The following is a 125,997-nucleotide window of genomic DNA, read 5'->3' on the forward strand; positions in this document are numbered from 1 at the left end:
CTCCGGCAATGACATCTTCCATCATCATTACAGATGAGTCCAGACTCACTCTGAGGAGGACTGACAGGCAGCTTTAGCTCTCATGGAGGTGATTATCATTACTGCCTCGTGCTTTCCTCAAATTACACGTCCATTAACATCTCCATTATCACTATCACACTGACTGATCTCTGACCTCTCTGACAGTATGAGGGACCTCCTCGAGTGTGGAATTGTACTGAAACAGCTGAGTTAACCTGACCAGAGGAAACATCTCTGACTGAAAAAGTAAAAAGATAAAATACTCCTCCCTGCAGTCTTTGTTATTTACAGAAAAACTTCATAGAAAAACTGACGACTAAAATGACTTAAAATGGATCTTACATAATGAAATTTGGCCTCATCTCCACCTCAGGGGGTGAGGTCACTCTAAGCAGGCAGATGCTTTACACACACACACACCCACACACACACACACATACACACACACACGGTCCAGTGAGTGACAGAGCGCTGGGTTTACTGCAGAGGAGGTTCATGTTCAGGAGTTTCTAAGGACTCATTCCTCAACAGGAGGAAGTGACATGATGTGACTTTCTGCTCGTTTTGTAACTAAGGAACAATAACAACAATGTTTGTATGGTGACAAAGTAAAGGCACGTTGCTATGATGACAGAGCAGAGTCTGACAGTTGTGTAATCGATCAAATCATTCTGCTTAAGGAAGCTGAGACGCTTCTCATGTTGCATCCTCAACCCGTTGAGCCTGGCTCAGACTTCAGGAGTTTTAAAATCCTACCTGACTTATAAAATGCGGTAGCTTCACAAACATGAGAATTCTTCTTCATAATCTCAAGCATGCACACACTACAAGATATGAAAATAACACCCACATCACACACTGGAGGATATTACTAAGATTATCGTGCCCGGCTGAGGAGCGCACCACCTCATGTGACCTCATGGGATCTGCAGGATGCAAACACAATGTACAGAGTAAGGTTGTTGACTATTCAGTGTTTGGATACTTTCAGGTACCACATGCTCTTCTTCTGCTGGCATATTTTTTAACAAGGAGGGGGAAAGAAAGAGAGCAGTTTGTGTTCATTAAAAACAAGAAATTACCAAATATTGTGTGACCAGGACTTCTACTTGTTGTTGCCATGGTATTCAACTAGGTATCGATTTTCACTAGAATTGTGACAACGTTTTAAAATACAGACTTCCAGATATACTCTACTGTGCAGACCATAAGAAGTCCTTTTAAATCGACATGCTTGTGGTGCAAGGAGAATAGATGCCCTTCACTCCTGAGGGTTTTCTTACCAGAAGGATAAAAGATGGATTCAATATGACCTTATTTATCCTTTAAGTTAAATATGCACTAGAAGAATTCTGATTTCCTGGAACATTTTTTCTTTTTATTCACTTTATTTGAATCCTTAAGTTCAGCAAACTACGTTCTCCATTCAGCTGCAGCAGATGGAATATTAGACGTCAAAACGTTGGCTCACATTTTGTGTAAGAAATGCCATGATATCATCGGGCCCGGAGCCGGCTGATTCTCAGCCAGTGTTTGGAAACAGCTGCCGTCTCCCTGAGCTCCTCTGAACCGAGCGTGCACTTCCTCTGAGCCCGGCGGAGTCAAACTGGAAGAGTGGACGAGGAGAAACTGCCATGAGCTCTGACACGACTTCATGTGTCTGCATTTCTGCTTTTTTTTGGACAGAAAGAGGAACTTCTGATGGAGAGAAAGCAAGGGAATTACAGAACCATGAAATGAATTGGAGAAATGTTAGTTTATTTTAAGGTTTTCTAGGGAGGTTTTTTATGCCGTTATTTCAGAGATAGGACAGTGGATAGAGTCAGAAATCAGGGAGAGAGAGAGAGTGGGGGAATGTAAGCGGGAAAGGAGCCACAGGTCAGATTTAAGCCCAGGCCGCCCGCTTGGAGGACTACAGCCTCCGCACATGTTGCATGCACACTAACCACTAGGCCATCCGCACCCCCTTGTTGGAGTAATGTTTCATAAAAGATAAATAAAGTGTTTTATTTCTCTTTTTGCATCAGGAGTAGCTTGAGCTCGTATAACTTTACAGTAAGCTTTGGTAGATTAAAACCAGATTATGTCAGTTATCATGAATCATGCGGGACGTCTACGTGGCCGAGGGATTGTTCTGCAGACCGACTCTGAGTCAGAGTGAACGGTGCATGAGAACGAGGGGAGGGTGATCCAATATTTCCAAGCCGATGAGTCACAGCTGCACATGTGATGGATGTGAGCACGCAGGAGGAACTGTAAGTGGTGACTCCATCTTTTTTTTCCCCCCTCTCTCCTTTGAGTTTTACATTTTTTGGGGACATAAACTTCACAAAGGGGGACGGACCTGAAAACAAAGGTATCTCCAGGTTGTGCCCAGATGACCCTCTGCTGTCCTCATCCTCCCTCTTATTGTTGTCTGCCTCCCATCTGTTGCGCCACTTCCTTGCATTCATCCCTCTGTCTTTCTGCATCTGAATGACTTCTCATAAACAGTTCCAACATGGGAAGAATTCCACATATCTTTCTTCGTCTGCACCGCCTTTTCCTGTTACCTTTTCTGCCTCTTTAAGGAGAGTGAGATTGAACATCCTAACTCCTTTTTTAAAAATCTGGTCTCCGCTGTCTTTCCCTGAGAACTCATTCAAGCTGTGGGTTTGAACTTCTGCACAGGTGACAATAAAAGTCGCTTCATTTTTCCAAAGCCAGCTTCTAACACCGAACATGGAGTGAGAAAAGCCGAGCCAGAGAGTGACGTGTTCAGACACAGCTCATGTGCATTTAAAGGGGACATAGTCTGAAAAATCCACTTCTTCAGTGTTTTTGAACATATATTTGGGTAACCTGAGTGTCTACTGACCCACAAAATGTGAAATAAACCCATCCAGTCCTTTGTTTGTGGTCTGCATAAGTCTTACAACACAGAGATAAATGCTCCGTTTCAAATGTGCTCTCATTGTGATGTCACAGTGGGATTCTGGTAAACAAGAAATCCCCTAATATCTCCACCCATGGACTCCATCCCCAACCTAGAGCAAAACTTTTGCACAGGTCCGCCATTGTTATTCTCGCTAGTGAAGAGTGATGTCTACCGGGAAAACTCAGGGGGGGCTCATTGCATTTAAAGAGACACACACATCAAAACGGAGCGTTCTGAGAGAGCTGGTTTATACAGGGTCACAAACCTCCTCTGGTGCTTGATTCATGTTATATTTTGACCAAAGCACAGCACAGATGTTTCATTTAGACCACAGGGGACTGTTTGAAAAGGTGGAGAAGGGGGATAATATGTCCTCTTTAAAGGTACAGACACAGAAACAGCCTGTACTGTACAGGGCTGAAATAGAGGGGTTTATAGTCAAATACAGGATCAGAGTGAATTCAGAACAAGAAACTTCACACACATGTTTTGGGGAGCTCTGAGACTTATTAAGTAAGAAAATGCATGTGTGGGGTCTAAATGTGCATATTGCAGTATATCAGTAGGTTTAACACTCTGAGACAGTATTCTCTCTCAGGAAATGTTATCCACTGATGCAATTTGTCCCCTCTTAAATCCCTAAAGGGTCCTCAGTCCAGCCACAATGAGCTCTGTGTTCTCTGTGTGGGGAGGATTAAACACAGAGAGAGGAGCATGGAGAGGGATTACCCCTGTGACTGTGTGCAGAATTAACGTTAATTTTCACTTAGGTTTTCTTAGCAGGGTTTGAGGCGTCCTGAAATAACAGTATAATGATCTGTATCAACAGATCGTCGGGTTTATTGGAGGTTTAGGAGGGTGTGAGGCGGTGAAAGACAAACTGTCCCCACAGATTTCGTCTTAATTGCAGCGAAACCACAAACTTTGGAAACACACAAACACTCGCATGGGGCTGACATACAACCCAGACATCCTCATACAAGAAAAACATGCTTTAATGCATTTCTTGAAGCTTCAGTTGCAGCTTTGAAATGTCACAGGCAGACCTCTAAATGTTGAAAAAAAAGAGAGAAAAGTGCAGAGAGGAATCTGCTTTGAAAATACTGAATCAGAGTCTGGTTGCATGAAGGGTTGAAAGAGAAAACATGTTTGTGAATCATTGAGGTCATACAATTTGCATATTATTCACCTCGTTGCAGAAGATTTTCCAAACAGTGTAGTGGACTGATCTCTGGCTTTAAGGAAAACCACAACTTTCTGTTCGTGCACCAATCAGCTCGCAGAAATCAAAGGAACTATTTACATCCTCATTTCAGACATGATGTCCCAATGTGGGGTTGAGGAGATACTGGACTCAAGGGCAGACGATGTCAGCAAATAAATATATTTAGCAAAACCTTCCAGTTGAGAGACGACCAACTCTAACTGAGCCACAGCCGCCCGAGCAGTGAAATAACATCAACATTAGCGTCATTGTGTTATGAATTAAATAAGTCTCAATGTGTTATCGTTAAATATTCATGGACAGCTGCTTTACACCCTGATAAGAAACCTGATTTTAGCAGACTAAGGCCATTGTTAATAATTTACGTCCAACAGATGCTTCCTCCTGTTTTCACTTCTCCTCCCATCCTCCTGTTTTTTCTCTCCATTCCTCCCACTTTAACCCGCTCCTCCCCCTCCTCCCTTTACGTCCTACATCTAACTCTTCCTCTCCTCCCTCCTCCTTTATCTCCTTTGTCTCCTCCTCCCTCCTTCCTCTCACCCTCATCATGCCCTGTGGTGTTTCGGAGCAGGGTGGGTTTACTTTTTCTTCGTCTTTACTTTTACTGGTGTCCTCCCTCTCTCCCTCGGTCCCTTTGTGCCCCGTGGCCGGGTTAGAGAGGTGGGTCAGGGTTTAGCTCTGGGCCAGCAGCAGCACCCTGTTATTAACCCATGTGGGGCCTCTACAGAAGCTGTCGGGTTTCAGTTTGCTGGTTGTGAAACTGAGATGATGCAGCAGTCTATGGCTAACATCCTGCTGATGTCACTGAGTTTATCTTTAGTGTCAGATCACTTCTAATGACCTCCAGTAACATTTGATTCCAAACTTTTAATGGAACTTGTAACACCAAAACCCCACATTTAGGGTTTCATCTTTTTCCGTGTTGTTTCTATGCTCACATGACTCAAAAAGACAGCGGCTCCTGGGTGAAGTCCTGAACCCTCTGATCATTGTTCTGCTCAATATTCCTCTTCTTAGAAACTGTTCTCTTAAGCCTTCTTAACACTTGAACAAAACTCCTGAAAAACTCTGCATGTCAGTCAGGAGAGCTCAGGTGAGGTTTCCCCCCCTCAGGCTGCAGTTCCCATGGACAGTCTGGTCACATTTTAAATCAGCTTTAATGAAAAACTATTGATGGGCTCCATGCAGGGAGAGATCCTCGCCCATTTTGACCCAATCCAGAACCCAAGAAGCCCTCTTTAAGGTATGAAGATTTAGCCTATTTATAATCTTCTAATTGAGAAATATGGGGCTTAAAACCAACCCCATCTAAAGCCCAGTCTCAGTCCGGTTAAAGCCAGTCCAACCCAGGTAAGGCTGAAGACCACAGTAAGACATACAGGCTTATCTCAGTCCATCTTGGGCTAACACATTCTCCGCTCCTTGTCTCTCTCTCCCATTAAAAGAAAGCAGAAATAAGCTGAGAAGAAACAGGTTCACATCGGGTTTGAACGTTTTCTACCGAGTGATAGAGAAGATATAGACTGTCATCTGTAAATAACAGAACCTGAAAAAGCAGCTGGAGGGGGGTTTCTTTAGGCAGACTCGGCTCCATGTGGCCGTAAATCAGAGCTTGTTGGGAGCTGCTGCTGCAAACTGGACGGATAAGAGCAGTTTGACTAAACTACAGAGTAAATCTGCCTCAAGACCAAAACAATGAACTTAAATTGGCTTTAATGAACCTCACTGCTGCTGAGATACTAAACCTTTGCAGTTTTATCTGATGAATTTGTGAATCCTTTTCTTGTATTGAACAAACACAGGTTTGAGTGACAGCAGTGATTTCAGCAGAAAGGTGAGCAGGTTCTTAGCAGCACTTGTGTCGACACTTTACGGTTATCGACAGGGTCGCTCCTGAAACCTGAAAGTGCCTCCTCGGGGGAGAACTCTCCTCCTCCCCCTTTGTGATCCCTGACAGAACCTGAAGGAGTCTGTTTCAGTTCCAGGAGAGCTGACGCTGCAGGGCATCAGTGAAATCAGCCTCATAAATACAGGCAGAGACAACAAACCCAACGCTGTCCTCTCTGTGAGAGGGGGGGGTCCACCGTCCTTTGTCTTAATCACAAGCCTGCTGCGTGTTTGATGGAACACAAATAAGAGAAAAAGACAAGGTTTTAATGTTTTCTCCAACTGCTCTGTCCATTCATTTTTACGAGCAAGAACAGGATTGGAGCAGGATCGGCTTTTTAAAGGTTAATTTTGGGCTTTTTACGCTTTTGTTTTTAGAGACATGTCAGGTGGATAGAGTTGGAAATCAGGGAGAAAGAGAGGCGGTCGGGAAAGGAGCCACATTGCGCACACTAACCCCTAGGCTACCGGCTCCCCAGGATCGTCTGTTTGAACCTGTTTAAATCAGCAGGAAAGTTTCACCTGATTCATAATTCATCTCCGCATAATGCAGAAGATGAGGCGCAAGCTGAAGATTTCCTCGTTCAAGTGCAGCTTGCATCAGTCAAATATTTCTACTTGAAGTACGATTCATCTCTGTCAGATTCAAATATATAATCGCTCTTCTTGTACGAGTTGACATCTCTTTCTCGCAGCTCGTCGTTACTCTCAGCAGAAGCAAACAGAACAAGTGTCCCAACAAGACTCTGCGTGCCCCACGTCCTCTCTGAACTCTCCACACATCCATCATGAACAGTACATTATGATGAACTGAGAAGGTCGGAGTCAAAGTGCTGTCTGGAAGTTATTACCGCTTTAAAGGTCGCTGTTGTTACAGCACGTCTACATTTGTCTGGGTGAAAAATATACACCGACTACAACTCTACTTTATTTTACTCTTTTGAATGTCCTTTAAATGTATTCATCAAATAAATGGAGCCAACCAGCAAAAGACTTATCACATATGAACCTACTGTACACTCGGAGAGATAATAAACATCATGAATCTTGAAACCAGATGAAAAAGAAAACAGCTGCAAATCAAGTCACCACAACAGAAGTGTTCTAGGTGTGCTCTCTGCTCAGTGCAACAGGTTTATTATTGACCTGAAGCAACTGCAAAGTGTTGCTGACCTGCTGCACCCCTTCTTTGTTTTGGACTTTGATGGACAGAAGGCTGAAGGTAACACTCACAACACAGGCTATAATTGTGGTTTATTAGAAGTCCTCTGTTTTTCTATTTTGACTGATCCACTTTTTTTGCTTTTGTTAAACATCCTTGTTGAATACAGAAGACAGATTTTTGAACTTTTAACCTGTGTTTCTCTTGCCTTGACTGTGGACGGCCCAACATAGGGAAGGCTGTGTCTCAGTGGAGTCGGTCATACCTCAACAGGAAGGTTGGAGGATTCAATCCCCAGCAGCTGCAGCCACATGTTGGGCAAGACACTCAACCTCAAGTTGCTCCCGCTGCTTCATCTGCTTCGTCTGAATGTGTATGAATGGGATTAGTTACTTCTGGTTGTCACTTTACAAAGCAGCCTCTACCATCAGTGTATGAATGTGTAGGTGTGACATGCGTTTTAGTAGTCAGAAGACTAGAAAATCTCAAGTCCGTTTACCATTTACTGCTTGGTGCACAACATGTTTTTTTTTAATTTGACCTTTTATTGCACTTTTCAGCCACCGTAGAGCGGTCATGTTTAATGCAGTCTCAGACATGTTGGTTAAAATGCTGTTTAACATTTAAAGATAGAAGTGTGGATGGAGCATTAGACTCTTGAGGTAAAGAAAACAGATACCCAACATGTTTTTGTGTGGAGGTAGAAACAGGCGTCAGAGAGTCAGAAAAACAGAAGCTTTGCTCGGGCTGTGCTGGTTGACAGAAGGGAAGCTCATTCAGAGAGGTATTTCCTGACTGTTGGGGTAATTAGGCCCATCAAGCCTCAGACTCGCAGGATAACAAAACCTAACTGTGGCTACACTAATTACACCCCGTAATCATGCCTCTCTCTCTTTGAAGGACTACAGGTCGCCAGCGTTTATTCACCAAATGAGTGAACAGGAAACCAGAGTCAGTGTTGTGTAATACCCCGGCCCATTAAGATGTGGAATTATATTGGAGACTATTATTGGATGAGAAGACATCTGCATTGGTAGCAATCGTCCGAGTAATGACATTTAGGGAGGGAGGCGGGGAAAGAAAAAACTATTACTCGATTATCTTTCTAAAACAAATCTGACTCCTGGTCTCTGGTGAACCAACCGGTCTCTGTGGAGGAAAGGTCAGGAAACACACACACACACACCATCCTCTACTGTTGCTTTGTTGACTTTTCGAGGTGAAGTCTTGGAAGGAATGCACGCGTGGGGTCAATTGTTTTCTCCTTTAGTGAAACATCAGGAAAAAGGCTCACAGGCTGGAGAAACCTGACGTACGGTTTGGCCTCTGTCGCTCAAACAAACCTCTGAACTCCTTCTCTAAATGTCAGTGTTTCACTTCATCATTCATCATCATTATGGTCATTACCTCATCTCTCCTCGAGGGCTGTTGGCGGGATACGCTCACTTCGTCTGAAGGATGATTCAAATCTGAGGTCAAAAACTAAACCTCCACCTGGGCTGTGTGCGTGTGTTCATGAGGAGAAGAACAACAGCTTTGAGAGGTCATGTTGTCACTAAAAACATCCAGAACTTGTAGTTCCATGAACTACTTTTCAAAGAACTTAAACATTGACGCTCCCTATTTTAAGAAACACTCTGAGAATGAGTTGGCTGTCAAATATACACGAGGAAGATCAGTCCTTAAAAAGGTGGATTCAGTAGAATTTCTTGTTGCAGTTTGTAAACACAACATTCAAACTGGGCCCCTCCTCATCACCCCCAGATGGGCACGCTGCCAGGAGCTACACTGCAAGCTACCGCGTGCTAGCACAAGCTAACCGCCGGTATTTGGTACCGGCTTGTCCGACAGACAGCAGACTAACTCCAAGGTTCCCCCTCGTCATTGAAGGTGCTCTATCTGCTTGGCTTTTGCCTCACTATGATTATATTTTCTCTCCTTTGCCGCTACGTCCACGTCCAATCGCTGAATTGTAACCACTCCTAAACTCACCTGCTGCGCTGTCATTGGCTGGAGGAAACACACCAGCTCCGCCCAGAAACGTCTCGATTCAACCAAAACATACCAGAACATAAAAATCGCGTCAGAGGACGTGGTCTCTGCAGACACAGTCACCACCACACATAGAAGTGATGATTCAGCTGCTTTACTTTTGTAAGTCAATCGATCCATCATCCATTTTCTTCCGCTTATCAGAGGTCGAGTCGCTGTGGCAGCAAGCGCAGTAACCTTTTCCAGCACTTCCTGCGGGCTTCAGAGGCATTCCCAGGCCAGACGGTATATATAATCTCTCCAGCGAACTCTGGGTGTACCCTGGGGTCTCCTCCGACTTTTGTATGAATCTATATTTAATTTTTCCCAAAAAATCGTTTCTGACTCTGTCTTTAAGTCAGAGGAGAGTTCATCTCTTTTTACAGATTCTACATAAAAATGTTGAATTTGTACATGGTGGTCTGGGGTTTCAGCATGAGAAGTGTTCTGTTTTTTCTTGTTAGTAGTAGCCTAGATTTGTAGTCCGAGGTGTATTAACCAATTGCACATCAGCAGATGTTGTAGCCAGTAATGGCGATTTGTCAACATCAGGGTTTTTGAGGTTTTGTCTTTAGAAAAAGCTTACAGAGTAAGTGAGGCAGACTTTTTTTTTGGTACAATCATTCTTTTTCCTCCTGATTTATCAAGACAATAATAGAGAGGGAGGCGTTCATTTCCATTCATTTGGTCTGAGGTAGCAGACATTTATCTCTGAGTCACAGAGGAATGCTGCTGGAGGAGAGATGGAGGGTGTTTGAGGCCAGAGCGGCTCGGTTTGACGAGGTGGTGTGTGAGAAAGAAGCAGGAAGGAAAGAGTGAGCGAGAGGCTCAGGGAGGAGGAAATCTGCTGAACAAATCAGTGCTGCATCTGTGCGACACACAAACTCAGATCACCACGCAGCAGGGAGCGGAACAACTTACAAACAGCAAAATGAAACATTTCACTGCAGTCAGTCTCAGCCTGTAGCCATGACAACGCGTCACGTCTCTGACCAGATGTGTTGTGTGTGAGCCAACACGAGTGCACCGTCAGCAAGAAAGCATCAGATTCTCATGTGACTGTGAGCTGGCCTGCTCCTCTAAACTCCTGCTGCTTTCACATGTGTATAGTACACAAAGTTAGACACACAAAAAAACCACAAATGGAGGAATTCACCATGAAGATGGCAGGGAAACTCTGGGAGAAAAGAGCCTCAATCCGGGAGGTACAATCATGTTTCAACAGTTACCAACCATTGTAAACAACATAACATACCTCAGTGACCTTTTTAAAAAAAAAATGTTTCCATCTTTAGGTTCATTACTCGGATATTATTTGCATTTAAAAAGTTTTAGGTGCATGTAATTTACTAAAACATTTGCAAAGTTTTATCCCATTTATTTGCAGATTGTGGATTTTGTGCGTTTGAACCATCTGAAATATGAATGTACAGTAAGAAGCAGAAAAAGCTTCCTTTGCATTCCCGTTGGTTTTGAGCCATTTAGAGCCTATAAGTGACCTTATATGGACGAGATGAACGACCTTAAGGTAAAATTAGAGCAAAGTTAATGCTACAATTAGCTCATGGTACCATTGTTCTTAGTTATCGTGGCTCAAGTTTTGGTTCTAATGGGATTTTTTTTGGTTCTTATTTGGACAGGCCATAGAGTGGAGAATGACAGGAAATGATGGGAGAAGAGAGTTAGGGAAATGACCTCTAACCGGTGCCACAGGTGCGTTTATAATGAACGGTAACTGTGATACAAGTTGTGATGCTACTTCTGGCTAGTGACAAATACATTGTACAGAGCCAAAACAACCTTCTTATCTAAATAAGGCACAGAAAATGATGAGCTAGACCACCGCTGTCAAACAGCTGACTCAAAGCTAAACTGTCCAGGAGACGGGAAGCCTGCCTGCTTACCCCATGAATCAACATTTATCAAAAGACTCACAAAAACCACAGAAGATGTGCTGTAAATGTGCTCCAAACCCTGGAAGTAGAAGTTTTTAGTGTCAGCGACAGGAGAGCTGCATTTCCACACCGACAGGTTAAAGCCTGCGATGTCTTTACCCAAAACACTGAAGTAATTAGATTTCAGAATATAACAAAATCTAAATATACAAATCCTCACATCACATGTTTGCACAACAAACAGCAACCCAGCAGTCACAAGTGGAAAAAACAAAGCATTGTTTATCAGTCGTCAAGGACGACAGCATTATCATATCTGTTCAAGCTGACCACAGTGTGCAAAAACCACATCCTGTGCATGATGTAAGACTCCTCACAGGACGGTTAGCAAACTCCAAATATCAGAGTGGGAAACATTAGTAACGGTGCGTTCACTGAGTATATGTCACAGGGGGAGTAACGCTGAGTAAACTTGGGCAGGACAAATCTGCTCTCTTATTCATGATATCACACTTAAACAATCTTCCATTGTTCATCACAGCCCCTTTTTCATACTTACTAAACTACTGAAATAATACTGAAATCAATGTTAAAACATCTATTGATGAACAGTATTTGAAGAGGGGGTTTGTAGAGGCCGACATGGAAAAAGTTCAAGCCGGACATTTGTGGCAGAAAATAAGTTGCAAACCCCAGCAGAAAGATTTCCCTGCCTTCAGTCTCACTTCCATTATTCTTAGAATACACGCACGCATACACACACACACACACACACACACACACACACACACACACACACACACACACACACACACACACACACGTCTATGTAACTATCTGGGTCTGAAATGGATTCTTATCTTTATAAATGTTCCACTTTAGCCCGGCCTGGTTTACCCGAGTTATTCAACAACCAAGCACATGGTTTCTGAACGACTTTCTGAATGACACAAAGTGCGTGCACGCTTGACAGCTCTCAAGACTCAACCTTTACTGCATGCATTTTTCCCTAAAACAACACTGAGTTGTAGACATTTAACCAACAATTCATGGTGAAGTGGTGAAGGTGACGGCCTTTAAAAGCTTTAATGGAATTTTCTGCAAACTTTCAAGATGCAGTTAAATATTCATGAACCCCCCCCCCCCACACAGATTTCCGTTCATACTCTGACAACATCTTTAAACTGATATGTATTTAGCTAAAATATAGTTTATGCATGAAACAAGGAAGCCTCTGAAAGCATGGGTCAGTTAAACTTACAACTAAAAGAGCAGAATTTGAGTCCCGTTTGGGACCAAAATCTTAAACTGAAACGTTTTTTTTTAATGCAGTTGGAGCAGGGGATGGAAGTAGTAGTTTTAATTTAAATCCAACCATATCTAATCCACACCTTCCACCCGTCCTTTTGCTTCTTCCCCTGTAAAGAATAAGTAATTTCATGCACAAAGATCCAGTTTTTGGATCCAGAGATGAGCACAAAGTAAAACCCAGTTGGCGGTGAGATGCAGTCCCAGGCCTTGTTCCAGGAGGAGGCCTCGGTTTCACAGCTTTGGTCTTTCCTAAAGATATTCACAGAGCTCTTTGAGTCTGGCTCCACACACCTTGGACCAAACTACCCTGGCAGACAACAGGAGCTGTTGCCCCTGACAACAGGGCACTTTACCATTAACCCCATTTCTCAGAGGCCATGTCAACAAACCTCTTACAACAAAAAAAACATCTTGATTCATTCTGATCTGTGCACAGCAAGATGTGTGTTGCATTTTCTACAACATGTTTGCATGTTTTTTTTTTTTGGCTAGCTGAAATTAGCATCCTAATCAACAGAACAGTTACTGTGATTTACTGGTGCAGCCTGATATGATAAATGTTTGCTATGGTTCTCAGTCATCCAGGTCTTGGTCATTCAAAGGTTCATCCAAAAGACAACTGGGCGGAGTTAAAGCCTCTAACCCCAAAGGCTTGTTCAGAAATCTTTTGGATGCAAGGTGAAACATCTACAGGGAATCTTCATCCACAGGCCATCGGGGTCAAACTTTGAACTTGAAAACTTTGAACTAAAACCCTCTTCTCTCCAGGTCGGCCCTCATGACCTTTTTTTGTCACTTTAGGCAGCAACAAAACATTAAAACAACAGCTCACAAATCAAAACAACAAACTAAAGGCCTCAGTCTGACAGTTCACAAAACAGGAAATGATGTCACTGAGGACAACAAAAAGTCCATGTTTGCCCTCCTTAATCTTAAAATCCTTCTCCTGAAAACTTCCAAGTCTTTGTTACAACCGTCAGTCCTCGATGATCTTGGATGACGTGCTGAAACACGGACTTGTAATCCTCTCCTTAGAGCGGTTAGTTTTTCAGCACTCCTCCAACAGTCTGACCGCTCGTCAGCGTATCAACATTTCTGTGTGTCAGGAGCTCGAACGCTCCGTCGTCAGATCTGTCGTCAACACGGCTTATAAGCTCCTCTCAGGATTCAATGTACGACTAAATTAGGACCTGACAGGGACAGGTGTCAGGTGGTCATTCTGTGTGTGTGTGTTTGTGTGCGTGTGTGTGTGTGTGTGTGTGTGTAAGGTGTGGTTGTCTGCCAAGCCCAGGAGGGATCTCTTTCAGCACAAATAGGTCAGTGTCTGTCTGTCTCTGTCCTTTTTGTTAAACAACACACACACTTTCTCCATTAACAACCAGCCACACACACGCACACACACACACTATTGACTCTGAGCTGTAATTACTGACTAATGAATAGGGTGATAAATGTGGGGCTGCAGCCAGCTGTCTGTCTAAAGCAGCACATCTTAAATTCAAAACTTTCTTTAAGTTACGGCCACACCGAAAATATGTATTTTTCATGTTTGGAGTGACTGGTTTCCTCCCCTTTTGTATGCATTTCTTTATAAGGGTGACAGTGTTACATCTGAATATTTTAAAAGTTTCCTGAGCCCCTCATTAAATAAACACACACACACACACACACACACACACACACACACACACACACAATGTACATATGGCAGCAGGGTAACTCTTAAAACCACACTACACATGTTTCCCAGAACATTTCACACAGACCGCACATCATTATGTGAAATAATGCTTTAATTTGAAACATTCCTCTTCAGTAGTTTCTCACACGTCTGAGACTTCATCAGAATATTTTATGGATGTCAGAGCGGATCCTCTCCAAAGTACAGGAGCCCCAAGCTGACATGCATCCATACATTTTGTTTTCCCGTGATAATAAGAAATGTCAGGGTGTTTTTCTTGAGATCTTGATGAATTAAGTCCTTTTCCCCAGATAACATCGCTGGCTGGAGAAAGCAAATTGCTGCGTTATCACAGGATAACTTGCCTTGTTATCCCGAGATAACGACATAAATAAGTCGTGATCTTAAAAAGCAAAATGAACCTTTATCTCAGGAAATAAGTCAAGATCTCGAGAAATATACAACAACTCATTATTGCAGGAAAACAGTAAAATAAAATATACTGTATGAAAGTATGTCCTCTCACAATACAAAAAACCGGCAACACAATTTATTCCAAATATTTACAGGTAATGAGAAAGACATGTGGTGCTTTTTAAATGATCTTTTATTTTAAAATATATTTTTGTTGTTGTACGCCTTTATTTTGAAAGGACAGTGGATAGAGTACGAAGAGAGTGGGGAATAACATGCGTGAAAGGTGCCGCTGGTCTGATTTGAACCCAGGCCATCCGCTTGGAGGTCTATAGCCTTCGTATATGGGGGGCCAGCCTTACCACTAGTCCATCTATGCCCCTCTTAACATTGTTTTTGTACATTTATTTGTACACTTTGTCAGGTCAAAAGGATTCCGTTCTTAGACTGACTGAAAATCGAAACAATAAGACAATAAATACACGACAAAATGTGACATTCCTGCGCATGTACCTGACAGGCCTGCATCAATCACCAGTGACATCCGGATGTGTGTGTGGGAAACACACCAATACACACAAACACAGCCTGCTGTTTCTACTGTTTAGACAAACAGGAGGACAATCCCTCCCTCCTGTCTGACTGCAGAGTTGCCACGAGAGCAGCGATCAATCACATTGAACAGTCAGTTTGGTGTCTTTCTGTTGTTGGTGTGCAGATCAATCATTCTGCAGTTTAGCCTGAAGTCAACACACCAGAGTCACACTGATTACACACTGAGAGATGAGCAAAAGTTAAAAAATAAACAAGGAGAAATCTAAAGTCATTCTCGACCCTCTGGAACAAAAAGAGGAATGCTGTAAATCAGAACAAGCATTACCATTAGTCCTGTATGGGCTGCTCTGAACTGCTCTAAGCTGCTCTAAACTTCTCAAGGCTGCTCTAAGCTGCTCTAGGCTGCTCCAGGCTTCTCTAAACTGCTCCAGACTGCTCCAGACTGCTCTAAGCTTCTCTAGGCTGCTCTAAGCTGCTCCAGACTGCTCTAAGCTCCTCTAAGATTCTCTAAACTGCTCCAGACTGCTCTAAACTGCTCTAAGCTTGTCTAGGCTGCTCCAGACTGCTCTAGGCTGCTCTAAGCATCTCTAGGCTGCTCTGAACTGCTCCAGACGGCTCTAAACTGCTCCAGGCTGCTCTAACCTTCTCTAGGCTGCTCTAAGCTGCTCCAGACTGCTCTAAGCTGGTCTAAGCTTCTCTAAACTGCTCTAAGCTGCTCCAGACTGCTCTAAGCTGGTCTAAGCTTCTCTAAGCTGCTCTAAACTGCTCCAGGCTGCTCTAACCTTCTCTAGGCTGCTCTAAGCTGCTCCAGACTGCTCTAAACTGCTCCAGGCTGCTCTAACCTTCTCTAGGCTGCTCTAAGCTGCTCCAGACTGCTCTAAACTGCTCCAGGCTGCTCTAAGCTAGTCTAAGCTGCTATAGGCTGCTTTAAACTTCTCTAAACTGCTCCAGACTGCTCTAAGCTGCTCTAGGCTTCTCTGGGCTGCTCCAGACTGCTCTATGCTTCTCTAAGCTGGTCTAAGCTGCTCTAAACGGCTCTAGTCTTCTCTAGGCTGCTCCAGGCTGCTCGACGATGCTCTAAGCTACTCTAGGCTGCTCTACTTTTTGTGGTTGATGTTGGATAACTTTGTGGTTTGTCTTGTGGTTGTTTTAAGATGTTTGTGTTGTTCATTGTGTTGTGGTGTTCAGTTGTGTTTTTTGTGGTTGAGTTTGGATAACTTTGTGGTATTGTTGTTAGTTTAGTTTGTTGTTTTTAGTTTGTGGTAATTTAGTGGTTTGTATTGGTCGTATCTGTTGTGGTTGTCAGTTGTTGGATGATGATTGTTTTGTTTGTCTTCATGTCGGGTAATCAAGTTTGTTTTGTTTGTTTTTTATGCTATTTGATTTCGTTGTTGTTGGGCGCTATTGTTTTTAGTTGATATAGTTCTTAATGGTTAGTTGTTTTTATATTTGTATTGCTACTCTGTTTTTGTTTGTTGTTGTTCTGTGTTCTTGGCGTTATCATGGTTCCTTGTCGTAGTTAAAAACTGTAGAGACATCATGCTGTTAATGATGTGTGTAGTTGCCTGAGTGTGTTTTTTCTTTCATCCTTCACAGAGTCCCAGTCCAGACAGTTGTTCATGACAACACTGTAAAATACCTAAAAATAGATTGCTCTAAGTTGTTGCACATTCTGAGTCAGCAGCTAGATATTCTGCAGATTTCAAACATTGTGTGACTCACAGGAAGTACTACGTGGAAACACAAAGCTAACACAAAGCTAACACACTGACTAATACGTGTAACACCCCGCTCGTCTAGACCGTTTATCTCGGCCATAATCATAAGGGGCTTTATAATAGTAGAGCCAGGTGTGTGTGTGTGTGTGTGTCATTGTAAATCCACGGTGATAAACGATGTGTCAATACAGGAAGCAGGGGAAGAAAGTGGGACGGACCGCATTGTGCCATAACCATCAAATGACTCTTTGCAGACTGAGCTATGGCACAGATTTTAGGGTGAACATTGTCTGGAAATGTCCCTTAAATAAATAGTTTTACAGCCCATGATGTAAAATAACCCTCTGATAGCTATAGCACATAAAGGTCTATTAATGAACTTACAGTATCTGTCGCGCTCTTTAAGTGGGAAACAAATGAAAGGACAAACAATCATTCACAAAAACATTTTATAGTAGAACAAGATGCTAGCTTCTTCAAGAGCTTTGAATTTACATTTGAGGTTTCACAAAGAAACATGGAGGTATACCAGACTACAGATGGAGCCACCTTAAATTCCCCGTGTGTCCGTGGTGGGGCCTTGACCGGTCCGTCCTGGCTCCGTGCTTGGACCTGGCAGAGTCTGTGACTGAAGTTAGCTGTAAATGGGGAGTGTACCTGACAAACAGAGTGTGAAAACAGAAGTGATGATGCAATCATGAGAAATACAAGTGATTTATTTTGGGGGTTTTCCTGCTTTATTTTAGAGATAGGACAGCGGATAGAGAGAGAGAGAGAGAGAGAGAGGAAGAGATAGAGAGAGAGAGCGAGAGAGAGAGAGAGAGAGTGGGGAATGACATGCCACAGGAGCCACAGGTCTCCTTTCCTGCAGATGAATCTGGTATGTAACTAAAGAAAACAGAGTGAAGTCTGGGAAACGAACAGATGTATAGTAAGTGTTGCGTTATCGCTTCAGTCCAAACATGAAGGACGGGCTGTGTGAATGTGGTTCAGTGAACGTTTCATCACAACAGATGCACAAAGTGACCACGGAGGAAATGAGAGGGACGCCGAGCGGTCAGGCATTCAGAGAAATTCCTCGGCTTTGAAGAAGTACGAGCTGCAGAAGAATTTACAAAACACAGTGACATGTTCAAAACACATTCTTCATACACTTCTACTCCTCTCTTTAAAGATCCTTTTACACTGATAATTTTAGGTCGAAAGATAATCTCTAGGATGATCAGTGATGTTCCCGGGGTCATTGAGGATTTTGGGTCTTTGAGCGTCACACCCACTTATCAAGGTGGCCCATACAGGGTTGATCAAGTCCTGAATTGCATCCCAGCAGAAGTAATCCACATGCCCGCCGTCTTTTCCCAAAGCATCATCGAGTGGCCTTTCTCTGCAGCTTCAGTGATGGTACGTATGCCCCCTCCTCTTCAAAGCTCCGGTAACTCAAAGACCCTGTCAGAGCTTTACAGAGAGAGCACGCAGGAAACCCCCGGCAGCCCACTTCAATCAGCTCACAGAGACCCCACCAGTCTCTGATTCTGCACTGCCCCACCAGCTCCTGGTACTTTACAAGCTTCCTCTCGTAAACCTCCTCCATGTGTTCATCCTGTTTTAAATACATCTGTATGTACATCTAAATGTTTGCATCTATGATTTAGGAGTTCGACAAAGTTGTCGGTTGCATCACAATATTCTCGTGCGCTCTCAATCAGGACGCTGATTTAATTTGTTGATTCAGAGACGAAGTCATGAGGATGATTGGTTGCTGGCTTGTAGCCACTTCTTGTTTAAGATGACCCGCCCATTTTAACAAACTGATTGCCTGAAGAAGGTCTAGTACCGAGATGTTGCAGTGAATGGGAGATTATCTTACAGTGTTTGATGGACACATTGCTCTCCGACATACCTGTCGTGTGGATTTTTTTCTATTTTGCATTAAGCAGACAAGACTAGTAATAGACAGATGGGCACTCAGATAGTGCCCATCTGAGTGCAGGAGAAAGACCACCACACGACTCTTAGCCTCCACCATTGGACTGTGTCGTCCCCTAAACCACCGCCGTCCTCATTCATACACGGCCTGTTCCGACCTAAACCTCAACAGCAAGGAAGTGTGGACAACAGGAACGTAAGGAATACAAAGGAGAAATCCTTCCTGCATATTATCCCATATTCTCTTTTCTAAAGCGGATCGAGATAACACTTGTTATGAATTTGCGCTTTACAAGTAATGATCGATTGATTGATTGATTGAAAAACTGTTTACAATGACGGTGGATGGATGTGCAGATGGTTGAAAATAATCTGGGAGAACTAGAGAAGAGCGTTCAAGAAGTGCATAACAATACTGAGTTATTTTTCCACCTCTGTGTTCGGTTCTTTTTTTCCCTTGTAATAATTGTGTTGCGTAAGCTGTTTTGTAACTGGGCAGATTTGAGGACACAAAATCAAATTAAATCAAATCAAATAGTATTCAAGAGAGAATGTTTGTCTGTTGTTGTCAGAGCATGTGTGTGTCATTAGACGACTCTCATGACAGGAGAACAAACAGTTACACAAGCAGTCATTGTCCACTGATGAAGGATGACATCATTTTCAAGGAAATATGATAAGATAAAATAAATCAGATGTACTAAAAATTCACCCGGGCCGACCGAAGCGATGACTTCCATGGGAATTATAGGACGGGTAATAATGTCCAGGGAAGTGTTTTTATGGACACTTGATGTCACCATGATATAATTAGTTCATGTTTGGGAAGACGAAGAAGAAGGCTCACATAAATATATCATAAAGTCTATCCTGTGTAAATGTGTCTCTGAGTCATGACTGTCTACAATGAGAAGCTCGAGTCCCGCTGGCTGTGTTGTTGTCAGAGCCGTGTTTACATGGACGGGAAGGCCGGCTCCTCCCCCATGCAATGTGAAGCTACAAGCTAACCAAAGAGCGCTAACATTAGCATGCTAACACAACAATGCAGGACACAGGCAATTTCAGCTCGAGCAAAGGACACACTTGCCCACCGCTTGCGCTGAATGGTGCTTAATTGTGGAGCGTTCTAATTGAAAAATCCTTCATGTGAGCTTGAGTGTAGAGGGGTTGGAGGTGTGTCTCTGGAGGAGAGCGGAGGCTTCAGTATGGAGGAGGCGTGGCCAAACAGCAGTTTCTTTTGGTTTCATGCTGGAGCTCAAGGGCGACAACTACTGGATCAAAAAGTCGCACGTTCTTCCTTCAAAATGTACAAAGCTACTCTGACAGTAACATTACAAACATTTACAAACACTTCAAGGAATGTTAACATAATTTTATTAAAATTTTGCACATTTCTTTAACTTTTTTTTTCACTTTAGATTAACACAATGTACAATTAAATAATACTAAAGAGATGTAAATGTTTGATTTTAACATCCTAATATACACATTTTAATGCCTACACATTTAAACCCAAAGTTTCACCAGGCAAACATGTGAGTCACTCGTGTTCCTCCCTACTCATCAGGAGAGCGAGGGGAGGAGGAGGAGAGGGTCAGCGAGTCAGAAGTGGGTTACTAAAATCAGAGACATCCCGCTATCAGGGATCAATGGAAGCTGATAGTTTCACAGGCGGCTCCATTGATCCTTTTCAGTTAATCATAGAGAGGCGTGAGCACGAAGAGTTACAACCAGAGTCGACACAGACACCCTATTGGACACACGTGGCAGCAAGTTGGCACAGAAAGGGAGATTTAATCTGATGGCACAGCTGGATGTCACTGAGCGGAAATAAAAAACGATAACATGATGTGCACACAAACATCTGTGTGCTCTAATAAAGGGGACCTCCTTTAACCTCTGCACATTCATCTGAACATTTGTCAGGAGCTGATACAACAAAAAGTTTTGGAATCCTTTCAGTAAATGTCTTCAGCTGGACGTAAGGAAACCGGCTGTAATGGCTGCAATGTGATGCTGCTCAAAGTGTCCCTAACAGGCTCAGACTGTTTGACAGGAAGGCTCCCTACAGCGACAGACCTTCATGTTAACGAGGAAGATGATGTTTTTAAACAGAGACAGCCACTACAATGTGCTCAAAGCCACCGCACTCCCTTTACAAAAACCTAAGCGTGCTTAGGCATGCTACAGATTGCCTAGTGTGAGTGCGCCCTCAGATTAAAATTCTGGGCCTGTTAATGACAAAAACCAGCCGTGTTATTGGACATACTTTGATGACATCACAGCAACCAGCATATTTTGCAGCCACCGGCAGAGAAATCCACTACAAACCTTTTTGTACCCACGATTTATGTAGTCTAAAAACATTTCAGAAAAGATGCCAATCATTAAGAACAGAGTCTCCTTACAGGCGCGACTAAACACTCGCTGACACACACAGTTTCTCTTGCAGACGCCGAGGCGAGCTTCAGAAAGCAGAGTGGGAAGTCCGGCAATGAAAGGAGATCCGAGATTCCTTACAAGACGGAGGCAAACCCGGGGCGTCAGAAGGTCCTGCAGAAAGGAAGGAAAGGGCTTGTGCATGTTGACATAGATGCTGGAGGAGACACACACACACACACGCGCACACACGCACACACACGCACACTGCAGGGGGTTGTGCAACAGCGGCTGCCTTTAAAGAGATCCTGCAGTCAGGTAGGAAATTCCCTGGTCACAGTCCCAGCATTCCTGAGGTGCAGAGTTATTACCGCTTGCCACATCCAAGTGTCGCACAGGTGGTGCGTTGGTGTCGCACCACCACGTGTGTGCGTGTGTGTGCGTGTGTGTGCGTGTGCGTGTGTGTGCGTCTCTCTCTCTCTGACAGACGATTAATGAGCAGGAAGTCCAAATAAGTGAGGAAGGTTCAAGCTCATGACCTTCCCTGTCCAAGTCAAGTTCCTCACAAGCCAAAACAGGACGAAGATGTCTGCATGTGTGCGTCAGCGGCCAAAAACAACAACAGGTCAGAGTGTGTGTTTGATCCCCCCATGAGGTCGGAGACGGGTTCCGGGCGTTCTAAGAGCCACTGTAGCTAGAAGTGTTCACTGTGTGTCATTTCACAGCGGAGAAACAGTCCCACTGCACAAGATCACAGGCTTCAGTCCGGCCCCTTTGTGCTGTTACGACTCCCCGAGGGACGCGGCAGCTAAACACCATTTACCTGTCACGCTAACACAGCGGCGTCACGTCACACCCTGCCTGTAAAATAATAAATATAACCGTCTGCATCCTTTACAGCTCAAAATGAGTCCTCAGACCTGATACAACTCCAATAAAGTGATGTGATCGGATACAGGAAGTGGATGGAAGTTTCAGCTCCAGCAGAGCCAATTAGGAGGATTTAAATGTGTTACATGAGCAGTGAGTGTGATTATGATGTTTGTGTGTGTGTGTGTGTGTGTGTGTGTGTGTGTGTGTGTGTGTGTGTGTGTGTGTGTGTGTGTGTGTGCTAGGCACTGGACAACATTGTAGATGTGAAGATCTGCTGCAGGATTTGGGGGATCTGCTTGGTGTCCATGGCAACGAAGGATCTGCCAGCTGGAAGGGTCTTCTGGAGTCTGAAAAATGGAAAAAAGGAAGAAAAAACGGTTTGACTGAACTTTAGCAAGAGAATCGTTTCCCTAAATATAAAAGACAGACTTGTGCTTGTTCGGTGTGTGAATCACTTCTAGAGGATGAAGAGTGAGTGAGTGAGTGTGTGTGTGTGTGTGTGTGTGTGTGTGTGTGTGTGTGTGTGTGTGTGTGTGTGTGTGTGTGTGTGTGTGTGTGTGTGTGTGTGTGTGTGTGTGAATGAATGTGCGGTCATTCACATGGTGGAGCGAGGACAACACAGCCTCTTCTTCTTCCTCTGATGGCACTCTTTCTTTTTCTTCTGCCCTCCCAAATGATCAGAAACATTCCTCTTCAACAGTTTGTACTCCAGAGAGATGAACAGTCATCAGGAATATAAAGAGCCTTTTTTAAAAGAGTCCGAACTTCAAATTACGTAACAGTTATGTTCGGCTTCTGAGGACCACCTCTTCCTAGCTTGCATGCTTCCATGACATGTGAGTGTTTTATTGTCATCCCTCTTTCCCCGCACCAAACCTTTGAGTCTGCAGTTAGGGGGGAATTTGGCTGTTTTTAGAGAATCTATTTTTAGATATTTTATGATCTGAATGACTTAAAGGTCCAGCATTTTTTTGTCCTCTAAAATGTGTTGTTTTTGTCACTGATTATTTTAAAGGTACTCTATTATGCTGATCTATTTAAAAATCAGAGGCAGAGGGCTCTGAAGGGCTTGTTCTGCAAATCACGAGAATCAACTGATCATTTTATGAGACGGCTTCCAGCCTCTAGGTAAGCTGTAGAAACCTCTTACATAGACTCTCTTCCACCAGCATCCCTCTCCTGGCAGCCCTGCAGCGTTTTCCAGAGAGCTGGCCAATCAGAAGAGAGTGGGCACATGGGTAGGCGGGGCTTAAAGGGACAACAGCTGAAACTGAATGTTCCAGTCAGAGGCTGACATTAGGGTTTTTACTGACGCCAGGTTACGAGGCAAGGTGAACATGAGGATAAATGGGATCGTTAAAGAGTTCATGTCCTGAAAAAAGCCGGAATTAAGAGCTCTTTGCATCTATCAGTATGTCAGGTGCTTTACTCCAACCTTTATTTGATCTCCACCCATCTTACCTTTCAGCCTGATCGCCGAGCGATCCGATAAAGATGGCAAAGGCGTTGACCTGCGGGTCGGACGTCAGGACTTGGGCGAAACGCTCGGGTCGGATGCCGTAGCGCTCCAGGTTGGCGTCGCTGAGCACCACCACAAAGTGCTCGTCTGCCTCTTCTCGCGCCAGCTCCTTGATGCTGGCGTCGGTGCCCTCCAGGGTGAAGTCGCCGCTCATGCAGAACTGAGCGTGTGCATGCATGTTCTGCAGTGGAAGAATAACGGACAGTCTGACTTCACTGACCTCTCTGTATCTCAGAGGGGGAGAAATGATTTGTGGTTTTTGAGCCTGCTGTGGCTGGAGATCCATACCTTGAGGACTTTGAGTCTCTGTTTGTTGTTTTTGGGGACTTTATCCGCTCTGACCAGCTCGATGTCGTAGCCGTCGCCTGAGTGTCCCACTATGTCATACTGCAAAGAGACAACAGGTAAATGAAACGGTATCAGACCAAATTAATACAAATGACAATGAAACATTTCAATGATTGCACAACAACACGTCTGTGTCGACCCCCTGTTGTGTCCTCATGAAGGACCTAGAATAGACCGTGGACTGAACTGACGCAAGTTGTGATTTTGCAGTGACGTCAGAACATAACTTATACCTGCATGTTAACCCTGTCATGCCAACATGCCTCCTATAGACAATCCATCACAGCTGGCTTACATAAGCCTGGATCAGCACTGAGGCGTCTACTGGGTTATTTCAGGGACTCAGGTATTACGTATGAGAACTATATCTAATGAGGACAGCTGTGACTGTGCTGGTCAGAGTGTGTGACTTTGTGTCTCTCGTCTGTTCTTATCGCTGTTGCTGGGTAGAACTGATGTTTCCTCAAAGGTTATTGGATCACAATCAGAGTCTTTTCTTTGGATGAGCCAAACTCTTTTTAAACCTCAAGGACAAACACTTTCATCCAAAAACATATAATCACACGAGTGAACTAAAAGTAAAGTTTTCCTCAACGACACAGATATAAAAGTCTTCTGTTCTATTTTTGTCTCGTCAACACGTCTTATGGCTCTTAAAAAAAAAAAAAACGGGCCATGAAACTGTAAAGTGACAAATTCTTAAGCCTCATGTTTCATCACTCCATCTGTATTTTACATGCACAGAAATCCTGAATAGATTTGACCTCAGACTAGTACAGCATGCCTTACACTGACACGCACACACATGCGCGCACACACAAACACAAACAATGTGACCTGTATGTAGCACACACACATACACACGTCTTATGAGTTATCAGATGCCTTTTTATGTAACGGCTGTTATGCAACGAGAGAAGTCATACTGACATGTGACGTACATGACATGTTCAGCAGCTATGATACACGTGTATGCGTGTGTGTGTGTGTGTCTGTGAGGCAGTGATATGTGATCAGTATTAGGTTGTGTTGTGTGTCACTGAGGGGCCAAGAAGTCTGTCTCCCTTTCTGTTTCTTTGAACAGTCCCTCTCCCCCCGACTCTCCGTCTCGTGTTCTCCATCGTTTTCATCATCCCCCTCTTCTTGCCAAAACTTGCTCCTCATTTTCTATTAATAATAATAACTGGCCAATGATATCTGTTTTCTTTGCATGCCCTTCTTTTAGAGGTCATCAGCAAAGTTACTGCTGTGACCTCCATGAGTTTTGTTAAGACCACACAGGTTGAGGTTAGGAGGGGTCATAGGTGGGTTTATTGACTCAGCAATTATGGAGATAAAGTCTCGTTCTGCCAAGTTGTGTGAAAAAGATTTTATCCATGAGAGAAAAGCTATGTTGGCTATAGTTTATTTTGTGGCTACTGAACGAAATACAAAGTGCTGTGACTGGAAACCTTATTAGAAGTTTTTCTCTTGAGTAAAATGGCTTAAAATCAAATTTTAATGCTTATTTATGATTGACAGCTGCAAGAGAAGGAACAGACGAATCAACACATTATGCTAACGTGATCTTTTTCTCGAACCACACTTTCCTCTTTAAGCATATTTCCCTTCCTCATCCGTCTTTCCACAGCCATCATTATACCTAAACTTGCATTTGCATGTAAACTGTTAAAAGCATATTTGCAGATATGTGATTGCCCCTAACCCTTCATCTAATTTCTTATCTAAATGGAAAGTGAATTATTTATGTCTATGGGTAATTTCACACCACAGAAGACAAAAATTACATGTGGAGTTCCCCAGGGCTCCATCCTGGGGCCGCTTTTGTTTCTAAAATGGTGGAACAGTGGAACATCTCCATGCTTGCACTGGCTCAGGTCATAGAAAACAACAAAATAAGTTTCCATAGCTACACAGCTGCTGGTTTATAAAGCGCTGAATGGTTTATGGTGGAAATAAATCAGATACCTTCTGATATATTAGGAACAATCAGGTGGTCTGGTACAAGACCACTCTCTGTCTACAGAGTCAGAACCAAACATGGAGAAGCAGTGTTTAGTTTCTATTCTCCGTATATCCGGAACAAACTCGAATTAAACTGCAGGTCAGCTGAATCTCTCAGTTCTTTAAATTCAAGGTTGAAGAAGTGTGTTTGTTCTAATAACTTTTAAATTAATTTGTATTAAAGTTTCTTTTCTCTTTGTCTGGATGCTTTCGATGTCTCGTAGGAAGCCCTTTAAATTGCCTTGTTGCTGAAACTTGCAACATAAATTAAAGTCGCCCTGCCTTGCGTTGATGTTTGCTGTGACCTTCTCACCTTAAACTTGTGCTCGTAGTTCTCCAGAGCCTCCATGACCATACACACAGCCTCCATGGAGCGCTCCAGCCGGCCGTCCACGCCGTTGAAACGGTACATGCTGCCCGACACGTCGGCTAACACTCGAAGACGCTTCGGCTTCTGCTGAGGACTGCCCAGCTGCAGAGTACACAGAAAAAACATGCACCATATTCATCATTAAGGTAATCATCTAAAAACAACACCTGCTTTGGAAAGTGTTTTTGTTGAACCTGGTGAAGCTTTCTTAAAATAATGATCAACACAAGGCCAACATCTCTACACTGGCTGCCATTACATCAATGCAGACCTTCAGGCCAGACCAAAACTATGCAACACTTGGACAACATGTATATTATGGTTGGTGTGTGTTTGCATAAAACTGTGGGAACTATCTCTCTGCTGCGTCGTGAGTATACATGGCAGAATGAAGAAATGTGTAAAAAAAAAAAAAACTGACTGTGAGCAGAAACACGGGGTGCAAAAATAATCTCACACGCACCATCGGAATGTATCGTCTGACAGATAAAGGTCAAAATTATGTGTGTGAGTCTGGGAGTGTGTGTGTTTAAAGGTGTGGCTTGGGTTAGTTAAACACACACACACACACACCTCTGGGTCCAGCTCTCCTCGCCGTTTATATATAGCCTTCTCTCCAGTCAGACCGTCGATGATTTTAGCATCATCCAAATCTCCCAGAGCCTGGTTCTTCAGCCACTGACGCTCCTTCCCTTTAGCCTGAAACACACACAAACACACACACACACACACACGAACACACAAGTTTGATGTTATGCACCAATCAAACAAAAATATTAAACACATTTCATAATCTGTCTGCGGAGGATGATTTTGGTGGGACGCTCAGGAAGGACAGATTGTGAAATGAGGTGATAACTCCAGACAGCTGTAATTCAAACTAACATATTACACACAAGAAGACAGATTCAAAGTTTATACAGAATACATACACAGTTATAAAGGAGTTGATCGCACACTGCACAAACAAAGGTGGATAAAATGTATTTTTTTCAACTACAAACACCCACATCTGAAGGCACGTTTGAGGCTCAGAACTCAAACAGAAAATTACAGGAAGGAATTTAATCTACACTACGACGACAGAGACCAAAGACAAGTTCCGCACAAACACTACATCACAAGTACACAACACAAAGACATTTCGTCAGAGATTGCAGGTGAGGTTACAAGAATATGCTAGATTGGAGAGGAAACAATCATGACCGCTCCATAAAAGAGGTTTATCACAGCAGCAATTACAGCAACATTACTAGAGGTGGGGAAGATTCGATTTATGTAAAAATCAAAGTTCTCATCTTGTGAGATTTTAAATAGATTCATAACTTTCAAAAATCAGTCACTCCCTGCTAAGTGCTAATGCTAGCTCTTTAACTCAGTAGACTGCCAAATGGAGGAGCAAGAAATTCAGCCAGTCTCACAGATGACTGGAGTAGATCCTGAAGTATGGACTAATTAAAGAATAGACTTTGAATCATGAATCCAGAATCGTCTTGAATTGAAAATACTGTAGATTCTCAATTGAATCGTGAGACACCCAAAGATTCCCAGCCCTAAACAGTACGGCAGCTTTCAGTGGCAGCTCCCACTTTCTTTGACATAGCATCCGGTGTTTCCACGGCAACAATAAACATGTCGTGTCTGTCATGGCTGCTGCCGCGACGAGACACTTCCTGTTAACATCTATAAAAATGAAGGATTTCTCTGGCTTTGGTAACTGTTGGAAATATTTGAGGTGCTGTAAGTACTCGTTTTTAATTCATTTAGATATTTTAGGGTAAACATTTTACATATTGTATGTTTAAAAAGTCTTGTGCGTTAGGGAGAGAGGAGAAGGACGGTGCCTCTCTCCTGTCCTCAGTTCACTCCCTAAAGAAAGGAGAGCGTCTTCACAGAACAGAAGGTTAACAAAGGAAGGAACACGATCTGCTCCGACACACCCTCCTCGGGTCAGCCTTCACAAAGGTCTGCAGTGTTGATATTCAGCCTCGAGTTTTTGACATAACACATGACGTGTGTGTCCACAGCCTCATGACTAAACGTCTCTGGTAAGATGTGAACAACAATGCTTGTCACTTGTTTGGAGATTGATACGTTGGTGAAAGTGCACTCGGTGTTCACAGAGCTTTAGATGTTCACAACAGATTTCCCCACAGGACGACACGTGTTGGTGTGTAAGATACTTTGTGTCACACCCTTTTCCCATGACTGCAGCAAATATAGAAACATTAAGAGTTCAAATGGAAGGATTCGGAAGTGTTTATCAAGTTTGTGGAAATTTTCCTAGAGTGCACGTGCAATAATCCAGCATTTTATCTTACCCTCTTTGCAAACTGAGACATCCTGATGCAGGTAGACACCATTGTCCACATAGATTCCTGCCATGATTCACAACCTAAACTGGGTCAGATTTCCCTTCCCTAAGTGAACATTTGACTGGTTAGCCTTAAGCAGAGCTGTTCAGTAGTACTTACATAATTACATGAATGTTACATAATATTTGAATTTGAAGCCTTTCTTACAGATTCAGTTTTAATGACTGATTTGACGGTTATAATGAATTTAAAGCTTTAAAGACACCCAACATCTCTCCGGGAAGACAACAAATGACGTATTTAACTCAAATTCACAGGTCGGCTGATGTTTCTCGAGTCCTTTTTGTCATTTTAAAAAAGATGCGGAAGTTGCGTTTATGTCTCGTACAGCGCTGTATAAAAGTTACTAAAGTGCAAATCTATTTCACAGGAGAGTGGGTAGGAGAGGAATGAGTCCATCACAATTTCCATACAAACTCCATACACACTGTTTATGGAGCAACCACTGCTTGACAAGGAAAGTCCACCAAAAATATTGCATTAATTTGTAGACCTAGAGCGAATCTTTTATTAGATAACTGTCATTAAAAAAAGAACAGACTCTCTCTGCTCCCACGAGATGTGTCTGTGTGTAAGCTTTCCTGAGAACTCCTGGCAGGTCAGGACGCCTCTGCCAAAGATATGGCTTCATTTTTTGGTAGATTTAAATATACAGTGCATTAAATGTAGGAGAGACTATACGACACAAGGATTATTTTGGCCAGTTAGGACTGATTTGATACTCGGAGACGTTTGATAATAACAGGCCCATGTGGTAATATCTGGCATGCAGGTCCATTGTTGAGAGATGAACAGAGGGGTTTTCCTCAGGGAGACTCAGGCGGGTGGAAACAATACAGTATCAGTTTATTGAAAGCATGCCAGCTAGTGTAAGGAGTGTGTGTGTGTGTGTGTGTGTGTGTGTGTGTGTGTGTGTGTGTGTGTGTGTGTGTGTGTGTGTGTGTGTGTGTGTGTGTGTGCGGTTCCTTCAATCACTCCTTAGGTATGATAAAAATAACCTGACTTCATAGCGACACTGGTGGCCTGCGGGGATCTCCATCGTCGATTCAGCGGGGAAAGAAGCCCGGGGGCCACAAGGGCACATACAAACAATAACCAACGTTCAGACTCGGCTGCAAACAGCTGGATGTAAAACACAAAAACACACACACAAACATCCACCCACCTCAACGTTTACAAACAGAGCTTCACACCTGGACAGGAGAGCCCGGCTCAGCGTCTCTGCTCTGTAATCATTGGAACGTGCTGCACGTTTCTCCTCTCATTACACACAACAAACACACGCCTACGCACACGCAAACATGCATACACACACACACTCAAACACGCATACACATACGCACACACAGAGGGCAGCACACATGAATGTAAGTGACACACATCTCCGCTCGTAAGCTCAAACAAAAGGAGGAAAGTTGAAACCAAAACATTGGAATACTGAACATATAACATCCTGGATTTTCAGCCACCGCTCGCTGAACTTTAGGTTTTCACTCGACCAATCAGGAAGCTCCTTCAGGACAACGCCCACTCCTTCCTGTCCAAGCGTCATATCATCATGCACACTGTATGAGGTCATCATGTCATGTACTTCCCATACTTTAGTTTTCTTGCTGGCTGAGGTCATCTGGACTGTGCACCTTTTTTTTTTTTTTCCTTCCTCCATCCAAAGTCGGGTTGTATGATATGTCAGTTTTCATATCGCAAGTGCGTTGTGCGCATGACTGGACGTGTGATGCCACGTGCGATGTGATCTGGTGCATGTCATGCTGCCATTTTTTCTTGTTGCTTGATGCAAACAAAAACAACCAGTTTTCTCGTCTTTCATAAATTATCTTCAATCACAGTCTGTCTGATTTCACCGTCAGGTCACAGAACTGACCGTGAATGCAGAGTCTGTGTCTCCCTGCATGTTAAATACAGACATACTGTACAGCACAGTACTAATGGGCTATCATTTCGGGTATATTGTTTTTATTTAAGGGTCTAACCGACCACCAGTCGCTCACAGCTATGACAGTAAAAACTAAAAGTAAAGTGCATTAAGAAACTTGAACTTTAACAGAATTTTAAAAAGCTAATACTGAAAGGATTGTGAGGAACATTTTGAAGGAATTCAACAATTTCTCCAAACTTCATTGACTTATTTTCCACTTACTCCTGCAGGGAATTTAACTTTTGTGCTTCAGCGAATTTCAACAGTGCTTAAAGAATGCATGAATGAAAATAAGTCATGGTTAAAATAAAGAACTAGGTGAAATGGAGTGGTGTGACGCTGACCTGTAAATTGTCCAGGATGATTCGTAGAGACTGAACTTGTCTTCGGACTGCGCTGGAGAATCGCTCGTAGGTTGAGGCATCGTACTCGCTCATATCAATCTCCCTTAACCTAAGAAGGAAAGGGAGAGAGAAACAGAGAAAGAGGAGATACATGACTTTATCTGATACTTCTTAGGCAAACAAGTAATTTAATCAAAACTAAAAGAATTTGGGATTATCCCAAAACAAAGCCCAGGACTTCCCCCCCAAACATTTATTGCAAGAACTACGTGTGCTACTGCAAACATGATCTATGTCTTACTTTTTCTTGTCCTGCTTTTGCAAAAGAATTGCGATTTTTAATTTCACAGCAGGTTAGTTTGTGGGTCATGAAAACACTGGCCTGATTCAGAGAGGCAGAATGACGTCATTTTAGCTCTAGACACCTGTGATGAACTGACACAGGGGTCAGTGTTGTTAAATCTGGTGTGTGTGTGTGTGTGTGTGTGTGTGTGTGTGTGTGTGTTCCCTCTAAAACACACCTGTGCACATGAAAAGACAGGTGGGCTGTGACCACCATGTCGAGTTTATCCTTTTAATCCCACCATGCAGGTACTTTACACACACACACACAATCCTCCTCCTGTGCACTGAAGAGTGTGAGTGCGTGTGTGTGTGTGTGTGTGTGTGTGTGTGTGTGTGTGTGTGTGTGTGTTTGTGTGTGTGTGTGTGTAATGAAAGGATTGAGAGAATTGGTGGTATTCTCTGTCAGTTGTTTGAGTCTTTTGGTGACAATCAGACCATAACACCACAGAGATACAGAACAGGGACTTCAAAACAGACTTAATGTGTCACAGCTTGCAACAAATATGTGTGTGTGTGTGTGTGTGTGTGTGTGTGTGTGTTGCAGAAGCAGTGTCAGACGTGTGTTTTGTGAAGACTGCATGAGCATCAGCCATGCAATCAATTAGACAACATATGCACCTTAACACACACCCACATTCTCTCCCTCAGATGACTTCTTCAAACACATGATATAACAAAACTTTCAGACAAAATAAAAAAAATAAAAAAAACATCTATTGTTTGATATCATGCTACATGGTTTATTTGGTCTGGTCCCTAATCACACTATCTATGGCAATGTTCCTCCTTTCATTTTTCTGCAAGGCACCATGCAGGCAAGAAATGTACAAGGAAACAGAAACAAGTATGAACAGGATTACACTGAACCAGGTCATTCAGTATACAGCTCTGGGAAACATTAAGAGACCAGGGCAAAGAAAATGTTTTTCTCAGGTTTCAACTATTTCCACGTTTTTGTAAATGCACTACAACGCAGATTTGGTTGATGTTCGTCAAGCCTCTCTCCTGTTTACAGCTTGTTCCAAACGCTGCAGTCAGAGGCGCTGCTTGTCAACAGGCAAGGCAGAGAGCTGACAAATTTTAAACCAAAGCAGCGACCCGTAATGTGCAAGATTTTGCAATGACAGTAGGAAAACTCCCTAAGGGGGGCCCCATCGGACAGTACGCACTCTCATTGTCCTGCTGAACGCTGGTGGAGGCCCCCCCAATTGACTTTTGCCTCTGGCCCGAACGGACTCTAGAATCGCCACTGGCTTCAGATTAAGGATTGATTTGAAGATTTCATTACTGACATGTACATCTGTAAACGGGCTGGCTCCTTCTTTTACCGCGGACACTTAGCTGCACCAGTCAGTCGCTTCTAACGGTCCTGAGGTCAAGGTTGAAGCTCAGGGGTGAGCAAGCCTCCACATGCGCAGCTGTCCCAAACACTGCCTGTTTAAAATCACTATCTGTCTTAATACCTTTTTACTTTTTATGCCCTGTTGCTTTTACATTGGTCTTGGGTCGTGTTTTTTTTTTTGTTTATGTTTGATTGTCCCGTGTAGGAACCAGATGTGCTTGGGTGGTCTCATCTGCTCTGGGGTCCTTCGGCTGTGTTTTTTTGTATGATGTCACACATTGTGATTGGCTGTCAGAGAGTCGGAGAGAGAGATCAACGTCTCCTCATGAAAGAGGAAGAACTCAAATACACGGCGTCCAAGCTGTCCTTGAACACAGTGGATGAGAGTCCCTGTCTGAACATATTTACAGGTACATGCCAATATTCAATGTTTGTTATGACGCCACCTACTGGTAAGAGACAGTAAGCCTCATGTAACATGTTTCACCCGTTCAACATCACTGTCACTTAAACCAAATCTCAAATTGGAGGGAAATAAACTTATCAAAAAATATATGAAACAAAGTCCCTAAAGCAAACACAAAAAAGCATTTCCAATGACAAGAAGTACAACATACTGGGACCTTAGACTGGTGCAGTAGCTGTAAATAATGTTTGTCACTTCTTTCAATGAAAATAAATGATGTATTTTTGGATTTGCACGTGTGTTGGAGTCACAGTCACTGATCTTTAACCTACCACACGATGTCAAATCCAGTATGAAACTCACTTTACCCTCCAGTTATTTGGGTCTCCTGTCTGTTTGTCTGCATTCACACCACATCATGTCAGCCCAAGAAACGACAGCGACTTCCTGCACACATTCCAAGGTGTGCACATGACTCTGTGTGTGTGTGTGTGTGTGTGTGTGTGTGTGTGTGTGTGTGTGTGTGTGTGTGTGTGTGTGTGTGTTATGCATGTGGTGAGCAGACACTCCGGCCAGTGGCTTCAGCTATTTCCTTCGAAATTCCTGAACTTTGACTTAAACTGGAGAGTGAAACAGGCGGATCTGGCTCGAGGTGGAGAAAGGAACCCAGACATTTCACACACAGAAACCGAATAATGCAACTCCCCCTGATTTATTTTGCAAGTTATGATGCATCTAATGACAAAAACAGAATGTTGTTGTACTTGTGCTTCATGCAAACATCTGTAATTAAAATCTCCCATAGATGTCAATCTCAGTGCTCCTTGTGGTTATTGTGATATTGGTTGGGGTAGTGAAATATTTCTGAGAGTCTCTGAGCTGAAATAAAAGTTTGAAATATGGTAAACGCTTCACAATAACGACTTATCCCACATTCATCCATTATGAAGCGAGGGTTTCTATTTACTTAAGTGTTTCTTGAACATGAAGTAAGTTTTTGATTCACAGCAGAAGGTAACTCTGTTTTCTCTTTAACCTGTAAAGGTCTCAATGATGCCAAATCCACTTCACCATGTTTCTCTAATTCTTATGTATCTCTAGTCTGTCTACAAACCCCCAATGACGAGAAAAGTCCATCCTCTCCGTCTTTTGCCTGCTCCCCATTTCAGAAAATGTGTGCTCAAACAGGCCGTTTGGAGATGTTCTCTTCATGACATCACAAAGGGCAGTTACCCCTCCCCCAGGTGGGTGACACTCCCACAGCTAGGTGTTTGTTCTGCCCTCTGAGTCTGCCTTCTCATCGTAAACAATAGGACATGGAGCGAGAAAGCCTGAGACACCAAAGCCCTTCCAGAGAGGGGGCGTGGTCAGACACAGCTCATTTACATATTTAATACAGACACAGAAACAGCCTGTGTCTGATGAACAGAAAACATAATGCAGCCGTTTAATTACATGCATCCTATGAACATGCACTAATGTCAGAATGAGGGGGCTTCCCACAGGGGGCATCTGACTTACTCAAGGACACCTCGTCAGTGCACAGGAAGTGAACTGGCACCTCTCCATCTACCAGACCAATTTCCAGACTTTGTCCACACCGGGACTTGAACCTGTAGTCCTCTGGTTCCCAACTCAAATCCTTACAGACCGAGCTATTACCTACTTGCTCCATACTTATCCCTATAGAATGTACATGAAATACACTCATGCTGGTGCCTGTATGTACAGTATGTGAGGCAGTGACTTACAGCCAACACAGAAACACATGATGAAGTTTATACTGACTGATTGTCATGTTAATACATAAATAAATATATTCATTTTTTTTCCCTTTAAAGCTGGTATCAAACCCTCAGGGGAGACACAGATTTAGTTTTTCTAGAGAAGTGTGTGTTTGAGTGTGTGAGTGTATATGAGCTCACGTGGGCGTTTCTTGTTTTTGGCATACCTGAGCCTGTTTTTGCTTGTGTGTGTGTTTGCCAAGTACTCGAGGTGGTTTATGGACGGATAATAATTTGATTGATAGTCGAGCTCAAGTAAAACAAACAAAGGATTAAACACACATCAGCGTATGAGGAAATATGGAAAAAAGCCTGACAGAGCTGGCTTGAGATATGAAAACAAATCAAGCAGGCAGGCCTAGTTGTTCTACACCTCAGGTATTTTATGATGTGTGTGTGTGTGTGTGTGTGCTCACCTGTTGTGTTTATACAGTCAGGTACAGTGACATGAACTTAGACGCAGGGCATCATGCGTGTAGCTACAAGAGTTTACTGTCTGAGGGGGACACTGATAGACAGGAGGGAGAGAGATGAAGGGAGTGAAAAGACTACAAATAAGAAGAGAGGTAGAGGAGATGGGAGAGGAGAGTGAGAGGTTGTCCTCTTGGTGTGAAAGCAGCCAGTGTGTGAGGACGACCATGCAGGGGGGAGGAGAAGGCGGGGGGGGGGGGGGGGGGGGGGGGGGGTTAAGAGAACGAGACTGTTTGAAGGGAAAGAGAACAGAGACGGCCTTCATGGTTGAGCTGGTGAAAGGGGTGCCCTCTCAACCCTGCACTCTGAAGCCAAAGTGTGGATGTCTAAACACACACACACATACATACATACATACACACACACACACACACACACACACACACACACACACACACACACACAGCTCAGTGGGATCTACCGTTGCATTCATGCATCCAGCCGGGGCCCTGCAGCCTATGGATGTTTGCCCAGGATGGAGCAGCGTACCTGGGATGGCTGACTGACTGGGACACCCTGCAGATGTCCCAAATGAAAAGCTCCCCCCCACACACACACACACACACACACACACACACACACACACACACACACATACACACATGTTCCACATTACACACATCACACTCTATGAGGAGGTGGAAAAAGTCCAAAACATCTGTACACTTCCACAGAGTTTCCAGCCTGAGAAGCTCTCTCAGTTTGAACACGGCTCAGGACCATTATAACCTTCCTATGCTTGAGATCACTTTATTTTGTGACAGCTGAAAAGAGCCGGGACATGTTGGGAGGAGAGAGTGGGGGATGACATGCAGCAGAGGGCCACTGCGATGAGGACTGGGGCGCGACATAACCGCTAGGCTACCCGGGACACTCAAAACGTACCTTTCTTTGAAGGCCTTTTCACCCATTTCTCGCGCAGCTCTTCGGACGTCCTCGGGCACGGCATCTTTCTCGGCCTGAGAAACCTGGAAGACCTTGTGTCCTGCATCCAGCCGATAGGGACCTCCTTTGCCACCCAGGCCGGCTGTGTCTCTGCCACCTGCAAACAAACATCTCATCAGGGTGCCTTCACAATCTCAAATTACAAAATGTGTGTGAAAGGATTACAGGAAGGATCCCTGGGGAGATGAACCTATTTGTTAAACTGTAAGGGCGCGGTCACACTGGCCATCTGTACCGTGCCGTACTCAAGCACGTTTGGCCCCCTGCTGCGCTATTCCCGGTCACACTACACGACTATCTGTGCTCAAGCACGAGAGAGAGAGAGAGAGAGAGAGAGAGAGAGAGAGAGAGAGAGAGAGAGAGAGAGAGAAAAAGGGACGCGCAGTCGAGTCCACATCTGCACATCTGAGAACAACACAGAGAAAATTACTCTTCAGTGGGCGTGGGTTCGTATCCCACCGCTGCCAAGATGTTTTCCCTGGTGGTCTAGTGGTTAGGATTCGGCGCTCTCAACCGGGTTCGATTCCCGGTCAGGGAACTACGTTTTTTTTTAATTGCCCCTCGGGGACAATGAATTGAATGACAGCTACTTTGTGGCTTATATTGAGTCATTTTAGTCAGATACAGACATGAAACTCTGGATTTCTCCATAATGAAGGCTGTCAGCGTTGTGTACTCATGCATGAAGTGTAACGTGCCGAAGCACACCTCTCCGAAGAGTGCCAAAGCCAAGGAAGTGTACCGTGCGAACTGGACTTTAGGCTTGAAGCGTGCTTGGGCACTAGAGTGGGCACGGTACGGATGGCCAGTGTGACCGCGCCCTAAGAAACCTTCTTTGGAGCCTTAATCACCACAGTTTAGCTCCACACCATTCACTAAACAGTAATTTTACTGCCCTTACAATATGGAGTTGCAGATCAACTCTGCTGTCAGTTGTTTTTTGTTAATGTATTTTCAACTCTGATTTCCTGGATCAGAACTTACTGTTAAAATCACCAAAGTGACAAAATGATGCCGACAAGTTAGCTAATCCAAGCAGCAGAAGGCAAAGCAGCTTAAGTTTCCTCAAAGTCAAATTACCGCTTTTGTTAATGGGGTTTGGTGAATTTGAAGAAAAACGTTTAACAGCTGTTTCTGCTTAAAAATCATGCTACTCACTAAAATCTCTACATTTATTTGTACTGTAATCAAAGCACTCTGACATTCACAATAAATGCCAAACTATTGATCTGTGCTTCATCCAAGAGATCAAAACCCCCACCCTCCCACCCCCCCCTCGACCACTGATGTAAGGCGCCCAGATGTTGGAGGTGGTGAACTCAAAGCCAAGTTCATCTGAAGAGGGCAGTCCTGGGGTGGAGTGGCCCCCAAAAGGGAAACCTCCTCGTAGTAATACGTGTGTAAAACATGACAGTTTTCCCTCCACATTTGTTAGAAATAATTAAATTAGCTCCTGCTGCTGCTCGGGTATCAAACACTTCCTACCTGTGCCTCCTGCCCACTGGTTTCCCCCAACATGAGGAGCGTTGTTGGGGTCGATCTTGCCGTGTTTTGGGGCGGTGACGTCCAGGCCGCTGTCCTTCTGGACGGTGATCTGAGAAGAGGGAAAGAATCTTTTTATTTTAGAAATTCAGAGCCGACATGTCGGTGCAGACACAGATAGATTTGCAGGCGCGGTGAGACTCTGAGGCGAGCCATGGACATCAGAGTCCCGGGTAGTTTGAGGGTTAAAGGGGTCGCTTCAGCTACAACTCACACAGAAAGGAACATTTCATGCTCGTCACTGGTGGTCTCTTGGACCGTTTTAAAGTCTAAATTTCCAGGAACAATAACCCAGTCACTACGGATTATCCACAGACTGGGGGTGGACACAGCCACATTGAGGTTCTTTATAAACAGACAGAATCTTATCAGGAGTGACATTAACTCACAAAAACACCTCTTGAGTGTTCCTGTTGATTCTCTTTTTGACGCTAAATAAAGTCTTTACATATTTAGATGCTCTTTAGTTGTCATTTAGGCAAGACCAGCAGGTCAATGTGAGTCCGTCTGGAAGATCAGACCCTGTAGTTGGGGACTTAAGATCTCTGTTACATTAAAATGCACACAGAGCAGTTTAACTTCACCATTACAAATATGAGGTTATTTATATATTTAGGATTTGAATGTCTTATTTTCGCTTAATGTCATATTTCTGTAATTCCTTTGGATCTTTAAAAAAAAATATATATATTTTCATATTTAATTTTCTCTGTGATAGTTGGTTTGTTTTGGTGATTTGAATGTCTCTTTTTCTCTTTGTCGTGATGCTGTTGATGTCGTGTGTGAAGCATATATTATGTAGAAATAAACTTTGACCTTACATGAAGCTTATTCTGGGTTGTACCTGACTCAGGATTTTCCAGTAGAATCAATACGATTTTGCAGCTCTACATAAAACTTCAGAAAATCAGGGACTTCATGATTTGCAGAAAAACTGCAGTTTTTAGACATTAACAATGTCTTTAATGAAAACACATAGACACTGTCACTCTTTTCCAAACTCAAAAAGCCTCTTTGTGTTTCCCTCCTGATGTATTGCGTTAGTGAGTGAAGAAGCAGACTCAGACCCCCTTAAATAGACAGCAGGTAAGGTGTGAGTTCTTTCAGGATGGACAGATCAGGCTCTGTGTGTCTCTGCAGGACAGTGATGCAGAGGGTAGCAGCTGAGACTCAGAAGCTTCGGCTGCTTCTCGATGGCTTCCTCATCTAGAATCAGCATGCTGCCTCTCACAGTGAGGCCGGGCATGCATGAGGGAGCGAGAGGAACAAACGGACTGTGTTTGCTCCGTAAGTCAGATGAATTCTTCCACTCTGCAGGAGTTTGAATACTCTCTGAGGGACTTTGTGTGTGTGTGTGTGTGTGTGTGTGTGTGTTATTATCTTTGCTGTTTTTCATTTGGACTCTGTTTGCCATCCTCTGAGTGGTTAAGCAGAAACTTATCTAGCAGCAGCAGATGACCAGCACAGAGGGACCCCTCCTCTGCTGCTGCTGACCCACTGACCACACCTCAAACCGACACACACACACACACACACACACACACACACACACACACACACACACACACACACACACACACACACACACACACACACACACACACACACACACACACACACACACACACACACACACACACACACACACACACACACACACACGTCAGATTAGAAGGACACAGTGTGTGAACCAGCTGATAAACCGGACCGACTGTAAGTTGACATGTTTACTTTATCAAACAGATAAACACTAAATGAAGTGGATATTAACCCAGTGTGCTTCAGCTGTTTTCCATGCCAGCCTTCACACCTAGAGCAGATGCTTCTTGTAAATGTGGTGCATGAAACACGGGTTCCTTGTTAATTCCTTTTTTCCCCCACTCACATTGTCCCAGCAAGACCAAACAGTCAAACTCACAAGGAAGATACGTACTCTTAAATCCCTCTAGCAGAGCAATGGAGACTGTGAGAAATGGAGACTAAAACGATTAGCTAGACTGACATCAGGCACCTAAAAACCAAGAAGGCTTTTACAAAAAAAGAGGTTTATTTAGCATTCCATTTCATATCTACCAACAACAACAACAGAGCACAATTTTTTCCCAAACGTTCATATCTCTGCCACCACTCTGTCTAAGCCAGGTCTGGTTTAGACTGATATATGGTGACAGATGTTCTGATTGGAAGGAAAAACACAGTATCTGTAAACTTTTACTTAAAAAGCATCAAGTAGGGTGGAAGATACCTTAGCAACCGAAACACACACACATGCAAACACACCAGGATCACATCATCTAAAGACCAGCTGTGTTTAAATTATAGATTTGCATGAGAGAAATCTTAACTAGATCTGATCTGCATGACATTAACAGTGAAAGGAGAAGGGGGTGGGGGGGGTCTGTTTAGTAATCAGCAGGGTCTCAAACAGAGGAAATCAGAGCATCGGTGTATCAACAGATTAGTGTTGGTGAAGATCCACAGAAGTGTGTGTCGGTGTGTTGGTGTCATCAGTAACAGGAGAGAGCGGGGTGTCATAGCTGTGTGCTGAGGTAAAGGGTCAGAGGTTTGGGACAGGCGTCACCACAGCTCACCTCCACCATGTGACCATATGACTGCTCTCTGATTACACACTGATGTGTGTGTGTGTGTGTGTGTGTGTGTGTGTGTGTGTGTGTGTGTGTGTGTCACAGCGCATGCATGCAGCAGGAAACATCCACCAGAACATGAGCTGGGGTGCACACATGCCTGTCCCATGCTGGGAAGTGATCGTGGGCACCTGATGATGGGGAATGTGACTTCATGGAGCCGAGCTGTACCGGAGCGAGTGTTTATGTGTGTGATTATGATCAGCCTATAAACACCGCACACACACGCTCTTTACCCTGCTAAACCAGAGACCGGATGAAAGAGATGGATGTATACTCCAGGTCTGATGGGGAAGTGTATCAAACCTGCAGTCTTTTTAAAGGCCGGCTCCTCGACTTTAGGAGAAAAGGTGTAGCCAGCTTGAATACCCCAGTCTGCGCAGGTGGATGACATCAAATCAACTGGCTCCGCCCCTTTGTACCTGAAGGCAAGTTGAATGGAGAGATGCAAGGCAACAGGAGGTGCAGTGACAGAGTCGGGGTCGTCACAACCCGAGCGTTAGTATGCCATTCGAAACATACTAAACTACGGGTCACATTATGTTCTTCCGGTCCGAGCTAAGTTGGATAAGCTAGCATCAAGCTAGCTGTTGATATTCAAATGAAATACTTTTTGACTGGGGAACAAATCTAGTAAAATCTGCACATTTCTAGGATAAAATTTGCCGCATTTATCTACCCTCTGTTTCACTCTAGTTCCACCATCATGTCCAAATATGGTTATGCCTTCTGACGAAAAACAACAACAGCAAAATGGTAAAAACCAAAATGTAAAACTTTAAGCATCAAACAGATAGTCCACAAACCAATAGTTACATCAACATCCATTTTATCGGAACAGTTTATGCTTCTAACTCATCACCACTTCCATCTGCAGTGTCTCAGATATCTGCCCATCAGACAGGAAGTCAAGTTTTCAGGCTTGTTTCAGTAATCCCCCCTCGTCATCACACTGAATTAAGATAAAAGTCTCTGACTGGTGGCGACACACCTCAGGCATGTGTCTGCATGCTGGTCATGACCTCAGTCATGACCAGTAAACAGGTGACTAATGCTCCTCTGATGGATTTAGAAAAAGGACGAGAGGCGCCTTACAACACCAGTCCATTTTGGGATCTGGGAGGCTTTTAGAGCTGCAACACCCAGGACGGGTCCATCCTCTGAGTGTGACAGAGGCGTGACTCATTAATGTGTGTGTGTGTGTGTGTGTGTGTGTGTGTGTGTGTGTGTGTGTGTGTGTGTGTGTGTGTGTGTGTGTGTGTGTGTGTGTGTGTGTGTGTGTGTGCGTTTCATGTTACACTGTCCCTGCAGAGAGCCTGGCAGCAGCATCATCAGTTTAACTCATTACAGAAACACTATCTGATAGGATTGAGGCTACAACTATAGATATTACTCTATGTTGATTCATCTGCTGATTATTTTCTGGTGTAATTGATTAGATGGCGGGTCTACATTTTTTTTTAAAAGACTGAAAGCTGGAGCTGAGGCGGGTTTTAAGCCTCCTGACAAAACGTTACACCGTGCCCACATGCCAATCATGTCACCTACGTGCCTAACTATGGATAACACATATCGTTCTCAAAATCAGAACGGATGCATCATTAAAAAATTCACCCCGTACACTGTGCTGATGGAGCTAATCAGACATATTTGTTTTTTTTATAAACAGGCTGTAAACATGTTAATCTCTGCTGTAAAAACAGACTTTTTAGAATGGGTGTGTATGTGACTTCCTGTGCTTCTGTATCCAGCCTCTAGTGGACACTCGAGGAACTGCAGGATTTTACACTTCAGCATCGGCTTCATTTTTCATCACCCGAGGTTACTGCTTGGTCTCAACCTAGGTTTGCTTAACTTCCTGTTTGGATAAAAAAAAAAACATTCCTTTATTTTGCAAGAAAATAATGAATTTCCTGTCGATCCAAAGGTCAGAGATTAACTTAACCACGGAAAAGGAACTCGCTAAGGATCGGAAAGCTAATGAAAATGGCCAAAGGGAAAACAGTTTTTTGTAGTGAAATGAGCCATTCAAAGGCGCCGCAGTGGTGTCGTATATTTCCATCGCTCTTGGCTGCAGAAAGACGCTACAGTGGATTGACTGAATTAATGCATTACTTTCTGACATTAATCCCATCGCTACTAACGGTTTAACGCTGACAGCTCTACTAAAACTCTAGTTTTAGATGTAATAGACACTAAGACATTTTTCCACAGCATTGGATTAAAGTAAAGTTTTCTTCTTGGGTTTCCATCCTGCTTGCTGCTTCTGGTCACTTGTGCCCGCAGTAGGCTGTTAGCTTCAGATTGCAACGTTCCCGTATGGCGGTGGCTCAGACAGTGGTGTGAAGGAGGTGGTGCAGCGGAGAGAAAACTTGTTTTTTTATGACTGTGGGAATCGATGTCTCCATCCCTCCCTCCTCTCTCAATGAGCTCTTTCCCTCCCTCTTTCTTTTCTTCACTCAGTGTCTCTCTTCACGCTCCACGCCTCGTCTTGCAGGATTGATAGCCTCGTAAAGTTCTGATTCTCCCTTTAGACGCCTAAAGACAGCGTGATTTAGGAGCGAAGGCATCTGCTAGCATGTGCATGTGTGTGTGTACAAGAGTGTGTGTGTTGTAATGAGCTCATTTTGACCGTTTCTTTGAAAGTAAATGTGCGCCCCTGTGTGAACTTGGGTGCACGTTAGTGTGTGCGTGTGTGTGCTGATACAGAATCAGGCCTCATACATGAAATAATTCACGAAGAGTGTCCACAGTATTAGTAGCATCAGCAGTGATTTTATGCCTGAGCTTATACATCCATAAACAAATAAACTTTCATGTCTGTCTTAATAACTGTTGGCACTAAGAAGTTTCAGTCAGCAGCTTTAAAAACAGGCTGTAATAGCTGCAACATAATTCTTGCTCCTGATGTTTTTGTCGCTGACAGATTGTTATTCTTTGTGTGTGACATTACATAAATGATCCCTACACAGAAAGACCTTTTAATTAAATAGAAACAATTGCTAAATTCCTCTCTCCAAAGACTCCAGACTCCATCCACAAAATCTGTAATTTAATCTTGCAGAATATGGAAATTAATTGTCCACCCCTACCTCACTTTTTTTTTTTTACTTTGTGTGTGTTACTAATAATAATATAGTGTAGAATCAGGTATAACCATTTAAAAAGCAACAAATACACAAGCACACAAACCAAGCACTTGAGGCAGTGTGTTCTGTAAGAGTAAGTTTGTGTTTTCGTCAACGGAGTCCGAAGGTTTCAAAGAGAGCGCTGCATTTATTCACAAAGGTCGTTCTCTGCATGGAGCTTTGCTTTCACATCATCAGAAATATAATCCTGAGCATGTCAGGAACATAAAGAAGCACTTCTAGTTGTCTGTGATTTGGTAAGTAATCATCAGTGGGCACTCTTGACCCTCATGCCTCTAACGTTCACTCAGTCAGATGAAGCTAAAAAAAACGATAAGCTGCTCTCTGATTATATTTAGGCGATTTATGGACAGAAAAACTGTTTTCTGGTTTATTTTGGATTTTGAAGGTGTTCTGTAGAAGAAGAAGAAAAGCAGAGTGTGTCTTTTTGTTTGTCTTGTTTTTATGACTAAAGATGACAATTAGCAACTTGCTAAATCTGGTGCAACCATCTTTTTCTTTGTATAAATGATCAATGCCGTTGCTCACTGTCCCCTAATAAATACAGTAAAGTAGATTAAAGGACTGTTGCACAAGTCTTAAAAGGATACTGATGAGGTGGAAAGAATCACCCAGACACTGACTTGCAAAAACAACTGTAGCTTAGAATAAAGTGTCAGGTTGAGTGAAATATTGACCGCCTACGTACTCTACACCTGCATACACCGACTTCCCCCCCGGAAGCACCATTTGAACAAAAGGAGTGTGATGTGTGCACAGACAGAGAATGACTGATGTGTGTGTGTGTGTGTGTGTGTGTGTGTGTGTGTGTGTGTGTGTGTCTATCGATGATGTCAACAGTGCTGTAATGGAACAATGTGAGACGACGAGGGGGAACGATGGAGTTTGAAGACCATACAGTCATGCACACCTGCATAAACACTCACCTACACATGCACAGCTCAGTGTGAGAAATGCATGTAAGCGAGGAGCAAGAGTAGATCAAAAATAAAACTTTTCATGTTGGATATCGTCCAGTTAAGAAGTGGGCATGGGGGCGCGCTGGTGGCGCAGTGGCAGGGCGCACGTCCCATGTGTTGAGACTCTCGTCTCGAGCGGTAGGCCACGGGTTCGCCTCCACCCGTGGCCCCCTTCCGCATGTCATTCCCCGCTCTCTAGGCACGTTCTGATTAAAGGCACGAAAAAGCCCAAAATAAATCTTAAAAAAAAAAAAAAAAAGAAGTGGGCATGAAGATTTCTTGCTTTTCCGTCTCCTGAAGTATTTCCTGAAAGCACTGCGTTTGGAATATGTGCCGTATGCAAACAGGTAAGCTCATATGGCAGCGAGGTGTGTACATAGTTTGGTACAGGCGTATATCTCAGAGCAGATATAAAGAGTGCCTTTTTACGCAGAAAGGTTTAAATACAGTAGAGTTACTGTTGTTGTCAGAGAGCAAACATGAAGCACAGGAGGCATCTGTGTGAGTCTGACCCACAATGGACTGAAGGTGCCCCATCAAAGACGACCTGACCACTGAGGAATCTGGGTCAGAGAGAGGGGCCGTGTGTGCAAAGGCCTGCAGGTGTACGGGTGTGTGTGTGTGTGTGTGTGTGTGTGTGTGTGTGTGTGTGTGTGTGTGTGTGTGTGTGTTAAAGGCAGTCTGATTAAGTCTTGTCTCTGTAGCAGTGGGCCTTGGAGTGACCTTAAGAGAAACTTGAACTCTGGAGCCACCTTGAGTCGGAGAAAAACATACTGCAATGCAGAAGTTAAAATTCATGCATGAAGCTCACAGCAGTCATGTGCAGACGGTCTGTGGTCGAAAACTTCAGGAGCTTTCCAGGGGTATCACTCAGGAGTACTGGAGTGCAAATGTGCACTGACAGCCAGGTCAGGAGAATTACAGGAGCAGTCCCCCTGAGATTATCTAGATGTGTTCAGAGTGCAGATGTGAAAACAGCTAAAGTGAGTACTCCAGAAAATCACCTCTCGCTCTCTCGTGCAGCACAGATGTTCAGATATAAACATCCCACATGTCGAGGGAAACACTATCTGAAGAACTTATCTCTGTTGTGTGCGAGGGCTCCCAAACAAGGCTTCCTCAGTATGCTGGTCTGAATGTCCTTTAAGGGGTCAGATCTATTGCATCAGCAGCACAAAGCACATCCATTCATGCACACACCCACCCCGGGTACACACCGCTATTAATTATGAGTCTGGAAACATTCTGCTTAGCACGAAATCAGGACTATTTCTGCGGCTCATATATTCTGTCAGAAGAAGGCAAGTATGCAAAGTGACATCCAGTTGTAGCGCTGATCACTTAAAGTATTTTTAAAACTGCCCCGCCCCCCTGTGGTGAAGATAAGAACTGCAGCCTACAGCCTTTCCTATTCATTCAACCACTCAGCTTCTGATACAGCTTTTAGGAATTGACGAAAAGGCGCCTGTTTATCATGAGAGCATTAAGATGTCATTTTACCTGTATGGGTCTGCCGTCCTCTGACCCAATCATATTCCTCCATTCCATCAGCGATCGCTGCAGGGTGTCCAATCCTGTCTCCCAGAGTCGAACGTACCCGCCCATATCCACTGTGACCACACCTCCAGTCCCCAGAGCGGCCAGGAGCACGTCCGACTCCGACACCTTCGACAACCAGCTGGTGTACGGCGACACGGACATCGACCTGCCAATCACAGACGAGCTTCTTAACAACAATTGGAAAGTTAGAAAACCTGCAGGATGGTGTTCACACATCCCTTTAATTTCAGAATTGATTCGGATAGATCACGTTGGGGAGGGTTGATTTGGAAATGTATTTGTGACTTGAAATGATCTTGAACTCCTCGGAAAGCCTTGAATTGATTTAGTTAGGAGAAAAACGTCTTGATGTGGGAGTTCAAGTCACGGTTTCATCAATGGTTGTGCATTCCAAGTAGGAAGAATAATAATATTATACCTGAAACTATCTATTATTGACGATGACATCAAAATCAGTGAGATAGCACAATTGGTTCTTTTTCTAATGCGGTCATAAAAATCCACTCAGGACGCCTCCTTTTACTCAACCAGCCACAGAAAATCTGGTCCATGGAAATAAACAACGAAGGACACTGCACTTACTAAAATACTGCTGTGTCCTTGGCTGCTCAATATCTAATATATATCAGAGATCATCCTGATGCATCACTTCACGACATCAATCCAAGATATGGAAACACCTGTGCAGGTGTGTCCTCTGAGGGCATTGTGGGCACCTACACATTCAATCCATTCACACACTGATGATAGGGGCTGCCGTGTAAAGTGACCATCAGAAGTAACTAATCCTGTTCACACGCCGCAGATGAAGCAGTGGGAGCAACTTGTGGTTAAGTGGGAAACATTAATCATGTGGCTGCAGGAGCTGGGGATCGGATCCCGGACCTTCCAGTTGGGAGACGACCGACTCTACCACTGAGCCACAGCCGCCCCTACAACATCTTAATCATATGATACAGGTGCACCTCATGAAGTGTCAGCTGAAGTGTACAGAGAATATTCATCAGTGTTTCCTAGTGTAATGATGTCTCTGACCACAGGGTGTTGCTAGAGGATGAAAAATAACATTCTTAGTTCTTTAATTAATGCAGAGAGAGTTGAGTGTGTTTACCTCGGGACAGGAACATATTTGACTTTTTTGGAGTTCAGATCAGTGACCTCCAGGTACGCCGCTGTCATCGGAGGAGTGACATCTGAGTGACAAACATGAACACAAGTCTTCACTCACTGAACGACGACTCTGGTAATATGTATGTGCTTGGTTGTGAACAGAGTGATCTGAACTCTGACCTTTGGGGTAGGCCTCTTTCAGGGGGACCTTGTTGGGCGGGAGGGCTCGGACCACCTGATTGGCCGAGAGCAGGCTGACACAATTCTCCCGTTTGGGCGTGCTGGACCGGAGTCCGCCTCTGAGGAACATGTAAGACCCGCTGTCGCTGCTCTTCACCACTGACAGGTCGACGGGCCTCTTAAAGCTGTACACCTCGTTAGGGGACTGGATGAATCAGAAAATGAAAATATCAATAATTAAACATTGAGCAGACTGAATTTATACTACCTCTACATTTATATTAATTGTTACATATTGTATATTCTCACCACAAGGTCAGGGAAGCCCACAACGATCTGTGCGTAGGAGCCGCTGTCTGCCAGGACCCTGTTAGGAGAAACAATCTTCTGGTCCAGAGCAGCGCTGAGGTTCTCGTTGGGCAGCTGATCACACGACAGCATCTGAGGAACGGAGACCTCGGCTGGGATTGATGGAGAGAGGGAGAAGAGGAAATGTTAAAGTCAGTGAAAATCAAAATCTGAAATTTGTCTCTAAAAACATGTTTGAGAAAAGTTGCTGTAAACATGTGAAAAGACAGAGAACTGCCTGAGTTATGGATTTAGACCTTTATAAAGCTTTTCATCACTTTAAGGTTCAGGTATTTGTTCCACAAGTGGATCTCCTTCAGATTCTACAGCTGAGGGAGTCAAAAGGAAAAGAGGTTCCTGCTTCATATCTTGTGATTATGAAACTACATTTTATCTACTTGGCCATTTTTCTCATCACTGAAATGTGGCTTGATGTTTTATAACACAGTCTTCTGTTGTATGAAGAACTTCAAATAAGTTTAGTTTTAGTTTAGTTTTTAATTACTAAACGCTGAAGCTTCAGTGTCCACCACATGGCAACCTGCATGAGCATCGACTCTAGAGAGGAGGGGGCGGGGGAGACAGCTCTCTACGATGTTTAGAATTCAGACTGCAGTACACATTTTAAACACTAGGTGTCAGAGTTACATATCGCTCCTTAAAGAAAATAAAACATGAAAAATTCATCTTGCGGTTTTCAGTGTACTAAATGTATTGATTCATGTTTACCGTCTTGGAGACCTTATTTGAGAGCAGTTATCAGATCAAACCAACAGGTGTTGCAGCGATGGAAGCGGGCAAGAGAACTGGTTCAGATAGAAGTGATTGTACCCGACCTAAAAAGCCTCTGCATGTTTCTAATAAGCTCCACGAGCAGAAACGTGCTCAAACTAGGATCAATATTGGAGATGCTTTTGAAAAATGGAGAGAGGTTAGAACGCAGAAAGGTTTACAGACCGATGCAGAGCTGGCTAAACACTGAAGCTTCAGTGTCCACCACATGGCAACCTGTGTGAGCATCGACTCTCGAGAGGAGGGGGAGGGGGGAGACAGCTCTCTACAATGTTTAGAATTTAGGCTGCCGGACCCATTTTAGACACTAGGGGTCAGAGTTACATACTGCTCCTTTAAGAAAAATAACAAAAAAATATTTTTTTAGTGCACTAAATATATTGATGGTGTGATTTCTTTATTGATTAAAACTGTCATGTTTCCCGTCTTGACAACCTTGTTTCAAAAAGGTGCATTTTAAATAAAGTTTCTAATTATTAATGTGAGAGATGCAGAGACAGTGTGACTTTTCAATGACATCACTGCACATATTTCTTGGTCAAATCACGGTACAGCTCACAGGACTCCGACTGGTCCTCTGAGTCATCACAGTGACCATTAACCCTGTTGAACTATTTCAGTTTAGAACGGTGGATATTGCCGCTTTTTTTCCGCATTTAGTTGGACATGAAGCGATATAAAAGATCACTACAGATTGAACTAAACTTGATTCATAAGATCTTTGACTTGAGGCCAGGTGACATCAGTCTTAAGAGTTCTTATCAGGTAAACGTTTATTCGTCAAAGCCGCAGTCTGTTTCTCTGAACGCCTGTCTTAATAGCGCTGACATAATGTCTTCAGTAAGAGACGCTGAACATAAAAGCTGTGTTTATTAAAGATCTCTGTTTGTGTATACCTGAGCTGGCTCCATGGCCCGAGCTGGCTGAGTCCTCGCTGATGCTGTGGAGCTGACAAACTCCAGAGTCCTCAGCGGCCATGTGCATGGGCTTAGTGAGCAGGAACTTCCTATTCAGTGACAAAACCAGAACGACAACACATTACTTATTTCAACTTTTAAAAAGGGATTTTTGGATCCTACACCAGGGATCATATTGATCTATAAGAACTTCTTAAATCTGATCATCATTTAGACCCCAGAATACATTAATTGTTTTACAAGTTTAAGGGTAAATCCTTTGAGGCCCTCAGATATATTTGAAATCCGCCTCTCTCTTACTTGTTGGTGTTGCTCTCCAGCAGCAGCCAGCGATCCTCGGCTACCAGGAAAACAGATTTCAGGTTGATGGGAAGAGAGATGGTATGAACACGGCCCTCCAGAACATCCAGCACCTCCAGCTGGTTTCTGCAAAAAGAAAAACACAAATCACACATCAGTGATAAATAATAATAATAACTAATTTTTAACAGTGATGTGGAAGGTAAAGTTTGGATCGGAGTCGTTTACCCGTCCTCCTTATAGAAGAGGAGCCAGTTTTTGTGGCTGAAGTCTCGACACATTTTGTAAACTCCCTGCAAACAACAAAAAATACAAGCAACATGTTAACTTCAATCATCAGGAGGGATTTATTTATGATGGTCACAGAATCCTTCACCATGTTTCTCTGACACTAATATGTGTCTTTAGTCTGTCTACAAAACCCCCCAATGATGAGAAAAGTCCATCCTCTCCGTCTTTTGCCTGCTCCACTTTTCCGAAAATGTGTGCTCAAACAGGCCGTTTGGAGATTTTCCCTTCATGACATCACAAAGGGCAGTAACCCCTCCCCCAGGTGGGTGACACTCCCACAGCTAGGTGTTTGTTCTGCCCTCTGAGTCTGCCTTCTCACCCATAAATAATAGGACATGGAGCGAGAAAGCCCGAGCCACCCAAGCCTTTCCAGAGAGGAGGCGTGGTCAGACACAGCTCATTTACATTTAAAGGTACAGACACAGAAACAGCCTGTTCTGAGCAGGGCTGAAATAGAGGGGTTTATAGACATGATCAAATACAGGATCAGAGTGGATTTAGAACAGCTGGACAGGTTAATGCTTTTCATGTTATCAGAAAGAACAGAGCATTAAAATCTAACACAGTCCTACAGTAGACTCTACAAATATCATGTCCTAAATGAGCAGTGGAGATTATTCCTGAGCATTAAATACTCAGAGGCTGAATGACATTTGTCTCTGGAGGCAGTGAAACCTCTGACCTGTTGTTCCTTGCTGCTGCTCCACCAGTTTGACGTTTTGGCTGAGGGAGGATCGCTCTCCGGGGACAACATGAGCCTCCGTACGGCGCCTGTTTCCATGTCCAGATGGAGAACTGTGTTACTCTGGCAGAGAGGGAAACACAAAGACAGATATAAAAAGGAGTTCGGTTCAAAGAGTCGCACTGGATTCACACAAAGTGTAATACTTCCTCCAGAACGAGGATCATAGGTTTGTTTTTGGACTTTTTTTTGCTTTCATTTAGAGATAGAAAACTGGATTGAGTCAGAAATCGGGGAAAGAAAGGGGAATGACCATAGACTGTAAATGGGAATGACATGCTGGTAAGGAGCCAGAGTTTGGATTCGAACCCGGGCCATCTGCTTGGAAAACTAGACTAGAGCCTCCATACATGGGGCGTGCACACTAACCACTAGGCTACCGGCGCCCCTAACTATATCAAAATGAACATATTTGATTTCGTTAAATTGTTTTGTTTCCGCCAATGTCAAAACACACAACCTTCACAATTTATTTTATCCCAATCCATGTTCAGGAAGGAGCAGGGAGAAGAATAAATCTTATTTCACTCAAAAAGAAAACAAGAAATATCTAGATATCCAAAAACTTGGTGTCTATAAAATACATGTAGTTCTTCAAATTGCCAGCAGAGGGGGCTCTTCTCCAGGTGAAGCAGCCTAACGTCCGGTTGCTGATGTCCTGTTGACTCCAACTTTTGTGAACATTTCCTTCTAATTTAATTCAGTTTAAGATAAATTCTCAATTTCTGCTTCTGTGTTTGGGAGCTTCTTATTTTTACATCAGATGAGATTTAAAATATCTGACTATGTGGTTGTGTGTGTGTGTTTATATCTAAATGTGTGGTGTTAAATGGAAGAACCCTGAAAGCAGCTTTTTGGTTTTTGATGCACTAAGTTTCATCTTCAGTCGTGTTTTATGAGAAGGAGCTTGAGGAAAGTGACCTGGGTACGGGCCGCCCTGCAACACACTCATGTTTTCCTCATGACCTCTGGTTCTTGACATACACATGAACTGTCATGGCGAGCTATTCAGAGAAGGCAAACCTCATTTCCTGTTCCTATACATACACTGTCTTTGGAGGGAGTGTTTGCGTTGTTTCACTGAACACAGCATTATTTATTATTATTATTTCTGCATGCATCAGGTTGTATGTGCAAAGTAGAAACTGTTTTTTTTGGAGCACCACGGTTTCCCTGACTTTCCCTCTCGAAGGCCGACGACCTGTGAACGAACTCCATGTTGTCTGGACCTCTTCATTTTTAGACAGACGTAACACGATCCATCACGCTGGTATTTTTAGAAAACCCTCCTCTTGCCTAATGCGCTCCAGCTGTACAAGAGTTTTCTGGCTGGAGAGAAGGCCAGCATGCGTTGTTCTCGTCTGATGCTCTTTGGTCACAGATCGGGGTCTTATGGGGTGAGGGAGGTTCAACAGCAAACAACCGCTAACCGCCGAGCGTTTACAGAAACTATAGCGGTCCTGTGAGCGGCTATTTTAAATCAGTGAGGAATCTGTGGTCGTCCTCTGAAAGAAAGTTGAAATACCAGAGTTACATAAGTGTCATGGTACGTGTGAGTAAACAAGGACGTGAGACGAGAAGAGAGGATTTCTTTATGAGCACAGACGGTCTGTCAGGGTCAGGTTGGGTTGTAGTAAAGAAGACCACTTTAAATTCACAGATCATTTCCACACTGATTTATTAAAGCTTTCCCAAATACGGTACCTTTGTGTTCTCCTATGAGAAAAAGTAACAATGCCCATCTCAAAATTAGCCTTTTGCCTCGACCATATTTAGTGTTAGTTCAGTGTTTCCCCCAGAATGAGAATACCTGGGCAGTGGAGTGATACCAGGGTGCAGGGGATCGATATACTTTTTTTTTTTTTGCTCTTATGTTAGGGTATATTTTAATATGAGGTTTGTATTTATATTAAATGTCTTTTTCCCTCTTAATTTATTTAGTTTTTGCAACAAACAACTTTAATCTGCTCAATTTATCCACACACAAACGCCACGACTACGCCTTGCGCCTCAAACGGTGCATTTACAAGAGGGATGTGCAGACAGTGGACCTTCTCTCTCCCTCTCTCTCTTTCTCTGAAGCTGATGTGATTCTGCTCTCTTGGTTTTGCTGTTTTATCTCTCCACAGGAGTCGAGAGGGAAGTTTTTTTTTTAACAGGAGTTTTGTTAGGTTGCAGGGAGCTGTGAGCTCCTTGTGCGCTCTCTCTCTCTCCCATGCACACAGCAATTTTATGAATAAATAAAAAATTGTATAAAAAACAGGTCAGACCTATACTTGGGCGGCCCACCCAGGTATCGTCTATGTAGTTACTTTTACTGTGAGATGTGAGATACTTGTTTTATCTCCAGTTCTCTCAAATGTCTTAAAGGTGGAGCTCTGTGACAACCAGGTAGTTTAATCTGGATGAGTTTAGGTTTTGCAGGAAATAACAGTGCACGAGTTGGCATGTGACCACAAAGCTGACATACTATTTGGCCCAAATCAAGATCTTTTTGGTGCCTATTCCTAGACACTGTGACCTTATCACAGCATCGCTGAAACAGCCGTGTGTGAAGCAAACACCAAGAAGCTCCGGTTTGAAGGATTTATTGACGATGAAGTGACATTTCGAGACAACATGCTCTTCCTCAGACTATCCAGGAGAACTCACAGAGGAAGAGCATGGTGGCTCGAAATGTCTCCCTTCAAACGGGAGCTTCTTGGTGTGTGGATCTTGTTTGATTCTCTTTAATTTCCCATTGGCACCTTACAGTCTACAGACTTATTCAGAGTGCCGTTTCACCTTCAATCTGAATGTCTTGGAGGCGTAATAGGGGGGACGAATTCAGAATATGAACCCCCCTGATCTGACTTGATTTCTTGTTTTGAATATCCAAATATCAGTACAAACTACCTTTCAGATACGAGCGCTCAATATTTCATAGTTTTTTGTTATGATGGTCAGTTTGCCTGTTGATCTATCGTCAGGTAAAAGTGAACTTTAGGGGTGAGTGCGTTTGCCCACCTGCTCCTCGTGCAGCACCACCTGTCCATCCAGAGGACTCCCGAGAGGAGCTACGGTGACAAATGGCTGCCAGACGCCGCTGATGGTCCTCGGGAAGACGTCGTAGAGCTCCATGCACCGAATCGTCTCGCCGCGCTCCTTCATGGAGAACAGGGACACAGGGTTACACGTGGCCACGAACATCACGTCTGCGGATCAAAAACACAGAGGCTGTAAAGTCAGTTAAATGTGTCTATACCGACTGAGTGATAGTGTTTGTGTGAGCGAGTACCGTCTTTGGTGGTGACATCACAGATGATGTTGACTTCATTCATGGGAATCTGCCAGTGAGCTTTCTCCTCGCTGAAGCTCAGCGCTCGGCTCTCCTGCCTGTTACAGGGATAACTCTGCACACGCAGAAACACGGGGCCCTGCAGACACAAGACGCTCTGTTAGCAGTATGCAGAAATGTGCGGGGTCGTTGTTTATGGTAAGTGACACAGTGGAAATCAGAAAACAGGGGTGCTTGTTTGTTTTTTCAGGTTTTCTGCATCTGCGTTATTTGCAGAAAATGACGTTCATAGCCGATTTGAAATTTAACAAGAAACTGCTAAAAACAAAAAAACAAAAGATTATAAGACTATTCCTCAGAGAGTAGCTTCTCTGTCATTTCAGTCTGAGCTTGAAAGGCTGTTGATTCGCTGCTTTAACAGTTTAAAATTCGTGACATGATAATCTTGCTGTATAATCATGCAACCATTATGTGTGAATCCCGACTGTTCTTTTCATCGGTTCCTCTCTTTAATTCAGTAACTACATAATATATACATAATATAGCTTTTCTTAACATGAGAATCAGAGCCCATAGCAACCCATAACAACCCATAACAACCCATAGCAACCGTCAGACTTCAAGTTATTTACAGTAATAGCATGAGAGGATCGGCTGTTGTAATGAGCGCTGGGTTACCTTCATAATCTAAGCAATAGTTTTGATGTATACATAAATGTATTTCTTCAACATGCAAACAGTCCGTGTAGAAATGTTTGTTTGTCCAATGCACATTTTGCCTCCTCCCCAAGACGGTGGGACGTCCTTAGTCATGAGCCCTGCTTTTTAACCCATACAGAGTTTAGGATACAAGCTGCTGTGTACGTGCTAGCTTAATCTAACCTCTGTCTCCCTAAGTGTGCGTCTTCTTGTGTGTTTACCTTGATGTCTATGATGTGCGTCTCAGTGGGACAGAGCAGTTTGCGGCGAGCGTTGACACCTTGGTTTATCGTCCAGTACCCGGTCATCCTGGCCTCTGGCAGCGGCAACCTGAGGGTTAGAAGTCAAATTATGACAGCTGAGCTACCTATGTTTAAGATTGTTTTTTTAAGCAGTGTTTTTAAAAGGCCAACTTGGCACTCATCTTTGTGCTTTTAAATTTACTATTTTCAAAATCATTGAATTTTACAGTCACAGTTCTGCTTCAGAAGCTAAAATGAAATCATCTTGTTGGGAGATCTTAAGTTCCCACATTCTCTAGAGAAGTTCAATTATATTGGAAAAGTTCCTCTGTGTGAGTCTGTGCTCAGCTTGTTGTGTCTGGCCAGATGTTTACTGCTCCTCCGTATGAAGAGTGATTCAGAACTGGATTGTGGCCACACTCTTATTGGCTGCAGGTGGGATGAAATATGCAGAACTACAAAACGCAGAGATTTTAAGTGGATAAATGGGGTGCGAGGAGGAACTGCGCTCTAACCATAAATATGTCTAAGAATAGAAAATCAAAGAGAAACACAAGAGGAGCGGTTTCTTGTTTTGCACGTCCAAAATTGAGGATCAAGCTGCAAATATTTGCTTTTATATACAGCGTTTGTTGTGGGGTAAAAACCTCTCATGATGAGCTTAAGGCACTGAAACAGAGACCTCAAAAGATTTAAAGGTCACATTTTCTTTCAAATCTACCTCACCATGTTCCTCTAACACTAATATGTGTCTCTAGTCTGTCTACAAAACCCCCAATGATGAGAAAAGTCCATCCTCTCTGTCTTGTGCCTGCTCCACTTTTCAGAAAATGTGTGCTCAAACAGGCAACTAGGTGTTGCTCTGCCCTCTGAGTCTGCCTTCTCACCGTAAACAATAGGACATGGAAGAAAGCCCGAGACACTCAAGCCTTTCCAGAGAGGGGGCGTGGTCAGACAGCTCATTTACATTTAAAGGTACAGACACAGAAACAGCCTGTTCTTAGCAGGGCTGAAATAGAGGGGTTTGTAGGCATGATCAAATACAGGATCAGAGTGGATTTAGAACAAGAAACTTCACAGACATGTTTTGAGGAGCTCTGAGACTTATTTATACTGGTTGAAGAGGAGGAGAATATGTGACCTTTGAAAAGACCGTCAGTGCTCGTCTCGATGTCATTCAGACATGATGGAAAAAAATCATCTTTACAATCAGTTACTTATTCTTAAAGGAAAATACTTGTTTCTGCTCTGCTCTCAAGATTCATGAAATTGAATGTTTGAATGTTTTAAGTCAAAATAAAACAACAGGAGACAGAAGAAACAAATATTTTCCTTTATTTAAAAGACAAAGCTGTACATCATGAGACAATGTGGTGGATATATTAGATTTGTATCTTTCCTTTAAAGGAGACGTGAGGTAATGAATGATCTGCACACTTCAGGAATAATGAGGAGACTTCATGGAAGCCTCAGAATTCAGTCTGAACACCCGTCAAGAGGCTAAAGACATAATCAGCTGACTTCAAGCATGTCAGGATTTCACTTCAAGAAGTAACAAATACTCTAAATTGGACAAAGACGTCTATCAGAAGCTCGCTGCATGAATGTGAGAGCTTGCACTGAAACCACCGGGCTCTTCTGCTGGAGATTGATTATTTTAGATGAACCTTTTTTTTGGCAGGCTTTTTATGCCTTTATCGTAGAGATATGAATCAGAGCCGGAGAGAGAGAGCGAGCGGGAAATGACAAGCGGGAAAGGAGCCACAGGTCGGATTCAAACCCGGGCTGCCTGCCTTGAGGATTACAGCCTCCATACATGGGGCGGGCTCACTAACCTCTAGGCGCCCCTAGAGGAACCTGTTTGAGAGCAAATGTTTGGATGCTTTCTTGGGTTGAAGTTCTTATCTAATGATAATAATTCTTGTTCGATTCATCTTAAAGTTTGTCCTAAAATAGGACAAATTACATGCGACAAATCAGTTCTTGCCAAATCAAATTAAGGCCCCGTGTCCGACTAGTGTTTTTTTCTGAGCGCCATCATCTTTTTTCAATTCTTGATCCATGAGGAGAGAGCGATTGCAACGCAGAAGTGTTTTTTTTACGAGTGCTCTGCCTTTATTGTGTGCCTGCTCAGAGAGCTCAGGTTGACAATCGTCCAACTTTTCAGAAAGGTGCTGTTGACGTCACCAGTGCTCTTTTACAAATGTATGATATTCCCCGTAGTTTTTCCGCCTCTTTGTCCTATCTGATCTGGTAAAAAAAAAAAAAGATCTAAAATTAAAAAAACATGCAGTAAAAAGTAACGTAGCAGCGTCTGTTGCACAGCAGCCGTTGTCAACAGACTGTTGCCATAGAGACAGGATGGACGTGCAACGCTTTTCTTCAGAGAGCACAAACGCTTCATGCAAGTGATCTCGAGCGCACAGCCAGCTCAGAAAAAACGGGCCCTAAATGATTTGAATATTATAACTCATCTTTCTGTTGTCTGTTAAAATTATATTCAGCTCCTGCAGCGATATAAATATCTCATAACGATGATGATGACTGCATGTAATAGCGAGTTAGTTTGACTGGAGGATAAATATTAAAAAATAACTGAAAAAAATTCTAGTTAGATTTGTTGTTGTAAAATCGATGGTCCTATCTCTAAAATAAAGGAATAAAAAGCCCCAAAAACATCAAAGTGTGGATGTAGCGACTGTCACTGTCAGTAGAAGCCGTTCTATACGACGGTGGATTCATCACTGACAAAGCTTTTTGGTCCATCCAGATTTATCCTGAAAATAATCTAGTTGAGCTTTTTGCTAACAGCGGTGTCCCAGTGGTGAGGCTTCAGTGACCTCCTCTCTGTGACTGCATGATAATGTGTCTGGATGTAATGGTACTGTGTGAGTACGTTTCATCGCCGTGTGCTCCAGAGTTCTTACTCCTTAGCCAGGTTGACAGACGTGGGCTTGGCTCCGATGGGAATCCCGTGTTTGTGCAGCGCTTCAATCAGAACCTCCCGCGTGTCTTTGTTGTAGGAGTCGAAGTCGAAGACGTTCCGCACCACGTTGGCCAGACCCTCGTCGGGAAATTTCTGCAAGAAGGCGGAGTGGAGAAAGAGAAAAAGAGGAGGGGGGGGGGGGGGGGGGGGGAGGTGATGCAGGGCGGTAGAGTTGAGAAGAAGAATAGAGAAGAGGCAGAGAAGATAGAAGGAAGAGAGTCAGAGAAGAAAAGACCGTTATTATGATTTACGATCTCACACTGAGGTCAAAGCACGGACGCTCTCTGCATTGAGACTAACTATCTAGAAGGGAATTCATCTCCAGACTCGTTTCACAGCTCTGACACACAAGTTCAAAGGAAAGTCTCCCGCCTTAGTTATTGTGTTTATGACATAAGCGGAGAGATTAAAGTTATATATTGCTTCAATAAATTGTCTACGCTGAACAGTAACCATGGCGATATGTTAGCGAGTGGACATTAAAGAGAGAGAAAGAGAGACGGGGGGGGGGGGAGATAGAGTCTGCTGGAGCAGACACACAGGCATCACGTCAAGTTAATAAAATGTCACATCATTCAGAGGACTGTAGTTTAAATCCCCACGGCAGGGTCAAGGTTATTAAGAGCCCCTTCAGAGCATGTTTTTCATGGCATTCAATTAAAGGCTGTGTACTGCACAGAAACTTTAAACAGTAAGATTTAGTTTGGTTCTGAAACCATCCCCTGAGGTACAGTTGAGGTAGCTTGATTATTTAAATGAAAAGAGGAGTTTGAGTGGTTTAAATCTTGTTCTAATTTTACTTTGATCCAGTAGATCGCTTCACCTTGCAGATTACAGACTCAGATTATTAATGTAAATTTCTGACAAACAAACTACCATCTAACTACTGGAAGAAGCTACCTGTTGAGCTGAGGTGCATCACTACTGTCTCCACTACAATCCCCCAAGCATAAGAAGAGCTACTCTTTGTGTGTGTGTGTGTCTAAAAATTGCTCATAAAGTAAGGAGATTACTTCTTTGTTGTAACAATGCTTCTTGGCAATGAATATTTTACTGTTGGAAAGCCTGTTTATTTTCCTTTTTAAATGGTGCCACATTCTTAAGGAACATGCATTTGTGGGATGAGCAGCAGAGCTGAGTATGTGGGTTGAGTACATGAAAAACTTGCCAAATCTTCTCTGCCAATGCCAAACAGCGAAGTGGGCGTCCCAAGAAGAAGACACCCCAAGAAGACCTGTTTCCTAACCCTGTCAGCACACAGGAACTGTAGGCAGTCTTCTACAGATTTGCAGGACGATATGGCCGATGGCTCTCTTACACATCGTCGTATAAGATCTACTGCCAAGAAGCGTTGTTGATGATTATCTACCAAACACAATTGTCCTTACTTTTTGTGTGATGTTTATCGATGAACTTGTGTGGTTATTGATGTTTGCTTGTTCCACTTGATCTGAAGATTTAGCCCCAAGAGGAAAACAATTTTGATATGGAATAGAAAATAAACCACCAGGACTTTTCTGTGGCCGCCATTTTCTGTGGCCGCCATTATTAATATGAACTGATTTTGAATGGATTTGTCTCCCTCCATCACTTCATACAAACATCAGCATAAGACCTACAGTCCATATTTGCGTAATCTTCTTAGTGGAAGTTAAAAAAAAGCCCTATGCTGATAATGAAATCCTGGTTTCCTAGGACCATAATTGGGCTTGAGGTCCTACACAACAGACCTTTAAGTATTCTTTACTATCAATAACCAACCACCTATTCCCAAATGGTTACATTTGATTGATCTGCTTCCCTAGCAACCACAGAGGCACATTTATGACCTAATGTGAAATGGTAATTAGGCCCCACCAATGCAGCCATCGACTAGATTATGTTGTATCTGTCAACGTGCAGAAGTGGGACGGCAGGAAAAGGTGGTCAGTGGGGAAATCAGACACATGAGGTCATCTCTGCACTGCAGTAATGATCTTCAGGAGCAGGAATCTTAGCCCCCCCCCCCTCTCCTCTAAGGCTTCTTCTTCAGATCTCTCATTGGAATGTTTTCATCCACTAAGGGGTTAATGCTGTTTGCACTTCTAAAGACCACCACAACACCAACAAAATAAACACATGAGGAGACTTCTGCATGCCGACGTTCACTTAAACAAGCTGAAAACACTCCTTTGTTTACCGACTAAAACACTGAAGACTAGAGGCGAAGATGATGATGGAAGCTATGAAGAGGAGGTGAAAATGTTCATGTACACTTTGAATCCAGAAACTTATTTTTATTCTTTTATCTGTGCACCTTGTTATGTGCTCCTCAAGACACACAGCACTCCCCCACTGTCCTCTGGGGGATCACTTTGTCCCTCAGGTTGAAGGTGAAACATCACAGAGGTGTAAATATCACAGTTTGTGTGTATGGGGCTAAAGAGAGGGCTTTTATGAAGCTGAGGGGACCGGTGCAATAATTGGAAGTTATCACAGACAAGAAGGACAAGGGCAAGAAAAACTGAACTTTAGGCATCAAACTTTGATGGTTGAAGCAACAGAAACACCATCAGACTTCAGTCTCACTCTGAGAGAGGTGAGAAAGGTGTGTGACTCGTCTCTCAAACTCTTCTTTTTCATTTTGTTTTTGTACTTCTGTCACTTCTGGTGTGTACAGCGGATTCTAGAAATGTCTTGCAGGAGTGACCACCTGAAAATAAAACCTCTCATTCCCCCGTTATATCTAACTTTTCTCCATTTATTTAATGTTGCCATTATGTTGTTGCTCTTTTTCCAGCCTAGCGTAGCGAGTCTTGGACTGGTCTAAACAGCTGCAGATTAAATATCCATTCTTATGTTGCTGTGTTTGATGGGCTGTGTGTCACTGAGGGTGAGGGTGTGTGTGTGTGTGTGTGTGTGTGTGTGTGTGTGTGTGTGTGTGTGTGTGTGTGTGTGTGTGTGTGTGTGTGTGTGTTTCCTTGTTTGGAGCAGGGTCCCCCTTTCTGTCCCAGCTGTGCTCCTGCATTATTTAAGTATCCAGCAGTGCAGGATTAAGGTCACATAATGTGTATGAATTATTCAAAAAAGATTCCAAATCTGAGAAAATCTCAAATCTAAAAAGCAGTGTGGAGTGTGAAGTGCATGTACTCTGTGTTATGTTCGAGATCGCCCTCTTACCTGCAGGTGTTTGACGATGTTGACCACCTCTCGGGTGGAGTACGGGTAGGTGATGGTGCCCTGGTCGGCCATAGACCTCAACTCTCCAAATGCAGCCACCAGCTTCTGCAGAGTGGCATCAGGGACGTCGGGCCCGTACTGTTTCAGCATCGCCAGCTCCGCCTGCGGCTTCGGATTGTCGACAGCATGGCAGCTAAAGATGTCCCCTGTTCAGAGGATAAAGACTCGTCATCCTTTCCTGAAGTCATTGTTCATTTTTATGAAGCTTCTGTGAGGAGGTTTGAACTGATTTCAAAGCAGGGTGAAACAAGACTGTCAAAATTCTCAATACTTCATGTTTTTAAAACGATACAATCTCTCATATTTTAATGATTGCCAATTTCAAAAAAGACCAAAGCTTTAAAAAAAAAAAACAACAACATCTTGAACAACAATGACTCCATCAACAACTGCAGGCAAACGGTCTTAATTGCACAAATACATTGGAAACAGTTCGGTGCCAACCTATTTGTGCAATAAAGACAGTCGGTACTGGGGCGCCTGTAGCCTTATGGACAGAGGCCGTAGTCCTCCAAGGGGGCGGCCTGGGTTTGAATCCCTCCTGTGGCTCCTCATATGTCATTCCCCTCTCTCTCTCTCCCTGATTTACGACTATCCACTGTCCTTTCACTCTAATAATAAAAGCAGAGAAAGCCCCCAAAATAGCCTGTCCCGACGCGTTGCCTGTGTCTTTGCGCTATTTAGAAGGTGTGCAGGAGTTTGTCTGCAGTTTTTGATAATTGAAATCAAGAATTTACCCAATATGGTGCATAGGTTATCTTTCAATTGTAATTAGTATCAAACCTTAAAATACTTGTGTGGCAATCCTAGACTTGAAATAATACTGGTGCCTCTTTACAGCCTTCAAAAGCATCAAGTGATTCTTTCTTTAAGTTTTAATGCCTGTTATTGATCCCAGGGGGTCGGTGACAGAGGAGACCATTCACAGCACACTAAAGAAACAGACTTTCTTCCAAAGTACCCTTTCACATTGAGTGATACATTTGATCATAAAAAGACAGAAAGACAAGATTTTATTTCACCTACATATGTCCAGGGACAGATTAGCAGAAGGCATGAGACACACTGCTCTGTCCATAGGGGGCGCCAAAACCAAAACCTTGGTTCCTCACAGGAGCTTTAACAAATGTATCTGCCCAGTTCTTCATATGGTCACGCTAGAGTTTTCCCTACAAAAAAAACCACAAGGATAAAATGACAACTGTTCGGTTCTAGCACTCGGCTGTACAGTTGAACTGATGTGCGGCACCTTTGGGTGAAGAGTGTAACCGCTGCTGCAGTTTTGACGGACCTGAAGAACTTTGAGAAACAGTCTGGCCTCAAATTTCAGGATTTAGTGAGCGCGCTTATCAGTCTAACTGGAGAATACAGTCCTGCTAGGGTTGCTATGCTCCTCTGCTGCAGGGTGTGGGTGAGTATTTACCTAGAGCTCCAAAAAAGTCATTGCCCAGGAACGGAAAACCAGGTCTATTAGCCAGAACCAGCATCCTGAAGTCCGGATGCATGACTATGGTGTTCAGTCTCCCGTTGGCTTCACGTGCATCTGTGGAGGAGAAACAGTCACAGTTAGCACGAGGCATGAAAAGGAAACAAAAGAGACACCCACATTCCCTGTTTCTGCCTCTGACGCTGCTCTATTTTTAACGCTGAATGTTTTGATTTGATTAGTTGAAGTGGCTCTCTCGCACACCTCGGCTGCTCGTGATAGCATCATGAGAAGTCTCAGGTTTGTGTTTATGAAGTCTCAGGGTTTTGTTTACATTCCTCTGCAAGGAAAATGCCTCACAGGGAAGGAGAAGCTGTCAGCAACTGGTGAGAAAATCTGCAGGTTTACAGTCCAGCATCGTCTAATACACTGTATCTACTGGTCCCCGTCCAGAAACACTTTTATCCTAATCCTTCTTTAGTGGCCGGTAACTGTTTGTATTCTGAGACATCCGACCCTCATCTCCTTCATGTAAACGTCTCGCTCTCTTTATCTGGGACATGTCTGCTGTGTGTGTGTGTGTGTGTGTGTGTGTGCGTGTGTGGTTGTGTTTGTGTGTGTGTGTGTGTGCGTGTGTGTAGGAGTGTCTCTGTGAGTACCTGAGATGATTCTGCGTCCGTCGGCCAGAATCATCTCTCCGCTCTCCACCAGGGTTTTGAGGATGCAGGTGACGTTAGTTGGTGCTTTGTCTGCCTCGTCGATGACCAATATGTGACCCATCTTCACTGCCTTCACCTGCACGCACACGCACAACAAGACACACAAAAAAAAGTTATGAATATGGTATTAAGAATGCTTCATAGATTACTCTTAGATTACTTAGATTACATAGATTACATAGACATAGATTCAGAAAACCAGTAATAACCTGCTTCTCAGGGCTGAATACCACAAATAATTTACCTGTTAATTTTTTCGAAATAAGCTCATGACTTGTAGTTTATGTTAAAGCACTCATGAGGGGAAGACAATAAGGATGAAGCTCTGGGAGGGACCGTGCAACTTTCCATTTTTTTGAATCGTTGCTTCTGTGAATAGGGATGCACCTTGATAATCAAAGTAGCGCACATGTTAGCTGTTAACTTTGCATTTGCCTCCCCCTTCTTGAGCTTCAACCTCTACAAATAAAGTTACACTCGGCTAAAAAAAAAAAAAAAAACAGAATGCAAAATGTGTGTGTGTGTGTGTGTGTGTGTGTGTGTGTGTGTGTGTGTGTGTGTGTGTGTGTGTGTGTGTGTGTGTGTGCGCGACTAACTGACCAGGGGAGAGTCTTCGTACATGATGATGCCATCTCTGACTGACGGCTGCAGAGTCAAAGTCTGAACAGTTGTATCTCTGAAGGAGCAGAAAACAGGCGAGGCGAGGTGTTACACTGCAGGTATTCATTAAGTTTTCTGCTTCTTGTTTCATTTCCATGGAGTCAAAAAATTTATAAAAATGAGAAATGATTAATGCCATGTGCAAAATCTGCAGACAAACTTCAAGGTATCACTTTAAAGTAAAAAGAAAAACCTTGTTAAGATCTTAATTTTTATTTTTTTGATAAAAAATAACTTCTCTTTCGGTTTTAAAATAGTTGATTGGTTCTCGAAAGCTTGAAACAAGATCTTCACACCCAGACTAAGTTATCAGATATGAAAAAAAGAATCAAAATTAGAGATTTTGGTGATGCTAGTAGCCTAGTTGTAAGTGTGCGCCCTATGAAAGTCCTCAAAAGCGGGCGGCCCGGGTTCATATCTGACCTGTGGCTCCTTCCCCGCATGTCATTCCCTACTCTCCCTCTCTCTCTCTCTGATTTATGTCCCTATCCACTGTCCTGTTTCTCCAATAAAGGCAGAAGAAATCTTTTAAAAAAAAAAGAAGATAGAGTTCCTTAGAGTCGGTGGAAAAACAGAGATTGATTAATTGATTATTGTATTTCTGGTTTCCATGGATGCAGGGCCGGCTCCTTAACTCATTACGACTCAGTCAGCAAAGATGCAGGTCTGTGAAAAAGGTTGTCAATAACACTAAAATGAAATTTAACAGGCCAACAAATAAACAAAGACCATGTTTAATCATCTCCCGAAAACTTCCAATTCCCAGATTATGTCCAGAATTATCCGTCGTTCTCTTTCTCTGAACGTCTCTCTCTCTCTTTCTCTCGTTCTCCTCGATGTCTGAGTGTGACCCAGGAGCTGTCCCACTTTCCTGCCTGGCCGACTGCATCTCCCTCTTTTCTGAGCCACATCTCTGTAGGCCTTTCAGTCACAGGCTCCCAAAAGCCACACGCACAGTTCTTCTTCTGCCCGGCTCTAATATTAGCTGCTGCTGCTGCTGCTGCTACGATCGCTAACCAGGACACAAGCAAGCTCCGCTCCACTTTGACTTTCATTAGACTTTGAAAAACTACTCTAAAACACACAGAGTCATATATTTTGTAGTTTTTTTTACAGGTGGATGTGCCGCTGATGTTGCCACTAGTAAAGAGTTTTCTCTTCAATGCATCGCTTTAGTGCTTAATACTTCGGCAGGTGACGACCTTTATTGGCATTCTGTTTGTTCTCCCGTCACAGTCGTCGACACGTGAACCCCTTCCTTCCTTCTTATTAGTGCCAGGATCAATACGAGACCCATCTGCACCTCTGATTGATCTACACCACATTGGACAGCAGGACTGATTTCACAGCACACAACACTTTGGATTTATAGATGAGCGACTCTGACCTACATTTTCCTGAGGTGTAATCGGGTGAGTATTTATGGAACTAACGAGGACTGCTTCACACGGTTCCTCTTTTATTTGGGCACGAGGAGCTCTTGTTCCTGTGTAGGATGGCCTGATTTACTGAGAGCCAAAATAGTCTCTGACACCTTTAGATTGAGAACGCTAACGCTGCCAGGGAAGTGAGAGAAGACTGTGCCTCCTCCTACTGACAAACTTAAAAAAAAAACACGTGATTATTTCTCCTGAAAAGCATCATGATTCGGCCTAAACATGATAAAAGGGGGGCTGCTTTAAATAGTGATATCTAGGGCTGAAAATTACTCAGATGTTTTTCTCTGCAGAATCAGTCGGTTAGCGTGAAGCTTTGACGTCATTCTTTCTCTTTAGTTTGGTTTCAAATCAAACTCCAACATTGAGTTATGATGATAGTATCTTGTTTTAGCTGTTGTCAGGATATTTAACATTGCAAGCCAACTGTTGTCATGTTCAAGTCACTTTATTATTGTTTATTTGTACTAAATATTAGGCTACATGATGGATTTTAGTCCATCAGCAGCAGCTCAGCCAGCTGTTCCTGAAACCCCACTGAACAGTGTAAGGGAGCACTCACACCAGGCGATCCGTACCGTGACCGAGCACGTTTGACTAGTGTGAGTGCTCTGTTCAATGCTCAAGCACGGTACACTTCCTTGACCCTGGCACGCTTGGAAGAGGTGTGCTTCGGCACGGTAACGTTGATGCACAAGCACATATACACAATGTGAAAATGAATTATAATCGATCCAAGCTCTTTAATTTGGAGAAATCTTGGGAGTTTTCTGGCTGTATCTGACTAAAAGGACTCAAAATAAGCCATAAAGTCAGTAAAATAAAATGTAACGAGGGCCCGACCCACATGGGATTTTTAGGGCCGATATCGATATTAGGGAGAAAAAAACCTTACGATACAGATATGTCGGCCAATATCTTTCTGAGATTTATCTTCGATCACAAAAACCCTGTGAAGTTCAGACTTTAGGGTAACTGTTCTGAGAGGATGACGTGGCAGCTGAAAAGAAGACAAGTGAAGATATTGACAGATAGATGTCAGTCGACTCAGGGGCGCAACATGTCACATTTAGAGGCCACAAAGGGCTTAACCTCATTCTGAACTTTGAGGATCGTAAAAACCAAATGTCCCTCATGGGATAATTGAAGCTGAACTTCTGAACTTTTCTGCCCCCGGTAACAGCTCTTATAAACCCTCTCCTTGAAAACATGAGCAGCTGAAATGAAGTCTTGTTGAAAAGAACCTTTTGTTACTTTCTATGAAGGAGATATTCTGAGAAAGTTTGAGACCCAGAGTGGAGAAAAGCCGACTATATTGAAGCTGTCTGGAGAGTCTCAAAACAGCGCAACAAGATGATAAATGTGCGGAGGAAAAGTTGCTGTGAAGTTGAAAACGTACGAGCTGCAGTGATCGGGGTCCTCGCTGATTTTAAGCATTTGAGCGTTTGCTGTTAAATAAACTGGATAATCATACAGATCGTGTGGGGTTCTCGTCACCTGTGCAGCTGGAGGTATTCTCTGGGTCTGTTCAGAAGGTGCAGGAACCGGTCCACAATCTTATTCTTACCCACGCCCTGCAGAGGGACACAAAAATCACAACAGTCAGACACCAGCAGGATTCAATAAAAATCCTCCCTGAAGAGTCATTCCAGTATATTTGAACCAAGACTACCAAAAGGGTTTGGAACTAGTCCAGACAGGAAGTGATTTTTTTGGGCCTTTTGACTTCATTAGAGAGGACAGGAAGTGTTGAGAAGAGAGAGAGTGGGGTCATGCAGCAAAGGGCAGAGGTCGGATTCAAACCCACGGCCACTGTGACGAGGACTATAGCCTCTGTACATGGGGTGTGACATAACTGCTGGGCTATCAGCGCTCCAGGCAAAGCACAGTTTAGAGTGATACCTGTCTTCATACTACAAGTGCTGCTGGAGCCGTTTGACCTCGTCAAGCCTTTCATTCTTCATGCATAGTCGGTGAAGTTGTGCAAGAAAATCCAACTCTGCTTCTTCAACATTTCATACCTCTGCATCTATAGATTTATTTATTTTAAAGCTTCAGTATTTTTTAACACCATTGATTGTACCACTTTCAAAACACTTGGTATCAAAAAGTATCGAAGCATCTAACATAGTGACAACCAGAGACATGCAACACGTCCTTCCACCCCTTCACTCCTCACTCGAACCCTGCCCATTAGGACTTGAACAGGGGGCACAGAGGGATTGCTACATGCAAAGTTATGCCCATATCAGATGTGAGATAGTCGGGTTCGAGGGTGACATTAGAGGGCGTCATTAAAGCCGAAGTTATAATTCTACCTGCACAGCTCAAAGAGGACTGACATGTGAGGCAGACTGCTGCAGAATCGAGATAAACCTCTTTCTGTAAGAGGAGGCTCTGTTTATTATTACATGACACCAAACGAGGATTATAATTAGACCTCTGTGGAGGAAGGCTCTTTTCTGGAGGTGAATTTTAAGTAAAGCAGGAAGCTCATGCATTGATGCCACTTACCTGGTTTCCCACCAAGAGGAGGTGCTCTCCTAAGAGAAAGTCTTTCAGCATGTCCTCCATCACCATCATGTGCTGCAGAGATGAACAAAGAGAGACATTCAAATGACAAATAGCTCAGGTGTTACGATTACGTTCATGAACCTACATGAGTGGACTGAACCCAGGTGGGCTTTGTGGTGAGTTGTATTTCACATATTATAGAAAACATAGCTGAAGCTTGAGGATACAACTTCTTTAAATAACATCGACTTGTGCGGAAAAAAAAAAAAACAGTGGAGGACTTTGGTTTGTCCTCCCTTCTGCTCTCAATGATTTTTAAAAACAGAAAACAGGTCATTTGATAAGTAGGGCATCCTCCTTCCTCTCATACGATCTCGCCCTCTTCCACTCTACATTTCAGTCTCCGATACAAGCCGAGCAGAACGAGGATGCAGAGAGAGGGAGTGGGAGCGAGATTCATGTGGGTCAAATTACGTCATTTAAAATTTACCCGAGGATGTCAGAGTGTCATTCTCCTTCTGTGGTTCCTCCTCTAAGCACGATGGTTTTAGTCACCGTCTGGTTAAGAGGCCAAAAGGATGAGGAGGCTCAGACAGAAACAGAGATAGGTATGTTCATGTTTCACCTGGTAAAATGTTTCATCTACTGTACACCTGAGGGTCAAGAGTCCAAACCAGAGAAGAAATACCCGGATGTTCACTATTTTTAAGTATGATTCTTTTTTTTTTGTATGCGTCTAGGCTGGCCATACAAAACTGTCCCACAATGCATTGCAGCTCTCAGACTATCCAATAGTGGAGCTTGCAGTCCAGCCAACAAATAAAAGCAACCGTACTGTACTACGTTTCATATTCAATGTTGTCAAATTATATTAAAATGTAAAATGTAGCTGTTTTAGTAATGAACAGATTTTTATTGTTGTTGAATTCTATTTACAGACAAACGGTCATGCTAGCTTGATGCTAGCTTATCCAACGTAGCACGGACTGGAAGTACGTCACATGAACCGTAGTTTAGCATGTTGCTAACCTCGCACTAGGTTAGCGTGCAGTATGCAGTATATCCTGTTTATATTGTTTGAGTGTTTAGCAGGCAGTAAGTTCGCAAATAGAAATATCCTTCAGAGAGAAACTTTTAACTCTGATTGCATGAGTATGTTTCAGAGCCCCCACATACGTATCTGATACCTGAGCTTTAAAAAGCATGATGTCATATATCTATTAATAGATTTAGGATATGTGCTGATATTGACGACTTGTGACCTTTGCTCTATTTCTTTAACGATTTCAGCTTCAAATTGGCCGCTGATGTTCAATAAAATCTTCTGACTGCAAACACACTTTGATTTCTCATCAATAACAGCAGTGAGTGATCAGGCTCAGTGTACAGGCGGAGCAATGGTCAGGAGAGTGCATCGCTGTCGCTCTAGTGTTTCTGAAACGTCCCAGTAGGAACAACAACTAACTAAGACTGAAAAATGTCAGCAAGTACCAGAACTAAAAGGAAAATCCCTGGTAATGAAAAAAGATCACACACGGAGAGTATAAATTAGATTATTGACCACAAAGAAGATGAGGGGGGGTTGAAACTGAGCGGAAAATAACGGGATCATAGATGTCGTCTTTATCCATTTTTGGCCTCAATTGCAGCAACCGTGCTCTGAATATTGTTTGTCGAGGGAAAACATGAAGAGGGTGTTTTCAAAAATGAGAGAAAACAAAATAAAAACAATGGATTATTCTTATTATTGTTTCTAATCTGGATCAACTCTGGGTCACATCCTGGAAATGTCTTTTTAACATTAAACAAGGATTTAAACGGCAGGCATTTGTTTTACATTATACCACTGAACGTCAAAAGGCAGTTTCAGTTCAGATAAAATATGTTATTCTGGAAGTAACTCTCTTTTTTTTTTACCTGCTGTTGACCATGCCAAATACTTTTGTGTCATGCCTTAGGGGGCGGGAGTATTGAAGGGGATTTTGTTTAGTTTCATAATTTAGTATGCATTTTGAGAGTTTCTTATTTTTCCTCTTCTTTCAGGAGATTAAGTCTCCTCGGCTTCATGGTCCCATTATTGTTGTTGCACCTTTTAGGATGCGCAGGGTTGGGGGGAGGGGGGGCAAGGGTGTGTGGGTCCTGTTTTATGCACAGCACCCCCGGTTGGTGGTTGCTGACACGTTCAACTCAATGTTATATGTATTTACTTTAATATTCTGTGTCCTTTATACCCCATTTTTTTATTTTCCTATTCCTAGTTATCTGCCGGCACGTATTGTGTTTGCCTGGATACCTGCTTCAGAGGTCTTGCGGCAATTATTCTGCTCCTATATTACAACTTAACATAAAACAGTAACATAAAAACTGTTAGCCTTAACATTGAAGGGATAAATCATGTGGTCAAGAGACAAAAACTACTTTCTTACCTAAAAGAAGGAAAACTGCCAGATTGGCTTTCTCCAGGAGACCCATCTTTCAGATCTCGAACACATTAAACTACGTAGAACCTGGGTGGGTCAGGTCTTTTACTCCTCCTATAACAGCAGTAGCCCTGGGGTGGCAATTCTTATGCACCGCAGTCTTGCATTTAAGGTGGACAAGGAGATTAAAGATAAGGAAGGGCGTTATGTTCTAATATCAGGCTATATTTCTGGGGAACACATTGTAATTGGTTGTGTTTATGCACCCACAGTATATGAACCATCATTCCTATCTAGTTTACTCGCAGATATTTCATCATTATCCTGCTCTCTTGTAGTGCTTGGAGGAGATTTTAACTGTGTGCTTGATCCCAGCCTTGATCAGTCCCCTTCTAAAGATAGGAGATCTCAGAAAAGTACCAACTTGTTAGAGTTGTGCGAGGACATAGAACTATTCGATGAATGGAGGATCTTGAACCCTAAAGAACGAGATTTGACATCCTCCCCTGACCCCATCAATAATTTTCTAGAATCAACTACTTCTTAGTTTGAAGGGGAATTTTGGAAAGAATTACTGAATGCTCAGTTGGAACTCAAGTCCTCTCAGATTACTGCCCCATTAGTGTCACCTTTTGTCCTCCAAATAACAATCCATCTTGTAGACATTGGCACCTAAATTCTCATCTCATGAGTAATGCCCAGTTTAGAGATTTTATTACTAAAGAACTAGATTTTTTTCTGGCAGTGAATAGAACACCAGATGTTAACCCTTCAACTTTATGGGAAACAGCTAAGTGCTACTTAAGGGGATCTATTATGTCATACACCTCTTCAGAGGTGTTTGGCAGACTAAAAACTCAATTACAACTTAAGGAAAAGGTCAAACATTTGGAAGAAGAATTTAAGTCCAATCCCACAAAACCATTTGGAAAACATTTCGATGCAGCTTGAGCAGCATTGGATCAGGTGCTCACTAAAAAAGCTGAAACTTTGCCAGACACAGACTGTATGAGTCCGGCAATTAATGAGGTCGCCTCCTTGCTCTGCTAGCAAGAGGTAATTATAATGATAGTTTGGGGTTGTCTTCATTCATACCTTGACTCAACTTTCTGCATCGATTCCTAGGCCTGCTCGCCTTTATCTATGTGGGGCCTGATTAACTGCAAAAGGCAAAATGTCACGAAAGAGGTCAAAGCTAACCTGATAGTTTACAATTCTGTGAGGGTCTGGAGGGATATAGTTAGTTTCTCTGGGAGGAAGGATTTGGTCTCTATGCTGACACCTATTTGTGGGAATGCTGACTTCCCCCCGGCTAATAGCAGCTCAATTTTTGAGTTTTGGAAGTCCAGAGGCATTAACATTATTGGAGATTTATTTAAAGATGGTATTCTCATGTGTTTTCAGCAACTTCAACTTCAGTATGGCCTTCCCAAGGAGCATTTTTTGGGTACTTGCAGATTCGTCACTTTATAAAGGGAGCTGAGTCTCCCCTCCCTCAATACTCGTAAATGAAGTGCCCTCTCTTAAATTTAAATTGCTGGATAAACTGTTACTTGAGGTGGATCAAGGACAAACCTCCCACTGTTACTATGTGGTACAAAGAGATTTTTTCTGTACTTCCACACGAGAGGATTAGTGCAGTGCTGAAGGGCAATGGACAGTTATTCTTGATCACATGGCAACCACTCATGGACTACCTCCCCGCGGAGAGTCTAGATTTATTGTCAAAAGGATTCTCTTACCTGAATTGGAAGCCCTCTGGACTGAATACGGGCACTGGACATTCCCATTCAGGCTGAGGCTGGATTTAAATTTAATGGACTCTGGCAGGTTAATAAAACCTTGAAGTGAGCATGATGAGGAAATGGGGTATTTTTTATGCCTTTTCTCATTTTAATTTTATTGTCTGTTTTGGTTTGTTTTTTGTAGCTGTTGATTTTAGTCCTTTTGGTTGTGTCGTTGTACATGTCTTCTAACTGTTATATTGTTTGAAAATTTCAATAAAATTGTTATTGAAAAGAAAAGAAAAGTGTGGTGCACTTACAGATGTGGTTTGTGTCTTGCTGAGTGTATTTAGCTGTAAATCTGTGTGTAATTACCTGAGGATTATCATAGAAGAGGACGTCCGGGATTTTCATTTTCTCCTTGGCGTTGTAGACGGGAGCAGAAACTTTACCAATAGTCAGCAAGCCGTCCTTTATGGAGCCTGGAGACACACGAGAGAGGACGTCAATGTTTCTGATGGATCCTCTTTAACAAACACAGTCTGACATTCAGTCCTCTTTAACACTCGACTCCTCCAGTTTAACGGCATCCACACATCATTAACCCTCAATTTAAATACTAAATGACGGGATGGTCTCTAATGGCCAAGGGTTGTTATGATACCAGACTTTAAAAAAGTCAAACAATAGCAAAACCTTTTTCAAAACCACAGCAACAAATACAGAAATCCTAGACACCCAGTTTTGGGATTGGGTTCTCGTTTTTCATTATCAGAAATTCCAGGTAAACTCCTGCGAAGTGCCTAAATTGCACAAAAACATTGGCAATGTTTTGGTGCCGAAATGTTACCAATGTTTTTCACATGACACAACAACTTTCAGTGTCACAGCATTTTTGAAAAGAATAGAATAAATTCAATATTCAAAAAAATAAAAATAAAAATAAAATAAATATATATATATATATATATATATATATATATATATATTATTATATTATTATTATTTATTTATTTATTTTGGGGGGGGGGGGGGGGCTTTTTGGGCCTTTATTGTAGAGACAGGATAGTGAATAGAGTCAGAAATCAGGGAAAGAAGTCCTTTAAGGATACCTTTTCGATAGAAAAGGACAGCTGCAATTAATAGTAACCCATGAACACCAAGATTCCTTCAAGTGTTTGTGTCGACGTGTCGACAGCAAAAAACCTGTGTGCTCTATAAAATGTTTTTAGAGACAGCGAGCTGGCTTCAACTTACAGCTGAAGTCACGAGTGTGTTCATTGAGATCTGGAGAGTCCTGGATGGAGCTGTTGGCGAGGTTTTTTTCAAGAGAGGCACGGGCCAGGCTGGGCAGGAACCTTAAATACACATGAGGGGGATATGTGAACAGGTGAGTCTTGAAGATATCAGGAGTGCACGTGTGAAAGAGGTTCATGCGTACCTGGAAAGGCAGGCCTTATTGACAGCGTGAGCGATGCTCTCCTCGGGGTACTGAGAGAGACGACGACAGATCCTCAGAAGCTGTCTGGTGGACAAAGACGAGGCCAGAGACTGTGCCTGCAGACGCACAAAGGCATGATTAAAAACTCAGATCATACACATAAACAGCTAACATCATACACATGTTCACTTACTGTGGGGTCATTCGTACTGCGGAGGCTGTGTGTGAGATGCAACAGCTGCTCTGCTGCTTCTGTTGGAACATTTAGAGTCTGAAAGTGAGAAAAAGAAAGAAAGAAGAGGATAATAGAAGTTTACTGTTGATTTAATGTTGATTTGAACAGGTAGGTAATGAGTTGTTGCTGCACCGACATATAAAGACGTTTTTATAATATTTCAGTGTGTCTGTCTCACCAGTCCCTGAATGAGGCCCATCTCCTCCGCTTTGGCGAGCGGGGTGACAGTGTGATACAGAAACATGGTGAGCAGCTCAGGACCCAACCACTGCTGACCTCTGCTGCCGCCGCCGCCGCCGCTCGTACCAGCACCCACAACGGGGGGCTCAGCCAGAGCCAGCACCCTGAACGATGGATGGATGGGGAACACTGACCTGGAGACACACACAAACACACACACAGCCCAGTTTATAGTTACACTTAAAGAGAAACACACACAGTTTATAAATCTGTCCAGCTGTAGTGAAGTGATTGAGTGCAGGTGCACTGCAGGTGTGTGTCTATATGCGAGTGAGTGTCTGAACTAATCCATGTCAGCTTCAGGAGCACGACTTCTGACAGCTGGCTGTGTGATCCTCTGATTGAAGAGGACAGCGAAGTTCCTTTCTTTCACCCCACGTTGACTCCCTTTCTGGAGCCGGACATATTTACTGTAATGTGGGCGGAAGCTGGCGCTAACCATCATCATCGCCACTGCATGAGAGTGCGGGAAGACATTTCATATATGCAGAAAATAGAAGCTATTATTGAGCTTAAACATGCACTGTAATACTATATATATATATATATATATATATATATATATATATATATATATATACTAATATAATATGAAGAGCAACCGAACAGACCAAGGTCCATTGTGATTAAGTTGCTTCGATTAAAGGACAAAGAGGAAATTCTGAAAAGCGGAAAAAAGCTGAAAGGCCCCAGGATCTTCGTAAATGAAGACTTTACAGACAATGTGAGAAGGAAACGAATGGAGCTGAGGCCTAAACTTCTGGAGGCACGAGAAAAGGGTCCGATTGCTTATCTACGTTATGATCAGCTCATTGTTCACCAACCAAGCTCTTAGGCTGCCCATATTTTATAATTTTTTTAGTAACTGTTTTTGTATTCTTTTTTAACCCTCTATGAATCAAAATAACAAAACATTTTCTATAATAGCTTTAACTGAAACATGGCTATACAAAAGTAAGTATCTGCATATTTTACATACAGTTAAGAAAATATACTTTTCAAAGAACTTTAAAGAATCAACAAATAATATCAAATCTACATGGAATATTATCAACCAACTGCTAAATAAAAAGAAGAAAATATCTTTAGGCACAAGTTCTCAGTTTCTAAATGGTGATAAACTCAATAATGATCCATATGAAATCTCTTGTGGCTTTAATAACTTTTTTGCAAATATAGGTGCTTCTCTCTCAAATGAAATTGACAACACGGTAGGCAGCCCTTTAGATTACTTAGAAAAAAGATATGGCTGTATCTCAAATTTTGAGCGCCCACAGCCAAAGGAAGTAAGTGACATCATTAAAAATAAATACCTCAGCTGGCCATGATGAAATTGATAGTTCTTTAATTAAGGAAATATCAGATTACATATTAGAACCTCTCACTCATACCCTAGGCCGATCTCTGGCCACTGGTGTTGTCCTGAAAGAGCTTAAAAGAGCAAAAATTATACCACTGTTTAAAACTGGTGATCAAAGAAATTTCCCAAATTATCGTCCTATATACATCTCAAACATTCTCGAGAAGTTAATTTACTCAAGAATAGTAACACATTTACAAGAAAATAACATCTTATATGAAAATCCAAATGGATTTAGAAAGGACAGGTCTACCTATATGGCACTTTTACAGCTCATAGACAAAATACAGGCAGCTACAAACAATAATAAATACGCACTTGGCATTTTTTAGACTTGTCTAAAGCATTTGACTCTGTCAATCACAATATTTTATTTTCTAAATTACAACATTATGGTCTTCAAGGTGACACACTGAAGTGGTTGACCAATTATATGAGTGAGAGAGAACAGTATGTGGTAATCAATGGATGTGCTTCAAGCACTCTTAATGTAACATGTGGAGTACCACAAGGATCTGTATTAGGACCTTTATTATTTCTCATTCATATGAATGACTTCCCTTTAGCTTGTAAACGTTCTTCTCCCATTCTGTTTGCTGATGATACCAACATGATCTTATCTCACAGTGACTTACACACCCTAATAAATAATACAAATGAAGAATTGGTGAGTGCTGCAAAATGGTTTAAACTTAATAAGCTTTCATTAAATAGTAAAAAGTCCAATTTCATCATATTCAGAGGTAAAGGAAGTAGTTATCAGAAGGATGCTAAAGTTTCAATAGATGTAAATGAAATTTCACAAACTCAATTTTTAGGAATCCTTGTGGATGAGAAGTTAAATTGGAAAAAACGTATTAAATTTACTCAGAAAACAATTGTGAAGTCATTGGGGATCATCAGCAAACTTCGTAGTTTTATTCATTTATCTTGTATGTTAACCTTATAAGTTCAGAAAAGTTTGGCAACTTTCTCCAACGCAACAGAAACATCATTCGATTTGCTTAGTTTATTTATTTGTCTCTTAAGAGGTGAGGTCCCTTGTATAAGCCTGTTGGCTTCTTGACCTCTCCTGACACACCTTTTATGTTTTTGTTAATCTGATTTTGATGTTTTCTTATATGTGTGCTAATAAATAAATAAAATAAAATAAAATATATCAAACACTATTGGTTGAGTTTGTCTCTTGCTCTCCCTGCCTAGCCCTTTTTGGCCTTGTTACATAGTCAGTTTCATAAATTTGAATTAAGTATCAAAAACATGAAACAAAAGTGCATCCCTAATCCAAATGTGATAAAAATGTAAATGGTTACAGTGTCACTGCTGCTCTGCAGTCAGATGCGCAGCGTGTGGTTTCCATCTGTTGCCATGGGAAACATCATTATCTGTCAGGGAATTGAGAACAACATCCTTAATGTTTGAATTCCTTTCCTTAAGAAAAGTTAGCAGCATTCAGATGCCGGTCATTTCAAAGAGCTTTATAGGGGCATACTGCTGTGACTCAGTTTGTAGAGTCGGTCATCTGTCAACTGGAAGGTTTTGGGTTCGATCCCCAGCTCCTGCAGCCACATGTCTGATGTTTCCTTGGGCACTAAGTTACGCTCGCTGCTTCAGTGGCGGTATATGAATGCGTATGAATGGATTAGTTACCATTTAACAATTCCAAAAAGCATTTTGAATAACCTGGTCAAATGTTGGCATGGACATTAAGGTCAGAAAAGCAAGTGTGTGTGTGTGTGTGTGTGTGTGTGTGTGTGTGTGTGTGTGTGTGTGTGTGTGTGTGTGTCTCTTTTTCAGTGTAAGATGTAGCAGAGAGGTTTGCAGTGGGTAAAGCTGCTTTGACTGCAGCATGATGTAAATGAAGTATCCTGAGGAACAGGTCAGGATCCCTGCAGGAGCACACTTAAGACATGTCCCCTGCAGACCTCCTACCGGATAATTACAGATACACACAACTAATGAAGAGAAAAGGAGCCAACACATGGGCAGACTCACACATTCACATATACTGTGAATGCATGAATGTACAGTATATGTTGCCTAGCAACCTGCTGGTTCTTTCTCATCCATCGTCTATGTAGTCAAGTCTACACCTGCCAGGATTCTTCAATGTTTCACTTTGAATTAAGAGAAGACTGTAACCTGTACAGTTAGGAACAACAACACACACACACTTAACATCACAACACATGTCTTGTCTGAGCCACAGGAGTGGAGGAAGAGGAAGTGGGTTTATTTCAGCCCAGACGCCCCACCACAAACATCCTTCCTGCCTGTTTAGGTGGGATTTTAAGACATGGGAACATTAATGTGGACACACACACACACACACACACACACACACACACACACACACACACACACACACACACACACACACACACACACACACACACACACACACACACACACACACACACACACACACACACACACACACACACACACACACACACACACACACACACACACACACACACACACACACACACACACACACACACACACACACACACACACACACACACACACACACACACACACACACACACACCATTAGTCAAACACGGGGAGCAGTTAAGGTCAAGATGTACGACAGTCATCCACACAAACTGTAATAAGTCCAAGAAAAAAATGTAAAATGCTGTTTCAGAGTCTAAAAATCCTTTATACTCTTTTTTTATAAATGAACCTCCCCTTCAAGAACATTTTTAAAAGTCCACACGTCTGCAGACACTTATTTCAGTCTGAACACCTGGTTACTCTCTCACTGACAGCAGGCTCAGAATAAGTTAGATGATTTGAAAAGTCTCCATTTGTCTCTGTAGATACCCACAGAGCGCCAAATCAGCTGACTGTTATTTTAATTTCACTGCCACTCTGTCGTCTGAGTGAGCGAGACATAAAAGCTCCAAAAGACGTCAGCGTACATGTCCTAATGTCACTTTCTTCTCAAACATTGTTTTCATTTTTAACGTCTTCCTCTCCACTTTTTCCTCTCCTCTCAATGAGTGTTCTTCCTGTTTCAAAATGTTCTCATTGTTGTCTAAGAAAAGCCAGGACCAACATCACAACCGTCCTGTTTCCGTGTTTTACGCCGTTACTGATTCAGAAATTCGCTTGAAAAAACTTGCATAACCCATAACACTTGCTGTGTGTGTGTGTGTGTGTGTGTGTGTGTGTGTGTGTGTGTGTGTGTGTGTGTGTGTGTGTGTGTGTGTACCTCTCTTTTAGTTGTTCATCAGTGAACTGTAGTTGTTCCTTTAGCGTCTGGTATCTGTCCCACCTGAGCAGCCTGGTCCCATCGTACAGATCCAACTCCCTGTCATGCAGCAGCCTGGGAACCAAAACAAACTGGAATGAGCTACAAAAAAAAAAAGTGTGTTTCTGTGTGTGTGTGTGTGTGTGTGTGTTTGCCACATAAATACACATAGAAACAGATCATTCTTAAGAGAAAAACAGCATGCAAAAAGGGTGAAAATGCCGAAGTGTTTTTCTAACTGTAGTACCTGGACAGCACAGCCAGGGTGCCCAGGTTGACCCTGTGGATGCCGTCCAGAAGCAGCAGCTTTCCCTCGATGGCAGCAGTGACGAGCGGAGACGGTCTCCATGCTGTGTCTCCGTTAGGAAGCGTGTACCTCTGCTGCAGAAGGTCCCTCGCCGTCATGTCCTGGAGAGGAAATGGACAGGAAGTGATTAATTCTATGTGGATGGCAAATCGTAGATGGCTGTGGTTAGAAGTGAATGTAGACCAGTTTGGTGCATCTGCATAATCGTCTATACGGCGGGGAAAAGCAGGTATTCCTCCACGCCTTCGTATTACATTCTTGACTTAAGCAGAGTAATGCAGCTCATGTTTCATACCCTTAAGTTAGGACAACTGCTACTCTGACATACATGTCGAGATGATTAAGCTGTCGTGTTTTATTTTTTTCCCTTTAAGGATAGACACACAAAAAAAATTATTTATTTTTTATCCAATATAGCCTTACATGTTGCTTGGGTTTCCAAAAATGGGATTTTCAGAGAAGAAAAGAAGAATTTTCCGACAAAGGATTCTGCAATTCCCGCAGCACATGTTAACCTCCGACCCCACACCGCTAAGAATAGCAGCAGCATGATGCATTAAAACACCCGTTTCCTGCACCATCATCACCCGAATGACAGCATTCCTCAAAATCCCACGCACGCACGCACGCACGCACGCACGCACATGCTTTTTCTTCTAGTCAGTGTCAGTTTCTGGACCGGCAGGACTAATGGAAGACAGATGTGACTCTTTCAGGATTCTACATATTCTCACTCTGACCCACAACATTGTACCAACTTAAATTCCTGGCAGCTTATTCAGACATCTCCCCTGAAACTGCTGGAGAGCTGAATACAAGGACGAGATCTTTTATTTATCCCCTGAGGGGGGAACTCTGGCTCATCAGCGACACAAAGACAAAGTGGAGGAAGAGAAAGTTTCTCTAATGAAAGTTTCAATTGATGAAAAAAATCTCTCTTTCCACTGTTTGCTATTTGCTTGCCCCACCTCCCTATTTCAGGGACCGTATCCAATGAGAGCTCTTTGTCTGTGCTTACACATTATTTGATTATTTATTTACCTGGTAGAGCATGACGGGCTCAATGCTGTATCCAAGCATCTCAGCAAACTCTCTTGCAATCACTGACTTGCCACAGCCCTGAAAAAGTAGAATTAAAACGCCGTTAGCAGCAGATATCACTTTCAACATGTGAAGTTGCGTCGTGTGTGCGTCCTGTGTGCGCCGCGTGTGCGCCGCGTGTTGGCTACCTTGGCTCCGATCAGACAGATGTCCTTCGCCATGTGTGACTGCATCATCTCGGAGAGCAGCTGGGAGTGGCTCGGCGTGCTGATGAAGGTGGGGCTGCTGTTGGGCGGACGCAGCTCCTTGAGGCCCGCTGGGACCTGAAGTTTGAAGAAGACAGGAAGTAACCACAGTTTAACACCAGCTTCATTCTGTTTCTCCCGTTATAATAACCGCGAGTCGTAAACTTATCAGCGTCCAAAAACAATCCATAAGACATTGAATACCGCTCGTTAGAGGCCACAGGAAATATACATCCCTGCATAAAGATAACACAACTTCAGAGGAGTGACATCATCTGTTTGGCTGGATGAGCAGCTGAACTATTCTTAGAAGACTGCTCCCTCTGTTCTCCTGAACCCCACACACAGTGACTCATTCATAAACACGGAGAGTTTGTCAGTGAGAAAGGAGAATTAAAGACTGATAAAGTTGTTTCCTTCAAACAGCCGCAGAGTTGCATTCGCAGTATCAGTCAAAGATAAGACGGCCCAGCTAATGATACAATGTGCGTCTGTTGGTTGTGTGTGTGTGCCTTGCCTGCCCTGGGAAAACTCTGACTAATGTGTTACCACTTTCACTGTTTTTTTTCTTTTTTTGTTTTTCTTTCATAAAACGTGCTTCCTAGTTCAGGATTTGTTTGAAGCTTCACATCCCACTCGTAGAACAGACAGATAATCTGCTCTGGTAAAGTACGAACAGCGCACAGGATTCTTAAGCAGCTTTACTTCTCTGCTCTTATTCCTTCTAGTCATCTCTTCTGCGGTCACTCAGAATACTTCAATCTGCTCACTCTTTCACTTACATTCATACATTTGTTTTCAGAGTGTCTGTGCTCGACCTTAAATTCTCGATGGAGGTTCAGCAACAAAACATTGCAGGTAAATAGCTTGGCTCTCTTTGCATCCTTCGGTCCACTCTTCCCTCTCCTCAACATTTCTCTTTTGAAATGGATTTGACAAGTGCCATTTTGTTTTGAATGGTCTGCTTTAATACACAATTTAAATCCCCAACAAAAAGCTAGATGTATCCTGTGGAGTTCTTTACTTTTAATCACCCTTGTTGCAATTTTTTTTAAGCACGTGTGTTTAAACGAGTCACAACAAACCAGTGTGCACACGCACTTGCTTTGGAACAAATCCCTGCCAGTTGAGTCCTCATCACAGTCATAGACATTTTGGAAAGACGAAGACAGAGGCAAAGGATACAGCAACATGAATGCTCACAATGCAGGATTTAAAACGACTTAATAAACCATTAAATAAGTCATCTTTAACAGCAGCTTGCAGCAGGAGCAGCGCTTTACTTCCTAAAAGCCCAAACCCACAGTCAGAATGAATCACCCCTGCACCATGCAGCAGTTTAAGTTTAGTCTGGTGTTACCTGGAAGGTGATGTCTTTGTCTGACATACGTAGTGTCACATCTGCATGGCCCTCTACATCCGTTGTCTTGGATACGCTCAAGATGGCGCTGGCTGCTGCCTGACGATGACCATCCAAGAGCTCAAACCTCTGAGAAAGAGAAGCACTGAATGACTGTAGGCCAAAATAAACATCTCACCTTATGCTCACACTATGTCAAGTATGCACAAATAAAGAAATGACCTCTTGACTTACGCTGAGCACTCCCTCCACAGCCGTGCGTCCCTCCTTGCCCAGGATGCTGCTGTATGGGTAAAGTCTGTTGACGAGCTGCTGGGAGGACAGCATGGGGAAGGAGTTCTGCAACAACACAGAAAAGGGATGCATTTGATTGTAGAATTAACGGAGCATTCAGTCTTTTTAATTTATTTTAAACCTGGACTTTCCTCTATTCTTACCAGCACGTGGAGGGCAGGAATCAGGTTGTCCACCGGGAAGTCAGGCAGGCCGAGGCTGGAGGATTCCAGGGAGCACAGAGTAGTGGCAAGAGACAGCAGCTGGGACACCCTGGATCACAGAACAGATTATTAAAACGTCGAATCACTGCTGTAGAGTACCGACCGGACAAATAAGATGGACTTCATGATAACTTGAATGTACCTTTCTGCAGCGATGTTTGGTCCTGCTGAGTACAACAGCTCCAACATGTCCTGAAAAGAAAAGACCAACATGATGAGACCTGAAGTACGGAAGCCCTACGAGGACATGTTTCCTTACATTTAACCTTACTCCATTTCTCTGTGTTAAGGATTCATCTCTCTCAATTTTCTCAAGATATCAATTTATTCATCTCCTAATCCTGGGATAAAGAGTTACTTCCTTGAGATCTGGAGAAAACCAGATAAAAAACAGAGTTTTTATCTGAGATAATGAGATACATGAACTGAAATTCATTCATTATAACAAAATGTATTGACGCTTGTCCTCTTAGGGCTTCCGTACTGTAGGGCAAAGCAAGCAGATCTTTTCGAGAGGCCTCTTGCTACTAACAATAGTTACATTACAATGAATCTGTAAAATATGAATAGTTGAATCTCTTTATTGAGAGAAAAAGGGGCAGCTATGTGCATCTTTAATCTTTGGCTTGTTGTTCTATTTTTATTTAACATTTCATAACTCACAAGCTACAATATAAAGATCCAGTTATGTCTTAATGATCTTGTGAACATGGTCTGGAAATCTGCTCCATTCTCTCCACATCAGATCAGATTTTTCCGGTTCATGAAAATCTGAGTTAGATCATCTCCAGTTTTCCCTGAGTCTTTTTCTCTACTAACAGCGTGATCTTTTGGTTGCAGGACATTTTTCCGTGTTAGATAATGGGAGTTATTTCTGGTCTGACCTTGAATGGAAGGTAATAGATGTCTCTGGCCTGGAAGCGTGAGCGGAGAGGAGGATCCAACGGGTTGCCCTTGTATTTGGGGACAGGAAGACCGAGAGCGATGACCCGAAAGTCCTCGCTCACACGGACGATCTTCCAGCTGTCCAGCTCCTCTTTGGTGTGATCCTGCAATGCATTCAGGTATTCAACACTCGGACAATATCCTGTATCTATAACTGGACACATACGGTATGCAATATGTATGCAAGAGAATTCAGTTACACAGTTAGACCCTGAATGTCACACAGTATTTATGGCACCAGCACTAGAGCTACTCTTAAACATGAGATGACGATTCTCTATATTTTAGAAATAAGACACACAGGTACAGGTTTTGTTTTTTTATTAAAGATATATTTTTGGGCTTTTTTGGGCCTTTTTTAATTTTTAATTTTAAATGGAGGGATAGGGCAGAGAAACATGCGACATGCGAGAAAGGAGCCACAGTGGGGACCCGAACCTGGGCCGCCCGCTTGGAGGACCATAGCCGCGCGCACTAACCACTGCAACACCAGCGGCGATACATCTTGTAGAAATGCCAAAAAAATATATATATATTAATATATAAGGATTGGCCGTGTATAGCCCTGCACTGGAAGGAAGAGAAACCACCTACGTCTTGTGGCGGCCCTCTGGCCTGTTGGGTTGGGCCTTCTCATTGGTGTTGCAGGTTCATGTACTTGGAAGGCGGAGCTTCCCAATCAGCCTGACTGAGAGCACCTGGGCCTGACGCTCACAGTCACTATAAAAGCTGCTACCTCAGTCTGCTCAGTGAGACTCTCTGCATGCACCTTCTCTGGTTACTTCATATTTCTTTTCCATCCAACACATGCATGATACCCTTTTCACACACCCACTAACCTACACTACTGACATCCAAACCTCATCTCTTTCTTAATCTAATTTACGTTTTTGTAAACAAATCGGCATAAATAAGTGTTATTTTGGCGTCTCTTGCCAGAGCCTTTGAGCCGGTCATGACAGTCTAAAAGAGTTGGAAAAATGAATTAGCATCATGCATATCAAATAAAACAATTTTTTTGAACGCTTTTTGAGACAGAACCTGCAAGTTAGCATTCCATTGTGACACATATAACTTACGTACTGACTCTGTTTGTATACAGTCCGATGTCGGGCCCATACTCTTTTGCTTAAGTTCTATCATTTAGTTAGTTGGGATATTTTTTGGTTCATTTTTTGTCTATTTCCTTTTCATGTACTTATCTGACAGGCACTCGTGCTGTAGAGGTCGAGGTTTTAGGCCTTAAGGGGGAGGGAGGCTGATTGGTTTTATGGGTTATGCGTCACAAAAATTCCCGAGTTTTTCAAGCGAATTTCTGAATCAGTTACGGCCTAAAACATGGAAACAGGACGGTTGTGATGTTGGTCCTGGCTTTTCTTAGACAACAATGAGAACATTTTGAAACAGGAAGAACACTCATCGAGAGGAGGAGAGGAAAAAGTGGAGAAGAAGACGTTAAAAATGAAAACAGTGTTTGAGAAGAAAGTGACATTGTACGCTGACGTCTTTTGGAGGTTTTACGTCTCGCTCACTCAGACGACAGAGTGGCAGTAAAGAACAAGTAGACAAATGGACTCTTTTCATATCATCTAACTTATTCTGAGCCTGCTGTCAGTGAGAGAGTAACCAGGTATTTGACTTTTAAAAAAAGTGTCTGCAGACGTGTGGAGTTTTAAAAATGTTCTTGGAGGGGAAGTTTATTTATAAAAAAAGAGTATAAAGGATTTTTAGACTCTGAAACACTGACGCAGCGTTTTACATTGTTTTCTTGGACTTATTATAGTTTGTGTGGATGACTGTCGTACATCTTGACCTTAACTGCTCCCCGTGTTTGACTAATGAAGTGTGTGTGCGTATGTGTGTACGTCCACATTAATGTTCCCATGTAAACAACAAAAAGCGTGCAGATTTACAGGAGAGAAGTTAATCACCTTCAGCTGAGTTTCTTCATCATCATGATGATTCAAAACCAAATCAGAGGACTGGATTGCAACACAACTCAAACAGTGTTTGTTTTTTTTCAAAAACATGTTACATATTATGTCTCTAAAATTATTAAAAAAAGGTGCAAACAAATTCATCTGTAGGCAAGTAAAAATCCTGTTTTTGTCAGTGGAGTGTTGTTGCTTGAAGAGATGTATCAGCTTCTTCTTTCTTTACTGCATGACTCTTGTACAGAAAAGTCTGTAAGTGCAAGGATTCCTATTTTAGTAATAATAATTATGAAGGACAGGGGTGATGTGGTCATGGTTAATAACATAGACACCTGAGGCTATTAGTTTTAGTGTTTGTTCTTTGATAGATGTTTGCTAATAGAAGCTGTATGATGGCTGATGCATTAGTCACTAAAGCCCCCAAATAAGGACAATAACCCGTTTTTAAAATACCAGATCTGCTTTATAGACCCTGTGAATCCTCATGGCTGTTTGACTTTTATGTGAGTGCATGTGCTGCTCTGACCTGCAGCAGTTTGTCATATCTTTCTGACGACATCAGGAAGCGCCCGTCCTCCAGCTGCATCTCTCTGTTCTCCAGCAGGTTGTTGAGGACGGGCAGGACGTTTCTCTCTGCCTTCTCTAAACCCTCCAGGACCAGGACTCGACCTTGCGTTGCTGCCCGTACAGCACACTGAGGACAAACACAAATAATAAGATGAGACCATTCAGTGAATTCCATCAATATTCTGCTCGAATTAGAACTGAAGAAGAGGGATGTTGGTGACATGGAGTCGCTCATTTTTAAATGCAATCACTTCAACCTGTGGTCAAAACCTGCTGCTCGGTCAACCTGGTCGACCTCAGACCCTGTGTAACGGTTAATAGTGCTAAAAGCATTTAAAGAAAGAGCAATCTCATGTGCAGCAGTTCTTAACGTCCCATGTTAAAGTGAGAAAAGGAGCCTTCAGTGAAGCCTTTCCCGAGGATGTCCTCACCGTATTGTGGTCGGATCGTCCGCCAAACTTTCCAAAACCAAACTTCAAAACCGTCTCAGCTGTTTTAAGAAGGCCTATTTTCTACCACCAAATGTGAGGGGAAAAAACGGAGCTGCTTTTGGTTCCATTTAAAAAGCATGTGTGTGTGTGTGTGTGTTTGTACAAGACGCACATTTCGGCAGGGCTCAAAAAGCACATCTGACGTCAAGAGGCAGGAAACTTTAGCTGTCTGGTCGCACCACAGAGCAAGTGGCCATATAATTAGGTTAACATGTAAATACGAGGCAGGCTGTGTGGGAAGCAGAGCCATAAAACTATAGTGAGGAACAGATGCTCTATATTTAAACTCTGGATCCATTTTCGGCACCAACGCTGTAATCAGATAATTGTTAGAAATGTAAGTGACGCAGGATGGCGAGAGAGACGGGGCAAGCACAGACGGACCTTGTTTTCTGACTGACACTAACTGATCCAAAGAAAGAACATCCAACAGATACTCAGAAGCTTTTAGCAAATATGAAGCGGTAAGGCTGGAACAAACAAACAAACAAGAGTACTGAGAAGATAAGGGGGCATGACGTGAGTGGGGAGAGATTTCAAGTGATGCATAAAAACCGCCCTGTGCTCGAGCTGCAATAGTCTGTGGCCTGCATTGTTGTGTTAGCGTGCTAATGTTAGCACGCTTTGGTTTCACATTGCACATAAATTGACACAGAATGACCGTGATCTAAAAACACTTGGCATCCAAACAATCAGTGAGTATGTTCTTCTTTTTTTCTCAAGTCCTTGACTATTGACAGCTTTTATACCAAGCCCGTCCCGTCCATGTTTACATGATGTAAACACGGCTTTCAGGCACTCTGACCTCTCAAGTAACACCTGATTTGACCAATTACTTGACCCCTGGAGCGCGACCTGGTACTGCCCTATGAGCCGATCTCCCACAGGGATCAGCATTGGGATGGGAGCTGGGTGTTCTGAACACTAGAATCAAAAGCTGGTTCAATCCAAATATTAAAAATATATAGTTGAACTTGCTGCAGAGGCTACCTCGCTGACTACCTATAGGTTTCACATGGAGGTTACAAGCTTTGTATCACTATAACTGAGTCTTACTTGCAGGGTGAGTTACAGTTACTCTACATTACATAAGAGCCAGATAACTGGAGAGAGGTGACTGTTAAGATGTCACAGACAGAACAAGAATGCAATCAATTCCATGTGACTCCATCTTTCCTTGGAATTTGTCGGGTGGGGTGATGCTGGGACTGAAAGAGGGGAGGGGAGGAAAGAGTCAGCACAGGGACCGACACGTTGGGTCTGAATATAGGCTGCAAATCAGCACATGGCCCTGAGGAATACTTGGATGTTCTAGTTAGCACACAAACACACACACACACACACACACACACACACACACACACACACACACACACACACACACACACACACACACACACACACACACACACACACACACACACACACACACACACACACACACACACACACACACACACACACACACACACACACACACACACACACACACACACACACACACACACACACACACCTCCTACGATACCAAACTATTCTCAAAAAGAAAAGCTCGCTAATTTACACCCACACATCTCCAAACCCTCAACACAAAATCAGTGTTAGATAATGAGTGTAAAGTGTACTAATACACACTAATGGCACCCACGGGAACGTATTAATACACACTGAAATTAAGAACAAGTTATTATCCAAAACACCAACTCCTACTGCCGCACATGCCAACCGCACACAGGCACACTTCCTGCTGCCCACATTTCATGAGATGGCTATGACATTTGAGAATGACCAGAAATAAAAAAGTCCCTTAAACCTATTGGTGCCATCAATAAAAGATGTATTAATTAAACATCATAAATGTGACTCAAGCGTCTTTAAAGTCCACTCTACGACAAACACACATCATATATTAAAGACAGGGTTGGTCATTTTAGAAAACTAGCATGATTTTAAAAGTAGCATTCCCTCAGTGCTCCGTCTCCGTCTTTCTGTCAGGACCTAAAGACAATTTCAACCAAAATCTTAAAAAGTGGATCTGGAGAAAATTACCAACCCTGCCCTTTAATTTTCTGCTTTTAGCGAGACAATAACACCTGTGCTCATCGTGATGGTGAAAGTGGTGAAACGGTTTAGCCTCGGGGAGTTGAAATGGTTTTCTCCCCTGAGCAGTTACGTTGCTGTTTCATCATCATGGGACGATAGACAGGAAACAAGTCATAATTCAGAGACAGCTTCCAAGACTGCCATTGTTTCATTTACTCACTGTTTTGCTCACATTATTTGCTGTAGCATTTTATCTTGTGACCTTTAGCAGCTGTTGAACACCCTCATTACAAAAATCTGCAAGAGATGAACAAACATGAAGCATCAGGAGGACGGCGGCCCCGATGCTAACGATGAGCTTACTGAGAGATAAATCCTCCAAGCCACAGAAAAAAAAAGCAGGAGTGCTTTTTCAGTGCATTAACTTCTGAATGATTATCTGCGAGTTCCTCTTTAATGTAGAAAAGATTTGTGAGTTTGAAGGATAATTGTGCTGAGAATAAAAACCTGAAAAAATCTTCACCCTGTTGCCATGGAGTTTATTTTTAAACGGTTATGCAATCTATGTATTATTTTTTTTTTAACCATGGATGAAGCCATGTGCTAATTAGCTGTGGATAACGACATGACTGAGTAAATGTTAATTAGCAGGCAGTTCGAGGTGCTGGCTCCTCGAAGCTTACTGACAGGGTTTAATGATCGAGCTTATGTGGGGTTTATTTTTTTTTTAGTTATTTCCATAATTGTTTTTCTGTACCAGTGAGAAAGGAATGGAGATGAATGAAGAACAGAAAGTTCTCCAGAGAGAAACCTGCCTGGGTAATGAGGAACTGCTGGTCTCCATGGTTACTTAACTTACAAATGCAATAGTGTGGGGGAGTATGTTTGCATGAGGCTCAATCGATTAAACGCTGGCATAGAGAGGAACAGAAGGGAGGGTGTGAACGAGGTTCTGTTAAAGTGTATTTAAAGGTCTTCAGACATTCAGAGTAGAGAAGTTAAGGAACACTTCGTTTTTGTTTTGTTCCAACTTCCCGAAAGACACAATACAAAATATCACCTGGAGATCTCGTTTGAGTTGGAAATGGTTATTTGTCTCTGTAGACGTTTTCACATCTGCACTCTTGAAAATATCTAGATCACTTCTCACAGCAGGAGACTATCCCTATCAGCCAGAGGCTGAAATGAGGGATTCAACTGATGCCAGAATCAGATAAGTTAAGCTGCATATCCTGCAAAGCTGCTCTTCAGGTTTCACAGACAGACAACATCGTCAGAAAAACGGGAAAGTGGGACAAAGGTGCAGACCCATGGGTGTCTTAAAGTTATCCAAGAAGGATAACCACAAAAATGGCAAGCGCTAGATTTGGAGGGGGGGGGGATGAAATAGTATAGAGCCAAAACACCCTTTTAACTAATGCACCGAAAATTATTAACTAAACCACTGACTCGAAACTAAATAGTCCGGGAGACCCAGAAACAATTCACAGTAAAAGTAAAAGTAAAAGCTGCCAGGGAGGCCTTAAAACTCTACACAAAAGGCTGGGGTATATCAACTACCCAGCACCCCAAGTTATTTTAGCAATAGACACAAATACACAGAAAGTTATTTGTTTGCGTTTATGAACACACAGACAACAAGAGACACCACAGGGAGAACCTCTCACTACCTCTGAAGGTGAGATAATGAGTCAGCAGAGCACTGGATTCCAGGAGTATATATAAGCTCCCCACACCTGGCTTTAATCAAGGCCAATCAGCCACAAACACACCTGACTCTGCACTGAGGTGATTCATTCACCAACCCCAGTGAGAAGCCAGAGAGTGTGTCCTTACACAACATGAAGGTCATCACAAGGAGGAGATGGGATCATTAAGCATTCCAGTGTTACTCTGTCCTATTTGAAACCTGTTTCACATCAACTTGGGTTCATATCTAACCCTGCCTATTACAAAAATAGTGAATCCAAAGAAAAGCTATGAGCATCACATGTGTGTCGAGTTACCTGGTCAATGTAGAAGGCCGTCCCTGAGCGGATCTCTCTCCTCTGTTTCAGGTCGGTCTCGGTGGTGTCCCGGGACAGAGCCACATATTCTACCTCCCGTTTGGTCAACTCCTGCTCGACAACAAGGGAGACACTTGGATTTAAAAAGCAGTGCTCCAGATACTCATGGAAAAGTTCCCTCTAGAGCAGGGGATGTCAAACATACTGAAGGATAAATTCAAGTCTGTTGGTTTGTCTCGATTAACTAGTTAAAGCTGACAAAACGTGTAGTTGAGTCTATCACAGACTTAGGAATACTTCTGAACAGGTTTTTTTACATGCCATCCTTTCACTATCATCTGTGTGTGAACTTACGAGGTACTGCATGGCTATGGATCGTCTCAGGGGTCCTGGTGGACCAATGAGGAACACATCCTGTCCCAAAAGATCCTTCTGCATAATCCATCTCAGGTGCTGGGCTACTGTCTGCGGCAGGGAGTCTGAAACTAGGAAACCAATAAACAATTCAGTTCCAGTAACTTTCTGATGTACTTCCTCTTACGTCCTGGTGAAATATATTTTGTACAAACATTTTCACATTCATAGAAAACATACATACTGTGTTTGACAGGAACAAGCTCTGGGTTCTTGGGTGTCTTGAGCTTGTAAGAGATTTCTCCGATCTTCACTGTGTCACCTGCAACAATCAGGACACATGAAAAGGTCTCTAAAGATAAGAAGTGTTATCCTCAAAGCAGGCAGCTGGTTATCTAACTTTTATTGGCTTTAGATATTGGAGACATTCGACACAGTAACAATATTAAAAATACAGGTGTCAAAGAATCACCTCTGGAAAGATTTTGCCAAAATGAAAAGACAGAAATAGGCATATGAATTGTATCTTTTTATTTACATACTTTATTAATCCCTGAGCGAAATACTGAGAGACATGCTTCTCACACACACACACACACACACATAGGCCTGAATCACACACATGCACAAACAGGACCTGTGGACATGCATTCATGGAGAAATGTCAGAGTGGGGATGCTACACACCGCTAACCAGGGAGCGCAGTTTGGGGTTCTGTAACTTGCTCAGGGGCATCTCTGCAGAGTTGTTTTCTATGTTTTTATGAAATATCTTTGAATCAGAGAGTCCCATGCATGTATTACCTCATTTCTTTTTCTTTTTTTTTTTTGGAAGGTTCTATGAAGATTAAAGATAGGATAGGATAGGATAGTAGTACTTTGTTGATCCCCAGAGGGGAAATTCAAGTAAGGTCATACCAAATACAAATTAAACAGAATAGATTAGATAAGATAAATAAAAATAGGGGGTATATACAAGTACAAAATGAATGATGACGTTAATTATGCAGGGAATTGAGACAGTATGTGCAGGGAATGGCAAGATAAAGTGACAAGTGATGATTAAAGTGACTTGGTATGATAAATAGCAGCAAGTAATGTAAACAGCAGAGAAGAGAGGCAGTGTTGTACCACAGTAATGCAGAGTGCAGTTATATAATATAATGTAGTATAATGTAATATACTATAGTGCAATATGAACAATATAGTGTAATATAATGAAATGTAATATAACATATACTAATATAATAAAATATATATAATAAAAATGTACAGTATATATATTGATGCTAAACAATAATAATAATGATACAATAATACAATGTTAGTAATGATAATAATAATAATGAAACAGGTCATGTGGGTAGTGTTTAATGGGGATGAAGCTTTGTGTCAAGGACTGACTGTTATTGTTGTCAATCCAGATAAGTTGATGGTTTTGGCCTCACAGGGTTAAACTCACACTCTGTAGCACCACATGGCCAACACAACCATTACAAGTGTTACAAGCAGGGAATACATTAGCTCCTGTTCATAGCACAGGTGAAGGTGGCTGTGAGAGTAAAAAATAGAGTCCAGCTGCTGTCTGTTTTGTTAAATCAATAAATATCACCTTTATAAAACAATTCCCAAGTTAATAAACACTTATTTTATAACATGCTTTTATTATGAAACTTTTGGTATGATTGTATGTGAGTCTAAAGTGTGTGAACAATTTTATGTCACTTGAGCCTTTAACCAAAGGTCATTTTCTGTCACTATGTGAAAGACAATAAAGTTTTTTGAATGTTGACTTTTAAGAATGGTCAGAGAGGTTGTATGATAAATGCTCGATTTCTGTCGTTAAGTCTTACTGGTTTAGTTTTTCCACGTTCTAGTTGTCAAACTTAGATCTCAGAAGGAGCAGTCAAAGAAAAAAAAAAAAAAGAAATGTTAATAACCCTGCCACACTGACAGGCGAGCAAAGAAGCTTCATTTGCATGTCCGGCTTCTTCAAAAGTCAAAATGTCTCCTGTCAAAACGACCTGCAGGCATATCTTGTTTTGTTAAGCTGTGACCGTTTCTTAAGCAAACAAAGTTGGCCACCTAAGTCACATTTTAGTGACACAATTAAACATTGAATTTTTGTTTAATATATGAAACATGACAATATTATAAATATAAGGGGGGGGGGGGGGGGGGGGGAATGAAGTGGTGAAACTTCTCGCTGCAACAAAGACGTGAAAAGTGGGAAACGTGATAAAACCGTCTGTTGTGCAACATATGTTGTTAGTTTGTCACACTATAAATACATGGATGAAATAACTGAAAGACGGGGTAAATTCAAATGATGTCCAACTAATAATTCTTGTCTTTAATTTAGAATAGAATAGAATTACTTTTTAATTACACACAATGTGAGTAAAAAACACAATGTTAGCAATCTAAACACAATACAATATTAAATACAAAGTAAATAAGTACTAAAAAATATCAAAAATAAGAATGAATGTGAATATATACAACCAGGATTTAACTAAGCATTGCAAGCTTAACTAATTTAAGAGTTTTAACTCACTCCTCCAATGGTTCAAACTGGGATTACTTTTTTTTCCACCTAAAGTTAAGATAGTTAAATCCTACTGTTTTGGACATCCTCTTAGTTTCAATTGTTTAACAGAAAATACCAAATTGTTTGTCCTTCACTGTCAAAGGTCTCCCGTGTTCACTGAGGATTACCTGGATGACTTTAACCTTTCACCTAGTTTCTTCAATATTCCTAGAAAGTGACCTAAACACGGTTAATTGTAAATTATTCAGACTCTTATCATCTAGTTGGGTCGAATTAGCTGGTGAGTAACTAATAATCATGCTGTAATAATCTGCAGCAGCTGTAACCTAGCAACCGCTGTCATTAAGTCGAGCTGGCTAATAACTTATCAGTCAACTACACAAATGTTACGTTTTGTTGTTGTTGTTGTTTTCAGAGATTAGGAGTAACTATAAGAATCATAAGGTGATGTATGTTTAGTTTACCTGAAGATGTGTTGAGTAGTTTGACCTCATGTGTTCTCCACATCCAGCCGTCTCTCCCCAGGACGGCGCCCAGAATGTTCCGCACTCTCCGGGCAGCAACGGCCGCTGCTGGGCCGCTACATAAAATCTGTGGGTGCATATTTATTAAACTAAACTAAAAACTACTTCCGTCCAAAAACATAATGTAGAATAAAGTCCACCGGCATCACAGTAAGAAACGTGCTGAGCTGTGTGGCCTTATTCCCATTTCATAACATCTGTCAGCTCATCTTGCCTGGAGCGGAAGATAATAAAAGAGGGACAAACGGGTCCGCGGTTAAAGTCTTCCGTAGTTGTTTCACGTTTTGTTGAGTGTTTCGTTCCGACAGAATGATTGAGCGTTGTTTAATTTATTTGCAACCCTAGGTTGGATAGAATAGTTGGATAAATATTGTTTAATAATAAGCCTTGATTCTTTATCGATTTAGCTTTTTTTTTTGTTATTTTTGAATAAATGGCTTCAAGCCCTGGGATGCTAGACTAGTTTTAGTATTTATATTTTAGATTGACATTACCTAGTTTAAATTGTCTTTTTTTGTAAATTATAACATACATTTCTTTTAATTAACATAAATAAAGTATTTTTGATTGATAAAATACTATAAGAATATACCTACACCCTTGTTCTTACCAAAATACCTTTGTATACATTTCCCAGTAGCCTATGTTTTCACATGTTTTCATTTATTTAATGTGTGCATATCTAATTTTAACAACCTCAGAGCAGACAGAGCCTCACAGCTCAACTGAGGTGACCATCTAGTGGGGCCCAGACCCCAGGTTGGGAACCAATGGCTTGGACCATGCAGGCCTATAGCACAAATGTGTGACAAATGTTGGTTTGCAAAAAAAAAAAGAAGAAGAAAATAAGAAAAAAAGAAACAGTCAATAAATATTTTGCCATTAAAACATGTGCCTTTACAGTTGATCAAATCAACGTTTTCGGGGCTCATAGACTATGTTAAAATATTATAATTTGAATGTCTTATTCTTGCTTGAGTGTGTTTGCAATGCTCTGTTTTTAACTGTGTAAAGCACTTTGAGTCTCTCTTTGTATGAGTTGTGCTCTATAAATAAACCTACATTGCCTTCTGAGATCCAAGAAAGTGTTCAGTGAAGAGTAAAAGGATCATAGATCCAATAATATGAAGAATGTGGACTATTGGAGAGCTCTACAGGCCTTATCATTAATTAGATTAGCAGAGTAAGTAGCCTACCCGAACCAATGACGTCATTGAAACGCTCACACATACATAAATCTACTCACGTGCACCCGCATAAATATACTCTACACACACTCCCTGTCACATACCCGAGCTGTGCGCGCCTGAGATCCCCTCCGGCACCGTGCCGCGCGCGTTTAAGCGGGTTTGACATCTATCACGTGGAGCGCTGATAGGCTCGGCCCTCCAAGGCACGAGCGCAGCGGAGGAGAGACGAACAGGCAGCACAGGAAGAAAGCAGCGGAGGAGGAGGTGGAAGGAGAAGCGAATCCCATCCCCTCAGAACGCATATGAGCGGAGTCAGGGCAGCGAGGCACGACTCCTTCTTCCCCTGATTCGGTTTCTTTCTCTCCCCGGAGCGCACTGAGAGGCTCTCCGCCGACCATGGAGGATGTGTACCCGTACAGCAGGAGCCCTGTCTGGGAGGAACTGGTTAGTAGCCTACAACTCAACAATGAAGACTTTTTAAATCACTTCTTTTTTTCCCCGAAGGAAAAAAAAAAAGCACAATTTGAGCTCTTTACTGAAATGCACTTGAGGTGTATTTAAGAGGTTTTGCTGACGCTGTTTTCACACTTTGGGGGGGTTCACCAGCCTGTGTTCGTATTTGACGTTTTACTCTAAATGTGCTGTGATTTGAGTGCTGTTCCGAAACCCGTTTGAATTTCATTGAAGGGTCTACTTTTCGTTATAGCCTCAGTGCTGCTATTTGCGAAAAGGGCAATGATGAGAAGTCTGTAACGATCTTTATCGATATGTTCCGATTCCTGAGGTGCTCTGGACTTATTAGTTGCGTTTATTCTAACAAAAAAAAAAAAAGAAAGCGTAAAAGAGGGGAGGGGGGGGACTCCTCTTTATATGTTTAAGGATACCCTGCCCATTTCCTTCAATCCTATTCCTGCATGTCGTGTTGCTCAATTCACTGGAGATTATTTGAAAACGTTCCTGCAGGATTTTTTTTTAGTATTTCATTTCTAAATTCACGTACAAAGTTTAATCTAGTAAAAGGAAGGAAAAAAAAGGGCTGTATATTGTTTTGGGTGGAAAACAAAAACTCCAATGATTGTTCTTTCTCTGGAGGCAGCAGTTTATTCTTGTGCATCCACATTTATCACCATAAATAACAAGAGTATGATGGGGTAATGCAATCTCCTTTATGCATTAGATTAAAGTGGGTTTAACTTGATTAAAGGAGATAGGCTATATCATTATCACTCTCCTGAGTGCATTTTATGAAGACTCAAAAGTGATATTATTTAGGCTACTTGTAAACGCACTTAGAACACAATTTTGAGTGTTATCGTCGCCTTGAAGGAGAAATGAGGCTGTATTCAAAAAGTAGTTGGGTCACACTTCTTGTATTTCCGTGGCACTGCCCGGATGCAGTCGCTAGGGTCTGCACGATGCCGCGGACATGTACCCTGGTTCTCGGGGTGATGAGGTGGTCTGTGGACTGGCTGTGCAGCCTGCAGCCACAACCAGCAGCCAGGGAGGCACTGGGAAAAGGGGGTGGGGGGTTGTTGTAGCCGACACCGTATGTGGAGCCCATCCCCTGTGCGTTCCCCCCAGCCCACACACACGCAAACACACACACACACACACACACACACACTCGAGCAAACAGTCGTCTTTATTCGGGAGGTAGTGAGAGAGATGACAGCGAGGAGAGACGCTACACAGCCGCTCAGGAAGCCGCCGGGAGCGGAGGACCGAGCCAGCGCTAACCCCGACTGCTTTTCTCCTTCCCCTCGACAGGAGCCGGAAAAAGGGCCGGCGTCCGCGGCAGGAATCCATGCCCATGTGGTGGGGGCTGTCGCCGGCTCTGGGGCTGCGGACGAGTCCTCTGACAGCGACGCGGAGCAAGAAGGCCCCCAGAAACTCATCCGCAAAGTGTCCACCTCTGGACAGATCAGGAGCAAGGTAAGAAGCTGTGTCTCTGACTTAATGTGTTGTGTTGATGTTGTACAATCCGAGCTGCCTGTTGACTGAGCCACTCAGGAGAAGGCATGTGTTGTTGGAGCTTGTTGCTTGTAGCCAAAGGAAGCACTGTTGCTTCAAAGTCTTGTTGGCATTCACTGTACTTCCATGTCATGCTGTTACAGGAAAATACTTATGTAGGGCTTTTGTAGGCTTTTCTTCACACCACACAACCGCACAAGACTTTATCAAGTCTTGTGCAATGTGTTTAAACAAAGTAGCATCCTACACCTTGAGTGAAAGTAGAAGTTCTGTGCTTCCTTTCACAGCTCAGGGGCCTTGTGAAGTTACTAACAGCTGATGCATCTGTCTCTGTAATCCTGCAGTGCGCAGTATAGTACTTTTCATTTCAGAAGAAGTTAGTCTTGAGAATGGGCACAGAACACACTTTCCTCATCTTTTTATGTAACCTACCAGTGAAGTGAGGCAGCTGAAGTAATATCTCATGTTTGATGAATACAGTGTAAAGTGAACGATCCCCTGCACCCCTGCATCCGACCCCGTCTACGTCTGACTACGTAACAGGATGCTGAGCTGATTCTTACCTGTGACACCTTAGCTTTCTTGGCCCACTTATCCATTACTCTGTAAACGAGCGGCGTCCTCCTCTCACGCCAATGCATCCACTTAATTATTGACTGCTCCACTCCACGCTCCACTTACATTATTCAGCACGGGGATGTATTTTTAGCAACGTGGGGTCCAGGAATGTCTGGCCAAATCTTCTTTTTTTTTTTTTTTTATGCAAATGTCCCACATGAGTGAGTGTAGTTAGTGCTTTATAAAGCATGTGATGATAGGATATAACTCAGTTTATATTTATTTCTGAAATTGTAGGAATAAAAAACAACAAAGCTGGAGCGCTGACGCCTCACAGAGGTTATAGTCCTCGTTGCGGCAGCTGTGGGTTCGAATCCGACCCCGGACCTCTGCATGCAACCCCCCCCCCCCCGCTCTCTCTCTCCTCCTAACATTTGCTGTCTCTCTTCAGCTGTCCTATCCAATAAAGGCAAAAAGCCCCCCCCCCAAAAAAAAAACAAAAACAAACAAACAAACAAAAACACCAAAGTATTCAGTGTAGAGACGTGTGAGCGCTCACACTAGAAAAGCTAAAACGACAAAGTGGAGGACATGTGGCGTCACTGAAACACACGTCTGATGCACTTTTTGATGAATCAGAACGTTTCATTTTCAACACAACATGTTTTAAAACGTAAACGTCAAGTTGAGATCAGAAGTTGCTGAAAGCTGTTGGTGAACTGGTCGAGCTTATTTTCTCCTCTTAACATTAAAACAACTCAAATGTTTTCAGTCGAGTGAAACAAGCAAATACTGTTACTTTGAGCTTAAACAGTGAGGTTTGAAATGCTTAAATTTGATACAAAATAGATGTTCAAAGTACGGATTAGATGATTTTTTAATATATTTTTTTAAAGATGTTTTGGGGCTTTTTGTGCCTTTAATGGAGAGATAGGACAGTGAGTCAGAAATCAGGGAGCGAGAGTAGGGACTGACATGCGGGAAAGGAGCCACAGGTGGGATTCGAGCCTGGGCCGCCCGCTTGGAGGAGCAAGGCCTCCATACATGGAGCGCGCGCACTAACCACTGCGCCACCTGCGCCATGTGATTACATGATTTAATCTCAAAGCACGCCCCTCGTCGGCTGTCTGTCTTAATTTCCTGAAGCCCTCTTTGTGGTGATTTCATTTTCCCTCACTGGAGTTGTTTTTTTTTTTGTTTTTTTTTTATTCCCCTGTTGCTTCTGAAGTTTCAGCAGAAGTTTCAAACGTGGGTGAACGTCGGGGGTTGATATGAGTCGTGATGTACAGGGGTGCTTATTGCACCTGCAGGCCAGACTTAGAGCCCATGCTACCGATGTAATCTGTTGTGCAGAACTATCGTACATGGTGGACAACATGACAACCTGCAATTAGCTCATGCCGCTATCACGATGCTTTGAAGCACTTTTCTGTAATTGTATCTTTGTGCTTAGCGTGTTGACATCGTGCTCACAGAGGTTTCTGAGTTGTTGCTGCGTGGGTCAGTGGGTTTTCTCTTTCCCACTGTGTGTGTGTATGTGTGTGTGTGTGTGTGCTAAGAGTTGCTAATGGATCATGCAGGCATTGACTCACTGAGTGTTGTTCCACTGGTTTGTTTGCTCAGCTCTGGACTGTGTGTGTTATCTGTGTGTTGTGTTGTGTATGTGTGTACGTGCACATGCGTGTGTACGCCCGACCCCTCGCGCTGTCCGAGTCCATCCCCTCTCCATCCACCTTCTCTCTGCTACTTCGGTTGCCACCGACAACCACATCTCTCGTCCCTCACTGAGCAGCTCCAATGGCGATGCCGCCTGTAAAACAGCTGGTTTGGTTCACAGCGACGAGTACGCTTAAAGGTCTCATCTGCTGTCTTCTTTCTGCTTTTCCTCCCCCCCCCCCCCCCCCCCCCCCCACACACACACACACTTTATGTGTGTCCATTTTAGTTTGTCGGTAAGTCAGCACACACGAGAAGTGAGAAGAAGAGTCCAGCAGAAAATGTTCAACCTGACAGCTAATCAACCGCAGCATGGAGGCGTTAAAAGCCTTTTTCTGTACCAGACACGTCAGAAGATCTGCACTTTTCCTGTTCAACTGAACTGATGGTTTACTCTGGCAGAGACAATCATCCTGGAATTACAAAGAAATAATATACACATAATCTACATATGAACTGGACTGCTTAGTCATTGAGCTGCAAATCAAATCTTTACAACCACTTGCAGTTAGCTCCACAGCTCATCCATCGGATGTCCATTATTGTTTATAGCAATTTAAAAACCCTTCACAGCAAATCAATATATCGGCCACTGTTGATGCTGCTGCAGACTTGAGAGGTTGAGTATTCCTGAGATGGTAATGTGATTTGACCGCACATGGAGGGGAATCAGATACTCCGTCTTATGGGAACTTAATGTGTTTTCTCTTCATCTCTAATCCTGTGAATGTTTTTGGTGTTTGAGCCATAAGGGTGAGTCTAAAAAAAGGTGTTTGTTTGATAGAATTTCTCTTCATATTGTTGGATTATGTGAGCTGTGAGTGTCGGCCTTTTTTAATGCTCTCAGCCTCCTCTCTGTCTTCTCGGGGATTGCTGCTGCAGCTGAAGAAAGATTATAAACTTGTGACTAATACTCGCCTGCTTTGTGATTGAAAGCAGAGCTGATGGTGAGTCGGAGCCTCCTGTAGCTGCTGCTGCTGCTGTTGTTGTTGTTGTTGTTGTTGTGCAGACGACTGAGAAAGCTCTGCAAACCTGACAGAGCAAAGCCCCCGACCTGATGCTGCTGAGTGTGCTTCAGACTGAGAGAATAAAAACCTTTAAACCATGCGTCTGTGCGTTCAGAGTTGTGATACAGTGAGCATCTTCATTCAAGGGAAGCCTATGTTTTGGATGATCAGCTCAGAATTGTGATAATTCATTTATTGCTTATTTAACCTTTATTAGTAGTCTTCATCATCCTTCTGATCTGTCATCTTAGGGCAGGTTACACAACATCGACCAGCTCACTCTGCTCATTTATTTGATCGTGTGAAACAGGGAGTTTTCCACCTAATCGTCTCGTGTGTAGCCAGCCTCAGACCAATCCTTTTGTTTGATGTGTAGAAAGGAAAAGTTGTGGTTTATTGGTTATTGGTTTGACTCTGAGGAAGACGCAGTGGGCGTCAAAAACGTCAGTCCGGTGTTTTTCTGGGATTCTGTATCGGTTGCATGGTATGTCAAAAATAAATGTATGTCCTGGAGAAGTGTGCACCAGAAAAGAGGAAAGGTTTGCTCTTGTAAATATGAAGCCCCTTAACACTTAATGTTGCAATGATAGTTTTGTTCAGTTTGTGTATCTCTCACTTTCAGCTGCAGAAATACTTTCTCTTTATAATTATCCAATGTGGCACTTAAGTCGTGCACAGTGAGGTCCTCTTCGGTCCAGTGCTGGAGCTGAATCTAATTGCTGGTCTCGACAAAAATCCCATAACATCCCCCTGTATCGTCCTGACACATGTATACCTCCCCGTGCATGTGGTCCGTTTGCACAAAGGCAATCACAGACGGGGGAATTGCCACTTCATGCAAAAGGATTGTAATTTTCTCATCACCATGGTGAAATTTTAGCATGTAGTGGGAGTTTGAAGAGGCAGGGAGTTACAATTACACCCCACAGAGAGGATGACGTGCCAAGACAGCTACAGGAGGGGAGGTGGAGACGCTGCTTCAGGGAGAAACAGAGACATTTGTTCAGCGCTGCATGGCCTCTAAAAGATATGATTGTTCTGGTTCCACACAAACACTCGGGTCGTACTCAGCAATGACAGATGATTCGGTAATGGAGGGAGTAAATGCAGGGAATGTGGGCTTCTCTCTGCAGCGAGTCAGCATCCTCTAAAAGTACAAGACAGATAAGTAAGTCTTCTTTATGTGCGGACCAATTACAGTCACAGCAGTTTAGTGTTATCAGTCATGAGTTGAAACTGCCAGACAGGGATCTGTTTTCTTCTGGCAAGCAGAGATATCTCAGTTTCTCTCTGCTTGTAGGGTTGTGTGGAAGGAAGGAGTCAGTGCAAACATATATTAATGTGTATTTTTAATGGCATATTCAAGACAATAGTGAGAAGAATTAGCATTTTAAGCAGTGCACTACCATGAAGATTTTGGGTCTTTCTTTTCAGTTGAACAGGAAAAGTGCAGACAGCGTCACTGTGTGCTTTGTATTTGGGATACAGCAGCATGTTGCTCTGTACGTCAGGGTTCAGACCAAGCAGCAACCTCTGGTACTGATAAATGAAGCCGATGCTGAAGTGAAAAATCATGCAGTTCATCGAGGGTCCACTAGAGGCTGGCTGCAGAAGAACAGGAAGTCACATACACATCCATTCTAAAAAGTCTGTTTTTACAGCAGAAATTAACATGTTTACAGCCTGGTTCAAAAAACCAAACAGGTCTGATTAGCTCATGTGTCGATCAGCACACACTGTACAGGGGGGGGTGAATGTTTTGATGACTCATCAGTTTTGATTTGATGAAGGATAAGAGTTATTCACAATAAGGCGTGTAGATGACTTGATTGACAGGCGGGCGCGGTGTAACGGTTTGTCAGGAGGCTTAAAACCCGCCTCAGCTCCAGCTCTCAGCCTGTCGTTAGGTTGACTGAAAGTTAGGCTGAGACAGCATTTCCAGCATGGAGACCGCCATCGATCGCTTTGGCACTCCAAAGCGTCCTGCGGTATCCAACAAATGGGTGACGTCACTCAGGCTTCAAACATTTATATTATATTGTCAGTCTATGGTTCAGACCCCATACCAACGCAAACTTTAAAATAATTGGAGTTTGATTGGAAAGCAGTGCGTCGGTGTGACGGTTCAGCTGAGCTTAAATGTCCACTTCCTGCAGCAGACATCCTCTCGTCTCTCTTGACAGACCATATGTCAGCATGTTGCTAGGAGACAGCAAAAAGCTTAACTGCCAAAACATCACGCTCATCACACATTAACTGAATATAGTTTTTTATTTTCTGCACTAATGACCAAGGCTTTTTTTTTTTTAAGGGAAGCACGCGTTAACCTCCAGATTTGATGACATATAAGGAGCCATCGCTGCAGCACCTTTAGTAAATAATAATAACCATGAGTAGCATGCATATACAGCATGTTCCCATTTGACCAATATTTTGGGTCTGTTTCAACATTGGTGCAAATTTAACAACGCTGATCATGAAGAGTCACAGTCGTGCTGTTTTGGATCAAATACGTCGCCTGTGACAGTTTCCATTTTAAGAATCTTTATTCTTCTCGTTTAAATTCAAACGCCTACAAAGCAGTCGTAGCCTCATACCAAAAAGATTATTAGATCTGATAAAAAAAAAAGGTAAAGACCAGAACAGACTGGTTTATAAATTCCAGGACACACTAATGCTCCAGAGCCTTAAGGGAAGAAAAAGAGACAGTAAACGGTGAATCCCTGGCTTGAGTTCATAGATGGTCATAGATGGTTCTGTATGAACTAAATATGTGAGTTTGACTTCATGTCTGTTTATCGTCACAGGAAGGATGAAGGTCTGCTCTGCTCTGCTCTCTTCATTTAGCCTTTCAGGGAACTCCTGCTCTGCTCTTATCCACCAGCCACAGCTGCTGGACTCATTTGAACCGCCTGTGCCTTTTGTCTATTGTATAAGCATATATGTGTGTGTTCAGTGTGTGTGTGTGTGTGTGTGTGTGTGTGTGTGTGTGTGTGTGTGTGTGTGTGTGTGTGTGTGTGTGTGTGTGTGTGTGTGTGTGTGTGTGTCACCCTGTCAGTGGCCAGGCAGAGTGTGGGTGTAAGGTACATGGTGCTCAGGTTACTCATTTCTCTCTGGCACAGGACTCGCTCTGTGTCTCAGCAGAGAGGAGCAGCAGCACACAGAGGCGAGCACAGCGGCTATTTATAGATCACTTCTGGCCTACTTGGCAACAGGAAGGAGATGGAGACAAGGGAAAGGAACTGTGGAGGCCAAGGAGGGACAAAAAATAGAAAATGGAACAGCCAACTAGAGCAAAGTCACTTCTGCTGCTCCGGCTGGCCGAAGAGAATTAACGTCGGGTTTACAAACTTACAGAGTGTGAAAGTCCATCTTCAGAGAAAAGACAACATGTGAAAAGCTTCACTGCCTGCAGATGAATTAGTTTGGACTCACTACTGAGGTGCAAGGCAGTTGTGTCTGAGGGGGCTGGATATTTTTTTATCGCAGGTGCTTGTAATAATAAATATCCCAGGTAGAAATCAAACACATGCAAAAAATATAACACAGAAGAAACATTTGAAAAGTCACTGATGAAGCCTCTGTGGATTTATAAAATAGTTTATGTATTAGTTTTGCTAGATTTGGTTATTATAATCAAGAATTGTCTTCTGGAAATAACAATGCACTTCTTCGACTACCTAGCAGCTGCCTGTCAGCTGTAGCTAACACATCTCAGAGGCACTTTAGTAGCTAACAGTAGCACTGTTCAGACCGCCAGTTGCCCGTCCCTGACTTACAGTAGTGGAGCTGCATTTAGACATTCCTCTTCCTTTTCTGGCCCCCTCATCATCATCAAATCCATGTTTAACATAACGATGTCTCCGGCCATGTTTGCAATGAACATTCACGGCGTTAACCACCCAGTGCTTCTGATAGCGGGAAAACTCTCATCTTAAAATCCGCCATGCGTACATGAGCGTCTGCCTCGAGCGTCATGCCGGGGTATGTGACTGCAGCAGCACTGTCTCCTCTATGTCAGCATTTCACATGCAGGGACACACAGAGTCTGCAGCGTGACGTGCTTCAGGTCACATGATTGACATCACGCATCCTGCGATATGACAACTGCACATGCAATGAGGATGTTTAAACAATAAATCGTCCAGCTCTAAAGGTACTGACTTATTATATTCAAATGACACATATACTGCTTCTGCTGAATCTGTCATCAACACATGAGTCTGTAACGGTCTGCTGCAATGCAACTTAACTTGGCCAGTTACCAAACAACCAATCACAGAGCTCCAGAAGCCATGAGGTCATCATTTCTGAACATTATTCTGTAAAAGAGGAGTTTGGTCATTGTTCAGAGACTGAGCAGTTGATAAAGTCAGAAATCCAGGAGAGAGAGAGAGAGAGAGAGGACTGACTTGTGTCAAAGGAGCCACAGGCCGGATTCAAATCTGGTCCGCCTGCTTCGAGGTCTATAGCCTCTGCACGTGGGCGGTGCGCGATCTAACCGCTAGTCCACCGGCGCCCCATATTCATAAACAAGTTTAATGTCCGTCTATGTCTATATTACACTTTTTATTCCATAAAAAAATGTGTAGTCACAAACACAGTTGTGAAGAATTCCTGTCAGCTGTCTCTGAAGAGGAAGCGAACCTCAGTGTGGTAACTGCGGGTTTTCCTGAAGATAAAAATACTCAATGAGTCGACCTGGTAGGAGAGCTCCTACTCTGCAATGACTCACAGTGCAACTTCCCGCTCCGTGTGTGTGTGTGTGTGTGTGTGTGTGTGTGTGGGGGGGGGTGTGTGTATCCGTCAGTCATGAGGTGTTCATTAAGCTCCTCGGTCATATGTGTGCTCCCCCTCTTCCAGTCGGATTAGCCGGCAAAGCAGCTCGCCGTACGTCATGCGATGTGTTGATGTTTTTCTTGTGAGAGTGTGTTTGCACGTCCAGGAAGAAGAACGTGTTTACAACGCTCCGCTTTGTGCTCCTCTAAGAACACTTGTGTCTGCACTCGTTCACCTCCTGTTTGCTCCCAAAAATCTCTAAATAAGACGATGACTTCACTTTGTAGTCGGAGGCAGGCGAGCCATAAGTCCTTATAAGGTGTTCAACCAACATGGAGGTACTTCACCTTAATCCACCCCAGGAATTCAGTCTTCAGGCGTACCTACGTAGAAAGGAAGCCGGGTATTAACGTAGGTAGACGGCAGCCTCCCAGAAGTTACAGTTGTCCTCTCCCTGACTCATCATTTACGGGAAGATTTCTCTCGCTTCAGGCCTTATTTTAAATTCCTTCATTGAAGTGAGCTTAAAATAGTCTCTCTCTTTTCTTTAAAGGAACCCCCTCAAATGCGGTCAAGGAGCAGTCAAGTCCTTTACACTTAAGTCAGCATGTCTGCATGCTGCATTCAGGCTGTAAAAACTGTAATAACATAACACTCTGGAAGTTCTCTGGCTTTAGAGGGAGATGTCTTCAGAATCACTAGAGGGACATGACTTTAGTAATCTCGGTAAGAGAGTTCACAGTTTTTAACAGAAAATGTAAAAAAATCCGTTATCTGTATCAGTTGTAAGGCTGTAAAAACTTCGACCAATGTCTGCCATGAGGTACCGATCTGATGAACCAATCACAGCCTCCATGTCACCCTTCTCTCTCTCTACCTCTTTCGTGCTCTAGCTCACACTCAAAGCTCGTCACTGATGACTTTAGGAGTTTACACTGTGAGTTTACTTCCCGCTGAATGAGACATGAGACGATGTAGTTTTCTACACAATGCAGGAGATGAGCTGAGGTCCACTTCTGGAGAGACGGCGCTCGTTCATGTAAGTGAGGGGGCGTGGCTTTAGAGGGAGCACAGAGGGGAGGGGGGTGGGTGCAGACGGAGCGCGGAGGGAATGCTACTTTCAAAATCATGCTAGTTTTTATAAATTACCAACCCTGCCTTTAAGTCGACGATGTTAACATAGTTATGATGTGTTTGCTGGTGATCAGGGTTTCAGGATGTTAGCTTCATGTTGGCAGAGACTCTATCCCAGTCATAAGATGCATGGGTCCAAATCAGGAATATCATCCCTTCATTGAGCATGTACTGCCACAGGTCTGTTTGCACCTTGTAAAGTACGATTCAAAAGTTTGACTCTAAACCTCTTGTGCCTCCAGGAACAAGGGAATATAATTTTTTTAGCATATTCCACAACTCAAGAACTTCTCAAATGATCTAAATGCACGTCGATCACTTTTCATTGATCAACAAACAGACCAAATTAATCCACTTGTAAAAATCTATGTGATGATCCTAGTCTGGTTTTCTGTTTCCCTGTTTCATCCGACCGCACATGCATGCCAGTGTGTGTGTGTGTGTGTGTGTGTGTGTGTGTGTGTGTGTATAGAGTGTAAAGTGTGTGTCCAAAGTGAGCCTGTGTGCTGCAGCAGTGTTTCTGAGTTTAAGTTGACACAGCTGGTGGGCAGGATGTCAGCTTCAGGCTTCAGTCTCTGTTTGTAATTCTCCCCTTAGAGAACAGCCTTCCTTCGCTATAAATAACCTCTCTGTGTGTGTGTGTGTGTGTGTGTGTGTGTGTGTGTGTGTGTGTGTGTGTGTGTGTGTGTGTGTGTGTGTGTGTGTGTGTGTGTGTGTGTGTGTGTGTGTGTGTGTGTGTGTGTGTGTGTGTGTGTGGAGAGAATGTTGTTCTTCCTCATGCAGCATTTCCATCAGTGTGCATTTCATCTTTTCCAATGTCCACTGTTCCATGCGTTTCAGTATTTGCTCCTCGTGTTTGTGTGTGTGTTGTTGTGTGTGTAAATGTGTGCAAGATGATGGTGGTCGTAATGATGATGATGACTGTGTGCACACGCATTGAAGATGGTTTGATTTGATGTGACAACACACACAGACAGACAAACACAGAAACACACAAGCTCAGTAGGACACAAGAAGAATCTTTTTTTTGTGTTTTTATTTTATATTTTCATCACATTCTCTACTGTCCGTTCCCTCTTGCTTTACCTTTTTCTTTTTGCATTTCTCTCCTCCTCCTCCTCGTCTGCCTTGCTTTAAACTAACCAACATGTGGAAGTCCTTTTTTTTTTTTTTTAGATCTTCAAACTTGCATGCTTAAAGACATATTTGTGTTTATCTGAGTCCTTCTCCTTGTGCTTACTCTATTCTTCCTCCCTCTTCATCTCTTTCTGTCATTACTTTTCTTCTCCAGCTGAGGGGGGGAGCGGTTGAGTGAGACTGATGTGTGTTTATAGCTCTCTAGAGAAATAAGTGGTGTGTGTGTATGTAATGGGTTTTCCTTCTTCTCCTTTTTTTGTCCTATTCTTCGTCTCCCATGCGTATTTCACGGTGCCCAAATTCAAACGCTCACGCACACGGACAGCGCACGCTTTTTAATCTTGCTAGCTGAAGAAAAACTAATTTGAGATGTGTTCTGCAGATAAAAGTGAGATGCATCGTCTTTGTGATGAATGCAGCTTTTTGTTGTTTGTCACCAACCCTTGTTTAAGTCGTTATCCTGCCTCTTCTCTCCGCAGACGAGCATAAAGGAGGGATTGTTGCTGAAACAGACCAGCTCCTTCCAGAGGTGGAAAAAACGCTACTTCAAACTGAGAGGCCGAACTCTCTACTACGCCAAAGATGCCAAGGTAGGCTTACGGGGTGTATCCTCGTCCTACACATTTACAGTGAGATGGATAAACTCTAAATATGCAGAGTTAGCTTAGCTTAGCACAAAGACAGCAAACAGAAGGGAACAGTTAGCATTCAAACCCAGCTCTCACAGTCTTCCCTGTTCCTCCTGACCTTGTTATGATTTATTCAGACCTGTCGTCCTTTTCTCCATCTTTTCCCTTTTCCCATTTGCAACTTTTATTTTCTACAATTCTCCCCGCACTTGCTGTTTTTGACCGCTCTCTGGTTTTACCGGTTTCCTCTCTGTGATGTAAACTTTGAGGATTAGCTTCTTTTCAAGAAGTCATTTTAAACAATACCCGGCATTTTAGTCCCCTTCTCAACTTTGTCCCCATTTATGACAAGATACTGACCATTTCTTTTATAAGTTTCCTTCCTATATAATCAGACATTAAGGACACATGCTGTGTTGAAGTGCTGGCTTCTCTGACAACAATGCAGCAGCCAGTATGTCCTCCTTCTAACTTTAGATTCTGGTCCTGAATGCTCTGGATTTGTTTGGACCAGAGAAGGAAGGCGGTTTTAAGGCACCCGCACACGGCCGTTTTGGACGCCCCTCGGTTTGCCGGATATGAGACCAGTTATCAGGTCAAACCAACAGGTGTTGCAGTGATGGAAGCGGGCAAGTGAACTGGTTCAGATAGAAGTGATTGTACCCGACCTAAAAAGCCTCTGCATGTTTCTAATAAGCTCCACGAGCAGAAACGTGCTCAAACTAGGATCAATATTGGAGATGCTTTTGAAAAATGGAGAGAGGTTAGAACGCAGAAAGGTTTACAGACAGATGCAGAGCTGGCTAAACACTGAAGCTTCAGTGTCCACCACATGGCAACCTGCGTGAGCATCGACTCCAGAGAGGAGGGGGTGGGGGGGAGACAGCTTTCTGTAATGTTTCGAATTTGGACCGCAGTACCCATTTTAAACACTAGGTGTCAGAGTTACATACTGCTCCATTAAAAACAACAACTTTACATTCTACAGGAACAAATAGAGCTTGAATTGACTTGATTGGACTCATATGTGAGTCTTTCAGTTGACGTGTCTGGTTCCTTGTAGGAATGTCTTGTGGTTGCCTAGCAACTGGTCCAATCAGAGGCAGGCTAGCTTTGTTCATATATCACTCTATTGTTTTTACACTCTCTTACTTACTTTTTGATACTTATGCTTTTTGATTCACAAAGCAGATACATTTTTCATCATCAGATATTCTTTTTCAACATCTCCTCAGCTTTTGTCCCCCTCTGTTTCATTTTAAGTTCATAGTTTTAACCTCTTGTTGACATATCTTTTCCTGTGTCTTCTGAACTAACCCCCCTGGTTTGGATCACGTGTGTGTGACTGTGTGTGTGTGTGTGTGTTAGTCGGGCACCGCTCTGGCACGCTGGCAGGAGCGGGCGCTGCGCAGAGTGTCCAGGAGTCGAGTGTGCTGGCGAGTTCTGTCCGTGTGCTGGACGGGTGCACGACGCTCCCCTCCACCTCTGGGTGCCAGCGGATCTGAAGAGGGCCTAGTGAGAATCCGGGTCAGCACAGAGCAGCCAGGGGGCCAGGGCGCTGGTCCTGATAGTCTAACCATTACCTGCTTACTTCATGCCAGATGGGACTGAACATTTGAAGTATCCTAACATATCAAAATGGTGTACGCCTCCTTCTGGATAAACTGAGCAAGCTAAAGTCTTTGAACAAACATCCTAACAAGTCCATCTGACATGAATGCAGAATAAGAATACAGCTCCAGGTAGGAGAGCAGAACACGTGTGTACAGGCGGTAAGTCCACGATAACAACCTGAAATGGAATTGTGGTTTGAACCGTTTGACACCGTGTGATGCTTCTCTTCACCCTGCTGCTTAAGCCTATAGGAAATCATTTAGAGTGCTTTGTTGTCTTAGTTGTGTTTTAAGGTAAGATTAAGTCATTTATAGTCTGTGGCTGTTTTCGAAACCGCCTACTATACTGGTATTACTTACTGATTTGGCCAAAATGCAGTATGCAAAAAAAAAGGCAAGATCCGCAGTTTGCCGTTAGCAGGTCTGTTGTTTGCTTCCCCATTCCAAGACCAGAAACCAGCCTAGCCGGGCCGGGCCTGGCATACTGCTAAATAACCCCTGCTGGCAGCCATATTACAGCAGTCGATGGATAGTATGCAGTAGGCGGTTTCAAAAACAGCCAAAGACTGTGAGTATGAAGTGGACGTAGCGAGAAAGCCTTTGAGAAAATGTAGGTCGATTTTTTTTTCCTTAGTAAATAATTTTCTAATGAGTTTTTGGTCTTAAGTCTCCAGTTCAAAGTTTTTCCTCAATACAGCATGATGTCCATTTTTTGTTTTTGTTTAGGGTATGCTACCTCTGAATGACAAATCGCTACTACAGAGCCGTGAGAAAAGTATTGTAGTGTTGTAGTCAAGACCAGACTAACCGGGATCAAGACTTACCCGAGACCAGAATGCTCCGAGACCGAGACAAGACCAAGATATTTAGGGATTGAGAACGAGGCAAGACCAAGACCATAGATATCAGTGAAAAAACATTATCTTGTGTGCAGTGGGCGTGTCACTCACTTCATGAATGAATTTAAGTTATTTGTTCTTTTAGAAAGGGTTTTTTTCCTTCTAATGAAAGTAATGACACGAAAAAATTGCCTCTCAGTCTTGGTCTTTTTTTGATTTAAAATCCAAAATCCACTCGCCGTCTGAGACAAGACTGAGTAAAAATGCTTTCGATTCAGAGACGAGACCTTCAAAAGGTGGTTTTGAGACCAAGACTCATTTCAGGTGCTACAACACTGCTGTATTGGTTAGTGTTTGGAGACAGCTGTGCATTATTTGGTTACTTTCTGTCTGAATGACCATATTGGCCCAAATATAAGACGACCCCTCTTGTTTCAGGTGTGTTGCAAAAGAAAAACCCGACCTTATTCAAGCCAATGCGGTAAAATCTAAGTCACCTTGAGTCATTTTCGCTCCTTTAAATTTCACACTGGCTAACTTATGCTAAGCTAATGCCTCAACCTTCTCATTCTCTATCTTCCCGTCCCAATATGGTCCAATGTGGCTCCATAAACCAAGATGGCATCTTGTGAAAAAGGCCAAACTGGAGCTTTCAGAAACTCTTTTCACACATACAGAAATCTCCTGAAAAACTCTGGAGATTTGGCTACCCGGAGGTGCTTTAGGCTATGTGTGAACGCAAACAGCCGCATTTTTCGAGCAGACTTTACCCGGAGTTTCTCCGGCCACACCCCTAGTATTTTTTCCGCAAAAAGTCAGAATAAGCTGATGTCTGAACGCGGCCGCATATACTCCGGAGATTTCAACTCGAGCCAATGGGAAGAGAATGACGTTTATACAGTGACTGCCTAAAGTGTCTGCACACGACCACTACGATCTCTGTGCACGTAATTAAACGGCTGCATTCTGTTTTCTGTTCGTCAGTATGTTGTTCTCCACTCTTTTGTGGATGTTGTCATTCCATTGGATTTCACATAACATTGATATAAAGGCAAATATTCTCATTATAACGTTATGTAGCGGACTCTGTTGCTTCGGCCGCTACTTCCACGTTGTTTATTTACGTCACGTCTTACCTCAGGAAATCCCCCGATCCCCCTCCCCTCTGACAGGGATAGTCTCCAGCTGTGAGGAGCACATGTGAACGGCTAAGGTCGGGAGAATCTCCGGAGCGGTCCTCCTGTAATTATCTAGATATTATCCGGAGTGCATATGTGAAAACCGCTAGAGTGTACTCCTCAAACCAGGCTGTGTCCACTTCTTAAAGAGAGGCTATGATTCTTTGTTCAACTGGAACGTCATACATGTAGGTGAGTTAGGTTTCATTCTTGGCCGGACAGAGTCGGTAGCCTCTTTAGATAAGAAACCATTCCCTACGTGTCCATCCTCTCTGGCTGGCTGTGCTGCCCTGTGTTTAGGAAGTCTTACCCCTCATTGATCCATCAACTACATCTCAGATGTCTTCTTCAGGGTGATCATTTTTGAATTTTAAGACCTGAAGAAGACCTCTAGTCAAAACATTGTGATCAGTTCAAACTTTTTGTGGCATTTAGAGCACGTGTGAGGACCCTCTTCTTAATGGACTGTAATCGGTGCAAAATAAGGTTAATTTCCATCCTCACCGCCCATTTTGTGGCTTTAGGCTGAAAAAATTTGGTTAATTTCAAAACATTCTGTACCTATGAGGACCTTATAAGCCCTGTTTCCACCGAGCAGTCCGGTTCGGTTCGGTTTCCACCGTCAAAAGTAAGGAATGGTACCAAATTAAGGGATCCGTTCCATCCTACTTTTTGGTACCCTTCTGTTGGTGTACCAAGGATACCAATCCAACGGGTCCCTTTAGCCCCGTTCCCACCAAGCGGTCCGGTTCAGTTCAGTATGGTGCGGTACCCATTTATTGCCGTTTCCACTGCCAAACATTTGGGATGGTACCAAAATTAGGGATCCTTACCGTCCTACTTTTTTGGTACCCTTCTGTTGGGGTGCCAAGGATACCAATCTGACCCTAAAGGGTCCTTTTGTTGACTGTGTCCCGTTGCTTTTCTTCATTGAACTTAATTAATAGCGGGCTACACTGTGTTGGGCTGCTGTCGTAGCTGACGCGGCTATCTCCATCAGGCTTACACTCCGCTTACCAAATAAGAACAGTTGGCTGTGGAAACTCAAGCAATGTCAGGGTTTAGTGTACCAAACTGAACCAAACCTTACCACTTGGTGGAAACATGGCTCAAGATATGTCAAAAAAAGTGCCTGGGTTTAGAAATACCTGGATTTCTCTAAATCTGTCTTAAATAAGGGGTAGAAGAAAAAACTAAGATGTAGCCTCTATCGTAAGCTGTGGATCTGTGGGTGACTGAGTGTCTGGACGCACGCCTTTCTCCACCATCAACCGTCAGCTTTTACTCCAGCTTCCCTCCAAACAGTTGTGTGTGTGTGCCCACACATATGCAAGTGTGCTGGTGGTGTAGTGAGTGACTGAGTGAGCGAGTGAAAGAGAGGGAGTGTGTCAAAGGGGGCTGTAAGAATTAATCATACACACATTGAAAAACGCACACATGATGTAACGGTGTAGCAGTGCAGAGCGGCGAAAACAGAGGGGACAGTGTTTGTGTTGGCGTGCCGTTCATACTTCTGCCCTCTTGGCCAGCACTCAATTCAGACATTCACACACACTTGTAGGCATATGTGGAAGCACTGTGACACATGCTCCCTCCACACACACACACACACACATACACACACACACACACTCTCTCGCTCACACACACATAAACACACACACATAGTAAGCGTTGGCTGGTATTCCTCTCCAGCCAGGCCTGAGGGAGTGTTGTTAACTGGGCATTCCCTCTGACAGCTGCAGTAACTCATTTCTCCCTCTCTCTCTCTCTCACACACACACGCACACACACGCACACACGCACACACGCACACACACACACACACACACACACACACACACACACACACACACACACACACACACACACACACACACACACACACACAATCTCACACAGTCAGAGGGCATTCCTGTGACGACATCGTGTTTTTGGCCCGTGGCCCTTTAAGAGCTCAGCTGCGTGCCTCACGCATCACAGCTCTGTTAGATATCGTGTTGCTGTGTGTAGACTGCGGCCCTCCCCTCCTCTCTTCTCCTCTCCTCTCTCTGTCCGTCTGCTGGCTGTATATCTCGGTATCGACTGGGCTCCGGCTCCTCCGCTCTCCTCTGAAACACATCAATATTTACCGTCTGTATAGTCGCACTTCTCTTCTTTAAGTGCAGAGTCAAAACAAAGGAAACTGCAGAGGGAATCCTCACTGCGGAGGAGATTTCAAGTCCTTTCAAGAGGATACAAATAATCAAAACACAATTTACCATAAAAAAGAGAACAAATAAGTCCAGAAACATATAATATTAAAAGCACATAAAAAAAAAACCTGGGTACACAGACTGTAAATCTGATTGGATGAAACCTGAATGATGTCCCCCATCTGTTCCTGCAGGGGGCTTTGGAGTCCCATCGATGGCGGTCTACATGCTGTGTTTTTTGAACCAGGCTGTAAACATGTTAATCTCTGCTGTAAAAACAGGCTTTTTAGAATGGGTGTGTATGTGACTTCCTGTGCTTCTGCAGACAGCCTCTAGTGGACACTCGAGGAACTGCAGGACTTTGCACCTCCTCATGGGGTTCATTTTAGAGCTCGATATACACATTTATGGTGTTAATCCCTCAGATTAACACCACTCAGACAAAAACTTCCTGACCCGGATGAGTCAAAACATCTCCAAAAAAGCCGCAAATGACACATCTGCTGTTTCTTTTATTTTTTATCACCTTTCCCTTTTGATTCATTTTCAGTAAGTTACATTATAAATATACTTATTTAGTGCCATTCATCAGCTTTAAGTATGTTAGAAGTCCTGCTTTTTAGAAAAATGTAGCCAAATGTTTCAGATAAGACGCTGCAGAATAAGATTGAGTATCAATAATTTGTGATATTTAAATGCTGCTCTTTAAACGTCTTTGTGACTCTTTCACCTGCTCATTTTAAGGCCTGACGCTTTGCTGAGACGTTTCTTTCACTGCCGATCACATTTCTATTCACGCCTTAGTTTAAGTTAAGAAAAGCCAGCTGTATGAAAGCTCATAGTATCACAAACTAATTCTCTCTCCCTCCTCTCCTTCTTCTCTGCAGTCCCTTATCTTTGACGAGGTGGACCTGTCAGACGCCAGTGTTGCAGAGTCCAGCACAAAGAATGTCAACAACAGCTTCACCGTGAGTACAATCTGTAGTGCTGACACCATCACACACACACACACACACACACACACACACACACACACACACACACACACACACACACACACACACACACACACTCATATGCTGTGTTTCAGTGTGAGGATCGAAGGCAGAGACGATGGCAAAGCTCAATTGCACCCGCCTTGTTGTGATTTTCTACTTGTTAAAGGTCACATATTCTGCTAAATCCCCTTCACCATGTTCCCCTAACACTAATATGTGTCTCTAGTCTGTCTACAAACCCCACAATGATGAGAAAAGTCCATCCTCTCCCTCTTTTGCCTGCTCCACATTTCAGAAAATGTGTGCTCAAACAGGCCGTTTGGAGACTTTCCCTTCACGACATCACAAAGGGCAGTAACCCCTCCCCCAGGTGGGTGACACTCCCACAGCTAGGTGTTTGTTCTGCCCTCTGAGTCTGCCTTCTCACCATAAACAATAGGACATGGAGCGAGAAAGCCCGAGGCCACCCAAGCCCTTCCAGAGAGGGGGCGTGGTCAGACACAGCTCATTTACATTTAAAGGTACAGACACAGAAACAGCCTGTTCTGAGCAGGGCTGAAATAGAGGGGTTTATAGATATGATCAAATACAGGATCAGAGTGGATTTAGAACAAAGAAACTTCACACACATGTTTTGGGGAGCTCTGAGCATTATTTACACTGGTTGAAGAGGAGGAGGATATGTGACCTTTAAATAACTAAAGCAAAAGAGTAATTGAACGAGGCAGCAGTAGAGCAGTAACTCCTTTTGCTCTGCAAGGTCAAAACATCTTCTTTCATCAGTGGGACTCTGCTGACCTTGAAAAGAGCGATTTAAAAATACTTTATTAATCCTTATTCTTTTTTCATGCAATCCATTTACTCATGTTGTTTTTTTTTCCTGACAGCACATTTGACCTCTGTTGCATGATGGGAATTTGGGGAGCAATTCCAAAACCTTTTGTACTTGTCTAAACATAATAATGATCTGGTACATGTTATCACACACTTGTTGAATTTAGCTGAAGGTAAATCACGATTTACAAGAATTGCTTTTCAAGGATAATGATTCACCTGCTCCTCATGTTTTTATCACATGCTGCTCATCATTGCATATCTCCCAGGAGAGAAAGCGAGAAAACGATTTTCCTGTGAATGGATGCTTGTTGTTGAGAAGAATGAGCATCGGGGATGAGCGTGTGCGTGTGTGTGAGAGGAGGTGGAGGGAAAACGAACACGAGTAATGTGAGGATGGAAATAGACGGTGAAAGCGCTCGTAGTGCACTGTCCTTTCTATAAATGTCTCTCCTCTCCCCGGGTGCTGCTATAATAAGAAACAAGGGGGAGGAGGAGGTGGGCAGGAGAACAGTACCCAGAGGAGAGAGTGCGGCTATTTTTAGCAGCAGCCTTGAAACGCTTCAGTGAGTGCCTGGGATGGCTTAATGTCTGCCATATTCATAAATAAGATGACGTATGCCTGCTGCATGTGTGTGCAGCATGTGTCTACAGTCATGACTTTGTGTTTGAGCATCCTGCAGAGATGGAGAGGAGGAGGAGGAGAGGAAGGAGGGGGGATCTTTAAGGTGAAAAAATGAGGATGCAAAGAGGGACAAAGAGAAATCTATTTGCAGACAGAGGTGAAAGAAGGTTTAGACAGAAAAAAGAAGCACGCTGAATGAATGACTGATGAGGAACGACTGCAGAGCTGTTTGAGATGGGCGAAGGGGAAAGGTGCAGCAAGGTGAAGGAATTCCTGGAGTGATGTCACACATTCTCCCGTGGGGGCAAAAAGAGAGAGAGACGGGGTAGAGCGAGGGTGAGTGAAGAGTGAAGCGGGAGAGGAGAGAAAGGAGGATGCAGAGGAAGTGAGGGAGAGTGGAGGAGGAGAAGTGAAGACAGGACTGAGCGGGGAGGAAGTGTTGAAACTGAAAAGTGAAGGTAACAGGACGTGCTCGCTGGTATTCCACCTGCATCAACCCCAGACACAGACACGCACATCGACCGGAGGGGAGTCACACAGGTTGTGCGATCACAATAGAGAGAGCGAGAGAGAGAGAGAGAGAGAGACAACTGCAGAGGAAGCATTGCAGTGCGTTGCTCAGACTGTCTCCGTCTGTCTGTCCGTCTGACTGTTTGAGGATTCGCTCCTCTGAGGATGAGCGATGCTGCTGTCGTCCTCCGTGCAGGTCGGTGCTAATTGTTTGGATGGTTTGGACGAGTGATTGACTCCTTCCTGTGCTGATATGATTTAGAGATTTGTGCTGTTTCACATCGGAGCGCCGCAGATGTTTGTGGTTTGTGCATGCCAGTGGATTTTCCCAGATGGATTTTAGACACACCTGCAGCATGAGGCTAAAAATGATTAACTATGATTTCATCGTAACATCCTTTTCTGTAGTACGTCGTGCAGTTTAATTTATGTAATAAGTAAGATGTCCTGACAGATTCCAAACTATTTCCCATTTGGAAAAATACAAAAAAAGTCATACAGGACTTAAGACATGTTCTGACATGAACCTCTTTTGAATGCTTTCTTCATTGTTTTTCTTTTATTGTATGTTTTGTGTGTTGGCATGTTGTGAGTGTTGAATGATTTTTAGAGGATGCACGGCAAATTAAGTTGTGCACTGACAATAAGAGCCTTTAATTCTGTGATATAGGAAGAGGAAAAGCGACATGTTTCATGGCAAAATAAATGTTTTTGTTTGTTTATCTTCTCACTAAAGTCGATGCATTGAAATAGTTGCACATGTGGACGTGCACGTGTCTGGACGTGCTTGTAATTTTAATGACTAGTTATGCACTGACTCTGTGTTAAAGTGCATGTATGGATGGTGTTGTTGAATGTCTGCGACTCCCTGTTCACATGTTGCGTTGTTCTTGTTAGAGCCATTGTTTCATCCGTGTGTGTAGGAGCGTGTGTGAATATGCGATGAGGCTGCGTCGCTGCAGCGCAGAGAGCGAGCAGCACCTTGAAGTCCACGTGAGGGAGAGCTCAGCCCAACCCAGACCCTAAACCCATTACCGACTCTGCAGGGACCCCTCCCTCATTGCTCTCTCTGACTCACTCAGGCTTATTGGATTGGGCACGCTCATCACTGTCAAGTTGAAACCCAAGAAATGAATCTCGAGATGGGCTTTTGATTGTGCAGTTATTTCCAGTGGTGTTTTCCTGCGTGGTGGTTGATGTGAGCGGTTCACACAGAGCTGCTGACGAGGTGCCAGTGTGTGCACGTGTTTTGTTGGGAGGGAGCAGCTGTGATGGTTCGGTTCCACCTCCTCTGCCGCAGGTCCCAGTGGATGTGCGTGTGCGTGTGTGTGTGTGTGCTGGTGTCCCTAATTATTATTTCATCTGTTGTTGTTGCCTTTTTTTATTGTCAAATCAAGTCAACAATTCACAAACTGAAAACAAGAAGTTGCAGAGCCTCATGGAGTGAGTGAAGCCAAAGCAAAAATGCCTCAAAGGTGAATTTCTCCATGACAAGCTGGCTGCCAAAAGAAGTCAGGGCTTTTATAAAATGGTCCTATTTGTCAGTAAACATTTTCCTAACGCGTTCAGAGTCCTAATGGTGTCAGTCTCTAGTTTCAAGTCTTCTTCAAAACAGCGATATCTTCATTTCCTAAGGTTTGGTCCCGTTTAGAGTCAAAGAGAACATGAAGCAGGGGAGGCTGGGAAGGGCAAGCCGTGTCCACAGAAGCCTTCATCCAGCCTGCTGTACAAGTACAGTCACTTCTGGTTCTTGAAATCCAAGATGGCGTCGATCAAAATGCCGAACTTGATGCTTGATCGCGGCGTCACAAACCAAAGATGAACATCACATTCTATTCTTACTGTCAGTAACTGCATCGATATTTAAATTTAAATAAAATCAAAAAATCAAAACAAGCTTTCTGTTCTGGTTTTCAGATCTGTGATCGTCTCACTCCCCCTCCAGCCCTGTCGAGTTGCACACATTGAAAGGAGAAAAGCACTTAAATCTATCAGAGAAAAGAGAGAAACAGCTGAAACAGGTTGAACAGAATAATGTCGTCAAAATGTTGGACATACTTTTTCGATACCGAGTCTTCTAAAACCTACAACCCTAAATTGATTGTATTGAAACATAATCCAAGTTAAAAAAAAAAAACAAGATCTATTTCATAAGACTGGTGCATGGGAGAGGAATGAATCCATCAATAATTGCATGCAACATCCTGCACGTTGTCTAAATTTCACAGATAAGTTGAAAATATTTTGGTCCAGTAATGTTTCCAAGGTTTTGTGCAGTGCAGTGTGCAGGAGTTTGCCCGCAATGTTTGGTCATTAAAAACAAGAACTTTCCCGATATGTGCTGCCTCGGATTTCTGATATGATGATATAATATGAACATTGAGATGCAGGACATATTTATAAATATAATAATAGATCAGCGCCATTATTCAGATAAAAAAAAAAACTGTCACTACTAAGCTTATAGTTTGCACAACAAATTATTATGAAGATTCAACTTTGAACCATGTTAGCATGCAGCAGAACGTACAATACTTAATTATACTAGGACGTGCAAACTTTGTTTATTTATAGCAGAATGCCCGGTTCAGACACCAGGGAACTCAAAGTGCTACACACAGGCACAAAAAGCATTTCAGACATATGTAATAGTACGTGTGTGCACATAAGAAATGGAGCATTTCTACAGAATGCATACAATATTTACACAAACCAGACGTGTGTGCATGATCACATGTGCCTGTACACACCAACCATGTAAACTACTCCTCTAGCTAAAATTAGCATATTTACACTAATCTTTATGATATGCACCACCTATGATATGTACCCCTGAGAAATCCATCAAATCATATACAGTTGAAAGTTAGTGTGCAGTTGAATGCGTTTCCTGAAATAAAAGTAAAAAGCACTTCAAACAGTTTTTAAATCATAAAATGTGATCGTAGATTTGAAGGAAATAATGTCTGATACGTCAGGTTTCTGATATCGTGCTCTCATCGCTCAAAGACGGAGATGCTGATACTGATCAGAGAGCCACTGCATGTTGTCGCTTGTCATTACACACACACACACACACACACACACACACACACACACACACACACACACACACAAACACACAAACAGACGATACATTCTGCTCTGAAGGTCAGTCATCGAGGGAGGTTTTCCCCTCTTGAGGGATGCCTGGAGCCATTTTTGGAAACAGTCGTTCCTGTTTCCCCTGGCAACCAATCTTATCACTATCCTGTACCAGACAGAAGGACACACACACACACACACACACACACACACACACACACACACACACACACACACACACACACACGGGCACTGTAGACCAGCACAGAGACAGAACGATCTGTGTCCAAAGGGATCAATTTTGCGGTACACTCACTAATCCCTGCAGGAGGACTGTGTTTTGTGATTAACGGCTGAGAAAAAATAAGATTCTCTGCAGAGAGAAACGAAGCGAGTAAAACAGATTTACTCTTGTCGTACACGCCGACCGATTGTGCGTCTCTGATTGGTAGAGGCACACGCGTACACAAGCATGTGAGGACGCTTTCTCGCAAACGCACATTCGGTAATTTGGGAGTTGTCGTGTCCACTTATTTGAAATAAATAGAGGAAGAATGCTAATGTGATTAGCTTCAATAAATAGGGAGGGCAAAGAAAGGGCAATAATCACACACACGCAGACACATACACACACACACACACACGGTTTGCTATGACATTATATATAGTTTTTTCCTGGTAATGCTGTCCCGTACTCGATATTGATTAAAGGTCTTTGGACTGATTGATTACTGGAGTGATTAAGGTGATCGATCACGGCCGTTTGTCAGCTGGATGATTCAAGTCAGGACGCTTCACACCAAACAGAACACACAGAAAAACATTACATTCAACTCGCGCTGTTAGCGTTTAATTAATCATTTTTTTTAAATCCCATTGTTTGTGTGCTCTTTTGTCCCTTCAGGCTCACCGTAGATAGTCGTCCTCAGCGTCTCCCTGTAGTCTCAGTGATGTAAAAGAAGGACACTGCTGCATCTTTGAATGTCTCATTTCACTTTAACAAACTCTCAGACAACTCAGCTGACGAGTCCAAAGCAATATCCACCTTATGACATCACACATTGACCTTTGTTACCGTTCCTTTGAGCTGTTTGACCTCACTTTGGGATCCCTAACCACTTCCTGTTTCTGTGCTTAACTTACTGTCCAAACCTTCACTCTACATGAAGGGCCTTACTTTGAACAGGAAGTAAAGTACCCTTATCTTAGGACGGTACAAAACTACAAAATAAAAGCACAACACAACTATTTCAAAACGCAAAATGGAATTCAAACAGTGATTAAAAATGTGATTAATTGCGATTAACTTTAGAATTTCAGCAAATATTTGCAACTTGTTTTAATTTATTGTTAAAAGCTTAGAAAGAGAACCTAAAATGAGGTACTTCCTAAAAAACGTACAACATGCGGATGATACGTTTTTCAAAATCTTCACTCATTTTTTTCGTTGTGTTTTAAAAACGTTACAATCTCAGTGCTGAAACTTTTTATATAAACGTCTTTTTCACAGGACAGGAGCGTAGGAGACGAGGCGAACTCCTACTCGCCGACTTTCATGTGCACAAAATCTTTGGAAACGTTTCAGTGCCGAAACACGGCCAATGTTTGATCATGATTGTGTGGAAGGAGTCTGGCTGCCGGCTGCTGGCTTCTGGTGATAGAAAAGAAGAAGTTACCAAATATTCTGTTTGTTGCCGTGGAGTCAAAACATGTTTAGATGTCCTTCGACTTTTACTAGAATAGGGGCGCCATTTTTCTTTATGATTTAATACCTACTCTTCATCACAAGTAATAGCATCCTTAACCGTTTAAACGCCTTCCCTCTTAACAGTAATGATCTTTAAGGAAAAAGGAAACATGAACTTTTCTCAGCTTTCTCTTGTCGCACCTCTTTGCGCCTCTGACATCGACGCCTCCTTATGTCAGAGGTTTTCTTAGAACACGACTGAGACTCTTTGTAGCTGCACATGTGGGAGCAACGAGTAAGACGTGTCTAAAACATAATGAAGGTATGAAACATAGGTTTATGTGTGCTGGCCTCATGAGGAGGTAAACCTGATCGTTAGCTTGCATCATGCAGCGAGTGAAGCAGCGTTAGAGCAGATTTTAACCAACGAACACTTACAGTCACACTTACATGCACACACTGTTGCTCCCACTGTGATGCATGTTTTTGTTTTGCACCTGCTGTTTTTTCACACCTCATAAAAGCCTCTACTGGTCTGAACATGCCGATGCTCAGAGGCAGGAGAGAAGAGGAGGACAGGGAACTTCCCACTTTTCACTCCTTGCATCATGGATTTGTATAAAGTCTGCAGGATGCATGGATTACACACATTTATCCAATAATGAATAATTTAAGAATAAAAGGAACCTTCACTAGAGAAGGCATGAAGGTGGACAGATGGTATGAATACAAATTAGACACGAGAAGCACCTCTTCTGAATCTTTTTATTCAGCCGTCCCCTTCAGCACACACAGAGAGAGAGAGAGAGCTCTGATACTGTGTTTCAGACACAAACTACAGACTAAGTTACAGCGAGCGAGGGGAACTGGGAGTCCTCAGTGAGAGTTCAGTTCATGACAGAACTTCTGGGGCTGCAGGCAAACTTTCATGTCGGGCTGCTTACATGAAGGACATTAGATCATTTTCCCTCACACGTCACAGAAAGGGCTCGTCCTTTTGTCTTCAAAGTCTAGAACTTCATCCATGCTCTGTTGGCTCCACAGTCGTGTTTAAACAGCCGGGCATCCGATCTTTATTAGTTTGGCATGCAGCCGGGTTCATCTAAATAAGTCGAGTATGTATCAGCCTCTCTGAATGGATGAAGTTTAGTGGCACACAACTTTAGTCCACGGTTTAAATCGGTGCATTTGGAAAAGTTTAGAGAGCATCCTCCACGGCGTTGAAAGAAATGAAATAGTTCTCCAGACATGTGAAGGTGTCTGATACAAGTTGAGGTGTTTTCTAACCTGCAAAGTAAGGGCAAGTAAGAGGCATCGCACACAGAGGGAGACAAACTGCATAAATATTGATTTGTGTCTGTGTGTGTGTGTGTGTGTGTGTGTGTGTGTGTGTGTGTGTGTGTGTGTGTGTGTGTGTGTGTGTGTGTGTGTGTGTCGTCTCCCTCTGAGGTGAACAGCGATAACGTAAAGACAGATACAGGGATGTAGAGAAAGAGGAGATGAGGGAGCATGAATAAGTGATGGTGTGCTGAAAGGGTGCTGTATGTCTGAAGGGTTATCTACAGGGAGACTGTCTTTAAACACACATACACACACACACACACACACACACACACACACAGGACTTGAGAGAGGAGGGAGGGGCAGGGGGGGAGATGCTTTTAGCCTTTACTGAGGCGTTTGGCCTGTCAGCATATATCTGCCTCAAAGCAACATGAAGAGCTGAGAGCGAGAGAAAGAGAAAGAGGAAGAGAGGAGGAAAAAATTGCTTGAGTGAAGGAAAAAACTCAAGAAGGTGTGAGGGGACGAGAGAGCGCTAGAGTTAGTGAGAGAGAGAGAAGGAAGGAGGGAGGGAGGGAGGAAAGAAGGGAGGCTGCTTCTCATCCTTTCTCTCCTTTAAAGACGAGAACCGAGCGCTCTCTCCTCTCAGTGGCACCGCAGGCTGGGGAGGGAAAACACTGCAACAAAAAATTAATCTCCCTCTCTTTAGATACGGTCTCTCTCTCTCTCTCTCTCTCTTTCACTCACTCACTCACTCCTGCGTCCCTCGCTCTCCCCGCAGGTGATCACTCCGTTCCGTAGGCTCATCCTCTGCGCCGAGAACAGGAAAGAGATGGAGGACTGGATCAGCTCGCTCAAGTCCGTCCAGTCCAGGGAGCACTACGAGGTAAGAGCCCGCTTCCTCACAAGATGAATGCAGAGTTTGTGTGTGTGAGGCGGGGAGACAGATGCAGCAGGAACAAAAGATCTAGGCGTATCCTCTTCGATTTTTTTTTTCACTGTTTTAGTCAGAAACTCACACCTGAGGATGCTCCTGTAAGTGTTCAATTATTCCCTAAAAAGTAGAAGTGAACCCTCCGTAGTGGGAATAAGCGTTGCACGTTTTGTGGTATGAAACTCATTTAGGGCGACATGGGAATTAATCTTTTTATGCAGAAGCGACAAATCCATGAAGGAGCCCCAAAGCAGCGGCGGACATGCATTTACACACATGGATGCACACGTGCAGTCACAGGTGTGCAAACTCTAGAGACACAGCGAAGAAGGCAAACACAATCGCGCGCGCGCACACACACACACACACACACACACACACACACACACACACACACACACACACACACACACACGGTGTAATCTTTATTGAAAGCCGCACACACAACCTGACACATGTTTTCTCTCACCCAGGTGGGATTCTGCAGCAGCTCTTTCAGCAGTTATGACTCATTCAATAACACATAACCAGGGACACAGCACAGATTTAACAACATGCTGTGTTGTCAGAGAGAAAGAGCCAGCAACAACACACACTTTGTTTATTTTTTCATCAAAACCACCGTCAGTGTTTAGAATCAGCGAGGGGGGGGGATGTAAGAAGAGTTTAAATGTAGGTCGTGTTTGCAGGCGTAGGGAGGAAAGCACTGCTGCATTTGAATGTCTTTGATTTGGGAGGGAAATCTTATATAAGACCCCCATCCCTCACCCCCCTTTACTGCACTGCAATGCAGCAGCACCCCCCGAGCTCACACACACACACACACACACACACACACACACATGCATGTACACACACCCCAGCCAGGATGTCTTCACAGCAGCTTGTATTAAACGTATCTCACACAGGAGTGCATGAACGTGAGTGTCCCACTTTCATCAGCACCTGTTACCGTTCCGACTTAAGAAAACACAAAGTGAACGTTAGGGCTGTGCCAACGACTCCAGACGCAACGCCCACGCCGTAACACAACACTCCTCACATGAACGTTCACTGCACCGTGGGCTCACTCCAGACACGGCCAGTCTCTCTGAACAGGTGTCACCTGGGGCCGATGACTCTCAGTGTTAGGGTCCTGATGTATATCCTGCTGGGTTTCTCTTCATGCGAGGTGGGGTCAGATGGCGTTTGTTTAGTAGTCAAACTGAACTATTTTCACTATTTGGGAAGGCTAATATGAAAGGAGTGAACGACATATCTGTCTAGAGTTTTAAAGGTTTGATTTATTTGTATTTTTCATATTCAATAACGGAGAACTGTTGCACTTTTAAATCTGGGCTCTTGTTGTTTTTGGAATATATCCGTGTCTAAATGACCAAAAGAAAGCCAAACCAAAATATTGGAATCTCTCATGTAGGTCAGCAGAGATAGAGGCTGTAATGAAATCCTTCAGGGTAAATGCCCCCCGATCAAAACCACATCCACTAAAAGTTTTTGTTCCAGCCACTGGAAAGCTTAGCTCGAGGAGGTAAACTTCATAATCCCAGAGGGGCAATATGCTTTACAGCCAGCAGTGAAAAGAAGAAACTAAATACACACATCAAGGGGGGGGAGTCACATGATGATGTTTAAAAATACATTTTTAAATCTGTTCGTCCTGCACCCCGGCAGAGTATATCTGCTACCTAATGGGAGCACCTTGTAATGTTTGTAAGCTAAGATTGTTTTAAGATCTTTTATTGTGAACACCTTTAACTCTCTTTAGGCCACCAAAGCTCACTGACAAAAACAGAAACTTCACTTTTATAAATCTTAGGAGCTGCCTGACTTAGATAGTTTAGTTTTTCTGTGTTAAGTTTGTATTTCAAAACTCACATGCATGGATGTATTACAGAGTGGACACAGCTTTGGAGACGGAGCCACGTTTTCTATGAAAGCTGCTAAGTGGTGCATGAAGCAAATCAGTCGGACTAGAGGTCAAAAAGCTGCAGCAGCACTTGAAGTATGAAGATCAACTTTATTGACTTTATCAGACCGACGCGTATCGGCTTTGTGGCCTTCATCAGGGTCATCCTCTGACCGAAGCGATCTCCCAGAGAAATGACAAAACGTCTGTGCATGCCAGACGTTTAGACCCCAGAATGTGAAACACAAAAGGGCCCCCGGTTTAAAAAAGCAGACTCCTCCTCTTTAATGCAACCTGTGAGAGACATGACATTGTGTGTTTCATCATCACTGTTTCTTCCTGCCAACCTGTTTCACCTTCTCCTTTGATAGACGGCACAGTTTAATGTGGAACATTTCTCAGGGATGCACAACTGGTACGCCTGCTCCCATGCACGGCCCACCTTCTGCAACGTCTGTAAAGATAGTTTATCTGGGGTCACGTCCCACGGCCTCTCCTGTGAAGGTAGGTAATGCACACACACACACACACACACACACACACACACACAAGTATGCTTACTGACACACACATGAATTTAGCCACTCAGAAGAACGGGTCATGTAGGCGCCTGAATTCCGCTCCAACAGGTCTGTGATGTTAGCTGGAAATAAGAACCTTGAAAATATCTAAAAACTCATGTTTGTTGCGCCGAGCGACCTTCTCATACAGCTCACAGTGAGGAGCGCCGAATCGATCGCCAGTTATAA

General features: G+C 43.1%; 2 protein-coding genes across 10 annotated transcripts in view; one reads left to right on the top strand and one right to left on the bottom strand.

Moving 5' to 3' along the window:
• Positions 1 to 20,100: 20,100 nt before the first annotated feature.
• On the bottom strand, positions 20,101 to 93,674 carry vwa8 (von Willebrand factor A domain containing 8). The gene is made up of 45 exons (XM_065961912.1): positions 93,384 to 93,674; positions 90,614 to 90,691; positions 90,370 to 90,500; positions 90,016 to 90,126; positions 85,435 to 85,602; positions 82,914 to 83,078; positions 82,172 to 82,221; positions 81,970 to 82,078; positions 81,767 to 81,871; positions 81,533 to 81,661; positions 80,116 to 80,250; positions 79,928 to 80,005; positions 78,827 to 78,987; positions 78,541 to 78,654; positions 73,896 to 74,091; positions 73,676 to 73,753; positions 73,483 to 73,598; positions 73,299 to 73,399; positions 72,417 to 72,523; positions 67,898 to 67,969; positions 66,881 to 66,957; positions 63,888 to 63,963; positions 63,228 to 63,363; positions 62,566 to 62,685; positions 61,083 to 61,288; positions 57,865 to 58,016; positions 54,917 to 55,025; positions 53,997 to 54,135; positions 53,726 to 53,913; positions 50,660 to 50,782; positions 49,915 to 49,979; positions 49,687 to 49,812; positions 49,366 to 49,475; positions 47,639 to 47,790; positions 47,330 to 47,534; positions 47,151 to 47,232; positions 45,980 to 46,184; positions 37,670 to 37,778; positions 36,125 to 36,281; positions 30,892 to 31,000; positions 26,810 to 26,935; positions 26,180 to 26,338; positions 23,803 to 23,901; positions 23,457 to 23,695; positions 20,101 to 22,342 (listed from the first exon to the last, which is right to left on the bottom strand). Exons 1-45 carry the CDS (start codon positions 93,520 to 93,522, stop codon positions 22,234 to 22,236), a joined length of 5,721 nt encoding a protein of 1,906 aa, XP_065817984.1. The 5' UTR covers positions 93,523 to 93,674; the 3' UTR covers positions 20,101 to 22,233.
• Positions 93,675 to 94,740: 1,066 nt separating this feature from the next.
• Positions 94,741 to 125,997, top strand: part of dgkh (diacylglycerol kinase, eta) — a 60,400-nt gene continuing 29,143 nt past the window's right edge. The window contains exons 1-7 of one of the 9 annotated variants that reach the window (XM_065961980.1): positions 94,741 to 95,077; positions 96,401 to 96,565; positions 107,415 to 107,525; positions 108,933 to 109,091; positions 114,277 to 114,357; positions 123,190 to 123,294; positions 125,620 to 125,752. In XM_065961980.1, coding sequence (XP_065818052.1) covers positions 95,030 to 95,077; positions 96,401 to 96,565; positions 107,415 to 107,525; positions 108,933 to 109,091; positions 114,277 to 114,357; positions 123,190 to 123,294; positions 125,620 to 125,752 — 802 coding nt within the window. In that variant the 5' untranslated portion in view covers positions 94,741 to 95,029. Of the gene's footprint in view, positions 95,078 to 95,657; positions 96,566 to 107,414; positions 107,526 to 108,932; positions 109,092 to 114,276; positions 114,358 to 114,414; positions 116,305 to 116,404; positions 116,553 to 123,189; positions 123,295 to 125,619; positions 125,753 to 125,997 lie in introns of those variants that run through there. The other 8 variants (XM_065961979.1, XM_065961978.1, XM_065961977.1 and 5 more) reach the window with 8 other exon arrangements.

Source organism: Labrus bergylta, chromosome 13, assembly GCF_963930695.1.
Source record: "Labrus bergylta chromosome 13, fLabBer1.1, whole genome shotgun sequence".
Taxonomy (NCBI): Eukaryota; Metazoa; Chordata; class Actinopteri; order Labriformes; family Labridae; genus Labrus; species Labrus bergylta.

Bases quoted from the DNA above. Each gene is read 5' to 3' on its own strand.
- vwa8 (XM_065961912.1), bottom strand. From the start codon at position 93,522: ATGCACCCACAGATTTTATGTAGCGGCCCAGCAGCGGCCGTTGCTGCC. The intron at 73,599-73,675 runs GTAAGTGAACAT...GTGCGTCTGCAG, and splicing joins GCAGTACGAATGACCCCACA to GCACAGTCTCTGGCCTCGTC. The intron at 73,400-73,482 runs GTACGCATGAAC...TGTGTATTTAAG, and splicing joins AATAAGGCCTGCCTTTCCAG to GTTCCTGCCCAGCCTGGCCC.